Source organism: Corapipo altera, unplaced genomic scaffold, assembly GCF_003945725.1.
Source record: "Corapipo altera isolate COAL_440 unplaced genomic scaffold, ASM394572v1 114, whole genome shotgun sequence".
Lineage (NCBI taxonomy): Eukaryota > Metazoa > Chordata > Aves > Passeriformes > Pipridae > Corapipo > Corapipo altera.
The window spans coordinates 26708-169509 of NW_020885009.1; the positions used below are offsets into that span (position 1 = coordinate 26708).

At 40.0% G+C, this 142802-nt stretch overlaps 5 protein-coding genes across 21 annotated transcripts in view; 3 read left to right on the plus strand and 2 right to left on the minus strand.

Moving 5' to 3' along the window:
* Positions 1 to 7284: 7284 nt before the first annotated feature.
* On the plus strand, positions 7285 to 8580 carry FADD (Fas associated via death domain). Its single transcript, XM_027667421.1, has 2 exons — positions 7285 to 7760; positions 8170 to 8580. Exons 1-2 carry the CDS (start codon positions 7391 to 7393, stop codon positions 8454 to 8456), a joined length of 657 nt encoding a protein of 218 aa, XP_027523222.1. The 5' UTR covers positions 7285 to 7390; the 3' UTR covers positions 8457 to 8580.
* A 16327-nt stretch (positions 8581 to 24907) lies between these two features.
* Positions 24908 to 78823, plus strand: PPFIA1 (PTPRF interacting protein alpha 1). Of its 13 annotated transcripts, none has more exons than XM_027667382.1 (32): positions 24908 to 26030; positions 27137 to 27406; positions 45387 to 45488; positions 45976 to 46140; positions 46933 to 47007; positions 47481 to 47582; positions 47829 to 48050; positions 48814 to 48960; positions 49699 to 49833; positions 50421 to 50495; positions 50903 to 50986; positions 51651 to 51782; positions 53893 to 53955; positions 55187 to 55266; positions 55502 to 55634; positions 56264 to 56487; positions 56633 to 56867; positions 59359 to 59388; positions 60103 to 60254; positions 60994 to 61166; positions 61296 to 61389; positions 67315 to 67396; positions 67518 to 67718; positions 68481 to 68543; positions 69087 to 69113; positions 70497 to 70672; positions 70763 to 70860; positions 71536 to 71711; positions 72256 to 72324; positions 73787 to 73952; positions 75183 to 75253; positions 76449 to 77847. In XM_027667382.1, the coding sequence occupies exons 2-31, from the start codon at positions 27143 to 27145 to the stop codon at positions 75239 to 75241; spliced, it is 3804 nt and encodes a 1267-aa protein (XP_027523183.1). In that variant the 5' UTR covers positions 24908 to 26030; positions 27137 to 27142; the 3' UTR covers positions 75242 to 75253; positions 76449 to 77847. The 13 variants fall into 13 exon arrangements, with proteins under 13 accessions (XP_027523183.1, XP_027523184.1, XP_027523178.1 ...); XM_027667383.1 differs by having other exon boundaries at positions 27143 to 27406; XM_027667377.1 differs by lacking the exon at positions 24908 to 26030 and having other exon boundaries at positions 27143 to 27406; positions 76449 to 78823.
* A 2023-nt stretch (positions 78824 to 80846) lies between these two features.
* Positions 80847 to 104979, plus strand: CTTN (cortactin). Of its 4 annotated transcripts, XM_027667411.1 has the most exons (17): positions 80847 to 81004; positions 83692 to 83775; positions 84042 to 84115; positions 85169 to 85298; positions 87663 to 87773; positions 88484 to 88538; positions 89054 to 89164; positions 90030 to 90140; positions 90774 to 90884; positions 92170 to 92280; positions 93976 to 94031; positions 95141 to 95210; positions 95722 to 95870; positions 100811 to 100900; positions 100993 to 101182; positions 102072 to 102143; positions 103170 to 104979. In XM_027667411.1, exons 2-17 carry the CDS (start codon positions 83692 to 83694, stop codon positions 103304 to 103306), a joined length of 1662 nt encoding a protein of 553 aa, XP_027523212.1. In that variant the 5' UTR covers positions 80847 to 81004; the 3' UTR covers positions 103307 to 104979. The 4 variants fall into 4 exon arrangements, with proteins under 4 accessions (XP_027523212.1, XP_027523209.1, XP_027523208.1 ...); XM_027667408.1 differs by lacking the exon at positions 89054 to 89164 and having other exon boundaries at positions 80849 to 81004; positions 103106 to 103181; XM_027667407.1 differs by lacking the exon at positions 89054 to 89164 and having other exon boundaries at positions 80850 to 81004.
* Positions 104980 to 114945: 9966 nt separating this feature from the next.
* The window catches only part of SHANK2 (SH3 and multiple ankyrin repeat domains 2), a 324085-nt gene continuing 296228 nt past the window's right edge, over positions 114946 to 142802 (minus strand). For both annotated transcript variants that reach the window (XM_027667371.1, XM_027667372.1), the window contains 5 exons: positions 135482 to 135541; positions 135120 to 135250; positions 133747 to 133858; positions 130236 to 132651; positions 114946 to 120123 (listed from right to left, as the gene is read on the minus strand). In XM_027667371.1, coding sequence (XP_027523172.1) covers positions 119550 to 120123; positions 130236 to 132651; positions 133747 to 133858; positions 135120 to 135250; positions 135482 to 135541 — 3293 coding nt within the window. In that variant the 3' untranslated portion in view covers positions 114946 to 119549. The remainder of the gene's footprint in view (positions 120124 to 130235; positions 132652 to 133746; positions 133859 to 135119; positions 135251 to 135481; positions 135542 to 142802) is intronic.
* Positions 135482 to 142802, minus strand: part of LOC113958828 — a 12341-nt gene continuing 5020 nt past the window's right edge. Inside the window, exon 2 of the mRNA XM_027667374.1 lies at positions 135482 to 141077. Coding sequence (XP_027523175.1) covers positions 140218 to 141077 — 860 coding nt within the window. The 3' untranslated portion in view covers positions 135482 to 140217. The remainder of the gene's footprint in view (positions 141078 to 142802) is intronic.

Below are 142802 nucleotides of genomic sequence, written 5' to 3' on the forward strand. Positions count from 1 at the left end.
GATTCAGTGCAGGGCTGAAAAAAGCAAATGACAACACTTGTCCCCAGCAAAGAAAGGCTGCAAGCTTTGGCTTTCTGGTGCAGTTGGTGGGCCATGCTGGGCACTCCATGAGCAGCAAGAGCTTCCTGTCCTGGTACCTTTGTTCTGGGAGGAATCTACATCCAAATGCAATTTTGGAAGTCAGGCTGGCACTTGCAGCTCAGGGCTGAAAAAAGCAAACGACAGCATTCATCCTCTGCAAAGAAAGCCTGAAAGCTTTGGGTGTTTGGTGCAGTTAGTGGGTCAACCTGGGCACTCCATGTGCAGCAAGAGCTTTCTCTGCTGGCACCTTTGATCTGGGAGGAATCTACATCGGTACGGAATTTTGGGAGTCGTGCTAGCAGTTGTAGAGCAGGGTTGAAAAAAGCAAACGACAGCCCTTACCCCAGCAAAGGCAACCTGGAAGATTTGGCTTTCTGGTGCAGTTGGTAGGCCAGCCTGGGTATTCCATGAGTAGTAATATCATTCTATCCTGGAACCTTTGGTCTGGGAGGTATCTTCATCCATGTCGAATTCTGGAAGTCAGGTTGGCAGATTCAGGCATAGCCAGAAAAAATCAAAGAACAGGCCTCATCCCAGGCTAAGAAAGACTGCAAGCTTTGGTTTTCTGGTGCAGTTGGTGGGCCAAGCTGGGTACTCCATGGGCAGCAAGAGCTTTCTCTGCTGGCACCTTTGGTCTGGGAGGAATCTTCATCCGAATGCAATTTTGGAAGTCGGGCTTGCATTTCCAGCTGAGGGCTGGAAAAAGGAAACAAGAGCCCTTATCCCCAGCAAAGAAAGCCAGGAAGCTTAGGCTTTCTGGTGCAGTGGTGGGCCAGCCTGGGTACTGCTTGGGCAGCAAGAGCTTTCTCTGTTGGTAACTTTGGTCTGAGAGGAATCTTGGTTCAAATGCAATTTTGAGAGTAGGGGTGGTTGTTTTGTGCTTGAGAAAAAGCAAACAAGAGCCCTTACGCTCAGCAAAGAAAGCCTGCAAGCTTTGGCTTTCTGGTGCAGTTAGTGGGCCAACCTGGGCACTCCATGAGCAGCCAGAGCTTTCTCTGCTGGTACCTTTGGTCTGGGAGGAATCTACATCGGTTTGGAATTTTGGGAGTCGGGCTGGCAGTTGTAGTGCAGGGCTGAAAAAAAGCAAAAAACAGCATTCGTCTGAATGCAATTTGGGGAGTCAGCTTAGCAGATTCATTGCAGGGCTGAAAAAAGCAAACTCTCTCTGGCAAACAGTCCAGTCTCATCAGACTGAGACAGTCATCTAGGAAATACCACAACTCGATTCGTGAGGTCTGTCCCCTCTCTCTAGCTGGGGGGCATCTGTTTCTCACTGGGGCCGTATGGAAACTGTTTCCCTCAATCCTCTTTTTCAGTCTCTCCTGTTTATCTTTCACCTTTCTAGTTAGTGTCTTGAGGTCCTTAATCAATGTCTCTACAGTGGAGATGTGGGCCTGTAGTGGTCCTTAGATCATACTGTCATACAACCAAAGCTTATTTATTATAGACATCACTGGCTCTCACTTCATCCCAGCCTGCAATGATGTCAGGCAACTGGTCTGTGAGGATGGCCCCATGCGTGTGAGGATCCACCACCACACTTAACCTTGTCAGAATTGTTGGTGGGTTGCCCATCCCTTCCAAACAGTATCTCCAACAATGCCATTTCCCTCAGGCATAGGATCACCTCCTCTATGGTCTTCCAGCCCTTTGCATAATGGTCTTCCTGCAAGGACTCTCTGTAAATGAACCTCTCCCTCACACTGTCCAAAAGCCTTGCCCAGGGAGATAGGGACTTTGATTCTCTCACAAACACCTCCTTCTGGATTCCATCAGGTTTTACAGACATTTTGGGAAGGATGAAGGCTCTGGCCAGAAAAAAATTTTTGTGGAGATATTAACTATCTTGGTCCTCCACAGCCAGATAAATAGAGTGCCCTGGAGATGGGAACAGCTGCTTTTGCTGCACAGGATACTTTCCAGCACTGTGCAGGGGTTCTTCCCTTGTGGCAGCTTTCTTGGCAGCAATGGATTGGGAACCGGTGGCTCGAAGACAAAGTCAGCTTGCAACTTGCTGGTGGGAATGCCTTCTCTGGAGAGAAGAGTCGTAAGAGGCTCACGACTTCCAGGCTTTCCCTTGCCAGGTGCATCCTCAGGGATGAACTGAGTGTGCTGACACCTGCAGGTCAAAGGGAGAAGGGAGAGCAGACAGAGGAATCCCTTGGGACAGGAGTCTGGCAGCTGTGCCAGAGGCTCTGGGAGTCTTTTGCCAGAAGTAAGTGAGGCGTGGAGATATTCCTTCTCATGCTCCTGCCATACTGCATCGGGAGAGAGCCCTGGAGTTGCAAACACCTGCCTTTGCACTGGAGAATATTCTGCAGGGACATGCGGAGGGTCATCTCCTACAGCACTGCCAGCGCATCCAGGGAGATCTAGACTGGGCAAAGGTTTCTCAAGGACAGTAGCTGCTGTGGCACCTGCTCCTGGGAATGCCTTACTGCAGTGGCTTGGGCTCCACTCTAACTTGCAGCCTTTTCCTGGCCATGTGTATCTTCAGGCAATTGCCAACTCTGCTGTTCCCCTAGCATCCTGAGCACATGTTGCAAGTCAGTGACTTGTTTCTGTGCTCCCCAGAGTTTGTATTTGGCTGACCACCTAGTCCAGCTGGGCACAGCCAATGCTGTGGGGGTGTTGATGTTGGGCTTGATTTGCTACCACATCTTTCGAGTTACCAACCATCAGAAGGATCTTTTCTGTCGTACAGACGGGAACTGCAGGATCTGGGGGAAGAAACTCGAGTACATCAAGTGCTCCTACATGTCTGTGGATGGCACGAAGTACTACAGCAAGCTGATGACCTGGGGATTTTGCGGGTGGGCTCATCATTGCAACTACGCAGAAGACCTGCTGGGCTCGCTGGCCTATTGCCTGGCCTATTGGTTTGCACACATCTTGCCATACTTCTGCATCATTTCTATGACCATTCTGCTCCCCCACCATTAGGGATGAGCACTGTTGTTCCAGCAAATATGGGAAGGACTGGACGCACTACACTACTACGGTGCCCTACCGGCTAATCCCTGGGGTATTTAAGGCTGACACAGAATCCAGGGAAAGGGAAAAAGAAACTTTTTTTTTTTTGAGGTGAATAGAATTTATTTACACAGGCGAACTAACACCAAGGTTTTGTGAAGGACACTCTGTAGTGTTCTGAAGGAGAAAAGGTGGCTGGACCTTGCTGTAGTAAAGGAATACGCAAGCAATGCTGTGCTTAAAGTAAATGAAATGAGGCACTGAAATGCTCTGTTTTTTTTAGTAAATGGAAATTTAGAAATTTAGAAATTGCACTGAGTGTTTGCTGTTCATGCCAAGGTTTTACCTGGAATTCCCCCCTGTACTCCCCCAGTTCCCAAATTACCTTTGTGTTGAAAAGTTGCACGTATCTAGAGTCCTGAAATCCCCCAGAGCTGGGAGGTGGTCTTACCTTTCCCAGTAGCAGAGTTCTGGAACCAGTTTCCAGAGACTCAGGAGAGGAGGAAAATAGTTCTGTGATGTCTTTATGAAAGAAGTTGTCTGCTGCAGTTGCTTGTGACAGTCAGAACCTACAGTCAGTAACAAGCCCAAAGGAGAACTTATTTATTGTTTGTTGCTTTTCAAGAGATTAGCTGGGAAAATACCAAACTGCAGAAGCTGATGTTAAATCATCATTAGAATCTAAAGGAAATGTTTGTGAAAGCTGGTATAAATTAGTCTAGCTCAAAAGTGACATTCTCAGCCCCTGAGATTATGGTACGTGACTAATGGAGTATTCTTTTCATGCTGAAACCAAACTTGTTAAGCCTGTGTTTTGGTTTTGCTGCAGCACTCCTGGAAAGGATGGTTTAGGCAGGAGAAAAAGGGGCTCTCCAAGCCTTCATCCTTGCCAGAGCCTCCCTGAGAATTGCCAGAATCCAGAGGAACCCTGTAACCAGGTCTCGATGCTCCCTCATAGGTGCAAGTATCAGCAGCCCCTGCTAGTACCTGATGATGCAAATTGACAGGAAAAGCCTGGAAGTAAATGAGGGAGCCCATGCAACTCCAGTGAGGTATTCCCAGGAGCAACTGGCACAGATGAAAGTGTTCTGGAGCTGCTGATGTCCAATCCATTGATCTCAGGAGGCTGGCAGACAAGAAGATCCTCAGCATGGTGCTGGATAAGATCTTTCAGAAGTAAAGACTGCTGTTCCCATCTCCAGGTTGCTCTCCTGATTCAGCTGGAGAGGACCAAGATAAATATCTTTGTACCTCTGGGACTTCTGGCAAGAGCTTCCACCCCTCTCAGAGCCTCTGTGAGAGCTGCCGGACTCCAGGAAGGGGAATCCCTGTGCACAGGTCTCCCTTCTCCCTTGGAGCCACAGGTGTCAGAAGCCCTGTGTCATGCCAGAGGGTGCAGCTGGCAAGGGAAAGCCTGGAAGTCACGAGCCTGTTGCAGGCTCCAAGGAAGGCATTCCCACCAGCAAGTTGCACAACTGAAAGAGTGCTGGAGCCACTGATGCCCAATCCATGACTCTCAGGATGCTTCCACACAGGAAGTGCCTCTGCATTGTGCTGGAGAAGGTCCTCCAGCAGCAAAGGAAGCTCTTTCCATCTCCAGGGTGCTCTTTTATCTGGCTGTGGAGGACCAAGAAAGGGAATATCTCCTGCATACATGGATTACTTCTGGCCAGAGCCTTCATCCTGCGCAGAGTGTCTGTCAGACCTGCTGGACTCCAGATGGAAAAGCCTCCATGGATACGAGTCCCTGCTCCTCTGGAGCTGTGGCTATAAGCAGAGCCCACTCCTGGCTGGGGATGCACATGGCCAGGAAAAGGCTGCAAGTAAGAGTGGGAGCCCAGGCCGTTGCAGTAAGGCATTCCCAGGAGCAGGTGGCCCAGCAGCTACTGTCCCTGAGACAATAGTGCTCAATCCATGGCTCCCAGGAAGCTGCAGCTGTGCCATAGGAGAAGACCCTCCCTGTGGTGCTGGACAAGATCCTCCAGCAATGAAGGCAGGTGTTTCCAACTCCAAGAGTGTCTCTTGAGCCAGCTTTAGAGCAGAATATAACGGAATATCTCTGCACCTCTGTTACTTCCTGCTGGTTCCTCTTGCCCTTTGCTTTACTACAAGACCCTGCAACAAGTTAATTCCCTCCAATTTGCAGCATTTAGGGACTAAAGAAAAATACGTCTTTTGAACAGGTTTAATATTTTACCTGAGAGACTGGGAGTAATATGTACATGTTTTTAATAAAGTATTATGTACTGTTTTTAAGGTTGGTGTGATTAGATGCTCTATCACCTTTCCTGGATGAGGGACATAAAGTGGAGGAAGGAGGCTGATGGAACTCCCAAATTTATTATGAATTTGGGGGTTGTATTTATCAGATGGAAATCTTTTTACGACGAGGGACATAGGTCTATCACTGTGTTGCAATGATAATAAATTAAAGGTTGTACTGAAAAAACTTGGGAAAGGGAGAGCTTGTGGAATCAACATGAGGAACAAGGAAAAAACCCTGAACTATCTACATGTGCTGAGAAGAAAAACCATTTGGTTTTTCTGAGCTGTGGCTATCTACAAAACAATGGGATGAACTTGAACTTTCCCTTTTAATAAAAGTTCACAAGCTTTCACCTCATGTAAGAATTGCCTCTAGAATATAGGGACTTAACATTTGCCCTATTTCTTCCTTTTTAAAGGTCAGGAGGTACTTTGTGTCACAATTAACCTTGGTGAGGAACAAAGCCTAGGCTGGATGCCCTGTGTTTACAGGGAAAACTGGGGGTTCTCCAGGGGCAGGCAAGGCCATGTAGGGAGGGCAGAGGCTGTTTTCCTGAACAGTTGTCAGGGAGGGACACCATGGGAATGGCATCCCTTTGTGAGCGGAGCTCTGTTGTGCCCTTTCTTGCTCTTTGTGGAGTGAGTCCTTTCATAGAATTATAGAAGCATTGAACCATTAAGATTGAAAAAGAACACTAAGATCGAGTCCAACCATTAACCAGGCACTGACAAGTCCACCACCAGGTCTCTAAGGACCACATTTACACATCTTTTAAATATTTCCAGGGATGGTAACTCCACCGCTTCCCCTGGGCACCCTGTTCCAATGCCTGACCATCCTTTCAGTGAAGAAATTTCTTCTTGTATCCAACCTAAACCTCCCCTGATGGTTTTCCTCTTGTCCTGCCCCTTTTCCTTGGGAGAAGAGGTCAACCCCCTCCTGGATCCAACCTCCTGTCAGGCATTTGTAGAGAGTGAGAAGGTCCACCCTGAGCCTTCTTTTCTCCAGCCTGAGCCTTTCATCCATGTACTGCTTTCCTTTTCCCTTTTTGCAAAAAAAAAAAAAAAAAGCCAAAAAACCTAAAAAACCACACAAACCAAAACGCCAAACCAGAAAGTAACTCTTATAGGTGTAGGTGTTCACAAGAAGTCCAATAATTTGGTATTAAGCAGGGAAGCTGCAGTTCCCCCAACTTCAGGCTCAGCCAACATGAGCACTGGGGAGACACTGCTGAGGCCATGCCTTGAGTCCTGTGTCCAGTTCTGGGCCCCTCAGTTCAAGAAGGACATTGAGGAGCTGGAGCAAGTCCAGAGAAGGGAACAGAGCTGGGGAAGGGTCTGGAGCACCAGGAGCAGCTGAAGGAGCTGGGGGGCTCAGCCTCGAGAAAAGGAGACTCAGGGGGAACTTTCTCACTATCCGCAACTCCCTGACAGGAGGGTGGAGCCAGGTGGGGGTTGGCTCTGCTCCCAGGCAACAAGGGACAGGTCAAGAAGACAGTCTTAAGCTGCACCAGGGAAGCTTTAGGTTGGACATTAGGAACAATTTCTTCACAGAAAGGGTGATCAGAGACTGGAATGGGCTGTCCAGGGAGGTGGTGGAGTCACCGCCCCTGGTAAGAAGAGTGGACGCGGCACTCGGTGCCATCGTCTGATTGACAAGGTGGTGTTGTGTCACAGGTTGGATTCGACGACCGCAGACGTCTTTTCCAACCGAATCGATCCTGTGATTCTGTGACCCGGACAGGGCTGAGGTGCCGCGCTGCTGAGGCACCGGGGCCCGTCCCTGCAGCAGGACATGGGCCTCCAACACAAATCTTCCATCACAAAACAAGCCCGTTGGGCTCGGGGTGTGTGAGGGGAGGTGGTTTGAAGCGCTAGGTTCCCAACCCCAGGCTGCGCGGCGCCGAGAGCAGAAAACTACAACCCTCCCGGGCGGTGCCACCGTCGCCATGTTAGGGCGAGGAAACCCGCGGTCACGTGAGTTCCGGGAAGGGCGCGGGCCCGGTCGGGTCGGTCTCTTTGTTTCCCTTCCTTCTCCGGCTTCCCAGGAAGTCACTCTGCCAAAGCAGGAATGGCGTTCGCCTGCGGAGCGTGGGACCAGGACGCCTCCAGCCACCCCGCACTCAGCGCGGGGCCCACTGTGAGCCCGTTCCTGAGCCTCCTGCTCTCCATCTCCGCGGGGCTGTCCGAGGCCGAGCTCGACTCCATGAAGTTCCTCTGCCGCGACAAGATCACAAAGAGGAGGCGCGAGTCTGTGCGGTGCGGTAGGGAGCTCTTCGAGATCCTGATAGAGCAGCAGCACATCGGCAGCGACAACCTGCACTTCCTCAGGAAACTGCTCGAGCGCATCCGCAGGGGCGATTTGTTGTCACAGCTGGAGCAGTTCGAGGAGGAAGGAGGGCTTGGTACTCCTGATGACCAGCCAGATGAGCAGGAAAAACGTAGGTGGATTATAATATATATTATAATATGTATATATTACATATATATATTTTATCTAAGTTATATTTTTATATATGTATAATTATACATATATATGTGAACGCAAACGGCTTTCCGAGGTGGAAAATCTCTCTTTTTATTTTTTTTTAATCTTCTTTTATTTATGGTCACTAGAAAAACGAGTTATGTATGTGGAATTCCAAGTATATCCAGTATTTCATGTATAGCCAAGTAAATCCAAGTATTTCAGAATGTGCTGTGACTGTCAATACGTGCACTGCACCAAGAGCAGTAGCATTTTGCTAAAAAAAAAAAAAAACAAAACCAAACCCAACCCCCAACTTTTAAACATTCTCTTGTATTTCTTAGTAAAGCCATGGATAACTTGATGTATTTCTGCTTTTTCAGGTCTTCTCAAGTTAGCTAATGATGTCATATGTGAGAACATTGGGAGAGACTGGAAAAAGCTGCTGCGACAACTTGGCATGCCAGAAGTGAAACTGGACAGAATAGAGGCAGACTATCAATTTAAATCGTATGAGCAGCTTGTCCAGGGACTACGAGAGTGGCAGAGATGGAAGGGAAAAGATGCAAAGGTGGCTGACTTAATAAAAGCTCTTCGGGGCTGTCACCTGAATTTGGTGGCAGACTTAGTTGAAGAGAAGATCTCACAGCTGAACACTGGAGCCAGATGAAATCAATATCAAAACACTTCCATGCCCCTCAGATATGGATGAAAAAAGCAAAAATGTCGCCTTCTCTTCTGGACCGAAATACTTATTACTGGTTGCTTATTATGCCATTAGTTTAGGTGCCTTAGTAAATTAATTTCTGGACACAGGAAAATTAACATGAAAACAGATTCTTTTCAGGTGACACTTTGTAGCATGATGCTTCCTTTAAGACATTTTAGCTTTTAGAAGACCTGAGCACCATTTTGTAGAAATTCTCACACTATTGTTCTGCCACCCACCTGAAAAGATTTGCTTTACTACAGATGCTTTTTGATACATCTTCTCTGGAAATACATCCATGGGACACTTCTGAGGCAATTGTGGTTTAAAATTTCATGGGGAGGTTGGATTTTTTTTTTCCTATTATAAATGTAATGTGAAAGGGAGAAGGAGTGTCTTAGCTGTGTACTGGATTTTTCTTCTGAGAAGCATAATATAATTTGCCAAATACGTTTGCTCTCTATGAAAGGATACTAAGATGACTGTAACCTCAGACACCAAGACTACAGTGCAAGAGGGGTATTAAATGTTGTGGTGGCTTTTTCTTAGTAAAAATATGCCCAGGTTTGAAAATGAACTGGTTTAAATCAGTACCAAGTGCCTTTACCATCCTGAAGAAAGTGTTCTGCTGAAACTACCGAAGAAGTTCTGTGTCTCTCAGATGTTTACAGCAGCCTCTTTTGAAAGCTGTGCCTGCTTTAGGATCCTTTGCTAGGAATTCTTTCCTAACTTCTGTCACAGAGGGTGCTCATGGTTGCTGGCAGGTGCAGCTCAGCTCCTGGTGACAAAAATGTGTCCTGTGCCAAAAACCTAGAAAACAAACTGGTTCCTTTTGGAGGGGTGTGAGTAATTCTATATCATGGATGTTTTTCTGGCAATGTCCTGTGAAGATCAGCTATCTCTGGCCAGGTTGTTCTCTTCAAAGATTCCTCCAGATCCCATAGCTCTTCCAAGTCCTGTGCCATTTTTTTAGTTCATTCCCATTGCTTGACATTTTCTTAAAGCCGTTATAAGCAACTCACAGGGGAAAGAGGATTTATAAACAAGACCATATTCAGTTCTCAGGTTTAATCTGGGACAGACTTCACTAAATGGCCTTCAGACCTGACCTAAGGCTGGAAAATTTGTGCAGGCTTCAAGATGTGCAGAGCTGTAGAGGCCTCCGGGGACCATCTCTTGTGCCAGGGGGGAGAGTCCTCTGAAATTGTTATTGCTTGAATGATTGTGGAATTGTTTGCTACTGCAAACATCCTCCAAACTGCCTGAATAGATACTTGAAGAGGCTTCTTTTTTGCTACTGTATCTGTCTGCCTTTTAGCTCCTTTCGAGTTCTTTTCACCTGGTGCTATGACTGTGAAGGCCAGGTGTAAGCATGTGATGTGTCACTGCTCTGCAGAAATGTTGTGACAATGATAATTTTCAAGTTTTTGTTACAGTTGGTGCCTCTTGTTTAAGCAGTGACTCTTGAATACTTAATGGATGTTAATGGAAACTGCTGTACGTTCACATGACAGAAAAACATTTCATTGTGTTGACATTTTTCATTGTGTTTTCATCAAATATTTTCATAGTGTTTTTTCCTTAAATGATTTTTTCCCCCATTCCTGGAAGTGTTCAGAGCCGGGTGGGACAGAATTTGGAGCAACCTGGTCTAGTGGAAGGTGTCCCTGCCCATAGCAGGGAGTGGATCTTTAAGTTCCCTTCCAACACAAACCATTCCGTGATTCTGTAATGATTCTCAGTATCTTCCTAGCTGTAGTATATTAAGTATCAGTGATTGTATGCAAGCATAGGGTAATCTAGGAGTTTCCACCTGCCTGCATTTTGGGCAGGCAGAGTTCTCCAAGTACTGATTCTAATACTTGTATCAGTTGCCAATTCCAGACTCCCAGGAGGAGATACAGTGCTGTGCTTCATCTGAATGACCAGCTCAGATGTTTTGGGGTTTTTTGCTTAATAGACACAGCATTCATTCTGCAGTATCTAAAGAAAATGATTGCTTCAGACTTTTTTCCTTCTCTGAGTACTCCTTGTGAGCAGAGCAGAGAAATGAACAAGATGTGTGTGTGGTGAAACAGCTCTGCAGCAGTTCCAAGTTCAGTCTCTCTGGTAACATGTTTTTCTTACCCATTTTTTAATAAGTCTTCTGGTTTACAGAAGAGAGATTGATCTGGAATATAAAAAGTATACTGACTACTGTATAGAACCAAGATAATTTAGGAATCAATCAAAATAATTTGTTAGTTGTAGCCAAACACTCATCAGCTACAAGAAATATTCTGCCTCAGAAGATAAAAACTTCTTGTTTTTGTAAGGATTTGTACTTCATTAATGTTTTACTGCATATGAAAGCAATGACCTAGATTGCATCAGTCTGTGCAGTACCTCAGGGCCAATTAAAACTGATTTTATTAGAGATTAAAATGTTTATCTGAGAACAAAATCAAATGAAACAAAGGGAATGAAACCTTTTTTATTGGGAGGAGGGATAAGGAAAACGGGTGCAATTTGTAAGGAAACGTTTTCTGATCCAGTTACCAGTTATTTTCAAATTAAGCACCTTGAACTCATACATAGTTTTTATAACTTGAATTGAAGATTTATATTATATAATTTTGTGTACATTTCATTAAAAATACTTCCTTAAAAAAAACAAATGGAACTGTTTTGTTATCTTATGGGATTGATGTCTGTGATGAGACCTCTAATTGGGAGGAGATAAATGTTAAGGACACTTTTAAAGCAAGGAGCAGTGCTAAACAGGCATTATGTTACCAGTGTCCTTCTGGAGACATTAAAGAAGAAAAAGCAAAAAGCTTTGTTACTGCATTTCTCAGAACTGCTGAACAGGCTACAGTTTTCCTCCGAGCAGTAGCATTTAAATGCTGTCACTCAGAGTAGTGTAAGAAGAAAAAGATTCTCTGCCAGCCCTCAGGAGCCTAAAATTGAGTGGCAGTGCAGTGTGTGCATGGGAGATGCTGGTAAGGATGGCATATTTGTTTTATAATTAATTAAAAGCATATCTTATGGTTTATTCTGTTGGTCTAGGGTTTTAGGGGATGTGTTCAGATGTTAAATTGATAGAGGCTTTGGTGTTCTGTGGAGTTTATCCTGGCACTGAAGTGTCAGCCTGCACTTAGAGCTGTGAATGACTAAGACAAATAACTTAATTACCCAGTTTATCAAATCCTTTAGGATGCTCTGCAACAGTATCTGCCTGTGAGGGATTACTAAAACCTTTCCCTTTTGGTCTCTTGAGGGTCTTGTTTCCTTACAGCCTTGAGAAAACAACATATCAAAACATGTGGAGAGTTTTAAGTGCCATCTCAGGAGAATTCTCATTGTGGCAGATTGTTTTTCCCTGTCACTTCTCAGTCCCTTACAGTGCTTGCTATTTCCTATAAGTTTTGAAGATATCAATTATATTCACACATTAAAGTGTTTTTCTTTTTTAAATTGCATTCTTTTCATTATCGAGTTAAAAGAACTTTTCTAGACTATTAATTAAAAATCCTCTTATACAAATTGGTTGTCGTGAATATTTCAAATGCAATGCTTTGCTTTCCTTTTTCTCCATTTCCACACACAGGCAACTGTATTTCCTCCAGCCTTTGTTTCATTCCTAAAATAATTGGCTACTTTCTGAACTCTAATTGCTTCATTTAATTGTCTGTGCAAAAAGCTTAGTGAAACTGTGTCTCCAAGCTCTCTCAGTATGTTTAATTCAGGCTTTCTGGTTGCGTGTTTTTCAATTCAAATTTATTTCTAATCACTGTCTTGTGCCTTTCTCATTCCCTGCATGAATCACCCATGCCCTTAAAATGTGTTCCAGCACAAATATTTTTCTAAGTTGTTTTCCCTCTTTGATTTATTGCTTCTTTTCTCTGCCAGTGTTTTGATTGCAGGGGTGTACTGGTAGATTTATAGAAAGTAGTTCACTATATGCTATAAAAGCAGGAGTTGTGGGGGTGAGCTGAGGGGTAGGGGGAGGAGTTGTGAGTAAAAAAGGTTCAAGAACTTTTGAAGAATCTTTGTTTTCATAAAAATTGTAGCTGAGGGTTGCTTCATATGAAGAGAGTATGTTGCAACGGGTACTGGGAATTGTAGGTTTGGAGACAAGGAAGCCCAGCCTGACTCAGCTGCTGGGAAAGCCAGAGGAATTCAGGCTTCTGCATGGGAATTTGCATGGAATAAACTTGGAGGAACTCTTAATCATTAAATAGTCTCATCCACAGAACTATTTCTGCTACTGGTTCATTCCTTTCTTAAAGCAGGCTAAAGTTAAACCAGCAGGTTTGCTCTTGTAAAATATGATGTAACATAAATGATTGAAACACCTGAAGTTGGTCATCCTCACGGAGTTTAAATTCAGTAATTCCTGTGATCTGATCAGTTTTGGAAATTTAAAACTTTTTCATTGTTTTCCAAATGTTCTTGTGTGGATGGCAACTTAGCTTCCCTTTCTTTTAGTTTTTGGAAGAAAAGGGTTGGGCTATGTTTTGGGCTTGTCGCAGTATTTACAGCAGCTTTCAAAGCAACCCCCTCTTGTGGCAAAGTGAAGGTTTCTCTGCACTCTCGAAGACTCTGAAGAGATTGGTATATAAAAAATAAAAATAAAGGATGTCTTGAATCTTACATCTCTGGAACAATGTGGTAAATGTAATTGCTAAGGAAAGCAGCTTAATATCAACTTTATCTCTGTCTAATGCTTCCAAAAGTTGTCAAACTGGGATTTTTATTTATTTCAGAGCAAGTTCTTTTGCTGTAGGAAGTTACACAGGCATAAAATTGGACTGTTGTCATTAAAGATATAAAAAACATCCACCTGGGATTTTCTGTGGTAGGTGCTTTATTTACAGGTGAGCCTGGCTTTATAGAACTTCTACATAAAGCAATGATCTTTCAATTAAAAATGCTCATGATTTTTATAATGTTTTCTTTTTCATTTCTTAATTATTTTATTCCTATTGATCCCAGCAGGAGCATTAACTTCAGAAAATGAGTTGCAGAATTTAATCAGTGAGCACTTCTTACTGTGGTCTAACTGTTAACAGGGTTGCAACAGCTGTTCTGCAAGTGTACACACTGTCTGTGGCAAAGATTTGTCCAAAGAATATATAAAGATTGAATTTATGTAAAAAAGCTAGTGATTTTTGTATGCAAACCTGGTACCAGATTTTATAAACTGCAAGAAAGGTTTAGCATAAAAATTAAAATATAAAACTTTTCAGTAATGCCAATATGTGAACAATTGAGCTAAATCTTGTCTTTGTTTCCCCACAAGTGGTCTCCCTGAGAGGTGCTTCCTGTCACTTCCAGGCATATTGTCAAATTTTGAAAGGAAAAAATTGCAGAGAAAATGTGAATTAAAAGGGTGCAGCACCTGGCAGGTCTGGGATCCACATCCTATATTGTTTAATTTATGTTCTGCTCAGTTTAAGCAGAATTTAGTCACAGCTTCTTGGCTGTAAAGTCCCTAACGTGGGAAAGCCTGGATAGCCTGAATTCCCCCCAAAGCCATTATTGCCATGGCAACCAGAGTGCACGGCAGTCCATGGGCATGTTGCTGCAGCCCTGCTGCCTCCTGGCTATCCCAACCAGCTGAATAATGTTTGGAAGCTGCCGCTAATTGTGAGATTTGCCTCACTCTCCGGTCAGTTACCATGTCAGGAATCCAAGATCCGAGTGCAGGGATGTAAAATGAAATTTCTTGAGGAATTCTGTCCTTTCAGTTCTACTGCCCACTAGAATAAGGTGCATGAGAGAGCAGGGCTGGACATTAAGAAATTTACTGTTTGTTTCTTCTAACCACCAGTTTAGCACATGGTGCTTCTATTTCTGTATCCAGCTTGAATGGTAAAATTCAAATGTGTTACTGCATGTTTGTGCATGAAGGAGCTAATCCATATGCAGATGAATTAAAATTAATTAGAGCTAAAACCAAGAAAGTGTACGTTTCTAGCTAAGGGCTACTTGCAACTAAATAAGTGGACCTGCTCATATAATTTTCTGTAAACCATATTCTACTTTTTACAAAAAAAAAATGAAATACCAGTTTAATGCTGAAGAACTAATGTCTCCATACAGTATGTGTGAATCTTTAAATCAAAATATCAAATTCTACATCTGGCCTGTGAATTTTAAGGGATATTAAATGTTGGGCTATATCTTAGAGGACTGTATTTATAAGGCACATCACTCCATGCAGAATTTTTTCCTCTTAATTCCTGGGACTTCATAGTTACCAACACTCCAGCCCTAACTCACTCTGAGTTTTTATTCGTGCAACTAAATGAGTAAGAACTTAAACCCCTTACTTTCATGGTAGACCTGAGTGAGAGGCACCCACGTATCATGGCTTTGATTGTAAGAATAATTCTATGGTTGGGATCCTCATTTTCCACTCTACATTCAGTACACAAATCAAATGCTGGGGTACAAAGTTGTCCAAGGTGCTTGCCCAAGGTCCCAAATAATCCTTGAGCTCCTTGGCTTGTGCTCCCTACTGTGGATTACTAAAAGCATCTGGAGTATGGCATTGGGTCGATTTTCTCCCTAGGAATGTCTCTTCCTTTAGCTTCATTTAGCTTAAAGTGGGAAAGGATGTGGGAATTCTCATCAGAGAGGTAAATCCTCAGCTCTAGAATTTCCTGATTCTTCAGTATTCATTTCCACTGGATAAGATACTGAGCAGTGTGAAAGGACCAGATCATTTTGCAGCTTAAAAGCCAAAGGCAGATTCCACTTCTGCGAATTAAGGTTGCAGAAGTGTCTAGACCAACAGTCTCAGGGAAGATGCCCTTACACAGAGAGCTGATGTACTTAACCAAATTTGATGTCATTTAACACCTGTGAAAATCCAGAGCCTGCTTTCACATGTAATGTCCTTGTTTATGCATTTGCTAGGTTAGTATTTTTACTGTTTTATAGGGTATTATTATTAAGAATACTTGAATTTAGGTTGAACTGATTTTTTTTAGAGGTAATTCCTTTAATAATGAATGATTCCAACAGGTTTGAGCCATGTCTTCTGCCAGGAGAGGCCTCAGCAGCAAGTCTGATGTCTGTTGCTCAGGTCTGAGCTGTGGGGAGCTCAATTTCTTTTGTGAGGGCTTAGAAGTTCCCACAGGCTAATTCAGAGGAATTAGAGAGGGAATTATGGAGAAATTAGATTCCACTTTCTTGTATTTGAATGGTACCTGAAGTGCCCCATAGGCTTGTCCCATTTTCTCCTTTAAAAGGTTACTTTTATCCCTTATCTTCTTCCCACAAACTAATCGCCCAACTCACCATTAAATGCTGAATAATTATAACACACAACCCTGAGGGAGGACAAACACTCGTTTTCTTGGTGGTTTGAAGAGGACTTTGACAGCTCTTGAATCACCCCTAGTTATCCAGACAGCCTGTTCCAGTGGGTTTTAATGCATTCAAATAGGATATGACAACCTCAGCCAGGGAAAACCGGGCATGGATGGAATTGCCATGGTGCCTGTAAGCAGGTCGGGGAGTATCCCGTTTTTGAAACATTATCATGTCATATGTTACAGCAGCAGTAGCAGCTTCCTCGTTTGTTTTTTTTTTTTTTTCCATGCAAAGAGAAGTCATGGGGAGCTGCTGGCCAAAGAGCACTACCAGCTTCTCTCAGTATTTTGGTACTACAAAGGTGGCATTATTAAAGATGGACAAAGAAAGCCTCTAATCATGCAAACCAAACTGAACCCTAGGAGCTGAAAACTCCTTCCTTTGTGCACTTGGAAACCTTGTTGAGAGCTAACTGGTGTCTATGTATGAAGGCTTTTTTGCAGCACTTTGGCTGCAAACTGAGACAGGTGTGAGATGCTGTTTCCGTGAGCATTGAAAATTGGGAATCCTCATTGCTGCTAATGGACATCCTGACCTTTCTGCAGAGCGTTGCTGAATTTCGTATCTAAAACTTTAAATGGGCACTCTAGGCTTTGGTTGACAAAAAATTTGATGATTCTGTTTGCAGCAAAAATTCTGGCACTGCAGAACTTTTCATTGTATGACTTATATTGAATATTCCCCTTATTAACTGAATATCCACAGCCATGTAGCAGGTAATGCTGAATATTTATGCAAGGAAACATTACTGTTTGTATATAGCTTAAAGATATATTAAAATCGAACTAGTGCTATGTTATTTTGGTGAAAGGAAACTGTACATTTAATTACAGGAGAGAAATTAAGTGTTGGACATGAACATTATGTGCCTCTCAAATCCTGATATGCTTCTGTATGTGTATATATACATATCTCTGTGTGTGTACAGTGAGTGTATCCATATGCTTACATACACACAGATCTTGATATAATCTGGAAAACAAGACTTTCCTGACAGGGCTATTTCTCAATACTTCTTCTCAAACTTATGTTTATCCCGTATAAGCTGAATACTACCCATGTAAAGAAATATATCTCTATGGCAATCTCCTAGTTTTGATAGAAACAAAGGTGGTATTTCTGGCTCAAAACTAATTCAGAGCCAGCTGCTGCATCTCCAAGATCAGCCAAAGCAGAAGTAGTTTTAAGACATTGTTTTATTCTCACAGATTTAAATGCAAGAATTGGCTTAATTCCTAGTTTACATTAACGCAGTTCCTGTGATTTTCACCATTTTCCTTCAGTCTAGTATTTTGGGTCAATATGAAACCTGTGATGCTGAAATTAACCTTCTGTTCTCTTCCATGTTACTTCTGCTTTTGCAGGCAGCAACTGTAGACATCAAGGAAACTATTTAACAGTGCAGTTTAGAAATTATATACCTGAAAAAGTGAATGGAAGAATCCTTGTCTTGTCCTGCACATTCTTTAGAGTGTCTTTAAATGGTTACAGCAGAAGGCAGGTGAGTCCCTGCCACTTCAGTCTTTGGCTTCACAGGTAAAAAGTACAAAGAAGGAATTAGTGCCAAGTTCCTTGATGGCTTTTGTGGCAAGGGCATCAGTTCACTAGACTGAAACTGCCAAATTAATCTCACCTTGGCCAGACTGAATATTTCATCTTTGGGCATGAAGAAATGTTAGTGATTCCTGGAAGTTTTAGGCATTGTTATTTGAAGTTGGTCAAGAGACAAAGGGAAGGTGTAAGTTTATTTGGATTTGTGAGGGGATCTGACCTGTGTTTGGATTGACTGTGTGTGGCAAGAAAGGAAACAGTGACAGGTGTTCCCGTGGCTCTTTGCTCAAAAGCTTAAGTGTGTTGTGGGAGCTCAGCTCCCAGGTCTGAGCTAGAAGGTGTTCCTGAGTCAATATTTATGTTTACTCTTTTCGGTGTGAATTACAATGCAAACAGATGGCCTAGTCAAAGGCACTTCAATATGAACTGTGCTCAGGAGAACAGGGAATTTAGCTTTGAAATAAATCATTTGCCCTGTTTGTTATGGCACAGATGAACAATATCAGGTCTGCTGGTTTTTTTATGTTATGAGTTATTCCCTTTCATATCTTACATGTGTTATTTTCACTTAATTTAAGGATTAATTTAAGACAATGACAAGGTTTTTTTTCAGCTGTTTTTCACCTTTCTAGAAATAAGGATTTCTTAACCAAGAACAGGGGGAGGACCATCTGTCATACCTTTTTCTCCTAGTTTTTTGGGGTTTTTGTTTGTTTGGGTTGGGGTTTTGTCTTTTTTTCAGAACTACATGGCATGTAATCTTACTTTCAGCAGCTAGATTGTAAATTACTTTTTATTTAGTAACTGTCAGCCTTAATGAATTGTAATTTGACAAAAGCTGTGTAAATATCTCCAAACAAAGGAATAAGGCATTCAGGCAAACAGAAAAAAGGGAAAAGAACACTTGAGTGACTAAGAGTATTATCTGGCACAGCACAGGGGCAAATCTTTTTGTTGGTAGCTGAGTCAAAAGACTACATGTGGAGACCTTAATGGCAGCTGAGGACAAGCTGCTCCAAACTTCAGGTGGAGATAAAAACATTCCTGTAGGATGCCTGAACTCAGAGTGACCCAGAGGGATGGGGTCAAGCAGCACAACCTGCATGTGAACGGACATATAAAGTCTGACTCCAGTTAAAGTTGGCAATTTTAGCTGTGGTGTTTGTGCTTAGCTTCAGTTTCTAATGTAAGTCCTACTCAGTAGTAGATGCCTGAATCTGGACAGCTCTTGCTATTTGTTTTCTAAAAGGGGATGCAGAGCTTGGCCACTTTGGTTGTATAACTGAGCAATTGCTGTTGAAGTTCAGGAGCATTAGGTATTCTCTCTGGAAGATGAAAGCATTGTACATGTTGATTAGTAACATTGACAGAGCAGACTTTACTGAAGTATACTATCTTTTCAGTAAAGGTATGCTGTGCATGCTGATTGCACTGGATCCCTTAAACTTTTAATTCCATGGGCGTTTATCCATTTTAAATATTTCACATGCTCTCTGACTGTAAGTTTTACAGAGGAGATTTCTGTGTAGAGGGAAGGTAAATTTGGCCAAATTAGTAACAGACACCCTGCCCATGGCAAGCCAAGAAGGGACAGGAGGCCTCATTGCGTTTTTATTCATTGTTAAAAAAAATGCTTCAATAAGGACTTAGGCACCCGTAACACATTAATCTCAAAACCAGGATATCTTAGCAGCACTAAAATTATAATTTCAGACAGGAACCCTGAAACTGCCTCACTTTAAGGGCAATTTGAGTCCAGCAGTAGGGATAACCCATACACAGTGCAAAGGCAGCTCTCATTCCTGTTGACCTTGGAGAAGGTGCTGCTGGCATCCTGCCCTCTCTGTGAGGCACTCCAGGACCTCCTCCCGACTCCACATCTCCTAGGTCATGTGCTGCATGCCCTGGGTTTATAGATTTGCGGGGACTTTTGCTCTAAGTCTTGGTGTTTCTTCAAAAGCTAAGGTTGAGATCACTTGCAGCTCTTACATGTTGACAGGCATGAGGGACCTTTCAGTTGTATAATTATAATATATTTGTTAGTGGCAATCAGAGCAGTGCAAACTTTGTGGTGCAGCTACAACACTGAAGGGTAAGGACATGTCAATACAGAAGCAAGCGTGGGGAAGGAATTTACTTTAAAATACTTACTGTATTTCCATTATTTTTCTTAATATTTATTTCAAGTTGACTTGAGCACTATTCCCAAAGGTCTTGGTTTTTCCCTCTGGCAAACACAGAGCTGCTTTTTATAAAGCATTGTCTGTTTTCCCTGAAGGTTTTCTTCTGACTCTGATTGCTTTTAAATGTCACTCTGCTGCTTAAGGCTCCTGGTAGGTGGTCTGAGCTGAATGTTTACTATCATATGGCTTATACCTCTACTTATTTTCCATGTCACATCATGACCTAGTAACCTTCTTCTCCAAATGCCAAAGGTGAAATTTAGTTTTAAATGACTTGGTTGCCTAGGCAGAATTGCTGTTAATCAGAACAGGAAATATTACTGGGAAATGAACTTTGATAGCACTTTAACACACTATCTATTGGCAGACAATTTCACCTGAGCCTTAGGTTTACCTTGAAATTGGAGATTTTTTTTGTGAAACACATTGTTGCCATTGCAAGTGTATATAGTTTTAAAAATTTTTATCTGCTGCAGTTTGCTTTATGACTTCATTTTGAGGCCATGTTGGTTTTTAGTCACCGTCTCAGCCAATTCATTTCATCAAATTAATATTTTCAGTGAATACTGTGAAGACAGTGGAGAGTTCTAAAATGGTGAAAATAAACATTTAACTCATACATAAACTGGTGATTCACTGAAAGTGTTATTTACATTTTCATTTGCCTATAAGCTGAAGCTGGCTGCACAGAAAAATCCTTTTGCCTTGTCTGCATACATATGATTTGGGACTAATACCTTCCCAACATTATTATCTTCACAATACAACATGCAACTCAATAACGAAGGCAGTGATTGCTGCATACAATTTTGTGCAAGTAATGAAAGGTATGTTATCACTTGAAATCAAGTCAGTTAAGGATTAAAAATAGGCTTAAGTGCTATTTGAGATCTCTTTATTTTTTAAATGCTTTTATCTACTTTATTACAGTATGAAGGACTAATAATAGAGGATCCTGAGTATATAGAAATCATGGTCCACTTTGCCTAGTGCCTACTCCAAAGCCACTTGAAACAGCAGGAGCCTTTGCATAGCAGATAAAGTGAAAAAAAACTCCTATTTTTTTCCTTCAGACTCCGATTTACAGAAACAGAAGTATTACTTCACATGCAAATCCTTTTTACTGTAGTCAGACTATTTATAAAGTTTATTACATATATTATTAAAATAATAAAATCTCTCAATTTTATTTTTCTCTTACCAGGTCTTAAAACACTCTGAAAGCTGAAGCCTCAATTTTGAAATGATCCGCCTAGAAACCAATTCCTGTTCTCTCTTGGAACCTCATGAAGTAAACAGGTAAAAGGCTCTGTAGAGCTTACTCTGGGATCAACGTGTGTGAGGACAGGAAGAATATATTTTTTGAATAAAATATAACATCATTCTTTTTTCTTGGTATGAAGACAGGCTGAGAGAGTTGGGGGTGTTCATCCTGGAGAAGAGAAGGCTCCACAGAGACCTTAGAGCCCCTTCCAATGCCTAAAGGGCTTTAAGAGAGCTGGAAAGGGACTTTTCAAAAGGGCATGGAATGATAGGACAAGGGGAATGGCCTTAAGATGAAGGAGTGTGGGTTTAGATTAGACATAAGAAATAATTCTTTAAGGGTGGAACAGGTTGCTCAGAGAGGTTGTGGACTCCCCCATCCCTGGAGGCATTTGAGGCCAGGCTGGAATGGGGCTCTGAGCAACCTAGTCGAGTGGAAAGTGTCCCTGCCCATGGGATCTTTAAGGTCCCTTTCAACTCCAACCCTTCTATACTTCTGTGATTGTCTATCCTGAGATATTGCCATGGCTCTGGAGCTCTGAGGCTCAAGCCTTGCAAATGCAGTAATTTAACTGCAGACCAGTGAAAATTAACACAGCAGACAAACCATGAGCTGCTAAATCTCCAGCAATAACAGCCCTGCTTAATCTTATGGACGCTCACATCCATTTTTCCTGCAAACAAGCTGTGCTGATCTCACATGTACCCAGCATCCAGATTCATCTCACGCTGGGTTAGGCATCCAACCTTGGCTCCCAAGGCAAGAGTCCAGCTGCCCTGGGCTCCCTCTGGAGTAAAGGAGAAGAGACAAGCATCTTGAGCAGGTGATTCATGGACCACACCAAAGATCTGAATCACTCCCATGGAGTGGCTCCCTCACTCCACTGATTACAGAGGAAACTGAGGGTAAATGGGTTCATGATGTAGGTGGTCAGCCAGATGGAATGTATCCAAACCGGTTCTAGTTGGGCAGGAGTTGCATTATCATAGCTGGTTCTGAATCCTTGACTCCAGTTTCTTCTTCCAATATTATTCACAACTACGCCACATGAATGTGGCCTTTCCTAAAAATATTTTTTTTTCAAAATGGATAGCTAAATAATATGCAAATCTATTGCCCTGAACTTACAACTGAATGCAATATCTTTCATGATAGTTATAAACTATTTGAAGATGTGCTGAAATCAGTCTACAGTAAGTGAATGTACTACGTTTGTATTAGGTATCATGGGTATATTTCACTTCATATTGAAATAAATGATACTTGGCTTTAGAAATCCTTTATAGCTCAAGGGGATTTCTGCTGCTGTAAATCCATACAAAAAAGAGAAGAGCCGCAATAATTCTAAACTGCAAATTGCACAACTGAAGCTGCAACTAAGCTGAAAACCTTTTCTAGTTCAGCAGGTTTGGACTTGAGTGGGCATACATGGTTTTGGTTGCAGGAATAGCAGCTGAATTAAAAAAAATATTTATGGTATTGACATAGGTAGGATTCCCATTAAACTAAATTGTGTAAGTTCATCTGGTCAACTCCAGGTTTCTGTGTGCTTTGTGGAGATTTTTCTTCCAATCAGAGGGAGTAAATCCAACTCAAAAACCCTCTTAAATTTCAGAGCAGCCAATTCTGATTTGATTTACACCTGCCTAAATCCAACACACATCCATGTAGACCCATATTATACAAATAAAATGTCAATCTTAAGACCTGTGTCAAGGCCCTGTTTCTAGAAGTCACAGCTTCTATTGCCAAAGGGCTGACACTTTTACCAGTGCACTTATGGGCATAACCATTAATTACCTGTGTCCTCTTCTCTATAGGCCACCTTCCAGCCTCTTCCCCTCTCATTCCTTCTCCCTCAGGCAAAGTGTTTCCTCTGTCTAGCAACCTCTGGAGACATTTGTTACAGTAACAGAATGGTCCAGGTCACATATGTCTACTGACAAAAGGATAATCAGTGCTGTTGGCAAAAGCCCTTTTCTTTCATCTATTCATTTTGGTATGAAATGTGTTCAGAATGCATTTTGCTGCTAAGTCATTAAGTCATCTGTAAGGATAAGAAGTAAATAAGGTACCGTCAACTTGACTCACAGGGGAAAAAAAATGCGTAGGCACTCTTGGACTATTTTCAATGGAGGTTTTGTGCTCAAACAGGGTGGCTTTGAGGCTCACAAAGGAAACCTCAGCACAAATGAAGCATAAAGCACTCAGTGGGCAGAGAAAGCAGTGGGGGAAGCAAACAGAGAAGTGCTTTGCTCCTTCACCTTCTGGTGGGCAGCTCTTCCTTGCTGGTGGCAGCAGGTGTTTGTCCTCAGAGCTGCCAGACCTCAACATCTCACCCTGCAACACTCTGGCAGGAAGAGGTTGCTGTTTTGCTGAGCTTGGACAAACATTAGGATCTAATTTATCATGTGACAGGAAAGGAAAACCTTTCCCTCTTCCCCCATCCCATTTTTAACAGCCTTTGTTTGAATTTCATCAGGTGGTTTTGAGGTGCAAGGAGTGGGGAGATATTTAACCTGGGTCTCTGAACTTATTCTGCTGTCAGCTGATGTACGTATGGCTCTTTCTAGACACAACTCCAAGTGTTACATCTCACTGAATGACATGGACAGGGAGCCAGACCTCTCACTGAACTTACAAAAGAGACATCACACTAAAAAGAACTGAGCTGCTGGTGCTGTTCATGTCATACGGTATATCCTGTATTACGTGCCCAGGAGGAAGAAAAAAAGGAAACTCTTTTCCTTGTCCTACAAAGTAAATAGGAATGCTGAGAAATATTTTGGTACTTGCAGAACCTGGGAGTTCTCTTGACTTTATTATTTCATGTGTGTTAAGTGCAGTACAGAGCATTATGCAAAGATCTGATTATTCAGTTTTATTTGTGGCATTCCAAGTCCTGGCCCTATATTGATCCACTCTCAGTTACTGTGGACTGCACACAGGGATAGGAGTGTGCCCAGGTGGCCAAAAAGGCCAACGGCACCTGGCCTGTATCAGGAATGGTATGGCCAGCAGGACCAGGGAAGTGATTCTTCCCCTGTACTCACCACTGGTGAGGCCGCACCTCGAGTGCTGTGTCCAGTTCCGGGCCTCTCTATTTAGGAAGGATGTTGAGGTGCTGGGGCAGGTCCAGAGAAGGGCAACGAGGCTGGTGAAGGGTCCGGAGCACAAGTCCTACGAGGAGTGGCTGAGGAAGCTGGGGTTGTTTAGCCTGGAGAGGAGGAAGCTCATCACTCTCTACAACTCCCTGAAAGGAGGTTGGAGCCCAGTGAGGGTTGGTCTCTTTTCCTAGTCAACCAGCAGTAGGACAAGAGGCCACAAGCTTCACTGGGGGAGGTTTAGGTTGGACATTAGGAAGAAGTTCTTCACAGAAGGAGTGAGTGGGCATTGGAACAGGCTGCCCAGGGAGGTGGTAGAGTCACCACCCCTGGAGGTGTTTAAGGAAAGACTGGATGTGGCACTCAGTGCCACGATCCGGTTGACAAGGTGGTGTTGAGTCGTAGGTTGGACTTGATGACCCCAGAGCTCTTTTCCAACCCAGTTGATTCTGAGATTCTGAGCGGAGCTGAGGTGATGGGCGCGGGCCAAGGCCGAGAGGGCACACTGAGGCGACGGGAGCGGGTTGGGACAATGAGAGCCATCCCCGGCTTCCCCTCTGATCGCGCTGCCCGCGGCGGGAGCCGCAGCCCCGCCTGGCCGGGCCCTGCCGCGACACGCAGGCCCGGCCATGGGCTGCGACTGCGACGAAACTTGCACACGCCGCGCTGACTCCTCCAGCCTTGCCCTTTTTTCATCCCTCAGCGAGCCCGCCTCCCTCCCCGGGCGGGCACCGTGGACGGCCGGACTATCGCTTGTGTGGCAGGAGCGGGGGGCCGCGGGTCTCGAACCACCACGCTGGCCGAGTGGGCAGGGAGGGAGTGAACGAGACAGGAGCGAGCGCGCCGCGCCGCGCCGCGCGATGCATTGTGGGCGCCGCCGTGATTGCTGCGGAGCCGCGGAGTGCGCTGGGAGCGGCGGGAGGAGGCCGACGCGGCGATCGGTGTGGCACTGGTAGCGCTACCGCGGCCATCGGGGCTCCGCGGGCTTGTGCCGCCCCCTCACCCGGTGCGGGGGAGCCCCTCGCCGGCCGCCACGGGCGCAGCGGGCGGAGCCGGGCCCGGGCCGAGGGGACGCTCCCCTGCCGCTCGGTAGGGGCGGGAGGGAGGGAGCGCTCGCCGGGGCCTCCGCGCCGGGCTCGCTGCGGGTTGTGCTGGGGCCTCCGGCGGGGAGCGAGGGAGGAGGGAAAGAGGGAGAAGGGAGGAGGGAGGCCCGGCCGGCGCTGCCCGTGGCGGGCAGGGGAGCAGCAGAGCCCTGCCGCCCGCAGCTTTGTTCGCCGGGCCCTCCGACGCTCGTCCCACTCCTCTGCCCCAGGCCGAGCGCCCTCCCGGTTCCTTTCTTTCCCCTCTGCTGGATATCTCACTGTGGGAGCATCGCCTGCGGAACCGACCCGCGGTGCGGGACTAGGAAACAACAGGTCTTCCCCCCACCTCTCCTCGCCTTTTCTCCGAAGTGGCACCGGCGCCTCGCTGTTGGGATTATAAATGTTTGAACTAAGACCCAGGGAACTGGAAGGAGAGCCTCCCGTTGGAATCAACAGGAGAGAAAACAAGGGAGGCTTTTCCAAATCCTCCGCAAGAAAGCCCGTGCTGTTTTTTTCCCGTGCTGTCCGCACGGTGTTTAATAATGCGATTGTGACCTGAGTGGAATTTATGAGCGAAGAACTAATTGAAGCTTCTTGCACCGCTGCATCGGACTACTTTTTTTTTTTTTTAATTTTATTTTCTCAGCACGTGATTCCCCCATCCCAGCTATTGCAGGACCTGTGGGCCAGTAATAGAGGGATGGGAAGCTGAGGCAGTTTATTTTAACAATCTTCTGTTCCGGGGACTTGGCGATTTGGCTGAAGCTGCTGCTGCTTTTTACTGGATCTGCTCTTTCCTCGGCAGGTTTATTTGTTTTCATGTGCATGGGGTGTTTCGATTAAACAGACATTGGACTGGAGCTGAATGGATGCTTTGCAAGCCGAAAGGTTTTGGGAGGTAACAGAAAACTGCTAAAACAGAGAAGAACTGGTACTGCAGGATACCTGGGGCCTGTCTTCCAAGCCTTTTTGTTTTATTGAACAAGGTAAATAGTGTAGTGGGGAAAATACAGGGCTTATCGTAGTCATGCATGAAAGCATTACAAAGCATCTCAGACCATTCCAAGTCTTTCAGGGGATAGAGAGGACTCACAATAAGACTCACAATGAGTTTAGTTGTTCTTTAAAATGTTCAGATATGGGTATGAAATTTAAGGCTGAGAACAAAGTTCGTGCCACCTGAGAGGTTGAGAGAACTGCTTTTTCTGATGTACCTTAGGTTCTTGTAGGTTTGTGATGGTGAGAGAGGCTGTCTGAAGAACTAGAGAAGTCTTAGTGGTTCAGTGAGAGTGTGCAGTAATTGTATTAGTGGGTTTTTTTCCATACTTTTTAAAAACTTGATGCCTTAGCTCTGGTAAGGATCTGTTAGAGTCTCTAAAAAGTCCTCCCAGTTTTAACAGTAGTACGGTGCTTACATTTGCATTGTTTTAACTGTGTTCATTCTCTGCCTTTAATTATTTTTGCGTACCTTTCCTTTTGTTATCCACATTGACAGCTGCTACTACTTTGTAATGATTTTTTTTGCTTTATGTCTTTCTTCACATGTTTTATCTCCTGAATTGGACTATTTGGATTTGCCTCTCATTTACATGTATCACTTTCACCCCTAAACTTTCTGCAGCCAACAAAAGCTCAAAGTACTGTTTTAGATGTGATCTTTATGCGTTTGAAGCATTGGAAGGAACAGATAATGATTCTCAAAATGTGCTATGTAAGCAGTTACTGGGTTAAGTGTGTAATTTTGGGGGGCAAGCTGCATGCCTTATCTTTGTGTTTTTTTTTCTTAAAGATCTCGGCAGCAGTTCACGCCTGACAGAAATATAAATCCGTTAAAATGAGATCACACTTTGAAACGTGGCTGTAAAAATCTGGTTTTGCAAGAAGTCACAAGACTCTCATTACGAAGTGATGCCTTGATTAAATTGACTGTGTTACCTTTTCTCAGCCTTAATGAAACAGTGGCAAACACTGAGGTGTTGGCAGCCCTTGCTGATTCTATCATGGGGAAAATCTAAGTGGATATTATGGGCAGCACTCAAAATGCCTGTTTAGATCTGTTTAACTCGACTTTACGGTTTTTGTCTCGTTTCATTTCAAGATGATGTGTGAGGTGATGCCAACCATCAGTGAGGCCGAGATTCCCGCTGGGGGAAATGGAGGCCACGGTTCAGGTTCCCCATTACAGTCAGATGCTGATTCCCATTTTGAGCAGTTAATGGTGTCCATGTTGGAAGAAAGGGATCGCCTCCTGGAAACACTGAGGGAAACTCAGGAGACCCTGGCACTGACCCAGGGCAAGCTGCATGAAGTCGGTCATGAGAGAGATTCCTTGCAAAGACAGCTCAATACTGCACTCCCACAGGTATGGGCATCTTGAAAGGAAGGTACCTTTCAATAATTTCTGTATTCTTTGTGGTGTTTTGTTGGCTTTTTATGTGTTTAATTTGCTGAAGAGTCAGGTTGTGTTAGGGGAGGATGAATCTGACTTAAGACTATCCTGAAGTGTCTGTTGGTGCTTATTCACTCTGAGAAAGGTACAAAAGCAAAGCATGGCATCCCTTTCCCTCCCGTGTGCTTTCCCAGTTGCTGAAATTTCTTTGGCTTAGGATGAGTATGAAGTTGTATCTACATTGTATCGACATCCTTTTGTTTCACAGAACTTGACGGACTTCCGTCACTATTATTTCTTTAATGCTCTTTCTAACTGTCTTATTAAATCATGTGCTGAAGAATTGATACCTGGTCAAATGAAAGGTGTTCAAGGGGGGTTTGCAACGAGATGGTCTTTAAGGTCCCTTCCAACCCAAACCATTCTGGTATTCTATGAATATTCCATACAGGCCATTCTGACGCTATTATGGACTTTTGATTTAAAACTTGAAAGGGTGAAGACTGATATCTTGTGAATACATACTGAGTTGTCATGGCAATGTAGGCGTCTGAGTGTGTTGTTCAACCCATTTAGTTACTTTTGAAAAGTTTGGATTTTTTTTTTATTTTTTTTTTATTTTTTTTTGGTCCTGTTAGGAGTTTCTAATTCCTGACTTGGAGGATGCAGTGCACCAGCACGTGGGCTGTGGTGCTAAGTTTGTTATGTAAGGAACATAGTTAGGAAAGGTGATTGGTGCCTACAGAACTTCTTGGGTTTTATCCATTCTGGTTAAAAATAGTACAAACTGAACTTTGAACATGTTGAGAAGCATTTAGTTGTAGGCAAAGCAGAGGAGAGGCTGCTTTAGGTGTTGGTTAACTGTTGATAGCCTTGTGCTTTCTAGCATGTCGCCAGTGTCACAATGATGTTAATACTTTTACAAATGTTTACATATCCTTAAATATATTGTAGTTACTGTTTATACCCTTTAAAACAGTAGTTTTAAACCCTTGTGTTTCACTTTCTTATTATAATGTAATCACTGTGTGACTCTTGGTGTCGTAATTGGTCCCAGCAATTACCGAGGAATAGAAACATTAAAAAGTTATACATGTTAATCTAGTTGTGTTTCAGTGGTGTGATGGAAATCCAAAAGGAGAAGTTTCCAACTTTTGCTGTTGCCTGTGTTAAATCATGTGCTGCAGGCAAAAGTCGTTTCTTTGTTTTTTTGTTGTAATAACTGTGGCTTCTCTTCAGCCTCTGTGTCACGTCTGCTGCATTAATGGATGTCATTAACTAGTTGTGTGACCTGGAAACTGTTACACTTGCGTTTGTGGCTGAGTAGAATCACCCAAATTCCAAACTGTGCTGTTCCCCTTTTCAGTTCTCAGCTTTCTTTCCTAAATCTAGTAAGTTACTTACATGTAAACATCTCTTTCTAAACATTTCTAAAAGATTAATAAACAGTTCCTGCTTTCAAGAATGTCATAATTGCATGGCTTCCTGTGAAATCTGTAGGAAAAGCAAGTCAGTTCAGAGAGAGAAATTTTACTGCAATTTTATCTAAATACACAGCAGTGTATGGATTTTTGTAGATTGCTGTTAAAAGTACTGTTTTCATACTGTGAAACTGCCACTTTTGTCCTCAGTGGGGCTTGGCTTATTGTGGAAGGTGACAACTGATGGTACTTTGAAGAGTAAGAAGTATTTTATTATTATTGCTACAATCAGCAGTAACTGCTGTATTTGACAAATTTTTGTTGTTGTTATGGTAGAGTCATGTCAGTTACTTCATGGGTGTAAATTTCTGATGAGGTGAAACTATACTTTTTTGAAATGCTAATATGTGTTCACTGTCAAAACTGTGGTGACTAGTATTTGAAACTATTCACAGTTTTTTGTTAATTATTTTGAGCTGAGAGGTTTTTTTGAACTACTGCCTCAAATGGCCCATTATTTAACTGTGAATTTCAAGAAGGGTGGAAGCAGGATAACTTTAAATTTATTGACAGATGTGTTATATTTTTTGAGGAAAGAAGGGATAGTTGTGTACATATTTAATTTTTTTTAATCATGGTAGTTGTTCTCAATTTAGTAGATCTGTGAAGTTCAATTTAAGGAGTTGTACAAAGACTGGTATAATTGCTAAATCACTGTGTAATCAAAGTGTTATTTCTCCCTCAGACTTGACTTGTAAGAAGTCTTTGTAGTTGATTTTAGAGCGCTTTATCTTAATGAATATTGCACTGAATTGTTTATATGTTCACTTTTCCTGATTTATGTTTTTAGCTGAATCAGCCAGTTTTAGACTGCTCTGATACTGATAAAAAATCCTTGTATAAAATATAAAAAAGAAATGCTGGATTTCTTCTATAGCAAAACTGTTTCTCTGCTTTTAGTATGAACATACTGAATTTCTGATGGAATCCCTGTATCAACTCCTCACATTCACTGAGCTTCTGTGTGTAAGAAAGAGGCTCAGACTGGTGTGTATATAGTTAATTACAAAATGGCAAATTAGTACTTGGGTATTTGCACATCTGGTAGATTATAAAAGCAAATGCAGGGGTTTTTTTCTGCAGCAGTGATACACATTTTCTGAAGCTTCAGAGGAGCAGACTTTTCTAGCACACTTAGTGTGGTGGGCAGGTAGGAATTTTAGACATCAGTTCTAGTTCACGTAAACCTGGGACAGCTATTTAGAGTAAAATGCCTTTTGTTGGGGATGTTTAATTCACTGAGAGAAGAGCGTTTTAATATGATATAGATGAATTTAATCTGTTACATTTACGCAAAGTAAAAGTGCCCTTTTTTTTCCTTTTTATAGACAGCTGAAAATGAAATAATCACCACTGCCTTGATAAAATAATTGGATTCTTGGCAATGCTTTTTGTTTTCTGGGAGTTACCTGCTGTTACACATTACCCCAGTCCAACTGTACTCTGACCTTGGAAGATGAACTTGAAGAATCAGATTGCTGTGCAAGAACTTAATTTTATTCTTTCCAGAATTTTTCACAGAAAAAACTGAAAATGAGCTTTTTAGTTGGAGAGCTTATGGAACTTTAATGTAAACACATTCAGTTATGATTCTAATTATGGTCTTAGTGAATTTAATTATACCTTTTATGTACCTTGTAGAGTGTATTCTACAAAATTCAAGATTTAAAATTTGTGAATCAATCTGTGAGACATCCAGGATGCTACTGTATTTAAAAGTTAAATTTTGAACCCAAGGTAGAGAGGTCTAAGTGAGTACCAGTTCTTACTATCAGGGTGTTGCAGACCAGGGTTCATTTTGCTGGTGGAATTTCATGTAGATATTTCTGTAAATGAAAACAAGATGCTTGTTTTGGATGAAGGAGACTAGAGTTTAATTTACAGTGACTTTGATGCCTGTCACAAGTAAAAACACAATCGAATTCACAACAGCTTCATCAGGATGAAAATTTCAATGTGTATGTTAAGAATTTTATAAGCTGATGTACAAATAATATGCTTCTGTAATGCAGCAACACTTAAGATTCATCTTTATCTTGCACCTCTAATATTTTGATCTTAAATTTATCATTTTTATTTCTATGCAAGGCAAGCAAAATAGTTTTTTCTGCATTTGTGATGGTCATGTTCAGTAATGTCTATGTAGAAGCAGATGAGAACTTTCAGTCAGGTGCTATGTGTAAGTAAGAGCACTTTAATATGGAGTTAAATGTGGAAAAAAAAACTGCCTGAAATTTTGATTTGGCTTTACCAGGTTGCTCATCAGATCTTAATTTTAAAATGAGTCCACAGCAGGTCATTTTTAGTTGCTTTCTACCCATAGTGAATAGTTTATCACTACTTCACACTTCAGTTAAAAATAGTGTCAGTTTATATTAATTATATTAATTAAATTCAGGTATGTCTCTATAGAATGATCTTCCTCAGACCACCTCAGAAATTCTGTTCAATGCCTCACATGTCAGAAATACCAAAATACTTGGTCCGGAGACTGCCCTCGTGTAGTTTTGTAATGATGGACTGAAGGATTTAGTTGCCATTTTATTAACAGTGGTATTTGGATTTCCTCCAGGCAAGTTTTAAGTAATGGATGTCACAGATGTATAAGTGAGGTTTTGAATTGTACATAATTTGAAGAACACAGTTGCAGAAAGTGCATTAAGCAAAGGCCTTGCCAAACTCTGCAGAGGCTGAAATTTTCTCAGCATTGGAAGTGCAGCTCCATTTCCAGTATTCACAGATGTTCAGCCTTGAGCTGACATGGCTTTTACTTCTTACTCTGGCAAGAACTGTTGCTGACCTCTAAATACCAGCCATTAATATCAGCAGAGCACTGTGAGTTCAGAAATGGTGGAAATCCAAAGGGATCTCAGATGTGTAACTGTATGTCAGGGCAAATGTATCCTTCACTTCTGTCATCCCCTTCTGACAGCAAAGACATGACTCTGTTGCATTTTCAGACAACTGACATTTTAATCTTGTCTGTGTTGAGTTTCAGTTGCTAAACATGCTAAATTACTGGATAGATCTGGCTTTGCAGTTTAAGTCAAGATGGAGATAGGAGTTAATATTCAGAATTCTCCACTGTATCAATAAACCTCAGCTTCCCTGACATTTCTTTCTTTGCAGAGTGTGGAAACAGCCAACTTTTGCCTAAAATCTTCAGAATATGAAGGTATCTGAAAGTATACACTTAAATAATGTATTAATTATTTAAACTACACTTAAATAATCTAGTGGAGTACACTGAGGACCAAGTCTCCAGCATTGGTTCTGACTTTTTAGTTTCTAATTTAAATATATTTGAGTTCGTTTTTTGAAACATCTCACCCCTACCCAGCACACATCTGTTTGCCTATTGTTAGCAACTTTCTGTTTATACTGTGCTTTTAATTTAAGTTTTCTTTGTTATAAATAGAACTTTTAGCTAGATTAAACTTGGAATTAATTTTAGGTTGTCTTGTACCTGAGGATGAATTTTAGTGCTGTTATGATGTCCCATTTATCTCTGTAATAAGCAGATTTTATGAAGTCTGAAACTATTGGTTTCATTTTCCTTCATTTATTTGTAGGGAGAATGTTTTGGTGACTACACAAGAAATGCTTTTTATTTGTTTTTAATAGTGAATGAGGCCCTGAAAGATGAGCTAGTGGTTATTTTTGCCTATTCCTCAGCTACTGTGTACAAATATCTGACAATGGGTTTATTAATGCTTGGTTTGCTGTAGTCTAACAAACAGGCTGGATATAAGTTTGGGTGAAAAGAGCTATAATCAAAACAAAGTGTTTTAAAAATATGTTCTATATTTAGAACCAGATGAACTTCACATATATGCTCCTCAGTGGTAACTTGTCTGTAGCCTCTGGTACAACAGGGAGCGTGTATTTTGGTATTCTGAGAATTCTTCCTCTGCAACCTTGTATTTTTCTCAGCTCTTTTTAGGAGTGTAACTAAAAACTGCTTTGAAGAGGTTTAGTAGCAAGACTTAAAGATTCTATGTGGCTATATAAAAAAAAGAACACCTTTTGGCATTTTTTCTTACATATGAGTTAAGAATACAATTCCCCACCCCCTTACAAATTCTTAGTGTTTTAATGTCCAGTGGCCCGAGACCTTGGTTTGTCCTTTCTGATGTTTATTTAGCAGGGGTGAATGTTGGTTTTACTCACTACAGATTTTGAACTTGGAATCAAGAGGACACGTTTGTGTTTTGATATATAATTAACAAATTATAATTAACAGTGTTGTTAGAGAACTTGATTCTTGGGAGAGAACGTTTTAACTGTCTGATTAGTAACTTTTTTCTCCGCATCTCAAAACTGCATTTAATGTACTTCACACTTCAATTTTGGGATTTTTTTTTTTTTTTTTTTTTTTTTTTTTTTAGTTTCCAGCTTTAAAGGAATATGACAGAGGTCTTCCTGTAAGATGCTTTTGGCAATTTGGGCAGCTTAAGTCACTTGAAGTCTGTAAGGGTGACTGGAATCTGTTGACATATATTAGAAAATGCTTATCATAATCTCTTGTGTATATGGATCTCAAGCCACAAACACTGAGAAGGGATAAATGTGTGTTGTGTGAGTCAGGTAATCTAGGTGTTCAGAATTTTCCGAGTGGATTTTTTTGGGAGCCTGCCTATGGATTCTCCAAGTGTAAATGTGTGGCAGTTCTTGCCAGGAAAAATATTTTCCCATTCTCCAGAGCTCAGAGAGGAATTATTATTTTGCTGCCGAATGGAGCTCAGTTTTTTGTTCAACTTGACTTTTTCACAGAGGCTCAGGGAAATGCTGTTTCCACATTTCGTGAACTTCAGATGATGGTGAAGTGAGCTGAATACATATCTGTGGGTCACTTGAAGAGATTGCTCTCCTAGTTGAATATTCAGGGTTGGAATACTGTGATGCCAAGTTAAGGTTCATGCTCACTTTCATTCTGATGTGTTGTTTTCCTTTAGGTTCTCTGTAAGTTGTTGGGAATAGTTGGCTAACTTGTTTTTTTTGCCTATGACCTTTATCTGTTTCAGACTTTACCTTTTGTTTCATGTAAGCTCTGCCGAAAATCAGCTCCTTTTCTTCTGTTTGGCCTGACAAGGCTCTGTGGCCTGTTCCTACTTTTTTAAAAAGAGAAGCTTTGTTGCTTAATCTGTTCATTTGCTGTTCCACAGTGGCCTTGAGCTTTGCTCATGTGTTTATGTTCATGTTTTCTACTCAGGGTATGTTTTGTGAGGATAGGAAATAAACAGAAATATAATTTTTGTTAGATCTGAAATATAGGATGACTTTTAATGGATATATATGAATAAGAGCAGGCAGCATCTTTTCCTATAGGTCATCTGTCTTCTGGTTATGCTATCAGAGATATAAATACTCAGAATGAGTATTTTGTTTTAGAAATTCCATGAAGTGCACCAAGATAAGGCAAGTGCACAAGATTCAATGCCAGGTTGGATGGGGCTCTGAACAGCCTGGACTAGTGGAAGTGCCATGGGCAGGGGGTGAAATGAGATGATCTTTAAGGTCCCTTCCAACCCAAACCATTCTAGGATTCTGTGATTCCTAAATAAAAAGGTCCTTACACTGCCAGTGTATAATTAGTTATCTTCAGGACAGATTTTAAACAAGGACCATCACTTGTTTCAAGGGCCATGTGGAAAAAAGCTTGGAAAGTTTGATATATGTATCCTTTGAGTTGTATTAAAGGGTAAAAAGAACTTCCACTTAGGAAACAGGCATTTTTTATTTATTGTGATAGGAAAATGGGCAGCTCTTAATTTATTTTTCTAATTTAATTTTATTTATTAATTTTTTAAATTTAATTTTTAATTTGTTTTTCTCTCTGGGTATGCTCTGAGCTGTGTTGTGCCTTACTCCTATTGCTAGAACATCATAGAATTTTGTATCTAATTGTATAGAAATATTCTCAAGCACAATGGTTGCTTTTTTTAATCCTACTTCCCATATAAATGCATATAAAATTTGGGGTTTGGCCACCAAAATCCTTGGTGTAAAGGCTAAAACTTCTTTTACGTGGAGAGGGCTCACTCAAGGAGGAACATAAATTCCTGTTGTTTTAATGGTTCTGGATCTATGGTTAGCTCAATAGGTAGTCACCAGTTTTATTAAGCTGTTTTAGTATGATTTCTGAATTTTCAAGTACAGTCATGAAAAGGGGGAGAGAGATCTGAAAGCAGAATTTCTTGTTTTATTGTGTGCTTCACAGAATGGTTGATATGGAAGTTTTCTCTCCGTGAAAAACAAAATAAATTTAAAAAAGGAGAATTGGGGGAAAAGGGAAAGGAATTCTTAACAATGGCAGGGTTTAAATTGTGGATTTGTGGGTTTGAGTTGTGGGGTCTCAATTGTTTTATGTGAGCCTGTCACAAACAATTTAGCAATATATACTTTTGCCAATAGAATGTTACAGTCAAAACTCTCGGGTTTTTGTTTTTTTTTTGCACTCCTGTCCAGAATTGGGAAATCTGCAAGCTGACATGCTGGGATTCCTGGGGCTCTTTCACCTGTTAATGAACAGCACTGGACCTAAACTCTGTTACTGGCTGTGCTTTTCACTGTAATTTGTGCTTGTGGATTGGCTGTTCCCAATGGGAAGCTGAACTCTGGAATTTCATATTTAACATTCTACTGTTCTTCCTTCTACTGGGGATTTAGGACATGGACTACTTTGGAAACCCAGAAGTAAAAAACTTCTGATATAAATCAAAGGTGATTTAAAAATCTAAATGAGATTCTTTTTGTTAAGATTTGCCCATAGTACTGAAATTTCTTCAGATAATCTTATTATGGATATAAAAGATGACCCTGCACCTGAGAGAGCGACAGGAACAGCAGAGCATGTGTGGAGTGTGATACTGGATGTGTGGGTGAACCTGGTTGGGGTTTCTATATGTTTATGCATGTGGAAGGTAAACTCCTAATTTCAGATTATCCCTTCTGTTTGCTCTATACATTTGGGTGAATGACTAAAAGTTTGGTTTAGATAATTTCAGGGATGCCTTGGGATACGATTGTGAATATTTTTTTTTTTATTCCTGAGTAATATATTTTTCATACAGTATTATCACCTTTTTATACTTTGTAGGGAAGGGCTTGGAAGGTCATAACATTCTTTTAGCTTTATGTTGCAGGTGCCTCTAGTAATTTATTTCTTTTAGAACACACAGTTCTTGAGTTTTCAGAGTGGTCTTTGGAGACCATAATCTTCCAAAAGCTGAGTCTTTGTTTCAAGAAATCTGGAATTGCTTTATTTAATGTAAAGTGGAAATGGAGCAACTTTTTAGGATTTTAGCTCTCACTGCTTGTCCATGCAGGAAAGAAACTGTCCTTTTCCCCTCCTGGGATCTCATTTACGCGCCTCCTTTATGTTGCTCACCAATCCATCTTTCACTTCAGCATTTCTTACTGGTAACACCATATTAACAGATTGTCCTTGTTTTTTATTAATTAATTAACTAATTTATTATGTCTTCTCTGCATTTTAGTGTTACTCATCTCCTTGGTTTTCTTCTAGGATGCCGCATGTTTTCTGGGACCAAGTATTTATCAAGTCTGACACTGTCCATTACGGAGATCTTCTGTGGCAGACAAAAAATTACTTTGAACTTTAAAAAAGCTTCAAATTCCCCTATAAACCAGCTCTTTTATGCTTAATCTATGTTGCCGAATTAAGTTTTTATGGTTTTTTTCTGTGTTTAAATACCAGACTTGTCTGTTGTAAGACTTGAGAGTGTGCTCTCTTTGCGTAGACTTTGGAGTTGCCTTTATTTGTGAAAATTGAGCAACTTTTCCATGGAATGGTCCAGTAGCATTTTTCAGAATATCACAGATTTGGATATCTTTAGGTTCAGTACATCCACTTAGCATGTAAACTGGGGTGATAGGGTGCAGAGAAACAGATAAATCAAATATAAAGAGCTGTAAGTTGAATTTCCTGCTGAAGGCACATATCTGTCCTCATTGAATATGACTTGCTTAAACAAGTTTGAAAATAGGAGACTGATGTTCATCACTTGGCAAAAAAATAAATATATATATATATATAATAGGAGAGCACTGAGGGGGAAGTACATGTTGGTGCTTGTTTAATGAGGGTGGCTTGGCCAGCCTTATTCAGATATTCCCAAGCATTCCCTTTTAACAGAGTGTGAAAAATGTACTTTTCAGCTACTGGCCACAGAACTAAATCTGAAACTGGAGGCTGAGATGAATGATTAGAATAGGGCAGAGAAGGGCCTCACAGCTGCTGCTCACAGCTTTTGCAAGCAGGAGTATCTTGTCACTGAAATAATCTGCATGATGGGTCTTGTCCTGGGTCTATTTGTAAAAAATAGTAGAGTATTAGTCATGTGAGGGTTAGTTTTTAAACGCACTGGAATGCAATGTGTAGGATTAAATAATTTTTAATTAATAAAAGTCATAGGAGTTTAATATTTAATGCCAGCTGAGCCAGACTTGTGCTGTTTCTTGTGAGTGCAGTATGTTTAGTGTTGAAGTACAGAAAACTACATATATTTTTTCTTGCCCTAGTAAACTCACAGTTCAGTGTTGTTTACAATCTTGCTATAGCTTTTGCAGTAGCTCCTCAGTTCCCAAAATGGAGAGTCCCAGAAAAGTTGCTGGCCTTGTTAAAATTTCCCAGCATATCTTGTAGTTGTTTTCCAGTTTGGCATCTCTGAGGAGCATTGCAGGCTGTGAAATTCTGTGAAATCCCAGGAAATCTTGACCAACTTTGTGTGGAGAGGAAAAACTTAGTGAAGTCTCTCTGATATCATATTAAAGATGGAGACTGGTTTTGTCCCACACCTTGTCAAACTGGTAGTGCAAGATTCTTCCTCTTTAATGAAGTACAAGTGTATTCTCTTTTTGCCATGGTGGGTATGGGTGTGGGGAGGTTTCTTCACTGCCGTAGACTCCAGAAATGGAGATGCCTAAAGCTACAACTAAGAAGTTGTGCTGCTACTTACTTGTATTAGTTATTAATCCAAATAGACCAGGCTAGAACTGCAGGAATGTGGTAATTCCTTTTGGGAAACCCTTAGAATTCATAGATTCAGAGTGTCACTGAGAGACATTTGTTTTTCTAACACCCCCCGAGTATTGGAAACTTATTTCTTGGTAAATTAAGGTATTGTTCTGGAATATTGGTAGTTGGACTCCTACAGTATTGGGAAGGACCCAATTGCTGAGACTGTTATTGACCAGTCTCAACAGCTCCAGTTCCACACAAAGTATCCATACACATCCCAAGTTGAACAGCCTGTTTTTCCATGATGACTAAAGTTTTCCTGATGCATATTTTAGCTGATCTTGGGACATTTATCCAAGTCAAACAAGCTTGGTATGGTTCTGAATACTTTTGTGCCTTATCTGCTGTTCCAGGGGGTGTATTCCTGTACATCCCAGAGCAGCTAAGGTGGAACTCTGTGTAGCCACCGCAGTGAAGTGATTCTGGTCATGTGATGGAAGGTTTTCTTCTGCCATTGCATGTGAATAAATGCCAAGTTTCATGCAAGTCTGAAGTGCTTCTGTATTTCCCTGCTTGCTGGAAGACAGCTGTTACTTTACAACTGTTGTAATGGTTCAACTTTTGGACTTCCCTACTTTAGAGGATCCACGGTGTTGCCTGAGTAGGGGCAACATTTTATAAGTATTTTACAAACACAAGTGAAGAAAATAACTTGAAACCAGTATTTCCAGTTAGTGTTCAGTATGTTCATTTCTTGTTAATCTTCTGTGCATTCTGTTAACTTGGGGGGTTGAGTTCGCAACTCATTTGAGTATTTGGAGAAAGCCTTGGGGGAAAAAACCCCAGGTACTTTGGTAGAGTTTTTCACTGTTTGATTTGTTGCACATCTGTAGCTTTAAAAATGGTTTAAAAGGCTGTGGTAAAAATGGGTTGTATCTGCTCTGGGTTAACTGAAAATTACCCTGTGTGATCTACCATACTTTGAGCAAGCTGTGTTGATTTGCTAAGGCTGGCGAAAAGATTAACAAACTATCTGTAGAAATTATGGATTCTGGAATGTTTTGATGATCCCAAGGCTGACTGCTCTACAGAAGAGGCAACTTTTAAGAGGAGTAAATGGATGAAGTTTTCTGACTCGTTTAAACTGCATGTTCTCTTTCCTTAATTTCACAGACCTAGGAAGAAGTTGTACAATGCAGCTGTGGCTTAGTTTTGACTTCCAGCACATTACCAGCAAACATTCTTGTTTGCTAGCAAGTCCAGAGATCTAGACTTAGATTTAGAGTCTACAGTTTATGTATAACTTGTATTCACTGTGGAGGACAGAGATCTGGCTGATGGTGGAGCTTGGAAGACACTCGGAGAACGTCTTGTGTCCCTTGCAGTGCGAGTACAGTGTGGGATTGGGACTCCAGCAATGCACAAAAATCTGTTTTTGCATGAGGCTTTTCCCCTACTCTTGTGTACGTAACAGCACTGTTCTGCTGGGCTTAGAGCAAATGAAATGCTAGAGTTCAGGCAGCAATGGTTCTGCCAGCCTGGGTGGCATTAACTACAGGCTATAGTTAATGATTTGAGTGGAGGTGGCCCCTGTTTGCCTGTCTTTGACCTGTGCTTCGCTCTGTGTTACAGGGGTTTGCAGGCTCACTTTCCAGAATGTTCTGTTGAGTGCATAAAGTGTGAGCATTGATTAATGTGGTGGAAGGAGAACCTCTGATCCTTTGAGGAGTGAGAGGCTGGATCCAGCCATGTTTGGGTTCTGGTACTTTTACCCATCCACGTTCCAAATAGGACACGTCTCTCCAAAATGTGTTAGATCTGGGGAGCTACAGGAGGGAGAACATGGAATTGATGTGTTTCTACCTCCCTTTTCCTGTTGCTCTGGCATTCCTTTTGCAAAGCTGCCAAATACCACCTTTCTTCATGTAGTGCTTTGTAGTCCAGGCTCAGTGAACGCTCTGCATAAATTTAAGCAGGATGGTAACTGGAAACCCAGTCATTACCATGGAGACTTGGTCTTGCTGTAAGCTTTCCCATTTTGCTCCTGGGCATATGTTTGGTACCTGCTGGCTGTGAGTTTGGAGTTCTTTTTGGCTCTTTGCTTGTGAAAGACCAGGCTGTGGATTCTCCTTTCAGCTCCAAAGAGAACTGGGAACAAGGAGAGTTTCGTTCCAGAGCAATAACATTATGCAACTGTAAACACATTAAAACTTAATTGCCTGTTTAGGATTGAGCAATGTTAATGACCAAGCCTGGATGGGTCAATCCAGGAAGGAAACTTGAATATTGCACTAAAAGAGGGCTGGGATGGTCAGATGGGGCAGTCCAGGAGGAAAACTTGAATATTGTACTAAAAAAGAAGGCTAGGATGATCGGAAGTTCCTCAGGTTTAGTATTTAGTCAGCTGGCAGCAATATTCACTTGAGTGTTCTCATGCAGTTTTTGATAGAGGAAAAAAAAAGGTATGTTTTTGAAGTCAAGGAAAACACAGACTTCTGAGAGTTAACCAAAGGTGGTATTAAACATTTTAAATATCTCAATGCCACTAGTTGGGATGGGAGAGTTTTTTTAAGAGTAAACAAATCTGCACCTGGGTTTTGGTAGTTGTCTTTTGAGTTATAAAACATCTTATGCATACACAGAAATAGGAAAGGAGGTCAATACACTAATTATATGATGAACTCCAGTATATTCTCACTCAGCTCTAGTTGAAAAAACAACTACTTTAAGCATGAAAAGCCTTTCAGTGTTCTGAAATGCAAGAATTTGACATATCCATATTTTAATTATTCTCTTACACTTCCTTTTAAGTTGTTGGGGTTTTTGAGAACAAAATATAGACTTATTTCATAGAACTGTTTCTCTTACTGCTTGAAATAAGTTTTATGATTCCAGGTTAGTAAATCCAGGCTGCTTGATACTTACTGGAAATTAATTTCATGAGGTGAAAAGCAAAATATTTTTCTTTACACACTCCAGGCTGATTTTTCTCTTTCCCATTAGAACATGCCAGAGATATGGAAAGGTTGAAAGCAATCTGTTTTATTACGTGGAACAGACCGAGCATAATGTGTGTTGGTGGTTTGTTTTTTCTGGATTTGTTGCTGTTAAAGTGTGTGTGTGAGGGCTGGATTTAATGATGAAAACATATCAGTTCTTTTCAGTTTTAACTCTCAATACCCTTGAAGTATTTCATTGTTTTGATTCTTAGCCTAAAAAACCCAAAACAAAACTGGTTGAACCTAAATTTGCTTGTTAGGAACTTCCAGATATATTGGGGATCTTGGTCCCTATGTGCACCCTAAAACCCTTGAAGTGAAGTGACTGTGAAATACCCTGTTAAGCTTAAGTATTTAAATTTTCTTTGATTGTTTTCCCTAAGAGTGTATATTTGTCATTTCCATGCATGCATCATTTGGAATAATTGTGGCTTATATGTGGTGTAAACATCATGCTGGAAACTTATCACAGATCCCACTGGTTTCCATCCCTGATGTCCTGCACTTTCCCCACTTGCTCTTCTTGTGCTCCTTTCAACTGCTCAGCTTTGTGAGTGGGTTGTTTGATATTCAGGCTACAAAACAGAATGACAGTAAAACAAAATATTACTTGAAGATTAAAGAGATAAATTCCACTCATATATTTCTCTCAGAGATATTAGTGAAGATGCAACAGTTGCAACTTTGTTTCTGTTACCTGAAGTTACTACTTTAAAAGTAGTATTTTAACAGTGGTGTTTTACAGTACTTTAATAGTAGTATGTTCTTTGATGAACTGAAAATGTTTGGGGTTTTCTTTACATATCTTTCCATCCTTTATATGTTTTTTGGCCGTGTTGTTGCCTGTAATCTGTGATTCCTTATACACTCACAGGTGTTGCATTTCTTGTGGAATAAGGTTTTTTTCCTTGATCAAATTCCAAGAAAATTTACAGTTCATTGTCTGTAGAGGATCCCTAATACACAGCTTATGTTAACAGACTTCCAGGGGTTACCTGTGTTCCTTTCAGATTTTTCCCCCTAGGTTAAATATAGTCTTCCTGTCATCTAGCATTTATTGGTTTGCCATGTACTATCTGTGGAGCCTATAAATTATGTTCGTAATAACCATGAAGAAAACCTGTTCCCTGAAAGCTGTTAATGTTCCTGGACTGGGATCTTGGAAGTACCCAAGTGTCTGTCAGCTCAGACATCAGAAATGTGCAGGCTTTACAGCCAGGTACCCGTTGATCCAATTTTTGAAAGGATGTTTATATTGTAACCTCAAAAATATTAAAGGTTGGAGGTCAATTCTGAAGGTTGGTGGAGAAGTGTTCTTGCTTTAAAAAATCATGGAGTTTGTGAACAAAAAAAACCCCTGAAGATGTATTGCTGAACAGGAACAAATTTACTTGCTCAATGTAGCTTTTTGTTGAGAGTATTTATTTCTGGCAGCAAGAGATGTGTTTGGAATGATGCAGTTGGGTCAGAAATTGACTTTCTCCAGTAAACATTTCAGTTTAGTGTAGCATATGGGTGTTTGCCAGAATGTTCTGATCAACAGGGAATATTTCCCTGGAAAATTCAGTGCTCTCTCTTCTGTATGTGCTCTGAAAGTGCTTGTTGTGAGTGCCATTCTAGTCAACTTGTTATTTTGAGCAGAACTGATGATCTCAATCTTCTTAATTACTGAAAAATAATCAGCTTTTTGGATAAGTAGAAAGTTTCTCAGGATTTTTCCTTTTTCCTTTAATTCTTTCTGTACATTCATCTAATGCCGAAGAAGAAATTATGAAACAACTCAGAATTTTTGGAGATTATAAAGTTGCAGATAGTTTCTCTCCTGAGCTACTTGGGGAAATCACAAATTGTCTACCAGTGGAGGTAGGTATTAAAACTAGAAAAACATATCTTTTGGCTGTGTCAGCTGAAACTAAGGACATTCAAATGTTCTTTATTAGGCAGCTCACGGGACTCAAAGCAACTGTATTTTGTCAAAACACCCAGCAGTGGAAGTTATTGTGCAATGCCAGAAGTTCATGCCAATGTGTTTTTGCAGCAGCAATATAAATTCCTGGGTGCTCTGTTGTTTTGGGTCATCTGACAAGGGTGATGGTTCGTGTCAGAATTGATGTATCTGTGCTAGAGTTTATATTTGCACACAAGTATGCAGTAGGATAGAACTCTCTGTGCTACAGCCATTTGAGGAGTGAATAGACTTCCTTTCAAATACACAGCTGGTGAAGCTCACACAGAGTCCTGGAAAGTCTCACAGGTGAAGGTATAGGAAAAGTTTGGATGTCAAGGAACAGCTTGTAGTAGAGGCAATTTTTCTGTCAGCTCCAGTGAAGCCTGAAGTGGATTTTTCTTGATTTACTTGCACCCAGGACCCTTTTGTAACTGTGTGTATAAAAGTCCCAGTAGCTGGATTTACTTTTTATTTTTTCTCTTAAGTGTATTTCCAGGCCATTTTGAAATTAATAGGCCTTTCTTTCTTTTGTTTTTTAAAGAATGCAAATAAAATACTGCAGTGAAATATTTATGTGTGTAATTATGAAGTGTGGTAGAGAAGTCATTGTTTTAGCAGTTGAAAAAAGAAAATCAATTTAGACTTTTTGCAGTTATTTGCAGTTATTTTCTGATTAACCAGGAGACTATATTGAAACTTTCCTTCAATAAGCAGGTTTTTATTTAGGAAGAGGGATTATAGGGGTGGATTCTGCATCTGTGACGGTGGGATTACTGTCTTTACCACTTTTAAAAGCCTCATACATGACTAATTCCATAGGAGTTCACTGTAAGTATATAATGCGCAACAGACTTTTTGTCTCTTCAGTCACATGTGTATTTTAGAATAAAGTTTTCCCAATGAATCTTGGAAATGGCAGTGTCCTTGGCCTGTGTCTGGCTGTTTTAGCTGCAAGTTAGAATTTGCAGAGTGCAGTGTAATTGATGGATGTGGCCTTTTGTTTTTAAGCATGTGCCTCCTGCCACTTTGAATTTTGCTGCAAAACAGCTCCATCTGAAGCTTTCACTTGACATGCAGCTACTATCTGTTAAACAGTATATTTTGCAGAGTTTGAAAAAATTAGAGAAACAGTGTTTGTGCACATAGTGTGTCTCCGCTTAGGTGGCCATTTGTGGTGTTCACCTTGTCTTGATCATCACCAGTTCAGCTGTACCAATCCATTGTTTATTAAATAAGTCTCTTGTTTGTTAGATACATCACTTGTTTATTAGTGTTTTCCTTATTTTACAACAAAAAAGACTATTATTTACTAATATTTCAATGTTTTCTTATCTAAGTGCTTCTTAAGTGTTCACTGGCCATTGGAGTGACAGATGGATATCTATTTTCACATCCTAAGTTGTGTTGGTAACACATGAAGTTTTTTTCCCATTTCGTACAAGCTTTTTTCTACAACATGGACTTGTTCACATTCACACCTTTACTTTTCGCATTAATTCTAATTGCCAACATGGTTCAGATTACAACTTAAATTATGCCAGAGTAGGTAGGTAGATAAGGTTATGCTCTGTATTTGCTTCTAAATGTAGTGTATAGTTGTACCTTTTATTCTATTCAGGGTGTGCTCTGTGAGATGATAAAACATCTAAATGCCTTTTATATTGAATATTTTTAGTGAGTTTCTTGATAGAGAGCAGAAGTGATGTAGGAAGGAGTGGCTCTTTCAGATACTGCTATAATCATTTCCTGACAGAAACCCAAAACTGTAGAAAGGTACTCTTTAATGTTGACTGCTCTGTATTCACTGTAGTAGTAAACATGCAGTAACTGTTTGAGTTACCTCAGTTCCTGTTCCCTGATGACACTTCACTCTGCTATTTCACTTTGGTTGAGCTTTGTTTGGTGAGATCTTTATTGAATTTGAAGGGTGAACCTTGTGAGGGCTTTGAGCCCAAGGGCTTGGCTTTGAGAAAATTCTGATTCTAATCCTCTGAGATTTCCAGCAGGACCGTAGGGAAAGCACTGCTTCAGTTCTGTTTTGTGAGACTTGAAAGAAGGCATAAATAAAATTCCAGTATGTAGCTTTATTCTGGTAGATGGCAGCGTTATGCATTGTCTCTCACAATTACAGCCTGACTTGAAGTTTATCATGTTTTCTGATTTATTTATTTTACTGGGCTCTGTTTTATTGTGTCTCCCTCAGCAGTTGTTAAAAAACAAACAAACAAACAACAAATACACAAAAGAAACAGCTCTTTGAAACCTTAAAAAAATGCATTACAAACATGTTTTTCCCTTTGCTTCCCAGGGAAACCCCAACTCAGACAATTGCCTTGAGTGACAAATGAGTTTTCAAAAGTACTGGTCAAACATTTTTTGTCTTCACAGGTGTTTTTTTTGTCTTTACAGTTTTAAATGTTTGAACCTAAGCACGACTGTAAATTGTATTGACTTTAGTCATCTGAATGCTTCAAGAAATTGTCAGGTGTTCGCATGAATCCACTCTCACTGTATCCTGATATTTCTGTCTGGCTTATTCCAGGAATTTGCAGCACTTACAAAAGAGCTCAATGTATGCAGGGAGCAGCTGCTGGAAAGGGAAGAAGAAATCGCTGAACTGAAAGCAGAAAGAAATAATACCAGGGTTAGTTCCTTGTCTTCTCCAAGTTCACCATTGTTAAAGAATGGAGGAAAACACTAAATGTTGAATTTAAAAAGCTAGAAGTGTTTCTTTCCCCAGTATTTGCACATGAATCCCCGTGGAAGTGCAAATGTATGTTGATTAAGAAAGTTTGGAAGCTTATATGCACAGCTCCAAATGCTGCTATGCTGAATCAGGAAAAGCTTGTAAGACTGCACTGTGTCTGCCATTCAGCTTTCTGGTTGTGAAAGTTTTGCAATCACACAGCTCCTAGGATCAGAGGAGCAGAGTGAGTGGGTTGTAGGGATCGGTTTGAGCAGCTTACGCTGCTAATACAGGTCAAATGTTAAAAACAGGTCCTTACTCTTGATAACACGTTCTTTGTCTCTGAGATTTGAAGTTTAGAGCTCAAAACTTAATGTTCTAGGAGGCAAAGTTTTCTGCAGCTTTTCGGAACAGGAATAAACATTGTTCCTTTTTCTTGCTTTAGCTGTTACTGGAACATCTGGAGTGTCTTGTCTCCAGGCATGAGCGATCTCTGAGAATGACTGTGGTGAAGAGGCAAGCTCAGTCTCCAGCAGGAGTTTCTAGTGAAGTAGAAGTTCTCAAAGCACTAAAATCTTTATTTGAGCACCATAAAGCCCTTGATGAAAAGGTAATGAAATATTGTGCTTCATCCTGTCCCCTCTTTTGTGTGGGCCATTTTGTGCTAAAGCTGTAGAAATCTCTGAACTGTAACTACATCCAGTACCTGCTCTCCTAAATTAATGTGGAAATAAATCGAAGTGCTGTGGTTGATTCTAGTGTTTCATTAGCTCTGTTAATGTAAACTCAGCATGGTTCAGGGGCAATATATTTGCTGTAGGATTGCATACAGTTGCTTAGCTCTACAATATCAGAATTTAGTCTTTTGATTATGTAATATAAGGAAGAGAGAACAGGAAGAGAGGAATCTGCTTACACTGTGATATGAAGCTGAATTAAAGGAACCCCTCCCTTCAGCTGTGCCTGATATTGGCAGCAGGATATGCAAGTCCTAAAGTTCACTGTGAGTTTTGTTGCCAACTCACAGTTTACCTGACTTTTGTGACCCTTGGATATAAAATCTGGCAAATTACTTTAGGCAGAATTCTTCTTTTTAAGCAGAAATAAGCAAAAGCCTACACACTCTGTGCCTTGCAAAAGAACAAGGAAATTCTGGGCATGTTTAATTCTTACCTAAATATACAGGTCATCTTGAAATACTGTTTGCTTATGACAAAAAAGGAAAAACTAGATTTTTAAGATGCACATTATTTGGTTATTTTTTTGTGTTGTAATTAGTACTGACTGCAGATTAGGCAGGTGTAATGGAAATAGTGTCATTATCTGAAAGGGCATGGCAGTAAATGAAATTGATTTCTTTCTGGTTGGAATGATATCAAATAATTTGAAATTACCTTTTCAGGTAAGGGAGAGGTTACGAGTAGCACTTGAGAGATGTAGTTTATTGGAAGAAGAACTAGGTACTACACATAAAGAGGTAGGTTTCTGTCTTAAAAGTTAAGTCTTCATATGTGCATTGTGGGCAGTTTAGTCAATATTAATAAAATACATAGTAGTTTATTAAGTTTCACTTTCGCTTCTTGCTACTGGTTTTTTGCCAAATGGAACAACAATTAATTTTTAACTCGGTTGCTTTGAAAGAGCAGGAGGGGAAAAAAACAAACCTCAACCCTCTGATACCTCCTGCCCAAAAAAAAAAACCAACCCAACAAACCCCAAAAAACCCTCAAAGAAAACAAAATAAAAGAAAGGAAAGAGTTCACATGGCTTTAAAATAAGAATTTTTGGGTTGCAGTGGCCTAAGTTGGGTCCCTTTGCTGTTTTATTAATAAATACTTTGCAGTAGAATAAGTAATTGTTATTTTACTCCTTTGCTTTTTCAACTGTTCCTTATATTATTAGTGAGAAAAAAATTGACTTGAAACATGTGTGTGTAAACTTTTCTTTTAGTTAATGATTCTGAAAGAGCAAAATAATCAGAAGAAAACACTTCCAGACGGGATGCTGGATATAAATCATGAACAAGAAAATACACCAACTACAAATGGGAAGGTACAGCTATTTACTTGACATCTGACTTTTAATCATTACCTGTAACATTTTAATTTTAAACTATGATAAGATATTTTTGCATGATCATCTAATTAAAAAGTCTTAGCTACCACAATTTCAATTTTTGCAGTCTATCCAATAATAAAATTATCCTTGTGGAGAGGTGTTTACAGGTGAGTAACAGTTTGTTTTTCAGTCTTATTTGCAACATGCCAAATACAGTTGCTTTTTTTTCCTGTTTAATAGAGATCCTCTGATGGTTCTTTATGCCATGATGAAAACCTTGCTAAAGTGATTGAACTCCAAGACATTATAGATAAGCAAAACAAAGAGCAGACACAAATGAAAGAACGTCTCACTGCTCTGTCCAGCAAAGTGGCAGAGTTGGAAGAAGATCTTGACACAGCCAGAAAAGACTTGATAAAGTCTGAAGAAATGAATACAAAGTTACAGAGAGATGTACGAGAGGTGAGGAGGGGGCTGACAGAATTTGGGGAGTCCCAAATGCAACTGCTTTATCAAATTTTAGTCTTATTGGTGCTCAGTTGAACCTTTATGCTTTTGAATGTCTTTGTATTGATAGATGAGAAGAAAATAGTTCAGGGTATGATCTCTTTCTTTAATATAAAAGACCAGTTGCTTAAGACAATTTATCTTCATGCTAAATCTACGACTTAGATATTTCATTAATATATTGGAGATTTAACATTGCAGGCTTTACCATGTTCTTGAAAAGATACTTGATCTTGTCATAAAAGCTAAGCTTATTCATAAAGTTTAAATTTTTTAAAGATGTACATAGAGGAAGAATCACTTTAATTTCAGTGCTGTCATTGATAGTTCCTGATCAGTCACTAATCTCCGAGGTCCCATTTATTGCAGTGTACTGTAATTAAGTAGAAGTTAAATAGGGTGCTTAGTTAAGTCCAAGAACATTCTCTGACCATCCCCAGCACATCAAGATTTGCTGTGTTTGTACCATTGAAAAGGTAAGTAGCAGATCTGTGGCATAAGATAATAAAGATGAGTCTTTTTTAATCATTCACTGTTTTAAAAAAGTATTTGAACTTGTAAGCCTAAGTGAGACTCTTCTTTCTACTTCATTTTATACAGAGAAAAATAACAGAAATGTCAGATTTTTAAATTTTTATTTTTTCTAGGGTTTGCCCCCCAGTTTGATCACAAAATAATTCTCTCTCATATTCTGAATTCTGCTTTGTGTCTTGCACAGACTATGGCCCAAAAGGAAGACATGGAAGAGAGAATTACAACTCTTGAGAAACGCTACCTCGCTGCGCAACGTGAAGCTACATCTGTGCACGACCTCAATGATAAACTTGAAAATGAAATTGCCACTAAAGACTCCATGCACAGACAGGTTGGGATTGGAATTAAGATAAAGTGCATTTTGCTCGGCATAAAACTGATGGAAATAATTCATGTTCATGCTCTACTGAAGCACTTTGCTTTTAGGAAGATAAATGTCATTTGTAATGGGCTGTTGGTAGTGACTGTTTTTCAGTAATTGGAGTTGTACATTGCAGAGTTTTACCCTGGGAATGAAGATGACACAGTTTTACTGGGAAGGGGAAATGATTTAGAGAATTTCAGTGCACTTCATCATGGCTTTTGTCCCTATTAGTTGTGGATTTTTAAGTTGTTATATGTGTATCCAAACATCTTTAGCTTTGTGTGTAAGAATTACTCATTCTAAGCTGAAACCTTTTAAAACTTGTATAGTGTGTAGTGATTTTTACAGGCTATAATAGAAGTGAGTGTTGCTTTACTGGGAGTGGAAATTTGACATATGCTTGACAGGAAAGTCCAGCTTTATAAACCAGGAATGGTTGTTTAGCCAATCGCTTTCTAATTAGAGGCAGGCAACCTTTTGTCAACAAGAGAAGTTCCTTTTGGTATAATTCATAAAAGTAGTTGTACACACTTGAAAAAAAATTAAATTTTGCAGTAATATGCACAGTGTTTTTTAAAATATGGAGGAATTTGTCCCTTGTCTTAGCACAACCTTGATGTAGAAGATTCACAGCTTGTTCTTTGCTGCTTTGAAAATTAATTACCATTTTTAACCCTAAGCATTTTTGATTGTGATCCTGTGCAGAGTGAAGATAAGAACAGGCAATTGCAGGAACGGCTGGAACTGGCTGAGCAAAAGTTGCAACAGACCCTGAGAAAGGCTGAGACTTTGCCAGAGGTGGAAGCTGAGCTGGCCCAGAGAGTTGCAGCACTTACAAAGGTGAGGCCCCCTGGACAGTGTCCTCCAGACTCTGTTCTCCATTGGTCCCACTGCATGAAATCTGGTGTTAGTGTTGGCTTTGTTACATTCCGGTTTTCCCACAAATAATTCAGAAAATATTTATCCCTGTTCTCTCTACTTTTCCCGTTCACCTCTCTGAATACACTCTTCTTGATTTTTATTTTTATTTTAATTTTTTTTTTTTAAATCTCTGCTCTTTGGAACTTGAGCAGGTTTTCTGTTAATGATGTTACATTATGAAAATGTCTCTGAATTATTACTTTGGTACTCTTTATTAAAATTAATTCAATGTTAGGCATAAAATCCTTCTAAACATGAACTATTTCTGAAGGGGAAACCCAAAATCCTTTCACTGATAACCAAGTGAAGAGTATGGGGAGCAAGAGAAGTAATGATACTAATAAATATCAAGGTTTTTAGAGGGCTGCAAATGAGCTAATGAAGTGTGAAGAATTCTATTTGGTAACTGCAAGTGAGCCTTTTCAAGTGTGTGTGTGCATTTTCTTTGAAAGTCTTAGTTTCATTTCTTTCCCTGTTATCTTTCCTGTCCCTAACTGGCTCTGTAGTCTGACATTTTGTCTCCTGGGAGATCTGCTGCTAAAGATGCAAAAGTGTTGGAACTTACCACCAAGCTTAGGAAGGTAGAATTTGTATCTTAGTCCTTGTTTCTGCTTGCTGCTTTCTGCTTTGTCATGGGTACTAACACAGGGTCACATCCTCCAGACTAGTGAGGAAAAGCTGAAAATGCACTTAGTTTTTATTTTCTTTTTCTTTTTTAATTCTTGGGGATGTGAATGAACTTCTGCTCTTGCAAGCTCATTTGCAAAGAGCAGTGGATTCGTGGTGAGAGGTTTCCTCATTTTGCTACTCGCATATGAACCCTTGCAAGGCTTTTGGTGACAGAAAAGCATCTGTTTTGTATTTTGTGTTACCATAAATGGCGGTTGTGCAAAGCATGTTAGAAATATTACTGTGCTTCAATGTTTCTGTGCTTTTGAAACCTTAAAAAAACCTCACCCAAATTCCAATTTTGCTTTCAAATTGACAGGCTGAGGAGAGACATGGCAACATCGAGGAACGACTGAGGCAGATGGAAGCACAGCTAGAGGAGAAGAATCAAGAGCTGCTAAGGGTATTGTACATAATTTTGACAAAGATATAAAGCTGAAAGAAAGAATTCAATCCCCTTTATGGCTGGTACTGTTCAGCAAAGCTGGTTTTATTTCTCTCTTTAAAAGAAAACCGGAGTTTGGGCTGGCTGATATTTGGGAGATTTGAGTCACTGTACTATGTCTCACCTTAAATCTCAAGGGCAAGCTGAAAGTCTGCCATGAAAGTTTGAAAATAGAAAATATCCAATTACTATTCTTAAACTCAATATATATTCACATACTCAATAAAATATATTCAATATTACTGGTAATATTGCTATTACTATTCATATCTGATTACTGTTCATACTTTCTGATGAACAGACAGATCAAAAACTTGCTGAATTAAATGACTATGGAAAAATTGGTTTCTGGGTTATAAATAATGGAATTCATTCTGAATTCTGTTTGTTTTTTGTTTGTTTGTTTTTTTAATATAGGCTCAGATTTTCAAACTTCTGATTTTGGATCAGTTATTAAACTGTGAAGTGTCCCTTATACTCCCTCACAGAGTCCTGGAGGTCCATCCAGTATTCCCCTCTGGAAAAATATTGCTGTTAAAGAAAGCTTACTGCCTTTATAACCTGGAAATTGTTATAGACATTGAAAATTTGAAGTTATTTCAGTAGCTTTTCTGTATCTTAGGCTAGACAGAGAGAGAAGATGAATGAAGAGCATAATAAACGTTTGTCAGAAACTGTTGATAAGCTTCTGTCTGAATCCAATGAAAGGCTCCAGCTGCATCTCAAGGAAAGGATGGCTGCCCTAGAAGATAAGGTAACAAGTCACATTCCAGCACATACATTAATTAGTATGCTCAGAATTCTGTGATTTGTGCAGTTTGCACACATCTGTAACTTCAGTAAATAAATATGAAATCCTTATTACTAAATAGTTTTTCTTAAGGCTGTTTTTTAGTGTGGATTTTGAAAATATGTACATAAAATTCAAGTTTTTTGAGACTGTCCCTGGGCGTTGCACTGCAGTGTTGAGAAGGCATCTTTTAATTTTAAGCAACTTTATCTTTTCCTGGTTGATTGGTGTGGATTGCATAAATAGGCTCATCCAGTATAATACAGGAAGCCTAAAGAATTAGGACTAGAACTCTGGCCTTTTTATTTCAGTTTCTTTTGTTTCCCAGTGCTCTTGGCTATACCAGTTCCCCTGAGTCCTTGTAGGATTCTTGCAAGTTGAAAGAACCTTGTGTTTTCTTCCCAGGTAGATCATTTTGGGAACTCATTATGTGAAGATAATTGGGCTGTTCCCTGCACTGTCAATGCACCCCTTGGAGCTTTCCCCAGCATTCAACTTGTGACACACTTTTACTGTTTTTCTTTATCTTCTGCTTTTGGATGTAGTTCCTTATGGATTTTTCTTTCACACATGCCTTTAAGTTAGATTATCTTACTCTGCATCCAACAAAGCAAGGTCTTCTAAAGTGACATTTTACTTGATGCTGATTTAGAATTGCCTTGTCTTGGATTAAAAAAATATTTGGTTTCCTTTCTTGGAGAGTGAAATGATCATATGGGGAAAATGTTTCAGTAAAAGCTATGTGAATTTTGTTTTAAAGTCATGACAATAAAACACTTCAATAAGTAGAATGATGTTTTCAGATTTTTACTAAATGTTTGCTTCCTCTTGCATTCATTTCAATTCAGTTCTCATCCCTAAACCGTCAGTGAGGTGTCTGACACATCCTTCCATAATTCCGGGGCTCTCAGATCATTACAGGGATTTAGTTCATTCCTTGCCCTGCTTTTATGCTCTCAGAACTGGGAGGAATCGAGTGGTGCAGAAGAAACGTAGGTCCTACTGTTATCCTTCGAGTTGATCATAAAGGTGCTTATCTGGCATCTAAGGCTGCAAACTTTGCCTTGTGTTTCTAAGTTAACAACACTATTTTCAACATCACTAACTGCTTCAGAAATTCTGGTTATGGCCCATGTTGTGATATCAACAGTCATAACAGTCTTTTAAAATTAAATTTCTAAGAAACAGATGACAGCATTGGTTTTTTTAAATGTTTGCATATTGGGGGGTGTCTTAGGGCTGACCCAAACTCCCTCCTATCTTCCATAACTTCTTTCATGAGTAATGAGGAAAATCTACTTGTCCTTTACTCTAAGTAACAACTTTTAGAGAAGTGTTCTTGTGGAGGCTTCCAGCTCATTCTTTTATGATAAGTTAGAAAGAAATGTGCAGGTAAAATTTTAAGACTTTGTTCTGATCACTTGGTATTTTTCCCAGAGTGATTTATTTTTTCACATATGAAATTGTAGTTCATCTAAAACATGTAATAAAGGTATTAACAACCTCAAGAAATTGTTAATCAGAACCTTTTGGCTGTGGTAGAAAAGGAAAAGAAAGTGAGCCAGTTATAAGTGTCCTATCAGAAGGGGGAATCTCTAGTTTGAAACAGGTCTAATGTTAAGAAAAACCCTTAATTCAGTGAGTGTTGCAGTTCTGAAAGTACAGTATATCCAAGAAATTTTTTTAGGTCAAACAAGTGCAAATAGAATGAAAACTTAAGGATAATGGCTGCTAATTCATCTCAATAACCACTCAGTGAATTACTTTAAATTATTTTAGCTGCCTAATTATTCCTTTTTTTTTTACTGGTCAGACTTTTTCAAATGCAGTTTTAGAAGTTTGCTATTGCTATTAAAAATTTATGGAACCAGTACTATTACTAAATCCATTATTTAGAGGGCTGTACACCTGGAAGGATAAACCTTCAGCTATAATCAAAGTGAAATGATGGTAAAGTATCTTTAATTTAAGATGTATAATGTTGACTGAATTATTTTTAATACTCCTCATGGTTGTGGTTTAAAAGTGTAAAGCTTTTTATAAGTGACTTACTCTGTGATACCTTTTATTTTAGAATTCACTTCTTCGAGAAATTGAAAATGCAAAAAAGCAAATAGAGGAGCTTCAGCATGAAAAGGTACATTGCCTTTCTGAAATATTCTGTTGGAGCATCATTGCTGCCTTGCTACATAGCAGGATCAGGTTTTAATTCCCCACAGAATTTAACGTTACCTGCTCTGTTTAAAAGAAGGGAGTTGTTGTTCATTTTATGGTATTGTGTGCCTAGTTTTATGAGGCTTTTATAGGTAATACATAACCTTTTACTCAAAAACTTCTGAATATGTAAAGTGCCTGGATATGTTGGCAATTTGCCCAAGTTTGGGGATTGTGTAGAATTTTTATATTTTTGTACATATGACCTTGAACAGCAAAAAGAAAAGAGATACATTTTTAATGTTGAGCATTTTCCTATAAGGTTTTCTTAAAGCTTTCAATATGAAATACGTGTGCAACTGCTAAAAATTTTCTTTAATTTATTAGACTTGGCTGCTGCTTTTTAATAGCATCTGTCTGGTGTTGTGCTTGCCCTGGAAATGACAAGTTTTCCTTCCTTAAATAAGTGGCGAGGCCTTTCGTATCTTGCATCCTTAAACAGTGGCAGTTGATTTTGTGGTCACAGCATCTGTTCTGAAATAATACTTGTTATAGCTTGTTAAATCACAGGTGTACTGCACCTCCCTACATCACTCTGGTAAGTTTCTAGGACAGGATTTGGAGGCTGTGCTTCTGTAATAAAAAGAAGAATGTTAAAGAATGTTCTGCAAAATGTGGAAGTCTTGTATGTGTTGGCCAGCAGTTTTCACACAAGGCACAGATATTCAACATCAGCCACTTTTTATTGGTCTTCTCTTGTTTTCTCATTCATTGGATTTCTCTGCTGTTAAATTCAGAGTTTCTAGGGTCTGTCAAAATGTCCAAGTTCAAAGTGAATACTTTTAGAACTTTCTGTGCAGACAGCTGGAAAAATCTTCTTGTTTCTTCTGATTATCGCTTTATAATAATTAAGTTAGTAGCATGTGAATTTTATTTCATTGCTGTTTTTAAAGTGTATGTTGTCATTACTAGAGTCAGCGTAGAGAGGCAGCAGAATTACTCTGGGTTGGCCTTTTGTGGCAGTGCTGTATTGTGTGCAGCAAACCCAATTTTTACATTTTATATTGTTGATGGGTGTGTTTTAAAATCTGTTATTTCTGAGTTTCATAGAAATGAGGCCAAAATCTTAAATGTTAGTTTATAAATCCCTATTTGATACTGATTGTTTTTTCTTAAGGCATATTGTTTTGTATTTCATGTATCTATTTTTGCAGGATCAACTTGCAATAAATGTTGATGCATTAAGGGCTGAAAATGACCAAGTGAGACTCAGAGCCACATCACTCCATCATAGGTACCAGCAGTATTTCAATTTCTTCTACTTTCTTTAAAGTCACTATGCGAAATGTAATTTTGTCTGTTATATAGCTATAAAATCTATTTTCATAGAGCATATAAGACAGTTTTTATGCAGTGCCTAAAAGCAATTGGCACTAGTAGGAAAAGAGAAATAATTTGGGTGAATTTTTTTGGTTTCTTTCCCTCTTCCCCTCCCTTTTTAAAGCTAAATGATTGTTTGTGTGTACCAGCAGACCAGATTTCAGATTCCCTATGACATCTTCCTCTGTGGTTGACACTCACACAGACTCCTTTGGCACCTCCTCCGTGCTGAGGCGTCCCCAGAAGGGACGTTTGGCAGCTCTCAGAGATGAACCTTCAAAGGTAACAGAACTCTGAAATGAAAATACAAATAAATCTGTGATGAAAAAATAGATTACGTAGGGCTAATCATTGTAAGGAGTTTTTAGAACTGGAGTAGCTAGCAATAAAGTAGATTTTGTAGATCCTCTTTCACTAACTAATGCACCGCTACTGGTCTTTGTAATTGTTAGCAAAAATAGCAAGATTATGGTTTTGAACTCAAATTTTGTTTTTTAATTTTGCTAAGCCTATAAAATATACTTTAAAACAGTCCTACTTCTGTGTCTATACACTATTCTAATGTGTCACTGTTCTGCAAACTATTTCAAGTCCCTTTCAGGACTGATTCCAAAATTTGCAAGGAACTGATAGCAAAATTCTACCATAATTCAAAGTGTGTATAGCCAAGATATGTGATGTTTGAATTTATTCAATAAACCCGTCCATTTTACATCTTCTAGTGAAGTGAAATTTAAAAGTTTCCTACATTATAGCTTTTTTTCTTTACATTTCTCTAAAAACTGCTATCTTAATGGATGCATTCAGCATGTAAGTAGACTTAAAAAAATTATTTTAAACATCTTGAAAATCAGTAGAAACATCATGTTTTTGTCCATTGAGTTTGGATTTTTTTTCATGGATTCTTTTAGGTTCAGACTCTGAATGAGCAGGATTGGGAGCGAGCCCAGCAAGCAAGTGTGTTGGCAAATGTGGCACAAGCATTTGAGAGTGATGTTGATGTGTCTGATGTGGAGGATGACAGAGAGACCATATTCAACTCAGTTGATCTGCTGTCACCAAGTGGTCAGGCTGATGCTCAGACTTTGGCCATAATGCTTCAGGAACAGTTGGATGCCATCAACAAAGAGATTAGGTATGGCCTGTCTGCTGTCAGGGCTTTGATAAAAATCACTTGGAAAATGGTCATTTTGTACTGATCCTTCCTAATCCTCCACTCCTTCTGGTCATATGGCCCTTGTTTGAATGTCACATTCCTTTAAAACTCTTTTATCCCTTAGACTTATCCAAGAAGAGAAGGAGAACACGGAGCAGCGAGCAGAGGAGATTGAAAGCAGGGTGGGCAGTGGCAACCTGGATGCCCATGGCCGATTCCGCTCCATGAGCTCCATCCCTCCTTCCTATGCCAGTGGTTCCCTGGCTGGTTCCTCCCCCCCTGGCAGTGGCCGCTCCACCCCGAGGCGGATCCCACACAGCCCAGCTCGGGAAGTGGACAGGTTGGGGATCATGACACTGGTAAGTGCCCATTAACTCCAGGTTTTTTCCGGAAGAGCGCTTCTTTTCTCTAGGAAATGGGTTGTTTGATTTCCCCCTCCTCTCCTTCTTACTCAACTGCATTTTTCCTTCCTCTAGATTTTTCTACTGCTTCCTTTCAACTTGTATAAAAAGTGTAAGATACAGTTCATAATAATTAGGAAAAACTTTCCTATTATTTTGTTATCTTGGCCTAAGTATTCCTTCTGTTGTTATGGTCTTTTTTCAGACTCCCCTTCCTACAAGAAATAATGTTTTCTTTTCAACCACTTTCTCCCTCTGCTTTAAACTTCATTTTTAGCAGTCCACTGTTCTACTAAACATTCAGCTAAAAGGTGATTTGCATATTAGTCTTGAAGACTGTGGTGGTAATAAAACTGCTGTTTTATTAATAATGAGTACTACTGTCCTGTTTTAGGCTATTAAAACTGGTAGGGAAAAGACGTGTCTGTTAGACCTTGTGGCTGATGAAGTAGTTCAGGCTTAGCAGTTCAGTGAGTAGAGAAAGATAGATCCATTCTTTTGACATTCTGATGACTGCTTAGAAAAATTAATCCTTCTAGGAGCTGCTTTGTACATGGAAACGTATCTCTAAAAACAAGATACAAGTTTTCCCCTTTCATATTTTTACATAAATGTTAAGTAAACCAAACAGTTTCTCATCTTTAGGATACCTTTCAGGAAGGAGCATCTTGGGTACTGGTATTTATTTGCAAGCACTCTCCAGGAAAAGCTCCTTTTCTGATTTAGTCCTAGATACTTTACCTTGTCTCCAGATTTCCACATGGTTTTGGAAACTGTACTTACTAATTGTGCTATCAAAATTCAGGATATGGGGTGCTTTATCTTTTAACATTTCACAGTAATAAGTAGATAAGCAAAGTACTTCTCATGCATAAAACCATATACAAATTTAAGTGGCTCTTTTCCAAAAAACTGGATTAGGAGAATGTGTCTTATAATCTAATGTAATTAAAGAAAAGCGAACTGTAATTAAAGCTGACTTTACATCATAATTGTGAATCAAAGTCACTTTATCTGCTGTTTGCAGTTGCATTTGGTGGTTTTTGTACCTGGAAACTGATTTGTGAAAGCTTGAAAACAAGAAGCTATGCTTCTAGAATTACAGAACAAGAGCTTTCTAGAAACTTCTGGAACAGCTGTTATGAATTTTTGGACTAAATAATAGTTCTACTGTGTTTTTCAATGTTTTAATAGGGAGTTGCATCGGTTTATGATCATGTAGGCAAATTAGCTTAAGGCTGCCTGCAGTAGTGGTTCTGCAGTTCAGTCAGTTGAAAGCTCCTCATGATTAAAAAGCATCAACATGATAAATTGTGAAGCCTGCAGCTCTCTTGGCCAGTTTTTGTGGACAGTTTTCATTCCATATAGTAAACATTTGCATTTTTATGGAGCATCAGATTTAATAGATAAAAGATCCAGCAAGAGTAAAATGAGTCAGGTGTTTTGTCAAGAACTTGAGGAGGGACTAGATCATCTTTAAAGGTCTCTTCTATGATTCACTGGATGATTTATTAATGTAGTACTCTACAGTCAGATTGAACAAAACTTTCCATATTAATGCTGCATAGTTTACATGTATTCGAAATAAAAAATGATTAAAAGGCATCCTTTGGGATTGAAGGGAGGGAAGCAACACCCTCCTTGTCCCACTTCTCCCCTGCCTTGTCCCACTTCAAAGGGGACTGACTTTATTTTTGGTTATTGTCTTTTTAAATAATGAGAACTGTTAAACAAATTACCTACATTTAACTTTTATCAGCATCAGTGGGAAAAACTTGTTTGTGTAACTCAAGGTTTCTGCCTTGCTCTGTACCTGGGAAATGAGGAATTCTGGAGTGGATGGAGGATAAAATAAAACTGGTGGTGGACTCTTGCTCAAACATTTCAGTACTTCAAACTTAGAACAGAATCCTGTTACTGTATAGAAACCAACTATTTTTGGCACTCCTGTCTTTCACAGTTATTAAATACTGGCTGCTTTTTGTGCTATGTAGGAAAGAGCTGCAGGAACCACTAAGTTGTGAGGAGGGACTAGTGCAGGCAGTGTATTTAAGGCTCCTGTGGGTGATATGTAGGTTCAAGGCAAGCCCTTGACACATAATGGGAAATCTCTCACCTTTTAAAAGCAACACTTCACTGTTTTTCTTGCTGAAGATGCTGCACTTTTTGTGTGCTAATTGCCTGAAGTACCAATACACTCAAACATCTACAGTACTTCAGTAGATAACCGTTTCTAAGTGTTTATTTTTTTCTCTTCTGGGATACATTTTAAGTAATCTGTTGTTTGAAGAGTACTTGATACTCAGTATCTTTCTCTGTGCCATTGTTGTAATTGTTATTTATATTCTCCCTGAGATGTTTTGTCTCTGTACTAGTTGTTTCAGTCTGTGCTGCAGTTTACAATAAATACAGCTTTTCCAAATTTCTTTTCTTTGCATGCATCTGTCAGCCTAGTGATTTAAGGAAACACCGTAGAAAGGTAAAAATCTTTAGTTTGTTTAATGGTGTGCTCCTTCATCTCCTTCCCTGACCCCAAACTAATTACTGGATAACAGGAACATAAGAGAAAGCATTTGCAGGGTAACTCTGTAATAAAGCAAGATTATGGTTTATCATTTTAGCATAAGTGTGGGTTTGTTTTGTAGGGGGTTTTTTTGTTTGTTTGCCTTTTTTTGCTGTGTGGAGACTGTTGTGCTGCTTTCTGTTTGTAACCACTGTTTTGCAGTCTTGATGCATCATTGTTTAATATTAAAGATCTGTGAAGTTATAATTTCTGTTACTAAAACTTTAAAATCAACCATAGCTACAAATATGAAGACTTCATCAAGTCAGTAATCTTGCCAATGATCCTTTTCACAGGACTCTTGATTTTTACACTTGCTCAAACTGAAGTGAGGTACGTTAGTTTTGTGGTGCTACGACATTACTTTAGTTCTTAGCTCTCTGAATGAACTAAATAAGTGCTACTGGCTTATTTCAGTAGCTAAGACTGAAATTTAGTAGTTTATCACTGAAGGTAACAGGAAATTCAGAAAGAAGTCAAGCCAAAAATAAGCAACTGGAGAATGGTAATGGCAAGAGTAATCCTTTAATACTGAAATAATTGATTTCTCCTTTCAGTATTTTGTGTAGTGTTGATGCTACATTTGTGTTTTGGCATTTCCCCCTCAAGTTTTCCTTGTTTTTCCATTAGTCTCCAGCTTCCAGAGAAGAGGTACGAGATGATAAAACCACAATAAAATGTGAGACATCACCACCTTCTTCCCCTCGGTCTCTGCGTTTGGACAGAGTCCAGAAAGGAGCTTTGCACACAGTGAGCCATGAAGATATCAGGGACATCAGGAAGTAAGTGCCTGGGACACCACTCAGACCTACCAGAAACTCAGTTTTCACATCATCAGAATAAAATCCTAAATCAGCAGAACTGTTCAGCCCGTAGGATTTTAGTCTGGATGTTGAAGTGTTTCTCGAAAGTCAAGAGTATGAACACATACTGTTGCATAAACAATAAGAATACGGGTTTTGTTAATGATCAGAAATGGCTTTATATGAAGAATTCTTCTGGTACTCAAATCTGCATTAAGTTTGCTTCATGTTGAGGAAATGAGAAATACGCAATTCCACTCTTCAAGTTGGAATTTAGGTATAAATTTAGAAATAACTTGCAAAATAACCATCACTTGGATGGACAGATGGACTTTTCAAACTGCCTGGGATGGATTCCATTCAAGTATTTCAAACTTTCATTGTCTGCCTCAGTTGGTCAGGAACTTGTGTTGGCAATTTTGGCCTCTCTGAATTGCACTTTAAACACTTCTATTGACTTGTAGTTCCATGTTATAGTATATAGATTTTATTTCCCTTTCTTCTTTTCTTGCATTGTTTTCACTGGGTTTTTTTTATTTAATTATTTGTATTTTAATGGATAAATTTCTTTTCTTGACTCATAAAAGCTGAAATTAGATGTCATTAGTGAGTTACTGAATGTTAATTAACTTGCACAGAACCCTGAACTTGTCTATCACTGTTACACTGGTGAATTTGTTTTACATGGGCTCCTTTATGACTCTTTTTGTGGGTAAAGTTCAACAGGTTCTCAAGATGGGCAAACAAGTAATCCCAGTAGCAGTAACAGTAGCCAAGATTCCCTTCACAAAGCTCCCAAAAAGAAGGGGATCAAATCCTCCATCGGCCGCTTGTTTGGCAAGAAGGAGAAGGGACGACCTGGACAAATAAGCAAGGAAGGATTAGGACAAGGTGGATTTGCTTTTTGTTTTGTAAGAGGTGTGAGCTTGGGGGGTTGGCTTTGTACATGATCAGTAATATTACAAAGGATTAAATACTTGATTGAGAACATAAGGCTGGTTTTTGGGTTGTTTTTTTTAGGCGGCATGGGAGAAGCTGATGGTTCCTCTCAGGATGCCTTAGGTCTCAGCAAGCTTGGAGGTCAGGCAGAAAAAAACAGGAAAATGCAGAAAAAGTAAGTTATCAAATATTTTTAGTCCTCTGTTGGTAAAGTATTGCTTTCTTTAAAAATGTTGTGGTTTATTTTTTAGTTTCATTTTTGGATATTTTTGACTAGTATGGTGCTGTGGCTAATAAGCCTCCGAAGGTTTGGTTTGTTTACTATTTTTTCCAAATATCAGTAGTAGCAGAGGTCATGGTAAGTTTGAAATGAATTTCAGTGCTGAAAACTTATAATTGGAATGCTGTAATAAACTCATAGATAAAAGTGGACTCTTATCAACCCCACCCCCACCCCGAAATTTGTTATATTTAATACCTGCTTTGGGCTGGATTCAGTTGGAAAATTTCCTAAAGTTGTCTGATGCTGTTACTTGCTCTAGAGTGTGAAGGAGTTGACAGAGTGAAAGCACAAGATGCTCGGTGGTGACATCCCTCTGTATGAATTTCCTATTTCTTCTCTGCCCTTTTGTGTTATAGCTGCCAACTGCTTTTCTCTTCACTTATTTTTTTTTACTTCTGTTTAAGGTTTTCTTGACATTCTGTCATATATTTTAACAGCTGAAATCTTTTTTCTTTCACCATATAATGCCAATTTCACCTTTTTTTAATCTGTTGTGACTACTTTTTTATGGCACCTTTTAGGCATTTACCTTTTCCTAGTCATGAGAATTTTTTCGCTCTTTGTCCAAGAAGTCTTTAGTTTATTGTTCAGCTTTTGAGTATCTATTTGCATCCTTGTTATTCCCAGAGTTAGAAGAGATGTAGCAAAGATTGTAATTATAGGTGTAAAATAGACATTGCTAGCAGTAGAAATCTTGATTTAAGGCTTAAATTGGTAATACGGGAAACACTGAAATTTCTCTAAGTAGGATCAGGCATTCTTTGCATTTTTTCACCCAAAGCTGAGCCATATACCTTGAACTTCTGTTACTTCTGTTCAGCTGCCTTTATTGTGTCAAAAAACTGACAAAGATCAGACAGGTCTTGCTTTTTTACTTGCCTTCTGAAGTCAGTGAATATTGAAAAAAAAAGTGTGTTAATTTTCTCTTTGTGAGGGATTTTTTTGCAGTACGTAAGTTCTATTAACAAATAAGAATAATGCCTGGTGGCTGCTAATGAAAACCAGCAGTGTGTTGGTTTGGAAAGTTGGAATGGAATGTGGGTTTGTTTGTATAACAGAAGGCTCAGCTGTTTTTCCTCAGACTGCTGCACTGAAGGCAATCATACGTTATTATGACCCGGTATTTTCCCCTTTTCTACAGAGCTTTAAAGTGATACCCCACATCTTGGTTGAATAAATAGTTAGAGTCTGGTCATGTCTAAATAGTGGGTAGGGTTGTTCTTTGATCAATATAGGTATTTCTCAATGCCAGCCACAAATTTCAGTCTCTAGGAGAACAATCTACAGTACCTTGCTTTAAGAAATGCAGAAAGTGCATTTCTGCCCTTCAAAATTATACTGGTACTACTTAAAGTGTAATTTATGGCTGCATGTTGTTGACTGCTTAAGAGGCAAGTGTCTGTCTTAAACAAATGAAAACTTTCCCTAGCTATTCTTAAGTCCCTCTCCATCTTTCTTGGAGCCCCTTTAGATACTGAAAGGGGCTCTAAGGTCCCCCTGGAACCTTCTCTTGGCTTTTTTTCAAATAAATGAATATAATCTAACTCTAATTTTAAAAATCCCAATAAGATATTTTAATGCAGCTGCTTCAGAAGCCTTGCAGGTTTCTGAACAATGTTCTGAACAATGTTATCACAAGGGACCAAAGATCCCTTGCGATGCTGGATATCTAAAGGAAAAAGTGGGAAAGCTGCTCTGAATTGCTTTTCATTTTGATACTGGAGGATGGTGGGTTAAAACAAATTCTTGGGGCTGACTGTTTGCTTTTATAAAATCTTGTATTCCGCAGAAAGAATTCCAATTACCTGAATACTTGGAACAATGACAGCTACTTCTATTTATAGTTGTCTCTAATCCCTATTTGCTTACTTATCTTTCTGCTTTCTGCATGCATGTGCACAAACAAGCTGAGGGCAGTATTCAATGGCTGCTAACAAAAACCTATTTATAGCTACAGAATTAAATTACAGTCCACATTATTTGTTTTGTATGCCTTTGAGTTCAGTTCAATCCTAGTTTTAAATTTTTCCTTCATTATTTTATTTTTCTTTTCTATACCATTTCATGTGGTAGTGCAAAATCAGGGTAAGTTTATATTTATTTTATTAGGATTTTTGTGGAAGTGTGATAGATCTCATTTGGATTTTTTAGCAATATATTAAAAGCTCTAACTTTTTTCAAGAGTCTGATTATGAGAGGAAGTTCTAGATTCAAAAGAATATATTATGAAAATGTGTTGCTGAAATAAATCCAGTGTCACTTAGTGCAATGTGAAATGTAGTTCATTGTCTTGTCTTAATTTGCATGGTGTGAATTTTTATGATGGAAATATTTACCCCTACTGAGATTAAATTAGTTTTGTAGTTTGAGGTTTGAAAGTTGTTTAGCAATAGTAACTATTTGTGGCAGTTTGTTTCCAAGGTAGATGTAATTCTGTAGAACTGTTGCTTCTGTTTACTAAACCTATGTTGGTTTTAGTGTTGTGTTCATCATCTTTCTGTATTGACAATGTTTGCCACAACTGTTTGTGCTTTTCTGCGTACAAACACAACAAACGTAATACTGTATTAATCAAAAAGGAAGGCAAACCTAAATTTAAGATTCCTCTCTTAAAGTTATACACAGTAAGCTTATTTACATAACTGAAATTAACCTATAATAAGGATATTAAATTTCCCCTGACGTTCTACCTGAAATTGGTCAGTTATTTTCATGTTGTCTACTGTTGCTTTTCAGGTTTTACACCTTTAAACTCTCACTTCCATCAGTATCATTCTTTTCTCCTGCCCACTACTGTGTTTTCTCTGTTCTGAGCTTCTTCCAAATCAGTTCTCTTCAGTTCCTTCCAAGAAAACCTGGAATACAGCGTTCCCCTCTGGCTACAAGGCCTGAGTTTATCCATTCCCATGCTGTCTTAGTCCAGTGACAAAGTGAGCTTGCTCGGGGCTGCTTTATTTTTCTTGTTGGGGTTATTGTATCCTTGTCTGTCAAGAGCCATTCCAAACAGAGATCCTTCAGGTGGTCCTTGAAGGGTCTTGTGCATTCTCTGCTCCACCATACATCTGCAGTTTGGACATCATTTCTGATCCCCTATGTCCACAGTTCTTTGTTCTCCACAGGTGGTGTGAGATGCCTCTGGAATGTGTCTAATGACAAGCAGCAGCATGTTTGGGCTCCCGTTCCAAGTGAATTTCTGCTAATTTTTTTATTAAGTCTGTAGACCTATATCCCTTGGTTTTGTCACCTAGGAGTTATTCTAGTAGCCAGCTACTTCTTTGGCGTTTTTTTATCCCTCGCAGTGCCAGGTTTATCTCATCTGTTAACACTACTGACACTGCTGCAGTATTTTTTTCCCTCACAAAGATGTGAGGCTGGATTTTGCACCCACTTCCTAACTGGGGGAATTGGATGGCCTGTGAAACTCAGTTGGCCTGAGAGTTGTGATCTTTCAGGGATTTCATCACATATTACTGGAATGCAGTGAATGTCTTGGGAAAGCTGGAAGGGGATAGTTGGAAAAGGGAAGTTCTGTGCTATAGGAAAAGAAACATTTATGCATCATTTGCAGATGAAACAGCAGCTGTCTCTGAATTCTTTCTCTGAAATGCTTTGGGCCTGTGCTACATCTTGAGCTTTGGGTTTAATGATTTCCCATGAAAGCAAATTTTTTATCTCTTACTGCATATGAAAAAATTCTGCAATTAATTTTCCACTTCATGGTTGACTCCTCTTTGGATCCATTGAATAATTTCTGTATAAAGATACCGCATAAACATTTTTTATTTTGTTTGATTCTATTTCTACATGTTTGCTTCCATCCCGTAACACTCTCTTCCAGCCACACAGTCTTTTTCTGCATTATTATACCACCGTGGGTTTCAAGTTTGCATCATAACCTCTCCTGAAATTTTTGATATATTCCCTGTACTATTCCAAAGGATTTACTGTGTCATGGTTCACATGAAGTACACAGTGAGATTTATAAAGCTCCCAGAAATTACACTGAAATTCTCTGAACTCTGTACAATACAACCACCAAAAAGGAACACAAAGACATCAATTTGGAAGTTAAAGTTCTTGGAAAAAACATTGTATTCCTTTCTGGCAAATACAGTATTAAGCATTTTAATCTGTTCTTGCATTTTAATTTTTTCACTAATTTTTAAAACTTTAAGCAACACAGCGAAGCAGAACTGAATGTGTTAAGGGCTAGTGATTTGTGGGATTAATGTGAAGTGTTCCACAGCAGCAGGAAAATAACTGATCTTTTATTCCTAGATGTATCTTTTTGAAGTGTACAAATATGGTTTAGCTTTTATAGTCTTCTCTTCTTTGTTAGTGAAATTTAGCTATTAAGCTGCTGATCGCTGAACACTATTCCACCTTAATTGTTGAGTCTTTAAATGGTACCTCAGAATCATTATTTATAACCCGTTGTCTGGTAGTCCCTTCCTTCCTCCCTTTTTTCCATTTCTGGGCAGCACATGTAATTAGGAAAAATTATTGGGAGGTTCTTCTGGTGCAGTAGGAATTTATTGTCATGCAAGTGAAGTACCATCTATTGATAAAACAGTTGCTAGTATATTTATTGCTTCATCTATTGCTTTTTAGCATTATCTACCAATATAACAGGAGGATCCCATATATGTCTAAAAGACCTGAATGCTGCATATCCATTTTGTACTAGTAGCAAAAAAAGCTCCTACTCTGTCAGTAATCACTGTTCAAGATGCCTCGTGTTTTTCAATATATATATATATATAAACTTCTAAATATTTTATCATCTTAGATCTGTCCCGTGACACAGTTCAGAAGGCAAGGAGGTTTTATTTGGTTTAAGTAGTGGGAAAATACATAGTGTAGGACCTTGGTTCTGTAGTATTGCTGCTTATCTTCTTAATTCTACATTTGCAGGCATGAATAAATAACATAAAACAGTAAAAACTGTTTAATTAGGTCAAGTTGTTTTTTCAGAATTTCTAAGGAGAGTGAGTGGAGGCTTAACCATATACAACTAGCTTTCAAAGGCAGTGTCAATATGCTTTTATTAGACTTTATCAATTTTTACAGGCAGGCATAGCCAAGCAGGATTGCATTCCTATACCCACAACACTAGTTTTTGACTTTTGATTTATCAAACATTTTTGGCAGCTATTTATAGGGACCTTGTGAGCTTCCATGGTTTCCGTAAGCTGAATTGTCAATATTAAACTTCAGGCTCTTCTCTTTCAGAATAACAGAGGAAATGGTGTCACCATAGGAGTTGAAAGCTGAGTTTCAGTACACAGCCTTTTTGGCTGTAATTGCCAAAGCATGGGTCTCTGAATATAATGGTTGTCTGAAGCTCTGCCTGGAATTCTGACAGGCTGAGATTCACCAGTTAAATGGTCACTGTCCCAGTTTCCAGCCTTGACAGCCTGATGGATGTGGGCATCTGATGTGGTCTTGCATTGCTGCAAGTTTCAGATCTGCACCTTGAGAAGAAATGACTACTTTGGTCCAGTCTAATTTGCTGTGCAGAAAACTGCAGCAGTTGAGAATTTGATTGCCAGATGAGTCTGACATCTCCTCTTTGGGTTGGGAGTGTTGGTTAGTGTGTCACTAGGGCTTTTAGACAGAAATTTCTGAAAGGGAAGATTCAGCATCTCTACTGCTCTCAAATTTCCAGTCCAGTTCAGCTTTCATCCCTACATATTCCTTGTACATGTGCTGTACCTGTCTTAGGGAGTGTATCATATAAGGCTTAAGTTAACTCTTGGAATGCAGTGTTTAAATTGTAACATCAATTATAAGTCATAACTGTGTCTGTAATTTTAGGCATGAGCTGCTGGAGGAAGCCAGAAGACAAGGTTTGCCTTTTGCACAGTGGGACGGGCCTACTGTGGTTGTGTGGCTGGAGGTAAGTGGTCCTTCCAAAATAAACAAAAAGCCCCCTCAGTGTACAGCCTTCTAAAGAATTGAAGGTTTTGAATCTAGGACTGCTTCCCAGATCCTGTGTACTCCCTGTTTTTGTGTTCCAGCTGTGGGTTGGGATGCCAGCCTGGTATGTGGCTGCTTGCCGAGCAAATGTGAAAAGTGGTGCTATCATGTCAGCCTTGTCTGACACGGAAATACAGCGGGAAATTGGGATCAGCAACCCCCTGCACAGGCTCAAGCTGAGGCTGGCCATCCAAGAAATCATGTCACTGACAAGCCCATCTGCCCCTCCCACCTCAAGGACGGTAAGGAAAATGATCCAGCATGGAACATCTTTAGAATTTCCCAAAATTTCACTCTAAATATGTAGCAGGAAGGATTTGAGCTTCTACTAAGAATTTATGGAAACATTAAGTTGTAGAACGAACACATTATTTAAATACAGGATGTTTCTTCCTTTCATGGGAATTAAATGAAGGAATAACTCTATTTTCTTTCTCAAGGGAAAGGGAAGTTTATTTCATTGTGTGTAATGCAAAATATTTAGGGGGTGTGTTATTTGCCTCATCTTTTGGCCTTGGCAAAATTTACAATACAGACGAAGTAGATATGTGTGTGCAGAAATTTGTAAAATAGTTGGAGGTTTTTTTAATCCATATATAAGGCCATCAACTCCAAATAATTCAGACTGTATAAACTAGGAGTTCACCTGTCTCTCAGGAGTCTGTGTGCCCTGCAATCTAAAGTTATTCCTGGGATTACATACTAGATTACAAATGTGTTTTTTGGATTAGAACAGAGCCAAGTGTTTACCCATTGATTAAATCAGTGTAAGCTATTGATGATGTTCAGCTTTGTTAATCTCTGAAGGAATTTGGTCCCTGTCAGTAGCTTTTATTGCATGCCATGACTTTCAGTAGATGTACCTGTACTTGACTTTAGCCACCATTGCTTTGTCCATGCCTGCTCCTTACATGTACCGATTGCTTATTTGTTCTGCAACCTCTCCTCTTTGTTACTGCTTTCCTTTCACTGGATGGGATTGATTCCCTGTGGGCTCATATTAGACCACGGGAAATGTCTGGGTAACACATGAAGAAATGGAAAATCTTACAGCCACACAACAAACGGTTAGTTTACAGTGTTGCCACTTCTGTTCTTTAGAGTGCTTTTCCCACTTTTTGAACTTTCAAATCAAGTACCTTTTGATCTTTTTTTTTCTTCCTTTTTTTTTCTTTTTTTTTTTTTTCAAATTAACACACTAAAATTCTGGATTGTTGCTTCTTCTAATTATTAACCTTGTAACCTGCATCTTGAGGGTTTTTTTTCCCAGAAGGGAATAAAAAAAAGTAAATCAGCATTGATAAGATTGTAAACAAAACTCTAATCTGTAAAATGGAGCTCTGATTTGATTAACTAATGGCCAAATTGAAGTATTGGTGCAGAAATTTCTTCTCTTCAGAAAACTTAATCAGTAGATGGGTTTTGCAACTTCCCATATGAAATAAGTGCCTTCTCTATGATTTTTTACATTGCATGATGCTTGCTTTTTCTGGATTTTTTCTGGTATGCAGTAGAAGTAGAGTCTTGCAGTGCACCATTAACTTTGATCTCCTTACTAAACTTAAATACTAATATGTGTGTGTTCTTTTGCTTTTCTAACCACATAACAGGAAGATGAGGAGGGAAGCTGGGCTCAGGTTGGAAACTTTATCTAATATTACAGACTGTATGTAAACTGTCACAATCATTAGAGCATAAAAGAATCTGTTTTTCCTTTATAGCAGCCTCTTTTAGTGATTTTTTTGTATGTGGCTTGGGGATTGGGAGAGGGGGGAACTACAGTCTTATCTCTGTACAATGCATACTTGGAAGGCACCTATTTATATTTAGGTGATTTCAATATTTTAGTGTTTTGGCTCTGGGAAGCCAGAATTCCAGGAAAAATAACTGCTCTGTGCAGGAAGTCCCTGTTAAACCCAGCCACCATCACAGGTGTGCTGCAAAACACTCTGAGCCTAGATAGTTAAGTAGATTTCTATGCACTAATTCTGTAATCCTCCTTGATTAATTGTTTCGTCTTAAAGTGGTGACAAATCCTAATTGTATTTTCAGGCATTGATATAGTTGGGTATTTATACAGGGATATAAACAAAACTCAGGATTTACCCATGCCCCATATCTTTGGACAGCGTAGTCTCTTCTTGCTTGGCTGCCCTCCAGCTTAAACCTGGTTAAGTCCCATTAACTAAGTCTCTGATACTCATTTGCTCATTGTCAGTGATAACAATCACAGCTTGGCTCCCTGTGCCCACAGTAACTTCACTCTGCTACCTACTGTGGCCCTGTTCCTTTCTGGAAGGTGTTTCCTCCAGAGGGGAAATGAAGCTTTTGACTTTAAAATGCACAGGGGGAGAACAAAAGGAATTATTACCCTTTTGAAAAAAGGAACTGCTGGGTTTTGCTGCTCAAGGAATTATTAGATATATAGTTACAAACTCTTACAAACTCTCATCTTTTTAGATGTTTTCTCTAAAAAATGCCTGGTTGATATGCAGATCAAAACTGCAATCAGAAAAGTCTCTTGGGATAAGAACTGGGATTTACAATGGCTTGGTTTTGAGTAGTAGGTTTTTATCAGTTTGTGAAAATAGCTAAGTGTATTAAAAACTCTCTGCAGTTATATTTTTGATATCTTGTCTTTAAAAAGTCACATGACAAATAAGATTCCCCTCCAGTTATCAAGACAGTCAGCATTTGTAACATCTCAACACAATGAAATTCTATGGCTTTTGCTATCAAACCACATAGGTTAGCCTTTTTTTACTTTTATTAGCTCTTGCATGTTTTTTTCATACTATTCCTTGAAATATATTAGGGCAGTTTTACTTGCTGATCTGCATATCTGAAGTTGCTTTTCTCCATGAGGATTCCTTCTTCAGAAAACACATATGTAGTATTTAGTATTTTGATGTGCTTATCTTCATAGGCTAAGAATTAAGTAAGCAATTTCTTTAAAATATGCTGTCTAAAATAGCTTTTTCTTTTATTTCTCATTTTTTTAAATTTTTTTAAAAAAACAGACACTTGCCTATGGTGATATGAACCATGAGTGGATTGGCAATGAGTGGCTCCCAAGCCTGGGACTCCCTCAGTACCGCAGCTATTTCATGGAATGTCTTGTGGATGCTCGAATGCTGGACCATTTAACTAAAAAAGACCTGCGTGGGCAGCTCAAAATGGTGGACAGCTTTCACAGGTAAAGAGATTTAAGCTGGAGGTCTAACTTTCAGTAAATGTTTTCGTTGTCTCTAAGGTTTTTTCCATTATTTTTCTCTCTTCTGAACAGAAACAGTTTTCAGTGTGGAATCATGTGCCTACGAAGACTGAATTATGATCGAAAAGAACTTGAAAGAAAAAGGGAAGAAAGCCAGAATGAAATCAAGGGTTAGTGTGGTGCCTTGACCTCAGTCTGATTCTAACATGTTTTCACTGATCAGCCTCAAAAATTTATTGACAAAGAAAAGTCATCAGAGCAAGGAATCATTTATAAAATACTAAGTGTTAAATGAAGGAGATGTCTGGATGTAGGCCCTGACCAGTGAATGATGAAACACATAATTAAATCATTTACTTGTGCAGAGATGTGCTACAAATGTGAGCAGTCTTACTGCTCTGAAGTTTGAAACTAAATGTTTTAGGAGGATGGGGGGGGTTTCCTTATTTTTTCTTTTTTTTTTTTTTTTCCCCGAACAGTTTATAAGAAAATATCCAAGTAACTTAGGTATTTAGATCTTCCAAATTCGTGGTAATTATAGAACAAGGAGGAACAAGAGAAAACAAGGTGGAAATTCAGTTTTCCAAGACTTCCCATAGAAATTCTGTTCCCTGCCTAATATCAGAAGTCTTTTCTGATATCTGAGACTAAAAATTTGGGGTTACCTTGTATACAGCTTGCTTAGCAGCCTCAGTGCCTGCTCTTCTTCTCCTTTCTTGTTACAGTATGAAACGCCTTCCAACAAACTTATGTTTACTTTCCACTTGAAATTTATGATTGGGGTGATTTTGCTCAGAAAAGTTGTATTGTTATAAATCTGCCAACATTTTTTTTTTCCTCCACAGATGTGCTTGTGTGGAGCAATGAAAGGATGATCCATTGGGTTGTGTCCATCGGTCTTAAAGAATATGCGAATAACCTTGTCGAGAGCGGAGTTCATGGTGCTCTTGTGGCCTTAGATGAATCCTTTGATTACATTGCATTAGCTCTCCTATTGCAAATCCCCACCCAGAACACACAGGTAAGCAAGCAGAAGCTGCTTTATGGCTGGTAAGAAGGTTAAAAATGGAACTGACTGGGTTTTTTTCATAGGTATGTGCATGGCTTTCTATTCTCAGCTCTAGAAAGTTCAGAAATGGAAAATTGTCCATTATCATATAAGAGAAAAAACTTAAAATTATGCTTTTCTTATAGCTTTATGCTTGTTAATAACAATTTTCATTGGTAGATTTGAGGGGAAAGAAATGGTTTAAGTATTTTCCTCATTGCCCATATTCACAACACAAGTGTACTACTCATCATTTTTGTTGTTTGCTAATTTTTACTCTGAAATAATTGTCAGAATCATGAACTTTAATGTCATAGCTAAGGGAAAGTTAAGTCTTCCTTAAATTTTTAAAAAGTTACAAATTAAATTGTAACTTTTCAAGTATCAGGTATGTTTATTAATCTGATAAGAAAGTATTAAACAGCTTGGACTCTATTACGTTTTTTAAATCATTATAAGTTACTAATTACTAATTTTTTGGAATTAATTACCATTTCTTTCATACCACAAACTTTAGGCTCGTGCTGTTCTGGAGAGGGAATTTAATAACCTTCTTGCTATGGGCACTGACAGAAGACTTGATGAAGTAAGTTACTTGAGCTGTTGACCCATTTTACAGTCCTGGAAACTTTATCAGAACTGTTAAATGAAAGAATTGAGCTTGAACCTTTTGAAGCTTTTGACAGGATAGTGACAGAAACCTTAACTTGAAACTCCTTGCCTTTGAGAGTTTCTAAATATGGCAGAGTTTGTATATTTAGGTAAGATGACTTTGAATATGAAAATATGGAGAAGATTTGCAAGTTTGTTTTTGTAGCTTGTGTGGTTAATATCTAATAGCAGCACTTTGGGCTGAATCTTCGTTATCTAAAATATGAGAAAATTAGTGACCATTGTGGCAAATTAACAAAGTTAATAATAGAGAAAGACACTTTGTTCTAACAAGCAGTATTTCAAATAGCTTAGAGTGTTTTTTGAGAAATCTTGTGGTGTTAATTTTGATTAATACTAGAGTAGAGGATCACCAGGTGTGTTCACACATCAAAGTGATTTCTGACGGACAGTCTGTGATCTTAAATGTATAAACTTCACTGAAATGGAATGAGTATAAAACTTTGGGTGTGAGACTATTTTGTAGACCCTGTGAACTCTTAGCATAAGGGAGATAGTGCTGCATCTTTAACCTTTTCAGTTGCTCTGTGCTGTAATTCTGTGAACAGTTTCAAGCAGTTGTTACTTTCCCAAGGCTCTGGGCTGCCTCCTCTTTGGTGCTGATGGGAGTTTATGTAGTGAAAGTGGTTCAGATTAAGGCTGAAGTGGCAAACCCACAAACCTTGGTTATTTTTGTGTTCATCTCTTGCCTAATGCACTTGTTGCAGCCCTTCTGTGGCACAGCCTGATAGCTCTGTTCTTTGTGTGCATCTCTACTAAGTTTTAATAACATATCAGAAAACAGCCTGATTGTTTTCTGAGCTACTTTTCCTTAGTGACTTCAAACTGCAAAAGGAGTTTGGAGGGAACAGATGTTTTCTCTGTTCTAGTGACACAGGGCAGTTTGATCACGGAGATCTCTTCAAATAACGTAGATGCTTGTCTCCTAGTTCTAAAAGGGAATGCATTTGAGGTAAAATGGCATTCAAAGGATTGAACTGTTTCTAAATGGGAAGCTGGCAAATGGAGTGCCTAGTGGGTATATTTGCATGGACACAATACCTTCACTGCAAAAGATGGGTTTGAAAGTGGGACTCAAACTGTATTTAGTAAATGCAACATTATATTCCTGAAGTCAGAATATGACTTGAAAGATGCAGGTGTATTAATGGGTGAAGGAAAATGCACTTGGGTAATTTCAAGTTAAATTTACCCAAGTGCTTAAGCAAAATACTGTGTGACAATACAGTATGTATTACACTTGCTATTTCCTCACAGTTAACTCTGTGTTGATACATTTACTTAAGATTGTCATTAATCATTTTAATGTCAGTAACAATCCTTCAATAACAATCCTCCATTTTTGGCATTGGTAATGTTGTTTATCAATATGACAGGATGATGATAAGAGCTTTAGGAGAGCACCTTCATGGAGAAAGAAGTTTAGACCAAAGGACATCAGAGGTTTAGCTGCTGGATCAGCAGAGACTCTTCCTGCAAATTTCAGAGTTACAACCTCAATGTCTTCACCCTCTATGCAGCCAAAGAAGATGCAGATTGATGGTATTGGTTTTGTATTGTTTTAAGCAGGATGTGCTTTCTTTGCCTAAGATTTACAGGGGAATCAAGTTCAAATGACCTTTTTGCTGCTTAAAAGCATCTGCCTTGTGCATGGTTTTATGTTTAACACTGTGTTTAACCATAGAGTGCTTTGCCATTTCAGGAAGGTCTACTAGATGTGGAGTTTCTTTTTTACATCATTGGAGAGTAACAAAATCAGAATTATAGTTAGAAATAAGTGTAATTTAAACTAGGAAAATAAAATGACATTTTAGTAGAAGTCATTTAGTAATCTAATGCATAATTAGTAATTAGCAGCAATTAAGACCAATGGAAGTCCCACTTCTGAAATGCAGTAACATGCATTCAAGAATGATGTGAGAAAACTCACTCAGATAATTTTGAGATTATTAAAACTTGAGTAACCTGTGCATTACCCCCAAAGTGGTCACTTAAATATTGATCATATTTGAAATCACTGCTTCATTGGTGTACACTTAATGGTCTATATGTGTGCACAGACACTGATATGAATTGAAAAAACAACAAAAGCAAACCCCAAAAATCTCCTCTGGAAGTGGAAGTTGATTACATCTCACATGAGGGATCTTGTCTGTTTAAAAACAGCCTCTGTAGTATCATGAGAATGAACTTTGACTTGAATTTGTTTTACAGAAGACAGCTGTTGTTGGAACAGACAAAATGTATTTCGTTGGATGAGAACTGTAGCATAATCTATCAGAGTTGTCTCAGGTTCTGAAAATTGTATTTATGAGTAAAACTCAAAGAAGGAATCTTTGCATTTGATGAGCTCTTTTAAATCTTAGATACTGTCACTAGCACAAAATATTTTCAAGAATTCATGTGGAAAACTCCATAAGTTAAAATAAGTGAAGTCTTTGCTAGGTGAAGTCCCTTTCTGAGATGTTAAATAAATACTTATGAACTACATAAAGTAGTAAATAACTTATAAAATTACCTTTGCCTATGTCTGCGTGCTTGTTGGCCTGCAGGATTTTTAGAATTCTTTGTTAGCCACTGAAACTGGGAGTGGTTAATATATAGAGACTGTAAAACAAATTCTGCTTTTCTAACTTGTAACCTTAGAGCTAGGTGAGTACCAGAGCTGTAATCACATTGCTGTGATGGTTTGGGGTTTGTTTGTTTCTTTCTTTTTTTGAAAACTAACATGCATGCTGTGTTCTGCATGTCTTCCCATGCTTCTTGAAATAGGCAGTGTATCAGGAACACAAAGATTGGATTCTGCTACAGTAAGGACCTACTCCTGTTAAAGCCTTCTCCTGGTGAGTAAAGTTGATAGGTCTGCTGGTAAAGCAGCTATTTATGGAATAAAACAGGTATTTTATTACAGTGGTTTTACACTAAGGAAACTGTTCAAGTTTTCAGAGTAGATTTATGCTGAAAATCTAGAGCTTGTTTCCTACAACGAAGAGTGAGTGTTTAAATACTTAGTTTTGTCAATATTGTAGCTTTTTGAAGGTTTTCGACAGCCTATGCTATGTAGAAAGTGTTGAAATCAAAAATTGGGTGAAACACAGCTACTGAAAGTGGGAGGGAGGGAAGAGAACTAAGTTGGGCATGTAAAGGAAAGAAAATAGTTTAATCTGTGACACTTCACTTCTGATTGTTGATCTTTCAGGGTCTTTGCTTGGTTAAAGTTATCCCACTAAAACACACTTCAATATTGAATGGTTATAGGGATAATTCCATAGTTCTCCAGTTCTTGGATACTCCAAGCCAGTATGGTTGCTTAGGTTGGATTTAGGTGATTGCAGCCTAAATTTGGAGGAGTGCTGACAATAAAAGGCAGCTTGATAGCACAAGTATAACACAAAATACATGTATTGTGGCTTGTGAAAGATCTGTAGTCCTGCCTTCCTAGAGGATTTTAAATGTTTCTTCAGCAGCCTTTGCTGTATTTTCTCATGAACAGAATTTCTCTCATTTTGCAAGTAAGTCAGGAAACTAAATTTTTTAATATTTTCTATAATGGATTTAAAAAAAAAAATCAGTGAATCTTTCTCCTTTGTTGGTATTTTTTATGGACTGCAAATTGTCTCTTCTTGCACCTTCTTTCTTCTTACTGGTGGCATCCCTTCCAACTCATGTACTGGCTGCCTTTTCTTCAAATTCTGCCTTTTTGCCTGTAGGAATTTAGTCCTAAAAAGTTCTTATGTATGAAATTCTGAGAAGGGAAACTCACGGATTTTCTGTAGTTGGGTGACCTGGGAAGAAAATCTTCCAAGCAGAAATATTTGACCTTATGTGCTTTACTTTGCATTGCAATAGGAGATTGCAGAAGGCAATAAAGTTCCATACAGCATGGCATAGCAATATTTTGATACATGACTGCTGCACTACTGAGCTGCTTGTGAAAGTGCTAGAATGAAATGTTAAAAACCTGCTAATGGAATTTTTTGTGTGTTTCTTTTCTTGTTTGTTTTTTTTTTCTTGTTTGTTTTGTTGTTGTTTTTGCAGTTTACCCACACTATTTCTACCGGTGATATGCAGCATTTTGAACATTTGGAACCCTTAACCTGTTAATACTTGTTAAATGGACACTTTGAGATATTTTATTACAGAGTTTTTAATTAGCAAATAAATTCATGAGTACTATAGAGAAAATATTTTAGAATCTAAATGTTTCCTATATTTATGTGACTTCTCATTTATATAGTTACTTACTTTTTCAGTTTCTATTCAGTCTACAAATCAAATCATTGCTGATTTTTTATTCTAATTTTAGTCTTTCCAACTGAATGTACTGTAATGCTTGTATGTATATGTCCCTATGAGCAATATAGGGTTTTTGTAAATTATGCAGTTACTGTAATTATCATTGTTTTTTAATAATGAAACTGAAGGTGAAAAGGATTTTAATACCTTTGTAAAAGTATCATGACACCAAGCAGTATATATTTTGTCTTTTTGGAGCTGTTAGACCTGAAAACAAGCCCAGCTTTTTTTCAGATATTGATGTAGAAGCTGCGGTACACAAGTGTTGTTCTCCTCAGAGCTGTATCTTTCCACTCAGAGGACTTGTCAAGTAGTGGCAGTTTGACTTTATTTAAAATAGAATTTGTTTTAAGAGCTGGGAGGAACTGAGGAGAACACGTTTTAGAAGTGATTTTGACTCGCTCATAACACACTCTGCTGTATTTGTAAAGCGACTCTTCACAGTGACTGAAAACAAGCCATAAACCAAGAACTGTTTGTATTTTTTCTTTTCCTTAAGTGAGGAAGACAGACTTCATAATGATTCCTGGTCATAAGCCACAGGCCACAGAGAGGTTTTTAGGGGTTTTTTGATGGAAAACACTTGTGGAAAGATGCTGGTGGAACTAGTTTTAATGGACCAATCTTAAAGCACTGCAGCCTCATGTCAAGTGAGTAGGGAAAGATGAAAGTACAATGGGCTGAAACCTCAAGCAGTGCATCTTCTAATAAAGGCCTTACTTTTCTTATGTAAGTCATCTTATATGTTTTGTAAACTTGTTCTAAAGAGTTGTCTGGACTTTAATTTTGATGGGTGTTGCCATTTTGGACTGTATGAATAGAAAATGTATCTGATACTTGTAAATGGCATATTAAAAAGCCAGCAAGAATCTGTTCAGATGGTGCATTATTTATTATGCAACAATATATATAGCATGTCTTTTTTCTCTTATTTTGTTTTCCACTTTTAACTTTGCTTGTAAAACTGAAATTCATTGTTATTGTTCTGGGTTTTTTTCTATTAATCTTTTGTGTATCTTCAGATTATGTAACAATATGTACAGTCTACTTTTGAACTATTTTTATCACAGTATTATTTATTGCTTTCTTTCAATAAAGTACTGATGCATTTTCCACTGCCAATAAAACACTATGGAAAAGCTGAGATCTAATTGTGTGCAGGCAGAAACTTTTGCGGTGAGCGGACATGATTGTTTGCTGCCCTGTAGATCTTGTTTCAGATGATGACCTTTCTCCAGTAGGAAAAAAGTACTCCATTAGAGGTGACATTTACTTTGGAATTGTTCAAGTTCACATGCATTAATCAGTTTTGGAAAAAACCAGTTTTCTGAAGAAAACGGCTTTATTGCCTCCTTCTACTCATAGTTACAGCTGTGATTTGCTTTTAAAAATGGTAACAAAAACTACCACACAACTTCAGTGTGTTCTGGTCCACGTGACGGAGATTGAAGTGCTGTTCTAGGTAGCACCAAGAGCTGCTTTGTTAATAAAATGAGATTATGACCATAGTGATATTTGGGGAGAAACACAGGAGTCGAGGGAACCAATATAATATTGGGTCACAATAGGGCTGTTTATGTCATTTAATACATTTGTAAACCATTTCTTGTGTAGAAGAGAAGACAGAAGGATAAAGCTACAGAATAATGGAAGCAGTGGTGAAGCATATTCCATCATGTCCTCTGGATAAACAGAAGGAATGCCTGGAATGGAGAAATATTGTCATTGATGCTCTAAACGTTGTTCAGTAATGCATCTGTTTGTCTGGCTTGTCTGTATGAGTTGCTCTCTGTTAATTTGCAGACTCTTTTATATTTTCAGAGAATCTATCTTCTTAGAAAAAGCTGAAATGGAACTGCAGAAGGAGCTCCTGACTCACTGTTCAGCTGATCTTCACTGTTTAGAGAAAAAATTGCATAGACGTTGCTGGTCACTGATGTAATAGTGGGTGTTCAAAGTCGTGTATTGTTGCTTCTCAAAAGTGAAACCAATGCGGGGTAGACTTGTAAAATGTGAAAAGAAAATGCATTTATTATTTTAAGTGTTATGGAACAATGGAACTGATATGAGAGCTAGAATAAATGAGTGAAATGGCAAAAAGCTTTCACGAACTGGCATAACTGTGTGGTGGCTTCCTTCTGACTTATGCAGCTAAACTGTCTTGGGGAAAACAAGAAAAACATTTATTTTAATTTTCATAACACACACAGACCCCCTCCCTGCCCAAATTAAAAACAGTGTGGAAAAGGCACATGGGTATGTTATAGTAATCTGTAAATAACACTTGATTAAATAGAGCTTTTTGTAAATGGCCCAATGTCTTTAAAGGCTTTAGTTGGGAAAAGTGCTGTAAAAATTATAGTTGGCATTCTGTCTGCAGTCAGGAGATGGTAGAATTATCTGAGTGAACTTCAAACTTGCAATTTTTACATGTTTAGAGGACAGGGAATCTCAAAATAGATGTTTTAACTTTGTCTTGCTCCTTTCAAATGGCTATACAATTAAAGCACAGGAAGTTGCTTTAGCAATGTTTTAGGGACAGGAGTGACTTAGGCCAAAATTTGGAGAAAGGTGAAGTAATGAAGTAGGATAAATTCAAACAATTTATTCTTGGAACTTGGTAAAGATTGGGAGGGAGGACCAACAAAGTAAATTTTCAGATAAATAAAAATTGATACCATGTTATGTTTGTGGGTGATAATTTTTGAAGAAAGTAAAGAGTTACTTGGCCTTTAAAGGAAAATTTTTCACTTTCCATTGTCAGCATTGTAGATTTGGTGCACTGCTTAAACTCAAGTTATTCTAAATTTAATTAATTTCATTTTTTGTTAATAGTAGGGTTTTTTGGGGGCAAAAATGCAATTGTTGTTAACTTAGGTAGCAGTGCCTTGTGGTTTTGTATGGGATGTTGGAACAGATGGGTGAAAAGTGGTATGCATAAATGTGGTTGGTATTCCTACCTGTACATAGAGGGACATGTGAAGACTCCAAAAGGGCCCAGAACAGAGCCAGAAGTAATTCCCAAAGGATTCAGACTCTCTGAGGCTGTGTTCTCTCCAGCAGGCAGCCTTATGAGAGGAAATTTAGCCCAATTTTTAAAGTATACTGTATTTAGTTTATAGGGGAAATTGCACTATATTTAATCCAGAAAAAAAGTCATTGAGCTTGTTTATACTGTGAAATGGCTACACTTGGAATTAATAAATATTCCTGTTCACCTGGATTTTTTATCTTACCCTTTATTACAATTTGTGTATTTATTTGTCATGTTTATTTGCTGGAAATGTCACTCCTTGGAGTGTGTTACTCCTCCTCCAAAAGACAGAGTGGGCAAACAAACAACTCCAATTACAGTGTTAAGGCTGCATTTTTAAACCCATCTTGTTTTCCTTTTGGCATCTGTTCAGTTCAGATCCCTTGGGAGCAGCCAAACTTTTTTGCCTAGTGATGAAAGTGATGGAAACTGGAAAACCCTTGGGACAGGGTAGTTGTGGTTTCCAAAATGTGATGGGACAAAAGTATTAAAATTGAAAAAGAGAAAAAAAAAGGAAGAGGGGAAGGGGGGAAGAGGAAAGAGAGGAAGGAAAAAGTGAGGAAAAAGAAAAGAAGGAAAAAAAGGAGGGGAAAAAAAGAAAAGGGAAAACTAAGAAGGAGGAAAGAAAAAGTGAGAAAAAAGGAAAGAAAAAATGAGGGGGAAAAAAGAAAAAGGAGGGGAAAAATAAAACGGAAGAAAAAAAGATGAAGGAAAAAGTGAGAAAAAAGGAAGGAAAAAAATGAAGGGAAAAAAAGAGGAAGGAAAAAAGAGAAAAGAGTAAGGAAAAAAAAGAAGAAAAAAGAAAAAAAGTAAAAAAGAGGAAGAAAAAAGGGGGGAAGGAGGAAGGGAAAAGAAAAAAAAAGCGGAGGGGAGAGAAAAACGAGGAGAAAAACAGAAAAAGTCTGTTCCAAGCTGCCCCAAATTCCCCTGGCCGTTTTAAAACTCCTGATGGTGCATTTTTGGAATAGCGCTTGTACAGCGCATTCTTCACAGCGATTTAAAGAAATAGGGGAAGGAGCAGCTGCCCTACCGCCTCCATGGCAGTGCCTCCCATCCCGAGTGCCGCTCCCGGGGGGCGGTGTTCTCGGTACAGCCCCGCCCGGGGGCGGAGCGCGGCCCGTCCCGTTCCCACCTGGAGCCGGGAAGAGGAAGTGGGAGCTGGGGAGAAGCGGAAATTGCAGCAGCCGGAGCCGCCGCCAGCCCGAGAAGCACCGGGGTGATCCAGGGCCGAGGAAGAAGAGGAGGACGAGGAGGCGGCGGCACCGTGAGCGCGGTGGGGCCGGGCGGGAGGGGACGGCGAGGGGCGGCCGCGGAGCATCCTGCAGGACCCCGAGATTCCTTCTGCCGGCAGGGGCACAGTCTGGGCTGCGTGGCTCCGTCTCCTTTTTTTAATGTTATTTAATGTTATTTAAACTCGGCGAAGCAGCGCAGCGCTGGTCACTAGAGGGGAGAGGAAGCGTCTTCTCCGGGACGCGCCACGGTGATGCCGCACCGGGGCTCTGACTGCCGCACTCCTGAGCCCCCTTTTCCTCGGTGCCCTCCATCCAGCTTTACTTCTCTTCACCTTAAAGCCTCGGCGTGTTCCTCGAGGAGCTCGTCCCAAGGCCCTGGGAAGGGAAGAGTTCCCCAGGGCGCCGCTAAAGGCGCTGGGTAGCATGATGTGTCCGCCCATGAGTCAGGAGCGGGATTGGCCGTATAAATCTGCGGTGTAGATTTAGGGTTGGTTTGTGTTCGAGCCGCAGCGTTTTGCTTTTTCCTTCAGAAATTTGGCCACGTGAACCACTGTGTCACAGACAGATCATGTTTCTCCTCGGTCTGCCCTGGAACTGATGCTGAAAGAGAGGCCGAAACCAGCAAAAATTCCTGCTGGCTCTGCACTGAGATCCCTTGTCACTGCGCTGCTTCGCTCTCCCGTTTGTAATTCACTTCGTATAGTGCAGGGTTGAGGTGTGGAAAAATGTTGGCGTTTATCCACATAATTTAGGAAGAAACATGTTGGATTCTGGATTTTGCATAGAGGAGCGTATGAAATTCTTCTTTGCTGCGCTATTGTTTGTGAGAGTTCCAGGAGGAAGCAATGAAATCTAGGCTTAAGGATCCAGCTTTTGTTCTTTTTAATATCTGAGCACAGCTGAATTTAGGAAACACATCAGTCAAGTGAACGTATGAATCAAATACATGGGGAAAAAAGAGTTTTGCACTAAATATGTAGAGATTCACCACATGCATATGTACCTGTGCTTCAGCTCTTGTCACTTGAATTCCATTTCTAAACATCTTGCACAGAGGGTCGAATACAAAGCCATCCCTCTTAAGAGAAGTTACAAAGTTAAAACCTGGATTCCATGTTGAATTTTGTTATTGAGCTGTTTTGAATCTGCTTTCCAAGGCTTTGCAGTTTTTTTGATAAGAGATTAGATTTTAATAGGAAAATGTAGGAAAATCTGAAACACAATCACATCATAGAAGGCTTTAGACAGGATATTCTAAAGACAGTGATAAAATACCAATGTTCTAAAGGTTTATGTTATAAACTTGTAGTTTCACAAGTTTTCTGCATATGAAGTACTGTTATAAATGCTAGTTCCTTAATAGCCAGAGGAATTTGGAGATGGGAGACCTGAAGGAGCATAAGGGGAAATATACTTATCAGGATGTCATCTGCTCTGCTTTTACACCCTCCTCCCAGGCTGCTTCATCATTTGTTTCCTTGGTGTTTGACTATCAGTTTTTCAGTTGTTCTCATTCATGTTGCCAGTCCTGAAATTTCTGCAATGCTCCATAAAACTGGCTCATCAGCTCATTCTGTCAGGCTGTAGAACAAGCCTAACAGAGCGAGTGGTGGACTTTACCCATGGATTATTATTTATGTATTTAAAAGGGAGTTTTCATTCCACCTACTGAATTATGCTTGTGTGAGTGAAATAGCCTGTGACAATCATCCTTATAATCTATTCTTAATTAGAAAGATAAAGGTAAGTGGACAGAATGATGGTATGTGAAAAAACTGAGCTCTAGTAGAATAGCAAAGAAAAACCCTTTCTGTGACGTGTATCTGAAAAGCTGGGAGAACAGGAGGCTTGTTTTTTGATGTTTTAGTTTTGCTTTTTAGAATTTATTTGTCTTGACTTACTTGGAACAAAGGGTGTAACACACAGCCACATTCCAGGCAGTTCAGGAATTCTGCTAACTAGTCACGTTCAAAAGTGTTAATTAAAAGCATCCAACTTGATACTCCACAGGGGATAAAGTTTCCCGAAAGTGAGATGCTCCAAGTCATTAACCTCTTGGAAGTGCTGAATGTTGTTTCTGGATGCCATTGCTTGCCTTTTTATGAGTCTTGCTTCCTGCTCTCGGTACTCCAGCTCTTTGCCTCTGTTTCTCCTGAAATTAGGCAAGATGCTGAGTTTGTTCATGTGTCTCAAAACACAGAAACTTATGTTCTCTGTTACTGGATTGTGTACAGAGTTGTTTGGATTTCTGTCATCATGCTGAAATTCATTACACAACACATGAGGTTGTGCAGGTATAATGTAGGTTATACAGCCTAAAGAACAGTATTGTTCTCATCATTATTAATGACTGGGGGAAAACCACCTATTCCCACACCTTAACTATATGCACAGGATCTAGAATTAGAATTTGGAAGTGGATGTTGGCTTGGAAACCTGTTTGAGGAGAAGTCTTTTGAGTGCAGTGAAGGTAGATGAAAAGACATTAATTTGAGCAAGGGAAGGCCTCTTTGTTCTCTTTGAAATCATGTCAGTGATGGCTCCTAACTTTTTATAGTGCAGATAGGTCAAATCTACGTTCTCTGCAAGTACAGCTTCTGGTGGTGTGGTTAAATAACATATTTTACTGGGAATTTTGGGTTGCATCTCCAGCAGCTTGCACATAAATGAGTTGATATGTGACTAGAGTGTGACCCTGCTCATTCTTTTGGTCTTGCAGATGTGGAAAGCGACTGCAGGCCACACTGTTTCTGTCAACCAGGATGATGGAGCTGATGACTGGGAGACAGATCCAGACTTTGTGGTATGAATTTTGGATTTTACTGACTCAGTGGGAGTGTGTTATGTGGCATGTTAAGAGTAACTCTTCGGGGTGGGAGCTGTGTCTCGGCAAAAGAAACTGATAGGTGCATGTTCCTAGAAGTGAAGTACAAGTGAAGCTGGTAGTAGCTGCCTTTCTAACTCTTCTGATCTCAGTGACTGCTGGAGGCTTTTCTGTGACCTCTAAACTGCAGATAACTGGTGATTTCTTTGGGTTTCTAACTCTTTTTTTATGTGTGTCCTTCACAGAATGATGTGAGTGAGAAAGAGCAGCGCTGGGGAGCTAAAACTGTCAATGGATCCGGCCACCAGGAGCACATCAAGTAAAGCAGCTCTCCTGTAGAATTTATTAATAGTCACAATCCCAGGCAGCTTTTAATCAACTCATGTTCTTGATTACTTGTGCCTTCATAATTAAAACAAGAGTCCCTGTAGAAGACTGATTATTTTCCAGGTTGCTGGTCTTTCAAATCCAGACAGTATCTTCAGATCTCAAGATGAGAAATACGGTGTAGAGATGCTTAAGTCTTTCATTATCACTGGAAATGTAATTTTTCCAGCCTCCTTGGCTGGAAAGTTTCTTTGTTCTGCTCTGGTAAAAGAGCCAGTAGCTCTAGGGGAGAGGTTGAGTGATCTGAGCAGTTCCAGTTTGGTACTTTAAAGAAACATTTGGACTCTTAATTCTTAGGCTTTATTTAGAAAACTGTTACCAAACTCATAAAAGCTCTGGTGAAGTAACAAATAGAGCTCTCTGATAGAAAAGCAAATGAGTATCACGGAGGGCTATGTGAACAGAAATTACCCATCTCCTGAATCTTGTGTTTCTTGCAAATTTATTTCTTATTACTGTGAGTTCAATTCCTACATATTGTAAAGGGTCACTTTGGGAAGAGGAGGTGTGTGTCCCCTCACATCCTTATTTAGCATTACAGTTGTGCCCAGTTAGAATTAGTCCTGTTACGGTAGGGACTGTATCATAAGAGATGACCCCTGTTCTGAAAAGTTGCCATCTAAATAAAAAGCGTTGGAAAGAATTTAAATTAGGACAAGAGGGAAAAAAATATGTTTCAGGCACATATCAGTTCTAGGTAATGGATTGTTCAAACAGCAAAATTCCCTTCGATATTAATCTTAAAACCAACAGTTTCTTTTCTTCTTTTTTAAACAGTGTTTTGCAGTGGAATAAATCCAGTTTCTCAGAATATGAGCAAGTTTTTTGTGCACTGAAAAAAATGGGAAGGGCTTGAAAAATACAAGTTGTCCAACTTCTTTTTAAGATAATATTTTTGTCATCTCTTTATTTTGCATCTTTTTGAATTTGTCAGCTGAAACTTTCTTAGTAAAACTTGCTGCTTCATTATCATTGTCTTTTAAAGTATTCATCAGCTGAGAGAGAATGTCTTCCAAGAACACCAGAACCTCAAAGAGAAGGAGCTTCAAACAGGACCAAAAGCTTCTCATGGCTATGGAGGGAAATTTGGAGTTGAACAGGATCGGATGGATAAAGTAAGTGTAAATGAGGCTTCCCTGGGATGATGGGATAAAGGAAGTATGAGTGAGGCTTCCCTGGGGTGATGGGATAAGCCTTGCCTTGCCTGTGGCCAGCACCACTCTGTGTGTGAGTTAAGCTTGGTCCAGGTTTGCTCTGGGGTGTACAGTGGCCCCAGGTGCTCTGTCTTTAAAGCAAGTCCCCCTGGAGTCAGGATTCAAGTTTCTAAATGTGTATTTCTAAATTAACAAAGCACATGCATTAATAAATCCAGTACTATCTTTTTATTTTGATGCTTTGCCAGCTCTTCTGTGCTTATAGACAGAGATTTGACAAAGAATGAAGGAAAGGGTGTGCTGCTGCCTTTAAATTAGAGGGCAGTTCTTTTAAACAGTGGTAAACTGTCAATAGTGACAAGTAAACCGAGTATTTAATATATCATTGTAAAATGTCATTGTACTTCAGGTCAGATGATAACGTTTTATATAAGGAACTGATAGCTGTTTACTATACACTGTTTAATAATTCTTAATATAATTCTTTACCCATCAAATAATCAGGCATATCAGCTTCTTGCTACTTTCTTACATGTACTCCGTTAGAATAAGAATAAAAATATTCCTGAATAAGAAAGTTTTCTTACTTCATTTACTTTTTGGGGTTCTGGTAATTTGCCAGCCTTAAATTTTTGCTGGATTCCTGTATTCCAGAGTTAATTGCTGTGTAGTTCTCAATGGGCCTCTGAGAATCTGGGCTAACGTTTGAGTCTGGGAAAGTAGAGTACATCCAGCCATCAGGCCTGTTCTGCTGCTGCTCTCTAATGTCAGCAGTTTATCCCTCACCTGTGTCCATGGGGAAGAATGAAAGGAACAAAAGTAAGCACTGCTTCCTGTAGGCCAGAATTAATCATGGGGAAAACATGATGGTCATGCCCGTCTGAATGATGCTGGTGGCAGGAGATGTTTACGATTTATTTTTATGAGTTTTATTTTTTGTAGTGCTTGATATTTGATGAAATGCAGAAAGTTCTGGTAAGAACACAAAGCAAACAACATGCTTAAACCTTCCCTACCTCAACTGGTGTAACAACAGAGAGATCATGTAAAACCACACAGAAGCTAAAATTTCCAGATCTTCGTGTTTTCCATAAATGTAATGAGAAGAATAAAGGGAGGTGGGAGCCTTTTCAGTCACATTTAACAGTTATTCTACTACAGATAATCTGCAAAATGAACAAGAGTATGACTGTTTCAGTCAGGAAGAGAAAGGAGCTTTTGTGATGCTTATAAATTGAAGTAATGTCCTATTATTGACACCCTTGTTCTGTTACCTGGCAATTAGTTCAGCCCTAATATTACTTCAGCAGTAATATTTTGCTATCCTATCTGCTGGTAATGTTCCCTCCAGCACCTGTGTGGAGGAAAAAGGGCAGACACTGTAAAAACCACATTATTTAGGTGTCTTGACACCTTGTGTCCTCACATTGATTCGCCTTGGTCCAGCTGCCTGAAACAAGATAAGCAAGTGTTGGATTAAACTGACAGATTCCAAGTTGTTCTGGCCAGTGCCCAGTGTTAGCACAAGGCAAGAAAAAAGCATTTTTGCTGGGTTAAGTAGCACCTTGAAGATGTGAGGCTTCCAGCTGGGAGGGTTTCCCAGCACTAGGTTAGTGTAACATTAGCAAACACTGCTTGGATAGACTTTCATGTGTGTAATTACATATCCCTGTGTCTTACCTGAAGCCAGTCATGGTGTAGTGTAGCTGAGCCTCTGCCTGCTCTGTTCAGCTCAAGTTCCAGGGCCAGGCTCCAGTTGGAGGCTACAGGGCTAGGATACCTTCGGGAGTTCCGTCTTGATGTGAATGCAGTGCTTTGTGTTGCGATGCCATTTTGCAAGTGAGGAGAAAGTATGGAGAGAAGATGCCTAATTCTGATTTATGCAGGAGATATGGGTGCCTCGCTAAAAGAATAACACCTAGTTGTAGTTGTATTTGGTTGCAGTCTCATATCAGCTACAACAGATCTGTAGCTGCAAGGCTGTGTATTTTATCTGGAACTTTAAATTCTCCATGGGCACCATCACAGCTCTCACCATGTCTTTCTTATTTTCATTCCTGTGCTTCTGAAGTACAATTACTGAGCATAAAATAGTCTCCATAAAACACAGTCATTGCTGTCAGTCTCTTGGCACTTCCCTTGCCTGGGCTGTGTTGGTAAAGACTTTCCAAGGGAGTAGGAATTCCCAGGGAAGTAGTTTCAACAGGAGGAGTGCCAGTGACATGTGTTGGTAACAGCTTAAACCCTGGTTACTCGGTGCAGTGTTTTCTCTTACATACAGAACTGTGTGGAACTGCTCCTTCTGAACTTAACAATTTCTTTTAGTCAGCTGTTGGACATGAATATCAATCCAAACTTTCCAAGCATTGCTCCCAAGTGGATTCAGTGAAAGGGTTTGGAGGGAAGTTTGGAGTACAAACCGACAGAGTTGACCAGGTAAGCGATTTCATCTCCTGCTGCAGATCCTCACAGTTTCTCCTTTTGTATGTGTAATTCCAATACCTTAAAATGCTGGTGTGGTCTGCTCTGCTCTTCCTGCTCTTTTAGAAGTTTAGTAGCAAACTAACACTGACTGTAACAGAGATAAATTACTGTTTAGAGCAAAGCAGGAAAAAAAACCCTTATGAAAAAATGAGATTAATTGAAAAGAGATGTGTGGTTTTTTAATTAAAAAATTAATTTCATTGTGAATTTAAAAATTAATTTTTTGTGTGTGTGTGTTTTTTGACAAGGTCAGTGTGACTGCTGTAGAAGGAGGGATTTGGGGATAGTTTATCCTGTATCTCAACATGAGCTACTGGGCAGGATAACTTACAGCCTGTTCCAAGAATCTGTAACAATGCCTGCATGGAAATGCTGAATTTCTGTTGTACTGAATTGCTGAACCTGTCAAGACTAGAGTTTGTTGCTGGCACAATTTGCCTTAGCAAGGGAGGACAAAAATCCTTGCCATGGACACATGTACTAAATTACCATGTAAATGAATATGGCCTGTAAGTTAAGTAGGTGTTTATGCTCCCAGTCAAGAGGGTCAGAGCAGTATGGAAAGACACAGGAGCTTTCCATGCTGTTTGTCCACTGGAGTTCATGCAGTTTTTCTCCTAATACCTAACTCTGTCTCACACGCAATTTTATTTCTCTACCAGTCAGCTGTTGGGTTTGAATATCAGGGGAAGACTGAGAAACATCCCTCCCAAAAAGGTAAAGTGGCCAGGTGGTCGCCTCTCTAGACACATTTTCTATAAACGATAGAGTAGATCTTTATTCTTTCACTGTATGTAAAATACCTTCTTTAGTGAGACCTCTGCATGACATTCTCAGTGAATCAGATGTTGGGTTTGGTGGAAGAGAAGATAAAAAATGTATTTCAAAGCAGTTTCATGAGCTGATGAGGTTTTAAGGCGAGAAAATAGTGTGTCATTGAGAGTCTTACTTTTCTTTTACAAGGGAGGTTCAAGGATACCTTAGAAATACTGGGAGTTGTTCTTTGGAATATTGCACCCTGTTGGAAATAGGGAGCCAATTTAATAGGAACCACCATAAACTATAGGACTGCTGCCTGTCTTATTTCTGTGTTCAAGATTAAGCTTAACTTTGTGTGCTAAAGGCTAAAGACTTAATAGTCAGTTCTGAAATAACATTTTTTTTCCCCCCTTTCAGTTGCTAGGATATGATGTATCCATGAAAAGTATCTTCATTTTGTTTTTGTTGTGCAGACTACTCAAGTGGTTTTGGTGGAAAATACGGAGTACAGGCTGACAGAGTGGACAAGAGTGCAGTGGGGTTTGATTACCAGGGGAAAACTGAGAAACACGACTCCCAGAAGGGTGAATAGACACATTAGTGGCCTCATACTCTGATGTTGTAGGCAATGACCACAGGCCATGTTGTAAAATATTAATGTTTTGTCATCTCTTGTACTCCCAACCTGCTGAAAGGTAACACTAAATAAAATTTATGTTGCTGAAATCTCTGACTTCTGAAAAAGACACCTAAAATGTAAGTTCTGCCTGGTTTTAAGTGGTGATCCAACTGCCATTACTTTGGAAGCAGGGCACATAGTTTTACAACTTCTTTTGAAAAACTGTGAATTAAAGTACTGGGAACTGTAAGCAGTTTAATCGCCGCAGAGAAATGCTTCCAAAAGCGTCATCTCTCTGTAGATTAAAGCATTTATCAGTTAGCAGTGTTTAAAGTTAACATTGTGTTGCTTATCAGGTTTCTAGGCATCTCTGATCAAAAAACCAACGATTTTATTGAAAAATTGTGACATTTTTGCCATCTATTTTCTGTTTATCTCAAAGAAATGTTTGCATTTTAGAAATGCTGAACAAGAAGAAGAGGGTGTTTATTTAAAAGCATCCAGGCTGTTGCTGACATGGGTTTTGAAGTTCACTGTGGTATAAGTGTCTTAAGAATTTTATTAAGAAGTCAAGTAGCTGAATTGCTGATATTACCAAGTGGTTGAACTACTGACAGGATTCTATTTTATTTTCCATCCTGGAGAATGTAGTCTGAAGGATTTATGTATTCTGAAGGATTTATGGCTTTGGTGCCTCAAATCAAGTTTAACTAAGGATGTCAGTGCTTCTTTTAATACATGATGTAATATTAGCAGCTCTGATTATCACAATTTTTAAGGTAATATTTTGGTTATTGAACACTTACAAAATTCTTCACTCTTATCTCTAGATTATTCCAAGGGCTTTGGTGGTAAATATGGTGTCGACAAGGACAAAGTGGATAAAAGTGCTGTTGGCTTTGAATATCAAGGCAAAACGGAAAAACATGAATCACAGAAAGGTTTTTATCATCTTATTTTAAAAACAGAAGTTCAAATCCTTTTAAACTTGGGAAAAATATTTTGTTTGTGGGGTATTTTTTGGGGTGTGGGTTTGTTTGGTTTTTTTTTTGTGGTAAATGTGTGTTTGCCCCTTGTGTATGCAGATTTTGGATTGCCTTAAATGAAAAGAAAGGCATTGTAAATAAACTCTACCTGATTTTCACAACCTGATTTCCAGGGGACCTTGGTTATTGAAATAAATGCATAATTGCACAGATCTGTTTTATTCAGGGGCAGCATCAAGTCCTTCATTCTTTATATATCTATTGTGCATATATTTATGTGTGTGTGTGTGTGTGTGTGTGTTTTAGCTTTAGGTGGAAAATGCCTCAGATTCTTCAAATCTTTAAATATTATTGAGTCTGTGTGAGATTTTTGGTGATTACTTGCATTGTAATCCCAGAGTTATTGCCTGTGTATCTTTCCTTTCTGTTGAGGAAGTGTAGCAGGGTGAGTGACAGATGTTATCATCAAAAGCGTTATTATTAATGACAGGGCAGCTTATCCCATAATGTTTTCTTTTGGTTTTTTTTAATAAATACTGTTTACAGTCATAAATTGCAACTATGTTTTCTGCAATTTCATGCACACAGATTATGTGAAGGGGTTTGGAGGCAAGTTTGGTGTGCAGACAGACAGACAGGACAAATGTGCCCTTGGCTGGGACCACCAGGAAAAGGTGCAGCTTCACGAGTCCCAGAAAGGTACATCAGCTCACAGCTCTTTGTTGTTTCGGAGTCCCCTCATTTTGAGTTTCCTTTTCCCTTTGTGAACCGTCCTCCCCTCGTGTCTTTGGCCACAGTTACAGGAGCTGATATGAGTCTCCTTTTTCTGTGTTGGACTGGTTGCTGTGTACTGGTTATACTGGTGTTTGCAAAGCAGGTTTAACACAGCTGATACCGAGTCCCTAAAAGCTCAGGCTTAGTGCTGAGAGTTCTCTCTGGAGAAGTTTTAAGAGTCTACAATTAACCTGGATTATTTTTTCCTTTTTCAGTTCGCTCATGCAAAGCAGAGATTTGCAATTTCTTTGTACTTACCACAAATAATGTGTTATGGATATCCCTATTTTCATGCAGGGGAAATCTGATATCTAATGTTGTCCTTTATAATGGCCTGTGAGGTGCTTATTCCTGTGAAATACTTGGTAGCCAGAAGAAAAGCTGTAAAATACAACAATTGCTCTCCATCACTGTGTCTGTCACCACCCTGAACTTGGAGAAATTAATATTTTTAAATTAAAGAAATTAAAACTGACCCTCAGAATATTGTTCTGTTGGGTGCTCCAGCAGATTGGTTGTGAGAGGATTACCTGAAACCCTTTTTTCTGTGCCCTCCCTCATTTCATAGCACATATATACAAATATATATATATATATATTTATGTGTAAATGTTGTTCCTTAGGTAGCAAAAAGGAATGATCTCTGAGCTGGAAGGTTTTATTCCCCTCAAGCTGTGTGACAGCAGAAATATTGCTCCTTCCTTTAAGCAATGCTTTGTATATATATAATATCTGGAGAGTAGTCTCTGTAGACCCCATCTTCACACCTCTTTAAAAGTCAGATCTCTGTGCAAATGTTAACCACACTGATGAAGAAAGCTCATTTTATTCTCTTGTATCTTTTGTTATTTGTTCTATTTATTCTCTTGTATCTTTTGTTGTTTTGGTTTGGTGAACATAATATCTATGTGTATGTGTTCATAACCATGATCAAATGCAAGTGTGTTGTGCAGTATGGATGAAAAATGTTGAGAAATGCTTTTTTTCTGTTACTTCAGAATGGTGTTTTTACATCTGATAGATCATGTTGACGTCTTCCTAATCTCAAATTGAAACTTCTTTTGGATTTACTTTTACAAAAGTGTCTTGAGATTTTTTCCCCCACCATCCAAAATGACTGAAAATACTGCAAAAATAATTTTGAGTGTCTCTGACTAAACTTCTTTATTTTCCTCCCTCCGTTTTAATTTATCACATGTGGCTTTTTCAGACTATAAGAGTGGTTTCGGAGGGAAGTTTGGTGTACAGACAGAAAGGCAGGACCCATCTGCTGTGGGGTTTGATTACAAGGAGAAACTAGCCAAGCATGAATCTCAACAAGGCACCGTTTTCACTTGTTACTTTCTTAACAGTGCAGGCACTTCTCACACAGTCTGGAATAGTTGTCTGAGTAGATCCATGCTAGGAATGTGCAGACACTTTCTCGCGCTTCTGTTCCTCCATGATCCAGCAAATATTCTTCCATTCTATTCTTAAAATGTTATATCAAGTAATCCTGCGTTCAAGAAATATGTGCAGTGTTTAGTTAACAGTTCTAAAAAATCATACATTTAGTGTGATAATAACAACTTTATTGTCAGGATGATGTTAATGAAGTCATGCTTAGCAGTTTAGAGTCTAAATATTAAGTTTTGCCTGGATAAATTGGTGGGAAAATAGGTAAGGACCATGCATGTAACCATTAACAAGCAGTAGGTTATGGCAAGATCTTTTAGAAATTATTATGATCTTTAAAACAAGAAGTAGGGAATGTTTGTGGTTCTTGGGTGAGCAAATGCTGTTATAATGCTCTCTTTATCCGTTGTGAAATAGTTGGGGTACAAACCATGAATTTCTGGTTTTCCGTTATCTTAAAGTGAGGAGTCTGGATCAGGAAAATGTAAGTGTAGTATATTTATTCTGGCTGAAAATACATACAAAGCTGGAGAAAATGATGTTTTTCATTCTGATGTGCTACAGTGACGCAAATCAGACTTTTAGAGTGTCAGATGAGCCTTATCAGAGCCTGAATACATACCCTAAAATAGCTGGCAGGGAGACCCAGGTGTTTTGAGGGCTGAGAGGAGAATGTAATTGTATTCCAGGGATGTATAGGAAAGCCTGTCCATCCACAGAGTCTAAGGGCACATTCCTGAAGCTCACAGCCACCAGAAAGGGGTATTTTTCCAGCCACACACTCTTGCTGCTGCTGTTGTGCTGCTCTGGTGCTCATCAGTCATTCCTCAGACTGCAACTCCCTGGAAAGAGGAGAAAACTACTCTTGTTATTGTTTTTATTGTTAATGCCACTAGTGAATTAATGTGACTTGGGAGTGTATAACAGGTGCAAGAGTCAGTCTGAGGTGAGAGGAAGAGTGAGCAGGTCAGGGGTGGCGTGAGACAGCATGGCCACCCCATTTTTGTGGTGGTGAAGTGTTGCAGGCTTGTGCTCTCTGGTGGAATTGCCCTTTTTCCGTGTGTAGAGCAGGAGTTATTACCAATTACTTTAATGCTCATCAGTTGAGTATCATAACCAAATCCACTGGAACAAGAAATTTGTTCTATTTTCCTGCTATTCATAGAATTTACCAAGTTTAAGAGTGAAAAATAAACACCTCTGTGGTCACTGAAGACAGAACATTCCTCCTTTGAGCAAAGTAAACTGGCTTAGGCTCTGTGATCCCTTCAGAGGGCTAAGAATTGGTGCTGTGAAAGCCTGTGTTACGGAAGTGATGCATTAGAAGGGCTCATTCCCTTACTCCTTGCTTGATGCCTTATCAATCCTCAGCTTCATGTTTACTCAGAGAATGCATGTGGGCCCACGATCTGTCATCTGCTGGTGTTACCTGGAGGCTCTTGCAGTTCTTGTGTCCTTCCTGCACCAAAACCAAGCTGCATTTTCTTTGGCTGCTGTCACTGTACCTTTTGCATGCAGCTGAAATGGCTATATGCATCTGAGATGGCTGTTTGCATTTGGCAGGAAGGTGGGAGGGACAACAAACTCCCTACTCTCTGACCCTTTTTTATCCTGCTTTTAGATTATTCCAAGGGATTTGGAGGGAAGTATGGTGTGCAGAAAGATCGGATGGATAAGGTGAGTTGCTCAAGACAGCCATGACTTAAATAGGCTGTAGGGGTACAAAATAGTCTGGTTAGATCTGTAGTGCTCAGCTCTGTCTTTCTGGGTACTTCTCCAGTCTTACAGTAGGTTTCTATGCTTTTCTAAGTCTTCAAAAAGCAAGTTTATACACACAGAACCACTTTATACACACCTATGTGTGTGTACATATGTGTAGTGTATTTGTTAAAGTAGGGGACACTGAAGGAGGGAAATAAAAGAATAGAAAAATTAATACGAAAGAATAAGAAAATCCATAAATTTCACAATTTTAGTCATGTCAGCTAGCTAGTGTCTTATATCTTGAGGAAATGCTTTTAGTGGGATGCTTAAAATAGGTGTCTGATACCTACCCAACTTTGCCCACTTTGATTATCAAGGACCTTCTGCTTAGGAGAATTTGTTTTGGTGTTTAGAACAGTGAAAGATAGGGCAGTTGATACCCCCCTTTCTACCTGTCTACTTTCTAATTTAAGAAAATAGAAGATGAAAAAGTCCTCACTGAGATTTATCTACTAAATAAATTTACTCACAGCTTTGTGTAGGACATTTGAAAGTGAGAAAATAGCAAAGTTTGAAAGTCTGTAGCATTTCTTTAACTTGTGGCTTCAGGACTTGAGACCATTCATTTAAAAAAACCTCGTATTTTGAATATTTTTTTCTAAAATACTTGCTCAGTTTTAACAATATCTGCTTCTTTAAGGGAACTGGAGGCTTTTACAATGGTAGAAATCCTGCACAGTGTGGATTAGAACAGCAACAGCTACACAATATATGTTTAGGACATTACCTCATTCATAGTTCTGATGAGTCATCTATTCATAAACTACTTTTTTTTTTTTTTTAAATTAATAGAATTTTTATGTGTTTGCACCTGCCCCTGAAGATTAATTCTTTGGCAGTTTGACTTTCACAAAGGGAGCAATCCTTTCTGTAGCTTTGATTCTTCTTGATTTCGTTTGATGTTCTGAAAAAAAACCTTAGGGATAGTATCACAATAAAATGTCACAGATTGAAGCTGCCTGAATGTCTCCATGAGTGTTGTGGGTGTTTTAAAATGTATTCTTTTTTCTCCTCACTGTTAGAATGCAGCAACTTTTGAAGATATTGAGAAACCAACATCAACTTACCAGAAGACCAAGCCAATAGAAGCTGGTAAGGCATTGGCCCCAAATCCTTTCTCTGGAGCTGATAATGTCTAAAAGCTAGGATATTCTGTTGATGGAGCAGTGCTGAGTAAAACTGCTGTATGTGCAGGTCTCTAGAAACCTCAGCCACTCTCCCTCCTCCCTTTAGAGGTTGTTTTGGTTTGTTGAGGTTTGTTTTCTCTTTTTTTTTTTAATTCCCTTGGGGGTCATCAGAGTTGAGGAAGGGAGAATAAAAAGCATCAGAGTGGAGAACAGACTGAGTACAGCAGTGGTGGAGGCTGTACCATGAAGGAGAGGACGGATAAATCTTACAGAGGTTTTTCTGTAAGAGAAATGTGCACAAGAGGTTTGGGCTTGGAAGGGAGGAGGGAGAAAGAGGGATAGAAGGACTTTTTTTGAATGGACTATGAGCTCAGGGGGCAGAAAAGCAGAAATTTGTACTGAAAACTCATTTCAGGCCACCTTTATACAGCTCCTGAAACAGCATTATTTGACTTGAATTCTTTTCCATGTTGCAGTTGCTAATAAAACAAGCACCATCCGAGCTAACTTTGAAAACCTGGCCAAGGAAAAAGAGCAGGAAGACCGAAGGAAGGCAGAAGCTGAGAAAGCACAAAGAATGGCCAGGGAGAAACAGGAACAGGAGGAGGTTCGAAGGAAACTGGAGGTCAGTAAGGTTCAAATCCCACTTGAGCAGCATGTCTGGTGTGTTTCAGTGCAGTGCTAGGAGAAAAGGGAATCTTTAGGAAAGATTTTTTTTTTTTCAGCTGGGCTTTAAAGCTGCTTGTGTGTTTGTCTGTTTGTTCCTGTGCTTCACCTGTGTGTGACTGCAGCCATCCCTTAGTGTGCACCATATGTGTACCAGCCAGCACACAGGGGGATAGGGTAACACTTAATAGTATAGAATTTCTTTAATTAGCTTGTCCCAAAATATATTAATTTTGACCACTAATCCTTGCAGTGTGACCTTTCCTTCCTGTACTTCTGCCTTTTGGTAATACCAGGTTCCCTTGGCCATATTGGAGCTCATAAAGGGAGAGTTCTGTGGTCCTCAAAAGGCTCTGCTTGTTCACAAAATTTAATACCATGGTGGTATTTGGTGAAGCTGGTTTTTTGGAATCAGTGTTGTGGAAGATGGAGGTGGTACCACTCATTGGTATAAGCACACAGCCAGGAGATTAGGGGAAGATAATCTTGCAAATGTTAATTGATTCTTAGTTTGGGAATTAAAAAATGAATTTAGCTTTGGTGTGGTTTAAAGCTTCGTGATTTTTTGTGTTATTCATAAGCAAGATAATTCCAGAAAGTGTTTAGTCAGAAATTACATTTTATCAGCTTTATAGGATTTGCATATCTGGTGAAACTCTGCTGCTTAGGTGGAAGGACTAGTGAGTGCATTAGTAGTGATTTGTCCTTTGTGTCTTGTTCATTTACCTTATTACACAGTGAACTGGGGTGACTTGTCACCAGTAACCCAGGCCAGTAAGACCAATCTGCTGCTGGGTGACCTACGCAGGCTGCTGCAGGTTCAGAGCCTCTGTGGCAGTTTCCCTTGTGGTCTCATGCTGGTATTTTGACTTGATGACCTCATACTTGTAATCTGTAATAACCCTGATATTATGGCAGGAATAGGGAAGCAGTTGGTGCTGGAGTAAGAATAGTCCCTCTTTTCCCTTTCTCCTTCACTTCTTCTTTTACAGTTATCAGTTTATACTAGAGGAGACTAAGCAGAAGACACACAGAGATAATTTTTAAATTCTGAATAAATGCTCTTTGGCCATACATGTGCACTGAAACACTGTGTAACACTGATGCCCACACATGCTCCAGCCAGTGCTAATAGAGTCCCAAACAGGTACAACCAGTAGGGAGATTGAGCAGGTCCTGATGAAAAGTACAGGAGATGCCCAGGAAAAATGGCCTTCCTCACCATCTTCATCATTGCCTCTTTATGTGCTGAAGAGACCTAGAGGAGGAGAATGCTTTCTGGGAACCTCCTCACTGCTCTTCTTGTCTGGCTGTGGAAGGAGTTTTCCTACTTCCTTTTTTTTTCCCCCTTCTTCTTTCCTCTCTTTTGTTTTTATTTTCTGCCAAAAGTATCTTTCATCGTTAGAGCCAACATGTGCCAGCAGCCGCAGCCCCACTAATAAATCTTCTTGTCTCAACATCCTTTGTGAGACATCTGGAATCCAGGAAAGACAGATGGTTTCTCAGATCTCTTTGGTCCTCTGACTAAGAACAAATAGGGCAGAGCCAGGGGTTGGTTTCTCAGATGTGGTGGATACTTCCCCTTATCTGGAGGCTGCCACAGAATGTCAGGGTGTGGTGTTCATCCCATTCCATCAGTATGGTCTGATTCTTCACAGATTTAGACTTGTAACTTAATTTGTTTTGAGTTTGAAAAGCGCGTGGTAGGCTTGTAACTTAATTTGATGTAACTTAATTTGTTTTGAGTTTGAAAAGTGTGTGGTAGGCTTATGGTAACCCAGCTCTGATCTTCCTAAACTAAGAGAAATACACTGCACTGAAACTCCACGTTACTCAGATTAACTAAGCCTGCCCAAGCCAGTGTGGCAGCTCAGGTGGCACTCTCAAGGCACCCTTTTCCTTATAGTCACACCAAAGTGGGAAACTAATCCTAACGAATAAACCATAATTTGTGTTAACTAGACGCAAACCAATTCCCCTGCCTGGTTCAGTGGTTTGGCTCCTCAGCTCTGCTTTTCAGGCCAGTGCTGTGTCAAATAGATCTGTAGTTTTGCTGTGTTTGTGTCTAGTTTGACTTCTGAAAACCTCTGGATTCCTTTTGAGCTGTGTTTGAAGCTTGGGAAATTCTGCTTTTATAGGATAAATCAGCTCTGTACATTGAAAGGCATCTGCTTTTTTTTCCAAGATGTGCACTGTGAGCATATATTCACTGTATACAAGTCTCACAAGTTGAATGGGAGTTCAGCTGTGTGTATCAGTGATCTCTTCTAATGCTGCCTTTCATCCATGTGCACTTTTAGTACCTTCCTCCAAGCACTATTTGGGTTTCTTTACTGTGCTAGAGAAAACTGGGAGAGGAGGAGATCGCAGAATTGTGGAATGGTTTGGATTGGAAAGATCATCCAGTTCCAACCCCCTCCCTGGGCAGGGACACATTCCACAGGTTGCTCAGGGCCCCATCCAACCTGGCCTTGAACATTTCCAGGAGTGTGGAGTCCACAGCCTGCTATAGATGCTGAATGTAGCCTGCTATAGATGCTCAATGTCTCTCCATTAGACTATTCCTGTCACAATGCTGTTGGAGCCATATTTTTAACAAGTGAGGAGATCATACAAAGTACTCAGTCTTTCTGCTTAGCTTTCCCTTCCATTGCATGGGCTTGTAGTCTAGGCTGAGTGGGGGAAGTAGTTCACCTGCTCCATTGGCTTTCTTGCCATTCATTTTAGGTGATCAGATGTTCACAAGTAAGATCTATGGATGGACAGTGGTGAATTTAGGCTTTTGTTACCGATTTCTCATTGCAGTCTCCTCCTGCTGAGGAAACAGTTCTCCAAAAGGATTTAAATGTAGTTCCACAGATTCTCATGAGTCATTGATATGCTATGTCTTTTTTTTTTTTTTTCCTCCTTGCTATCTCATAAATTACATATTTCTTTACTGGTATTTTTGCTGTAAGTGTGGGTTAAACTCAAGCCATTATGCTTAATTTTTCTTATGCTTCATCAAAGATTCTGTTGCCTGGACACATTTGAAGTTTCTTCCCCCTAAAGCTGGTATTTTAATTTCACCATAACCAGATGATTAATGTTCTTACAGACTGAACGTCTCCATGGTTAATTGTGGGATTCTGCAGACACTGAGAGAGGGGGGATGAGGTTGAGGGGAGCTGAAATGGCACTGCTGGCACTGCCCCTTGCTCCCAAGCTGAGCATGGAGAGGGCAGGAATGTGACCCACACCATCCACAGATACTGTAAAGAGTGGGAATGGACTTCGACTTAGGTGAACTTGGTTTCTTTAAGTGAACTTCACACAAAAGGAAGAAAGTCTTACTTTTTAGAAAGTATGTGGGCACATGTACTCCCACAATGGGAACATACATATGGGCTGTGTTCCTTCAGGAGCCCTCTTTACTAGTATTCCTGGTTTGCTTTTCACATATGTCACGTAGTCAAACAGTGCTCAGGGAGCTCTTTGATGGCTACTTTGAGTCGATGGTGCCTCATGATTTCATTATCTCCTGCTGCCTTGGAGAACATGAGACATTTCACTGTGTGGCAAAACCCAGCCTGAGGGGGGGTTGTGCAATCTAAATATTTTATGGCAGTTATGGTGTGTCTGTCCTAAACTCCAGTCTGGATTGCAGAGTCCCATTTCCTAGGACAAATTAGTCAAACTGTTGCCATGTGTGACGTCATTAATGGATTGATGGTATATAATTTGTCCCCAAACTTAGTTTTGACTTCTGATAATCACTTTGGTGGTGCTTTTTCATCTGTAGCCCAGGAGTTGGAAGTGGAGGGGAGGATTTGCATGAGGACAGACTTTTTCCAGAAGGGACAGCACTAAGCTTTGAATTGTCTTCAAAGCTGGCTCTGCTCTCAAGTCACACTTTGCTTTCTTTGTTAGATGTATTTTTTTCTGAGCTGTGACAAACAAAGGAAAGAAAGAATTTTTTGTAACAGAATCCTGTCTCTGGACTGTGATTTCTCCTGAGAATCCTTTGGAGATTTACAGCTTGATGGACCTGAACTACTGGAGTGCACAGATTCCCATAACACATATTCTCTCTTCTTTTTTTACAATAAAGACAGCTTGGCCCTTGATTCACAATTTTCCCCTATGGTAAAGAGAGGCAAAATGAAATAGCTACCTGACAGCCTTCTTTTAAGTCATGTCAGCAACATAGCATTTCTTGTGCTACAGTGTCCTGGCTCCCTAATGAGTGGCTTTCTAGGGATTATGGATTTGCCCTCTGGATTCACAGGTGGGATGGAACAGCATGAAGTGCTTGAGTGCCAGATTTCTTTGTGTCACAGAATACAATAGCAGTGCTGCTTTTATTTCTACCACTTCTACCACAACTCTTCTGAATGTTTGAATCTCTCGCTGTCAGTATGTAGGACCTACTTTTGTGTGTGCTATTCAGGCAGGGTGTTTTGTAGACCTGCAAGAGCTTGCAGGACCATTTCTCACCAAAGATAATGGATCAGTTGCAATTAGGATGTGTGGGCTTGAGGTTCTTTAAATTTAGGCTAAAACGGGACGTGAGGCCCAGCCAGCTCGTGAACAGAGTGAATATAATGAACACCAAAACCCTGCAGCTCCTATGGAAATGTGCCAGAGAACAGTGGTTTTTAAACACATGCATGCATATGTACTGTGGGGTGTTTGTTTTTTCACTTTTTTCTCTTCTGCTTTGTTGCATTTCTGAGCCTCTGCTGTACAGCCAGTCTCAGCCTTCAGCAGGTCTAATGATCCAGCCAGTCCAGTTCTCTGCTCCCAGAAGTTTATTGCAGGATGTGCTGCCTCTCTTTCTTAGTGGAGGGTTGTTTCTTGTTTGATGTCATCACATCAGTGATTAAACTGCACTGAAGTTTTACTTTCTCCTCAATTCAGGAACAAGTTAAAGCCAAGACACAGACTCCACCACCCTCTCCTGTCACACAGCCAGCTGAGCAGAAGGCACCCTCCAGCCCAGTCTATCAGGTGTGTTGGAATCACTTCCGGGATATGGTTTTCGATCCTGAGTGTAGGAATCTTTAACAAAACCCTGATGAACCTCACCTGTCTCTCTGCAGGATGCAGTTTCCTACGAGGCAGGGTCTGCCTACAAGAATTCTTGCTCCTCCTATCCAGCTGCACATGAGCCAGAGTCTGGCTACAAAGCTGCAGAGTCAAACTACCAGGAAGCAGTGAGCCAGAGAGAGGCAGAATATGAACCAGAGACTGTCTATGAAGTGGCAGGAGCAGGAGACTGTTACCAAGCAGGTAGAATGTTTGTTTCTGATATGAAAGCCTTTAAGATGAATTTTATTGTGCAATAACTTAATGAGTAGTTGTGCTGATAGCACACTGTCCTAAGTTTTAAAAAGGCTCGTTCTGATGAGACTTTTTAGATTCTCCACCAACAAACTTTAATTAGAAAATTAAGATATAGGCAGAGCAAGGTTGAATTTACTTAATTGTAGTGAGATGATGTTGGAGTAGTTACAGTTCTCTCTAGGGTCTCAGTTCAAAAAGAAATTTAGGGGTAACCGTTTCCACCCTATGGAATGTAGCTTAACATGAGAAGAAAGCACAGAGATGGAGATGAAATGTGCTGAGCCAGCAGAAAATTCTGTCAATACTTCTTGGAGTTAGAAATCGATGTCGTGTGTTCTGTGCCTGTGAGAGGGTGGAGTAGGGATGAATGAAACTACTGAAACTGCAAGAATAAGGTTCTTTTGAATTCTTATTTTTTTCTCACCTTTTCTGGTTATTAAAAGCCAAAGGTGTGAAGAATGAACCTGCTCTAGTACAAAACCCGGGGAATTTTAGAGAGGCCCCTTTGTCCTCCCTCCAACTTCTATTAAACTTGTATTAAATATTCTCTTACACAGTAATCTTGGGCTCAGTTTTATTCTGTCACATTTTACAGAAGCATTATAAGGATCAGCATCTTTATTTTCTACTGTTTTTGAATGCTTCCTTCCAGGCTTTAATTGTGTGTGATTTAGGGGAAAAGTCCAGTTCAGAAGGAATGTCAGCACTGCTAAAACCTGGCATTCCCTGCTTCCTATGTGGGTTTGCAATGGAATTAAAGGAGGAGCACGACAGAAAAGAATTGAGGATGATGGGTAGTGTGCTTCGTGTTTTCATTTTTGTCCTCTCTCTTTAGAAGAAAATGCTTATGATGAATATGAAAATGAACTTGGAATTACAGCCATAGCCCTTTATGATTATCAAGCTGGTAAGCAAAGCTCTTCTTTTTAACCTTTGTCTTTGAAATCTCTATTCTGCACAGGTAAGTCTGGATTTTTCCTTTGCCTTTTTATCTTTTGGTCTCCTGGAGTGGTATATGAGATGAATATCTGAAGAATTAGGAAACCAGTGATTTAATAGTTGAGACACTTTTGAAAACTCATGTTTCTGGAAATGGTGGGACTTTTCAAAATCTTTTTTAACCAAGTGTTAACACTCTTCATAGAATCCTAGAATGGGTTGGGTTGGAAGGTGACCTTAAAGATTATCTTGTTCCACCACCCTGCCATGGGCAGGGGCACCTTCCACTAGACCAGGTTGCTCCAAGCCCCATCCAGCCTGGCCTTAGGCACTGCCAGGGATAGGGCAGCCACTGCTTCTCTGGGCAACCTGTGCCAGGCCCTCACCAGCCTCACAGGGAAGCTTTTTTCCTAATGTCCAATCTAAACCTACTCTCTTTCAATTTGAACCCATTCCCTCTTGTCCTGTCACTACTGTAAATAGTCTTGCCCCATCTTTCCTCTAAGGTACTGGGAAAGGCCAAAATTAAGTCACCCCAAAGCCTTCTGTCTTCCAGGCTGAACAATCCCAATTATCCCAGCCTTTCATCACAACACAGGTGCTCCATCCCTCTGATCATCTTGGTGCCTCCTCTGGACTTGCTCCAACAGGTCCACTGTCCTTCCTATGCCCCAGTAGCACTGCAGGTGGGGTCTCACCAGAGCAGAGGGGCAGAATCCCCTCCCTCTGCTGCCCATCCTGTGGGATGAGCCCAGGAGACATTTGGCTTTCAAGGCTGTGAGTGCACATGGCTGGGTCGTATCTTGCCCACCATCACCCCCAAGTCCTTCTCGGCAGGGCTCTCCCTAAGCCCTCAGCGCAGGGAGCTGCTTGAAATCTCAGCTGGTTGATCCTATTGTGGTTTTTTGGAATCTCTGGTTGATCCTGCGGTAGTTTTATTGGAATCTCTGGCTGCTCCTGTGTGAACGCTGAGCCTCCTGAACTCTCTCTGCAGCGGGGGATGATGAGATCTCCTTTGACCCGGATGACATCATCACCAACATCGAGATGATCGATGACGGCTGGTGGAGGGGGGTCTGCAAAGGCCGATACGGGCTCTTCCCTGCCAATTATGTGGAGCTCAGACAGTGAGGAATATTGTCCACTGGTTATGCCTTAATTCCCCAGTCACATGACTTAATACACTACAGATCATGATGCTTTTTCTGAGGACAGAGGGGGGGTATATACACATATTGCTTTTATATTTAATACTTTGCTGATGCTTTTTAAGATGTTTATGCCACAGAAAATCGCTAATATATTGTAACAACTATGTTTCGTCACTAAGGCTCTTCAGATTATTTTCGTGCATTTGGGAATGTTCCTTCTCTGCCAAATTAGCAATTGTCATAAAAAAGCCTTTTGGAGGACAGTTAGTTTAGCTGTCTGTTGTGATATTGCATGTTTTACTCATAAGTGAGCAGTTTTACTTCAGCGTTTAAGTCTAGTTAGTCTTCCACTAAGTGTTTTCAGCTAAGAAAATCATTGCTATGCAGGTTATTTGCATTTCCACTAAGAGGGAGTGGGGAGGACTGGGGAGGTGCATAATTTTTTTTCTTTTCTTTTCCAGATAGTGCTTGAAAAAAACAAAGAGAATATTTGAAAGCTACAGCTAATAGTAGTTAATCCAATACTGTCCAGTATTTATGGAATATTAGTGTTATGAAGGAAACAGTCTGGTACTTTTTCCTTCTCTGTTAAAGTGAAGTTCCTTGGCTCTTGCATTGATATTTTTTTTCTCTCTTTTGTAATTATTTTTTCTTAATCCTGCTCCTCCTGCTCATGTTATCCCAGAGGAGGGCTGCAAACTCTCTAGCACTGATTGTCCCAAATTTCTTTACATTTTGTTTTTGCTTCACCCTTCTCTTTCCCAGGAAAACTTGGAAAAGTTACTACACGAGTGTTAAATCACTTAGCGAGATTCTTGCTTGTTCAAAAGGAAACTGGTATCCATGTCTGTGACTACCTGCAGGAATATTCTCATTGCTTTAAGTGGGAGAAAAAGAGGCAGGATGGGATTGCAGTTGTGTTCTGTGTGCAGTGCATCCATGTTCATACCAGGAATGGCCTGCTCTGCAGTAGTGACATTGTATGGTACCATATTGAAGTCAAGGAATGTTAAAATGTATAATTAGATTCAAAACCTATATAAACAGTCTGTCTTTTGAAACCATACAAGAGACAACTATACTTTTTGTATGTTCAACAGAAACTGCCAGTAACGTTCTACTTAACAACAAAATTAAAACTGGTTGTTTGGGTTTTTTTGCCAAACATGAAAATCTTGTCATTCTAGAAAGCTTACCACTGCAGATTTAGGGTCCCTACCAAAGATAGCAAGTTGCGTCTAATAGTGCACATGTTCAATATATGTACTTTCTGTTTCCACCTTCTGATCAAAAGGAAAATGGCAGAACTGGTGTAGCAGTTAAGAAAGAATGCAAAGAATTTTTATAAACTCTGAATTTGGACCAATGAAATATAGAAGACCTGTATAAAAATGGTAAAATGTGTAATGTGTCAAGGAAGAAGGCATCATGTTAACCAATTCTTGGGATGGTTGGGACAATCCTTAATGAATGTCATATGTGTCTCATGTTAATTATTTTTTTTTCTCCTTTCCATGGTTTCATTTTCTGTGTCGTATTTGCATTATTAGGGTTGGGTTTTATATGCAGTTTATTTTATCCAATTTTGCATAGAACACCTCATAGGGATATGATTTTTGTAAATTAAATATTCAATAAACTTTTTGAACCATTTGCATGGAATATTTTGTGTGTTTTTAAATTGCTTTGATAGTTCACCTTGTCTCAAGCTTATCTGGGACTGGTTTTGCTACAAGGAATTGTATTTCCTATGGAGAGCTGTGGTGAAGGCACCTATCCTTCTAGGTTGCTGCTGCCTTCCACATACTTCCCTTCCTCAAAACCCCATTTGCTTTGTCTTTTAATCCTTTTCCCATGTGGAAATATTTAGATCAAAATTAGACTTCAAGTGAACTTAAAGAAGAGATGCTTTATAAAATCTTTTTCTTAAGTATCTTAGCATCAGGCTCAGTTTTGTCTTTTGTGTGCCTGTTACTTCTGCTAGAAGTCCCAGTGAGTCATGGTTGTGGTGAGAAGAGTTGCTTAGGGAATACTGGTGGCAACAGGATGCTGAGTGCTACTGAAAACACAGCCTTACTTACAGTCAAATAAATTTTTACATCACTTTAAAGCTGTTTTGTTCTTGTTCATGACAGAGTAGGTGCTTCCCAAGGCTTTGCTCCTGTAAGCCTTGGCATCAGAAAGGTGTCCTGCCGTGCTGTCCATATTTTACAGTTTCTAATCCTCAGCTTCTCTGAGAATCTGGTACGCCTAAGAAAGAAAATCCCAACAGCCTTTTCCTAATCATTCATTAGTGCTACTAATTAACGGGAAACCCAGAGATTCAGTTCTCACTGCCACAAGTCCCAAAATACTGAGTGAGAGCAGATAACTTGAAAACACATAATTTGAGAAGACAATGTGCATGCATAGGTGGGCTTTGCACCAAAGGGGTGGTGGTGGGGTGTTGTTTAAGCTTTGTGTTGCTGAAGGCAGATTTGAGCGGTGAGGAGCCTGTTGGGGGGAGGCAGAGCCCCTGAGCCCTCCCTGGGCACAACTTGGTGGCAGGACAGGGCTGGAGCAGGGCTGCCAGAGCCATTGAAAGGCAAACAGGCCCTGCCTGGCAAGAAATGAGCTTCCAGCAAGGAGAGAAAAGCTCAAAGTGACCTCACTGTGGGCAAACTTCATAAGCAGCATCACAAGGAAAATACTGTGATCCTTTGTCAGAGAGTGAAATGAGGAAGAACCGAGTTATTGGAAGAACAAATTAGGTGACACTATCAGCAATATTAAGGGTATTAAGTTTTGGGAGCTTATTTGTGGATTACCTCACCTAATGGAGAAAACTTCATCTCTAAACCACTATCGTAACATGGCAAGATGTTGTATCCAGATTGAGATAATATCTTGTCAAGCATATTTAGGTATCAGCATTATGATTGTGCTGTTGCCACTAGGAGATTAGGAGTCAAGTCTTAAACATTTAAGATCACTCAGATTTATCAGTAGTTATCCAAAATGCTGCTGGAAAAAACCCCACTCCAAACTATCAGCATTTCCCATCAGCAGGGCTGGCTCAGCCCTCCTTTTGGGTAACTAATGCAAGCAGCAAGCAAGCCCATTAATTTCTGTTAATGGATTCTGTTACTGATTCATTGTCTGACTTTGGGTGAGCCATTTACTTTCCTGGCACCTTGAATTTATCATGTTACTGCTTAATGCAATCCTGTTGTCGCTGGGGTTCAGCTGACAGGAGGCAGCAGCAGCACTGATTTTATTCACTGTCTAATCAATTGATTTTACACTTCTGAGTATCATTCTTCCAAATTATAATTAAGCACATAGTAGGAACAATCAATGAAGTATTTGTATATAAATATTTTAAAATATTTCATTTGCCTATTTCTATAATTGTTAGCAACAATAAACAGAGAAAGACAGAGTTTGAAAAGCTATTACATGGGAGGTGGAGAAATTCTCAGTCATGAGATACCCTTGACTGTTCCATGTTGCTGGTAGCTGTTGATTTTTAATGTAACTAGATTTTCAACAGCAGGAACAACCAGATTTTTGACTCTTAACCAATGAAGAGGAGCAGAGGCAGGAGAAATTACCCGGAAATCCTCTGAAGAAGTGGTTTGGCTTAGATAAAATGCACACCAGCAAATTTTCACCTTGCATGTGGTCTGTACATCCTCTGCATTTTTTTCCCTGTGCCAGTTGACCTTCCAGCTTCAGTCATCTCAGGATATTCTAGTTTTTAGGTGCCTTTTCTATCAAGTAGAGTAAATGCTAGTTACCAAGGATATTTATCTGAAGCCCCTACTTTTAGATGAGAGCTTTGCAAATGCAGACTTAAAGCCCTCTATGATTTTCTGAGACCCTTCAGTCTATAACAGAGACTTTCAAAGTGCAACTCACGGATGTTTAATACTCCACCAGCAAGTCAATTCCTGGTGGTATGAAGTTGAAGAACTGCTGTTTCATGTAGTCAATATTCACCTTGCTGCAGGCTTTCTATGTTATAGATTCTGGCTGCAATAATACAGGCATGTCCATATCCAAGTATCAACAGAATGCCAAGATTGTGGTGCCTAATTTGTACTAAATTTGAAAGAAGCTTCTTCAAATTCCCCTCACATTGAGCCCATTGCTTCTCTCTTGATTTACAGAAGCTGCTCTAAAGTTACTTGGCAAAGGAGAAATTGATATATTTAGTCCATGGAAAGAGGAAAGAAGCAAAAATTGATCTCAACCATGCAATGCTAAGTGTCCAGAGCACTGCCTTGGATGGCTTCCGGAATTTGAATTGATCAAAATAGCTTTACTTGATACATTTGTCCTAGGAGCTGAGACAGAAAAAGGAGCAATACATCTTCAGCTGTCTGGGGAGTGCCTTGCATGCAGCAAGGGAGCCCTAAAAAGAGGTGCCTAGTGGTCTAATACAGCTTGCCACAAAACCAGGGTTTGATGGCTTTGTGGAGTCAGGCAAAATTGATTAAACAATTACTTTTAAGTAGCCAAAAAAAAAAAATTAATCAGCTATTTCAGCTATTTCCATTACCCAAGGCCACTGAAAATGGGGCACTGCTTGCAGGGAATGGAATTTCAAATACCCTCTTGTATTTGAAATGGCTGCACACCTAAATGGTCACCTAAAGAGATGGTGGCACTTCAGAGTTAAAAATACCTTCTTGTTAGCATTAAGAGCAGGCATGAGGCCAATCTGCTCCACAAAGGCTCCAAAAATCACACAGCTCTGTGGTTAGATGCCTTCACCTCTCCTCTTTCTGCAGAGAAAGGAGGCTGGCCAAGTCATAACCACAGAGCTGAAGGGTGGGTTTTGGTGTCCTTGTCCTCCCAGCTGCTCAACTCAAAGCCCAGGGGATGCCTACAGCTGTTCTGGCTAACATAAACTTCTAGCAGAATTCTCACCATAAAACAAGATGATGGTCCTCAGAGAGTTGGGCTCACATGACTTCCCAGGTCAGCCTTTTCAGTTTCAAATTCCAGATTTTGGCTTCTAGAAGTTTCAAGCAGCGCAGCAAAAGTGCAAAAAAGTCAGAGATGCTGAAATGAAAAGCTAAAGAAGATTCTTTAATTCTCTAGACAGCAAACTCCACTGCAAGAGCAGGAGTCCTAAATGAAGAGTAAACATCAGGCTAATGGCAAGTCAGGAGCTGGAGCATTGCTGAGAATTGGATAGTCTTTTAAAAGGTTTGTAAGGCCTACAAAAGCTTTAGAGAAATTATGCAATTTGCTGTCTTGCCTACACAGTGCAGTAATTATTACTACGAGTAATTATTGGCCTTTTCTTTGAAAGCAAAGCATGTGACAAACTAAACTTCAGGTGGGTCAGCAAAAGTACAAAGACACTCTTAAAATAGCCCTGGGCTTTTTGTTGAATCTTGGACAGGAATCAGCATTTGCTCAGAATTTGGAAGAGAAGGAGCTGTTCTCTGCCAGATCCAGAGCGGGGCCAGAGCCCAGGAGGAGCTCTTTTTTTCATGGAAAATTTCATCCTTTCAACCACCACTAACAGAGCTCTTGTATTTCATGACTGAACCACAAAGAGCCAAGTCACCCTAAATAAAACAAAGTTAAGCACCTTTATAATGCAAGGTCAGCCAACATTTCCTTGTCTGCTATGCTGAGGGATGGCAGGAGAGATTAGTTCTGCAGTCAGGTGCTGTTTCCCAGGTGCTTGTCATCTTCTCCTTGCCCCACCTCATCCCCTTACTGATTTTCTTCAGCAATGTGTGTTCATTTAACCTCCACAGTGCCAGGTGATGACATACTCATTTACATTTTTGCTGTTTCTAACACTATTAATAATATTGCTGTTAGTCAGACAGCCCTGGCCTCTGACCTGTGCACATCACAGCCTGTAAGTGTTTGTAGCTTTATGCTCAAATTGAAGATTGATCATGATTTAATTTAATTTAGAATTATTTAATTATTTAAAAGTCATGTAGATGTGGTGCTTGGGGACATGGTTTAGTGGTGGGCTTGGCAGTGCTGGGACAATGGTTGGACTTGGTCTTAGAAGGCTTTTCCAGCCTAACCCATTCTGGGACTATTCCCAGGCACATAGGGTGCTATTACCACTTCTGGTAAAATATAAACTACTGCATGTATCATCTTACCCTGAATTCATCTATATGCTAGCTACAGAAAAAAATCTTAATTAACTAAGCCTGTCACTGCTCTGGCACAACAGTGTTAATGTGGTCAAAAAAGCATTGATAAAAACAAAAGCAATCAAAACCTTTCTTACTGTAGCAATATACCCAAACTCAAATACAGCCTGGGAGTATCTCAAGTTGATAATAACATTTCTTTACTAAATATTGGGTGCTATTTCTATTGCAGCCTGGAAACAGATTCTCCATGGGCTTGTTCTACCTGAGTCTACTAATTTTAAAATTGCATTGCTGTTAATTTGGGTTTGAATAACCTTTTTCTTCTGTAAAGCCTTGATGTTAGTTTTGGCCTTTGGTTTTTCTAGCTGATAACTACAAACAAATCCTTACACTGAAGTTGTAAGTATCTGTCATAGGTTTACTTGTTCTAAAAAAGCAAGCAGGGAATTTTTCTTTCCCCTCCATTGCTGTAAAAGAAAGATTTTAAATGAGGGAGGGGGAAGGTGTTTGCCTAGGGTGATTGGCACACACAAAGGATCCGCATTCCAAGCTGATGGCCCTCCGAAGACTGTGGGGAAGGGTGATGAGTACTTTTTTCTCTCCTCAGAAATGGGAGGCACTTCACTTTTGCCCTAACTCAGGCAAGGCGTGTCTTGGAGCGGTCTGAGGTTCACTTTGTTCACAGCCTGGTCATCTGGCTGTTTTCTGGCCCCGGTTTTCCTCTGTTTTTTCCTGCGCCCTGTTCTGCCGTCACCCAGATCTTCTCAGACTTCATCGGAGAGGCTTGACCCATGTGCAGAGGAACTTTCTGGGGAGCAGATCGCCCTTTCCCTCCTCTGTTCTGCTGTTTGGCAGCAGCTTGTGCCCATCAACGAAGGGGGGGAAATCCCAGCCACAGTCAGCCACAGACAGCGTGAGTTTTGTGGGAAGAACCCTTTTTTTTCCCCTTTTCCCCTTCCCCTTCTTAGTTTTGGGGGGAAAAATCTCATTTCCCTTCTTTCCTTTTCCTTTCTTTCCCTTTCCCCTCTTTCCCTTTCCTTTTCCTACTTGCTCAGCTCATCCTGGTAATGTGGGGACACCCTGTTACAGAGGGAAGTGTAAGAATGGAGTCATGTCCACAGGGCCATCCAGCAAAATCAGTCAAGAACAACTCGAATTTGTTCCTCTTTAACTTCAAGTGTTACAAAATCTGATGTTTGCTTTCCTGGCTCTATTTTTTTTTAGAGATTTATGAGATGATGTCAGCTGTGATGTAATACACATAAAACCCTTCAATTAGAGTGGAACGGGAGTGATTGATTCCAACATGAATGCAACGATCTTTAGCTGGTTTATTTATTTATTTATTGGAAAAAAATAACAAAACAAGCCATGAAAACAAGCAGAACTTGAAGGTGAGGAATAAATGGCATTTGTTAACAGTAGATCAGGGCTAGTTGCTTAGTCTTGTGTAATCTTGAGCTTAATCCCTAATGAGTTGCAGCTCATTATTTCACTTTAGCTATTTTATTTCACTTGTTTCATGCTGACAAGAGGATGCACTGCTTGTGCAGAGGTGGCAGGATTTTATCTTGCCTGAACAAATTGTTGCCCCTCTCCCCTGAAATTTATTGACACTGCAGCCAGGTTTGGCATCACTTAGATGCATATCCTAGGTTTTTGTTTCCCTGCTCCAGTGCTTCATCTAGTGCTTCAATATTAATCTAATTATTCTTTTTCTGTGTAAAATACATCATAGAATCATAAAAGCCTGGAATGTTTTGGGTGGGAAGAGACCTTAAGCTCGTCTCATTCCACCCTGCTGCCATGGGCAGGGTCACCTTCCACTATCCCAGGTTGCTCCAAGTCCTGTCCAACCTGGCCTTGAACACTTCCAGGGACAGGGCAGCCACATCTGCTCTGAACAACCTGTGCCAGGGCCTCACCACCCTCACAGGGAGGAATTTATATCACAGTAAATAATTTAATATGTAAGAATGTAATCACCTACTCTAGCAGGTGGAAGGAATTATGACAGCTGGGCTTCCCAGCTGCCAGTCCCTTCTGTCCTGCCCTGTTCTCTGAGGAATGGACTCATCCTGGGAGCCTCCACAGCCTCTCCCATGCCATGGTGGGTTAAACAATTTGAACTCCTTCAGAATAAGGGCTTCACCTGGAAGATGCCACACCTCACACCTCTGTCCAGCAGGGAAACACTGTTTTAGAGCCTCCATCCATCTTTCCAACAATGGGGGTTGCTCCCAGGGTAGGCTGGGATCCCTCCACCCGTTTTTCCAAGCCTATGGCTTTGGTAGATGAGTTTGCAAGGAGGTGCTCAGGATAAAGCATGTGCCATGAGAGATAAACACAGGCCTTCTCCTGTGTTTATGAACTTCCAGCCCCTGGGGTGGTGAACTTCCATGCTATTCCTTGTAGGACACTACACCACAGCCGCATTCTTCTCACTGTCAGGATTTTCTCCCAGCTTCCATCCTGAATTCATCCCCAATCAGTAACATGTTCCAGCGCCAACGTTCTTTTCAGTTACAATCCCTATGCTGGCAGCTCACCCACTCATGTGAGTGGGAAAAGCAGACATCTCATTTCAGCCTCCTATTTGCCTGGTTAAATAGACACAGTCATTCCAAACCCTGCTGCAGCCCCCACTCCCAGATCCTAAAGCACAGCAGCTGTTTCCCACACCTCTCCCGCTGGAACCTGCCTCTATGAGCTGCTGTGAACACCCTCCAGCCCACTCACACTAATAGGACCTTACTTCTTGTGCAAAATGCCTTTTTCATGGCTCTGTGTTGTTCATGTCTTTATCAAGACAAAGTTTTCTCTTCTTTCCTGTCCCCTCCAACAGTCCTGTGGATTCATGGAGAGATTCTCTGCTTGTTGTACAAGAGAATATTCCCTCTTTCCACTGCACTGGTCTTTCAAGTGTATCCCTGTGAATAAACCAGCCTCTTCACTAGCACAAACAGTACTAGCTCTACTATTAGTGACTTATCTTTAAAGGTTGTAGTTTGCACCAAGGTGGTACCAGAGCACAGGTTTGAATGAAACCATTTGCAGAAATGCCAGACTAAAAGGCCAGGTGTGCAAATGATCTGCTTTGAATGCACAGAGAGGTGAGGAAGAAAAATTCTTCCCTAAAAATTGCTAAATAGCTTCTGGAAGTCAACTACTCCTGTTTGGGTTTTCTCCGTAATGCAGAAAATTAGCATTACGAGAGATTTCAAATGGCCTCAAGGGAAATGTACAGCTGTTCCTGGGACACTTAAAGTCTTACATGTGAGGTAACCAGATCTACAGATTGTTGCACACATTAAAACTAACATCCAATGCTTTGTAAAGAAGGGAAATTGCTGAGACAGAGTAAATGTCTCATATATATATGAATATATATATTTATATATCATATATAAATAGAGGATACAGCAGGACTTGAAGTAAAAAAAATTCTAACACAATTGTATTTTTTAGCTCAATTAGACACAAAGCTCCAATTTGACTACATCCAGATAAAAAAGAAGTAATTTTTGTTCATTTTTCAACACTGTGTGTGACAAGGAAATGATAAGTAATAACTATATCAATAAAAAATAAGTGAATTATAAGTAAATTCTGTCTCAGCCCCCTTTCTGTCTGATCTCCTCTAATGAGAAACTTGCAGCTCTCACCTTGCCCTTCCCACTGCAGGTCTGAATTTGGCTTCAAAGGAGCCATCAAGCTGCACCAACAAGATCAAAAAAAAAAGGACAAATGTATTAGTACACGTATTAGTAGTTCCTCACTAAGTATTTTCTAGAGGCAGCTTGGAGGGGAGGAAGAGCCATGTTTGGCCATTCCCAAAACTGTTGGGAATCCTTTACATTGTGATAACAAGGCAATGCTTCCCTCAGGATTTGTTTTTTTAAGAAGAACATCCTTAAGGCAAAGGAATCTGAGGTTTCAGAAGGCTGTGCATGGAGAGGTGAGCTCCTCTTCCCAAACCTCAGCTTAAGCTATTCCAAGGCGCTTTTTTCCCTAAAATTTACAAGTAATCACTCTAAATTGCTTTTAAGAAAGTTGGGGGATTAGAGACAGTTAGATAATGGGAAAATATGAGTAGAAAATAACCCATTAAAACATGAATTAGATTTTGACATTTCTGTATATTGTATTCTCTTCAGATTTCCAGAGCAAACAGGTACACGGTGACATTGATTCCAATACATTTTTAAGCACATGCAACACTGGTGTCCTATTTGTACAGTAATTTCTAATGCTGCCCAAGAACCTTTACATTGAAAGCATACAAGAACTCACACACACGTGCACGTATTCCTCCCAGCATCACTCCTGAGGAAAAAAAAATTTACCGGAGAAACCAAACTCTGCAAGTACATTTGGGAAAATAAGCCCCCCTGGTGTTCTGAACTGCTTCCTGACCTAAAGACCTCACTCTCTTTTGGAGAGTTTGGAGCTAAACAAGCTGCTGTTCATCAGATTGCAATGTCAGGAATTGGTCAAAACAGTCTGAGATTTACAGTACTGGAGACAAAAAACCATATTCCCATTAAAAACGTGCTGGATGCAGATGAAGGAGATGCTCACATTCAAAACATAAAACTGAGAAAAAAGAAGCACACATAGACTAGAAAACACATTTACAGCTCTTTAAAGACTCCTCATTCATGTATAATTTGTGTAATTATTTTTATGACTTACATATGGAGGCCAACTTAAATAATAATACAAAATCTTCTAAAACTATTTCTCATAGAAAGAATGACAGTTGTTGAAAAGAAAGAAATATTGCAAAAGATCTTCTATTGCTCTGAAACAATGTCCATCAGACTCCACTAGATGTCAGCGGTATAGAACCAGTTTGGTGCAGACTTAACAGCATTAAGTCCGCTTGGTTTATTTAGTATTGTTATCTCATCTGTGAAACACAGCACATGTCAACTACACCAATAACCAAGTATTTATGGCAATAAACAACCTAAAAATAACAGTCTCATTTCACTTTCTCCCCCCTCATTTACTTGATTTGAATAGAAGGTTTAAAATCAGGCTCGTCATGCCAAAAAATGTAGCAAAATAAGATATAAATGAATTCAGTTTATCTGTTTTTCCTAATGCAGCGACACTAACTGCTCCCTCCGAAGCCCAGCACTGCACACTCTGTTTGTCAGGTACTAAACCACCTTTAAGATAAAGCTTTTTTATGTTAAATACAGTGTAGCTGATCTAGGCTGGAAATTATAAGGCACATACATTTTTTTTTTAGAAAAACACACATTCCGATGTATTGTTACAATCGTGATATTCTGGATGGCCCATCAAAAGACAAAAAGAATGAAAGTCCTCAAAATGCAGAAAAATACAGGAAAAAAAATTCAGAAAAATGCCCAAACCAAAGAATAAAACAGAACGTAACACATTGATACAATGTACACAATGACAGCAATGATCAACTCTTCTCATTTCTTTGGCCAACAAGCAGAGACAATTGCAAAGCATTCTTCGTTTTGCACTGTAAATACCTGACTTTATTTAGATACAAAGATGTTTAGCACTGGATTGCCACAATACCTGAAATAAATAAATAAAAAGAACCCAAACAGGCCGATTTTCTGTGTTTTTAACAAAACAAAGCTGCCAAGTATTTGTTGTTGGAGAATTATGAGAGAAGTAGCTACACAAATGATGAACTAGAACAACATCTGAGAAGAGAATAGTAGTTAAGGAACATATGAAACCAAATGGCAACAGTTCTAGGCATTTATTCCAATATCTTAGAAAAGAAAAATAAAAATATTCTTCATTGCATCACCATTTAAAGACAGAAAAACAAATTTTTAACTTAAGCCAAAAGAAGATGTGAATTGTTTCCTTATTTTTTTTTCCATTTGAAGCCTTGTTTATTCACAGTAAAAACAGATCCCACTGGTACAGTTTTTAAGTCACAAGGAGCACTGTTCCCTTCTCTCCTCTGGAAAGCTACTCTACCCTACAATATCTCCAGCTCCTCCCCCCCAAAACAAAAGTTTTTCAAAAAAAGAAAAAAAAATCCCACTTTTCAGTGCCTTTTTAAATTGCAGAACAGAATAGGACCAGTAGCACTGAGTTCACGACATGCATCCCTCTCCCCATGCACAGCCAGGACAAAGAACATTCTATGGTTATTCCAAATCCACCTTAAGGCAATTAGATATGAAGTTTTCTATCTCTTCCTAAAATTTTTTTTACTTTCCAAACTTCAATTATGAACCTGAAATTCAGTAAACGAACATTCAGCATAAAAAATGCTTTAACCAAAAAGAAAAAATAAACAGGAAATGCTTTTTTCCAACAACAAATCGATTATTTTCCATTAATTCTACCTACATTTCATTAAAACATTTCATGTGTTTTCAAAACAAACTGCAAGTTTTTTGGCAACTTTTTTTTTTTTTAATAAAAATCCAGACAGTGTTCTCTGTTTGCAATCAGAACCACAACCTTAGTGCAATATTATATTTATTTCTTACAGTAATTTTGGTTGCCATACAAGAGTATTAAGGATTGGGGAAAAGTGCAAGTTACAGGAGCTTGATTTTTTTAATCAGTTGAAATAAGAGGAATTAAAGCACAAAAATTACAGCAACATAGATAACATGAACACAAGTTGTTACACAAACTATAGCGAGAAACATATTAATATCTAGAAAAGAAAAGAAAAAATGTAATGGAAAAATTATCAATATTTGTGGCTCATACACATAATCATTGCCAGATCAACTGGGTAATGCTTTTTAAGAACTGAGAAAAAAGAAAAAGAATTCACTATTTTTTTATTAACTTAAGTACCACAAATAATTAACTTTTTGTGATATGTAAATTCTGTAAATCAACAGTCACATCTAGTAATTTTATAATATATGAATTAAACTTAAAATGTTCTCAGACACCTAGGGCAAGGAGTCTGTGCAGTTATACACAATTTACATCTTGTAAGATTTTGGTATTGTATACACAAATATTACAGAAATTAGGCATGTAAATGCAATTTATTTAAATTACAGTATATAAACAAAAGTTGATCCTAAAACCCAGAATATCATAGATCTCTAATGACTTGTTTTTCAGTTTCAGAGTAGTATGAAAGAAATGGGTCTTCTCTCCTCCCCCCTAACATTTCCAGACTGGTGAGAACACTCAGAGGTGATGTCGTTATCTGTTACTATTGCTTTCTGTAGCCAAACCATCCCCCAATTAGAGACCAGTTCATCTTGGCAGAGGTGTATTTTCATGGTGAAAGAGGTCCTCTCAGGTCTCCTTACCTTCATTTCGTAAGACACAGCGTAAAAAATCAACTATTTTGTTGGCTCTTTAACATGTTCAACCTCTTTTCTACTCCTTGCATTGCACCTACTCTTTCATTGCCTGAAAAGATGCACAAGAGCAAGAAACACACTTGTGTAAGAAAGGGGTGATGTCAACTGGAATTTAAAAGGTGTGTCAGCACTTGTTCAACAGAAATTCAACAAGGTTGTGATTCAAAAGCAGCTTAAAAGTCAACTTCTACATTTTCTTTTACTACTGTTATTCTCTAATGTATTTCTGGCACATGTTATAGAGGTAATAGCAACTATACCCAAAGAAACAAAACAAACCAAAACCAATCAACCAAACAAACAAAAAAGGAAAAAAGAAAAGAGCATGGCATTAGTGGTTTATTTACTGAATTCTGTCGTATCACCAAATGGAAGACAAAGATGGCTAAATTACCATTTTTTTCACTTCTTAAAGTATGTGATGGCCTCAAGTTGCCAGCATCAACTATCTGAGTGGAACTGCCATTTTCTACACCACCTATGGAAAAATTCAGTACTCTTGGAAGGAAAATGACTTAGTACTTCATTTTTTTTATTACAAGGTTCCTTGGAACTTTCAAATACAAATATAGTGTAGTAACAGATGTTAGGTCAAAATATTTGTTGTTCCATAAAGGGGGCAGGAGGCTAAATAAGTTGCTTTTTGTGAGTATCCAATGTGTTGGTAACTACAACCACTTTTGAAGAAATATTCATCCTCCTCTGTAGAAGTTCTAGCAAAGATAGAAAATATAACACAGCTCTGCTGGTTCAGATGCATCCAAATGAGGTTGATTTTAAAAAGGTCAAGACTTTATAATTATTCCACAGAAATAGTAGTAAACCACAAAAAGTTTTTTTTTTGTTGTTTTTTTTTCCTTGTTTTTAACTTCCTAGCACTGAAGTGGCACAAAGGCTGCCCAGTAGACCAGCCACTTATTTTCTTAAAATATTGTGCTTATAAACTATCTGTACAACTATTTAAACTTGCAGTAAAGAAAGATATTTAAAATGCTAAACTTTATGTACTCATACTAGGGCTGTTGCAGACCTAATTAGACATTTGTTTGTGAGCAAAAAATAATCACAATAAAAAAATTAGAGATAGGCTGGACCATATCAAGGACCATATCAAGGAAAGAAAGTCAGGTACCTTGTAAAATGTAAGAGAACCTGAAAGTATGGTAGGTAGGCAGTTTAGCCATCCACACTCAATTTACCCACCTTGAACATCTTGAATATTCTGTCCATAAAGACCTACAAAACTCACAGATATTCAGAGGTGTTAATTACAAGGAGAGTCCAAACATGTAGAGAGAGACTTGTTAACTTTAAAATTTATGTCAAAAAAATAAAAAAGAAATTTTTTTAAAAAGTCATGTGAACCAAATGTGGGTGTTTCTCCCCTGCTGACTGAAGTCTCCTGGAAAGCTCTCCCTGCTCCCAGCACCCAGCCCTGGTTTCTGGCAGGGTAAACACATCTATCCTGCCAAAGAAAGGATGAGCAGCGTCCACCTCCCCCCAGCACCCAGCCAGTGCCTGTCAAGAAGCCAATACGTGTTAACAGTGATAAAATGAGACACTGGAGCCCTCCCCAAACATCTTGTGCTCTTGGAATACATGCATCCTGAGACACTCTACAGCTCTTTCCATCTTGGTGTCACCTTTTTGTCTTTTTTTTTTTAAACAAGCTGAAACATTTCCATTTCTAACAGGCTGAAATCTTAAAATCCTGGCACCCTTCCCACTGACTTCAATGGGAACATTCATCTGCCTTTTTCCTTCTTTTTTGGCCTGATGTTGAAAATAACTAAGTACTTACCACTCACTGAATTAAACAGCACCTCTCAGGGCCCAGCATATTTGAGTGTCTCACTGTTGAGTCCAAAAGATGCATCTGCACATGACCCCAAATTTTTCCTGGCTTGTGGAGTTCACATTGTGAATTAGCAGTGGTTTAGCTGGTTGAAAACTGGGGATCTCAGGTTCAAACTAGCTTCATTTTGTTGTACCTCTAAGTGTGCATCCCTCCTTGGGTTTTATGCAACATCTGCATTATCTTACAGGTCAAGTCAATGGAGCGTATATTGAACTTGTTCTGCCACCTTGGAAGAGTGCTAAATATAACTGCAGAAATAAAGAAATACCAGGTAAAACAGAGCAAGGTTACCTTTGAACTACTTCCAGCAGAACAACCAGCTTCACTGCCAACAAATCAGAGAGATAAACCAGTAAAAAAGAGTAACATGAACTCCTGTACCCATCTCAATATCATGCCTCTGCTCCTAAAAAAAATGGGTTTGAATGGTAATCAAGCAACCTGTCCTCTTAAAATGAGCCAAGGGTTGGGGAAGGAAGCCTTCTCGGAGACTGAAGGTCAAGAAGAGAAAAAAATAAAATTCAATTATTTTTTCTTTTTCTCAATAAAAAAAGTCCTGAAATGTTTGCAATTTGAAATGGAAGGAAAAGTAGTACATCACGATCCCAGTAAAGGGCATCAAGAGATAGTATTTTTGAAGTTAACAATTGTCTCTCTCTCATATCTCCCCACAATTTTGAAATAAAATGGCCCCACTTACTTTAACATCTTTAGATTTGTGTTTGGGCATGTAGCATACAGTCTGCATCACCTGAGTACCAGGAATTCAACTGTTTTTCCCTTCCCCATCCCCCAATTTTGCTGGCACTCGCAGACACACAAGGCATTTGGGGTATGTCAGTACCAGCCCATCTCTAGTTATCAACAGAAGTTTGTGAGGCAAAATAGCTACTCTTATCTGTCCAGCAGCTGCTTCAAAGCTCTTTCTATATTCATTCTGTGCCCAACTCTAGTCACTCCAAGGTCTATCAGATCTTCCTTCTGTAGATTTGGTAAATGTGTGCCATCTATTTCATTGTCCATAAATGTTTCTTTATGTTCACCTAAGTTTAGACTTTCCAACCAATCTGCCACATCTGGTTTAGTCCACAGGTGGACAGGCTTAGTTGTAAAAGGCTTATTTGAGATTGGCTGTTGTAATATTGAGGGAGAAGGAGACCTGCTGCGCCCTGTGGTCAAGCCAAATAAGTCCCCAGAAGGGGGCTGGCTAGGTAGGCTAAATACATCAGACAGAGTTGGAGAAGGAGATGAAGCTGAAGCAGAAGCAGTCAGAGAGGCAGGTATGATGTCTTTATTAATCTCTGTTGGTGAAACCACGGGGCTTGGAGCATGTCTTGCTCCTGAGGTCCTACTGTCATAGTCTGGGGACCTGCTCTGCAGTGTGATCGGCTGGCTGGCTCCGGGTCGGACAGTGAAAGTGATTGTTGTACTTCGTGTACCTGAGACAGTACTCATGACTTCCGTGCTCCTGCAATTGCAAACAGACAGGGAGAGTTAGATCTGGCAGCCAGCAGCTGCAAGGCTCAACATGTAGTACTTACTGCATGGGAATGCTTGAATATTTCCATTTTTTAGTGAGTCACATCAAGTTAAAAGTAGAAAAAATTATATTATGAAATCTTTCCTGGAAAAGGACCACCAATGGTAAGCCATAGTTCAAAACAAAACCTTTACTTATGAGCAGTGCAGAAAAACACCTCCCAGAGCAAATTCTTCCTTTCTGAGGCCACACCAAATTAACTCCTAGTTAAATGAGAAACACCAAGTGGATCAAGCACATGAGCACTTTGTGTTCCCTGTGAAGTGTGATCAGGAGTTGACCTTCCGTTCGTCATGTGGAGGGTTGGGATCCTTCAGCTTTAACCCACTGGTTTTACATATAACATGGTTAATAATAGTTGTAGAAAGTTTCAGAAGCAATGGATTTTGGATCTTCAGGCATCTACCCAGTGAATTTTATGGTATGTTTATATTATAGGGTATGTTTATAGTCCCGTTTGTTCACTGAACATGCCCCACAAGCTCCTCTTACTTCCCTTTCTATTCAGCTGGATTTTTTGTGCTTCAAACATGAAACACTCCCTCTAAGGTTCCTAAAAAGACTTTGTGACCATTTCCTTCTACACAGAAATTATACTTTGGCAGTTTCACTACAAAATTAAGGAGACAAAATCCCTGCTCCTGTGCATGCCCAGAGGTGATGTAGCTGTGATCAAGTTTTGCCTAAAGAAAATTAATTTCAGATTACAAACTAAGCAGGCATGAGATGCTTGCTCTGATGCCCCGGCTGACAGGGTGGGTGAAGGAGCAGGCAGGTCTGCTTTTGCCTGGTGGCTACAGAAGCAAATTTAGAAGGTTTGGGTCTGTTCATATCACAAAATGCTTAACCCCACAGCCCTCATTCCCATGAGAAGAGTCTGCCAGTCAGTGTGCGTGCTCTTCAGGACCTTCCACAGAACTCTTGAACGCCTTGAGCTCCAGAGTTTTTCACTTCAAAAATATCCTGCCAACTTGGAAAACCTTCAGACAATTAATTTAAAGCACTTGCAGACCAAAGGAGGGATTTATTTATCCTTGAAGCAACGCCATGGACTCCAGGGGATGATCTGGCTGATGATCCAGGATTCCACCCTGGATCCTGACTGAAGCCCTCTGTTTCTGAGTGCCATATTGCTCCCAGGCCTGACATGTCCTACCTGGGCAGAATTGAAGATAACCTGGGTGCACGATGTCACATACAATGCTTCCATTAAACCTGCAGATTCACTGCTGTGCAGAAAGACCTTATGGAGCCAAAGGAAGACCACGGTTCTGGAGCCCCTACAGTTAAAGTGCTGGTATGGAAGAAACTGTGGCCTCACTTCTAAGTCACTGCTTAAACCTTTTGTGTTAATTGCCACCAAATGAAGTACCGAAAATGATCCACAGAGCAGGGGGCAAACTCTACCTCTGTTGTCTCTGAGGTGTGTCCCCCCACCACTAAATGTGCTGGATAATGAGAGACCCTCTTGTGTTCCTCTGCCCTGAGTAATCATGGTGGCTTTTCTCCTTTCAGCAGAGCACTGGGACTGCTGGGAAGGGAGATGTGGCACATAGAGTTATCCTGCCTCACTGGGTCTATTCCCCAGCACCATATAATTGGGAAGGCCCATGGAAGGGGGGCATTTTGGCTTTGGTCACTCACATTCTGCCTAGAAGAGTGGTTAAAATTTTAAATAAAAAGATGGTGGTGCTGGCACTTCTTCACCTCCTACCCTAACCTGCTCCCCTTGAGACATACTAATCCATCACCAAAATGAAGAAAGATAGGCAGCTCACCAGAGGCATTGATAAAAGTCAGGTTATTAATCCCTTTCTCTCACACTGCAGCCCCAGTAGCCCTGACCTGGAGACCTCCTTCAGTGATTTCTTGCTTGGCTGCTGGCTGTGGTGAGCTCTGACAGCCACACACTCCCTGCATCCCCTCTGGGGCTCTGGCACAAAATAAACCATCCCAGACACCAGGTAACTGCAGCACTGCCACTCCAACATTCCCAGCACATGCTCCTGACATGGGAAGTCTCATTCAAACAAAGCTCCAACATCATGTTATTAGAAAAGCACTAAGAATAATTTCTTGGAGCACATATATCTTATTCACATGAACAATGCAACTGATTTCCCACAGGTTGTTCCATACACTTCAATGGGACCAGGGGGATCTTTCTGAAAGATTGGTACTTCGCTTAAACCCCAGTAGGAACAACACTTCTGGCACTTATGGCTTTGTAATTTGACAAAGAAAGGAAACAATTGTCAAGGTTTTGACTGTTTCCTGTGATTTTTCAGAGATTAATGGCTCTTGTTGTCTTCTAGGGCTGGAGCTAAGCATTCCTACAAATAAAAAATCTATGGCAAGAAACTATTAAATCCTACTAACCAAGGGAAGCAAGTTATTTCTACCTACTTTACCTTAGCATGAGGAGTCTCACACTCATTCCTAAGGTATGATATAATTTTAAATCAACAAAAAACCTGCTTTGAAAAAGGCTGGGGTAGTGAGGGCAAGAAAAGCAGAATGAGCTTTGTAAAAACATGGAAAATTAATCCCTGATCTTTACCTGCAATCGCTCTTCTACTTAGCTTTCCTGTCTTGCAAATACTAGAAATTATGGTTTTGCATTCACACCCCTCATGACAACATCAAATGGATGATGAAAATCCATGTTCATTTATGCTAGATGATGAAAGATAACTTTTATTAACTGACTGACAGCTCCAGGCTCAGTGTACACCTTCTGCTTTGTAACTCAATTTTGCTGCCTCTCTTCTATTTTGTTCCTATTATAGACTCCCTGTCCATCCCCACTCAGGAAATCACTGTCACTGTTTCTTTAAATAAAGCATATTAAACCACTAAAGTAAAACCTCCCAAAGTAAAGTGTGTGTTCTTATTTTAAGCATTCCTTAGCTAGTGTTCTCTACCCTTCTCAGCCCCACAGGCAGGAATACTGGGTGAGCAAAGCAACCCAGGTATTGTGGTCCATTGCCTTCTGTCAACCTGGATCAAAGTACTGGCTTCATGTGGCTAGAAGCAGCAGCAGATCTAGGGACATCTTCCTTTTTTCAAGCCATAGGTTGAGGACTGCTGACCATTACAGTAAAACTCTGGAGCAGAGATAAGAATTTCATTTTAACTGATCCATGAGGTTTCAATACCAGCTCAGTTTACAGCCACATGAGTTGTGCAGCTCTTCTAAATATTAAACCTTTTATCCAATAGCTCAGGAGTATTTCTTTAACATGGACAGGCTCAATCCTACAGCAACACCCCTTTTTCAAGGAGGTTATTAGTTCTTCTACACAATTTGGAACACGGACAAGTCTGTGCGTCTATGTCCCCACTGCTGCAGCAGCTCTCCTGTTTTAGGGCAAAGTTTTAACCACAGGAACTTGAGGTCACCATTGCCTCCAAAATTATTCAGCAACCTGCAAGAGTGAGACTGTGCTCAGTTCCCAGCTGCTGTGCTTCAGCCAGCTCTGCTCCCAGCACAGCCCTCAAGCGGAGGTCACAAAAGTCTGCTGAAGCCCACAGTAGCACTTCTAGGCTTTCACTTCCAAGCCTTTAATTCCAAGACAACTTTTTTCATTCTTTTCCTCTTTTTTTCACCTGCCATATCAACTCCAGTACATTATAGAGACTGCTGCACTGTAATTGTAATCCAACGGAAAAAATAAGGATATTTATGTAACTCCTATGCATCCTAAATTATAATTTATGACATCTCCAATACAATCTGTGGTGCAGACACAGCCTTGAAACCATCATCTGTCTTGCATTTTCTGGTTGATTCGCATCCTGGTCAATAAGGAGCAAGCACATTCCAGCTGGAAAGCAGGTATGGTTTGTTGTGTTATGGGTTTTCCAGATTTTTAATAAGAGCAATTTCTTATGCCTTATTTGATCATCTGTTATCCTAAACACATTAAATCCATATTAAACCTGCCAAATCCCAAATTTCATTTTAAAAAAGGTGAAAAGTCTGATAATTATTTTAAATAAAATGTGTTCTATTTGAATCAGCATATGGTAGTAATTTATAAACATTTACTACTGTGAGCCTGCACTGATTGCCTCATATTAAAATCAAAATATATAACCTATGTGACACAATGCCTCCAAGTATAAAAGCCATCAACACAGCTTGTAGGTAAGAAATTATTTTTAAATTTTAGATTATATTTGCAAGATTCAAATTTACTGTTAATATCAGAAGCAAATCAGTGGAAGAGGGCATAGTGGGGAAGCTCCCATGGAAATACCCCAAAAAACATCATGCTCAGCTCATGGAGCTGTTTTATCCTGCAACCTGCCAAACGACTTGCTGGTTCTGACACAGCTGTTCCATTGTATCAGAGAAAATACATCTTAACTAAGAGAAGCAGCAAGTGGTTCCTCCACAGAGGTACCGAGAGAAATTAACTTCTTAGATTTCTGAGACCACACAAACCCCAGACTTCACCTTCATCTCTCCTAGTACTTTTACTTTCTTTTTGAACTGTCAAAGGAAAATTGTATGGTAGGAAAGTAAGACAATAATTGTCTGTTTTGGGGGAAGATGAAGAACAAGGGCTGACGTGATGACTGGCAGGATACAGAGCTTCTCATAATAGTGTTATTTTAGGGAGAAGAATTGAGGGATGCTTGGTTCTGTTGAGAGTAATGCTGTGCAGTTGGAGGGAAGAATAATCAGGAGGGTCTGTGGGAGTCTGTCTGTTCCAGAGTTTCCATGTGAATAACACAATCAGCAGAAAAGAGATGGTGCTGATGAGGGGCACGGGGCCAGGAGACAGCCCCAGCCCTCTCTCCTTCCAGAGCTGCAAGGAAAAGGGAAGCTGGAAGGGGAAAGGGGGGAATCCCACAGGTTCCAGGGAGGAAAGAGTTAACAGTGATGACTTAATGATATCAAGGGATGGTTTGCCTTTACTTTTAACCTCACATGGGTGTATAAAACTGCAGTAATCATCCCTCCCCATCTCTCCATCTCCAAAGATCCAGCAGAATTTGGGTGTCTTTGAAAATTCACACCCCTTTAGGTGTTCAGACATAAGTTCAGGAATCTTCTCTTACATTCTCACATTATTAAAAATTTTCTGAATACTTCTTTGATGAATGTGGCTTTTATTTCACATTGAAATGACATCCTACTCCTGGTTTTAGGATGGCTGCCATTTCTGGATTAGGCTGATCTAATTCACATTGCACTGTGTAACAAAGTCAACACCAAAGTCACTAAAATGCAATAACAATGAGTTTAAAAGAAGCAGAATGTACAATATAGAATATTCTATGCTTTATGGTTGGCACTTACTTCATGGCACTTCAGCATGACCCTCCTCTGACAACAGCAGTCATGACAGCAAATAAAAATGACAAAATGGAATGACTGAAACACTGCAGAAATTAGTAACAAAGCAAGCAATTCTGTGAAATTGGCTGACAAATGGTTAACAACATGAAATTAGTCTACTGAGAGAGTAAAGTGAAAAATCAAGGCTTGAGAACTATCCCACCTATTTCACCAACTACAAGACCCAGACACCCTTTACAACAAACCAGATGTAGGATCAGTCCTTGGATTTGCTACTAAGCAAGATTTGCTTCTAAGTTCAGTTCTGCCTTACCTGTTTGTGAAAAAACCAGGAACTTTTCCAGATACTTGTGAAAAAAATAATTCAGAGACGGCCAAAAGTACTGGCCACAGACAGTTCCACTTTTAAAACTTGTTATTCCAACACAGTACAGGCTATTTTTCCTAGAGGACTCAATTCTACCTGGTTAAGCATCCTCCACAACTCCCACATTTATAATGAGCATTTTCCACTACCAGAAGTGACGCTAGCTCACCCCAGAGGCCACAGGAACATTGTGCAAACACAGCCAGAAGAACAGAAGCACTGTTTGAACTAGAAATTGTTTCTCTCTGTGGCAAAGCTACCAATCATTTTGCTACCAGCGCTGGGAGGGAGCAGCGGCAGTTGCTGTTCATTATTCTTTATTAATACTCGGAGCCAGGATGCTGTTTTTGCTGGGGGCTGTGTTTTCTCTCCCCAGCAGCCACGGGGTCTATCCTGTGTTAATCACGCTGACATTATTCAGCCGGTCTCAAAGGCTTGCACTTGATCACCATGTTGCTACGCAACTGCCGGGTTCACAGACAGAGCCAGCACTCCTCCCTTCACCTGATAAAAATCCTGCCTTTCTCTTCTCCCCGATTCTTTTATCAGCTCCTTGTAAAAGCCAGTAGCCTCTCGAGTGAATTTATAGCACCACTGTATTTCTAACACCACGGTTGATACTACATCTCCTGTCCTCCTGTCCTGGTGAGAGCAAGAGCGTCACCTGCCAAGGCAGGTGCTCCCTCCCTGGGTCTTCCCAGTGCTGCACATGAGCATATCCAAATTTGAAAATAGGAATCACAACCAGAGCTCATCACTGGGGCTTTAGTTCTGGGTGTTTGGGTCAAACAGAACCCCATATTCAAGCAACCCTCAAGGTTTTCTACAAGAATGGATGAGGAAAACTAGAGGGAGCGACGGTCAGATATTGGGACCTGACTACCTAGAGAGACCAGATTAAAATCGCTATCTATGGCCATAATTTCTTAAATTTCTTAAAGTAAATGATGGCCAAAATTGGGAGTGGAGTCTCTGTTCTCAAATCTTCTGACCAAACTATGCTTTTATTAGTACAAAGTAAGCAAGTGCATCCTCTCGCTTCTTTCTCTTTTTCCTTCTCCTAACAGACTCCTTTTCCCTATCCCATGGCTAGCCACTGCCACTGAGAAGCAGACGGTTTCCAGCAAAAAGTTTTCAGGCTTTATTTAAAAATCTTGAAACTCGATGTCTCCACAAGTACCATGGAAAACTATAAATACCCTGTGTAAAATTATTGTTAAACCCGTGTGCAGAGAATAAAAGCAAGTTTAGGGTGGTTTTAATGTAATAACTGAGAAATTATGTTCAGTACTGTAGGATGATCTCTTCCTAATCCTCATTTATCAAAAATATACAAAAAAAGATATTTTTATAGGTTTCTGTGGCAAGAACTATCTACAGTTTAATTCACCCCTGTACTACCCTAACTGGGCAGTTGCTGTGAATGAACCACAACTGTACACCTACTGTGCAAAAGAAATTTTTTGGGATATTTAGGATTCCACTCTGGGCTATAACTTCATGTATGGGCCAATAAGCAACTACATATTTTTAATTTCATCAGGCTGCTTGGGCTGTGAACATCATCCAAGTAAGCCTGTGAAAGTTGTTCCTATTTAATAACACTTCCCAATCCCTCTCCTTGGCTGAGGGAAGGGAACAGGCATACTTATTTTTTATCATTTTTCCTTTAGCAGAGCCAACTAGTTGTGCTTTAATTTAGCAGAATCCATGCTTTTCATGAGCTAAAATTCCTTTTCTCCCTTTCTAATGCAACCTCACAGGGAAGGGCTGCAAGCTCTGCAATTGGCTGTCATAGGCTTTATAGTATTAGAAAAAAACCCCAAGAAACTCTAGGAATTTTACCTTTAAAATTTAAATATTAGCTTTCATACTTGAAATTTTCACAAGGTGGTATTCCTTGGTCATAATATTTGACAGCTTTGTAAAAAATTGTGGCAGTTGTGCAAGTGGCCTAGAAAGGTTGTAATTTATTTAACTTCTAAAAGATAAGACAGGAGTAAAAGCAGTAAAAAAAAAAAAGCATTTACCAAGCATCAACGGCTTATGCTGCTCCCTCTTTCAAACTTCTTATCAAGCTGAGAAATTAATCCTCTCTCATCCACCCCCGGCATGTGGGGCTGGTTTTGCACAGGCAGAGGGGAAGGTCCTGCCCGGCTCCAGGGGGTGGAATCTGAATCTACAACCGATCTTCTACATTTCCATTTCTCTACCTCACCCTTGTTGAGATGAAAAGGAATTGCCTGCAGCACCTTTCCAAACATACTTTTAATATCTGTGGGTAGCTGGTTCTCCTCTGCTGGCTCCCACATATCACTTCACTTAGAAAAGAGATCCTGAGTAAACTTTTCTGATCATCTTCAGTTAACCTCGTAATCAAAAAATAACATAATCATATCACTTCTGAAAACGGAACAAAAGAAAATACAGCTCTCTTTCCTCCTGTTCCCACCGGGAATTCTATTTTCTCCCACGGTCAAATGGTAGCCAAGAGTTTTGCTGCTCTATTCCACTGCCAATTTATCCTGTTTATTCCCTCATAGCTCTTTTGGCATTGTTACATCCCAGGATCCTCTCTCTGATTTGCAAAGATGTCTGTTTGGTTTTACTTCTCAGGAAAGAAGTAGGATTTCAGCCACGTTGAAATAATGCTTTGGGTGGTTTTGTTTCCAAATTGAGCCTCTGTATTCCATAATGAAAACTAAAGAATTTGCCAAACCTGAATTGGACAGCGTTACAAATTTATATTGCTTTTCTGTCCTTGAGCTTTTTGATTTTTTTTAAGTCAGATCTTTCTCTAAAATGTAACATATGGGGCTACTCTTACTTATGTAATAGTTTGCTTTCCTCCAATGAAGTAGTATAGTTTTTAATTTTTTTCTAGTCTTTGTAATTTTTAAACACCTTTTCTCAAAAAAATGTATATTTACTTCTACTTTTCATTTTCCTCTCAGTAATGACAATACTTTGATATTTTTACAGTACATTGTAGTTGGTAGCTTCAGTTATTTTCTAATAAAATAGGGATGGTACAGATCTCCACTGTAATCTGGAAATACCTATAATCTTAAAATTAAAAGATAATAAATAATATTATACACATGAAGCTAAAGGCAACATGGTCATGGCACTTAACAAGAAACACAGAATCATAGAATCATAGAATCAGCCAGGTTGGAAAAGACCTCTGAGATCAAGTCCAACCCTTGATGCAACACTGCCATGGTTACTAGGCCACATGATCAATGTCTAACAAAAATAGTATTTTTTTTCATGTATGAAGGTTTTTCCTGTACAGCCAACTCAGTTTCTGCTCCAATTAGTCAAGTGCCACCGAAAAGAATTCCAGAATTTCAGTGTTTTATTTCCATTCCTTCATTCTAAAAATTGTATTACCCCCCTGTCACCAGTTTGATGACTTCCATCTTGCAGGAACCAATATGAATACCTGAGGCTGAGGCTGTTGATCACACTGTTTTCTGAATGAGCAATCATTTGCAATCAACAGAGCCACCCTTCCCTTAAAAATCAAATTATCTTCATATATGCAAAGTATAGCAGCTTTTCAAAGGCTGACTTATTTATTAACCAGCAGAATAATTCTAATAAAATTTACTTTTTTTTTTTTGTGACTGGATTTCATGAGACTATGTCCCCCAGTGGTGTCTGGCTTCTGTAACTTATCACTTAAGTACCTTTTGGAAACCACTTATACATGAATGTTTTGCAGTGCCCTGTCAGGGACACCTCCTTCAACCTGTGAACATCAGGGACTATTCACTAACCAGAAAAAGGCAGAACTTAAAACCCCTAATACTAAGTGGCAGAGATGCTAAATTAACTTTTTAGTAATAACATGAACACCTTACAGTGATTTCAATGAGTAATTTTCTATAATAGCTTTATGCTTTATGGTAAAGTGGATTATGAGCATGAATCAAATGGCACCACACAGTGAATGTGAAGGAACCCTAAGCAAAACCATGTTTTACCTGTTTGAAGCCAAAATATCTTATGAGACTAAAGGAAAAATAAATTATCACCACATTTTAAAAGAAAAAAAATTAAAGAGAAAAATACTGCTTAAAAAGAAATCCAAGTGACTCACATCAAAATGACTGAAAGGTTTGTGCAAACTGACTTTAAAGTTGGAGAAGACAGAGAAAGCTCCTGTCCTATGGCATAGGCTACACAAATATTGACAGTGTAAGAAATTCCTGTCTGACATAGACTATTCATTAAGCAAATACATAGAACAGAGTACACTCTTCTTTAATCTACATGATTTACAGGGGAAGTTAGTGAGGGTTTGGCAAAAATATCAAGCCTTTATCAGGAAATTATTTGGTTAATTACTTTTACCTTGTACTGAGACTTGCAGTTTTTGTTCCAGTCGGTGACTCTAATCCCTCCCCTGGCTTTGAGGATTTCTCTCTGTTCATTTGCTGGAGTATTGAGTTCAATTCACTAATAACATTAGCCTTGGGGCCTGAGAGAATCGGGCTTTTCACCTCCGGCACATCCCCCCATAGCTTGGATGTCCTTTGGGGGACAACTTTAGCCATGCTGGGCTGGGCACTGATGGGAGGCGGGGGCGGAGCGGGAGGAGGGATCACAAAGCTGTCCACAGTCTCCTCGATCAGCGCGTCCTTGTAAAGTGCATTGCTTTTGTTGATTATGGGCTTCATTTTTGGCTTAGGAGGTACTGGGGGTTTGTCCACCAGAAATGTTTGCCCATCTGCATAGACTGTACAAGTATCCACATTCTCCCCCCCTTCTGAGGATAAGGTAGAGATGCTGGACACCGTTGAGATAGTGCTGGTTGTCTCTAAGTGATGGTCACTACTACTTCGGCTGTCTACCTCCTCAATCCCAGAGTCAGTGACGTTATCAAAGCTGTCAGGGGGTGGTAGAAAGGAGGCAGGCAAACAGTTTGAAAGACCCACTTGCTTTTTGCTGTCTAGGGAATTTGTTGGCTGGCTGGGGGGAAATGGTGCAGGCAAGGGTGTGCCATTCTTCCTCTGCGTGATCAGGTCTGTCAGAGCTGAGCCAGGAGCCGCGCGGTCGTCGGGGATATCAAAGCTGTTGGCAAACTCCAAGGGAGGGGGCAATGGCTCAGTGAACATAAACTCTTCATCAATATCCACCGATGCCAAGGGTGGTGGGGGGATGCGGAAGGGCAGGATGATGGGGTCGTCGACAGAGCTTGCTGCCACGATGGTTTTGCAGGGAGATGCCAGTGGCTCAGGTGCAGCAGGTGCGTTCAGCTCACTTTCTTCCACTTCCTTGCTCCCCTCTACCCTCTCTGGCGGGGAGTTTTCAGGACTTGGCTCCATCTCAGCTTCCTTTTCCTCCTCATCTTCAGGCATATCGTCTGACTTCACTACGTCCACGGTATGAACCATCAACAAGCCAGCTGACTTCTGCTGTGAGGTATCCACAATGTTTATCAACATGTTCTTCTTCTCCTCAGCTTTCTTTTCTTTCCCTGCATCTGTTTCATACTTGTTCTCAGTCTCCTGCCTTCTCAACAAGCCACGGGTGTTTTGCCTCGTGACAGTGCCAGTAACAGGAAAAGTTGTTTCCATGTTGGGTCTCAGCTTTGTATCGATGTAAAGCGGTTTGTTAAGGTCTGTTTTGACAGCATCTCCTTTGCCTGGAATCTGCTGTGTTTGTTCTTTCATGGCTCTGTCCCTGGCAGAGAGCGCGAGGGCTAGTGGTGAGTTTGGATCCAACAGCTTCCCTGTGACTGGGTGCACGTAACTCTCCAGGCTGGATGCGTTCGTGGACTTGGCTGCCACTGCACTATTGTCAGTACCTTTTATTTTGGATGAAGCATTTAATGTCCTTGAGTCACTCTGATTGCTGGGCTCACTGCTATTAAAGAGACTTTCAGGCTCTCTGGGTGCAGGAATAGGCGATGGCGACATGAGCTGTCTGAAACCATCCTCGCTACTGAACATTGCTTCATCGGTGAACTTAGATTGCCTCATGCGTGGTGTTGGCGGGGTTAGCCCAACATCCTCATCTCCCAGGTCTGTGGAAAGGAAGGCTGGAGAATTCCTCCTTGCTTCCAGCCTCTTTTCCCTGTCCCTCACTGCCCCTGCAATGGCTGCTGCGAACGGACTGCTGACACCCAAGCTGTCATCGGGTCGGAGCTGCCCTGGTTGCTCTGAAGACTGAGGATCGATCTCCATGCTGCTCCCTTGGCTGCTTTTCCCACTGCTACTGGTGGATGGCTCTTTCACAATGATTGTTGGAATTGGAATAGAGCAGGTCTTTTCTGGACTGTCCTCAACGTTGGATTGTTTCACCAGCATCCCCTTCCGCCTCGCTGGTTTGGCCGGCACGTAAACTGCTTTGCTTGCAATCTTCCCAACCTCAGAATATGGATTTTCTGGCATCTGACCCCTCTTGTTCCTGAAATTTGCCTGAGATGCAGCACTTCGACTGTACAGGTCTTCTGAGTCCAGAGAGTATCGGTCCAGTTCTCGTCTGTAATAGATCCCTTTGTCCCTTATCATTGTTCCCACGCTCTCAGGCCTAACTAAGGAAATTTTTGCACCTGAATTCTGGTTAAATGGAGGTTTAATAGTTCCATAGCTCCTTGTTGTCAGGGATTTGGGGGAGTTGTACAGAGAGGGAGAAGGTGGTGGTGGTGAAGGAGGTAAGGACTGTGGTGGTGGTGGGATATCTTCAGAGGTGTCAGGCATTGAGAGACTTCTGGTAAACTTCAGCATAGGAGGAGCCAGAAACTGTCGTTCTTCCTCTGTTATTCCTAAAAAAATCAGGAAGTATATTTAAAACACTGTCTTCTGCTGGGATCCCTCTGCATTATTACTGTATTATTTCTGTATCCAAACCAAAATGCTGGGGTGCATTTCCCATGACACAAGGCATTTGCAAAATTCAAAAGGAGATCTTTTGGTTGATTCCTACATAGGAATTCTTTCTGTTGGACTTCCATATGCCAGAATTGAAAAGTTTTAATTAAACTGATCACTGATGTGTAGGCAAATGTTTGGGGCTTATGTATCATCAAGGTAGCTGTAGAGAAGCACATTTTCTATGAAAATTACTGAAGAGGGAAGACGTTCTGTGCAGAAGAGTAGCTTCTGCCTTGCTCTAACACTCTATAAAATGCATATAATAATGCAACTTGGAAACCTAATGAATTTTTAAGATGCATTTGGAATTTAGCAAGGGGACTGTGAAGATCCTATTGGGGACAAAAATCATAATGTTTCCTTACAAAGGATGAGATTATATTATTACAAATGCAGCTTTTAACACAAATAAACCAGGTAATACTGGGGTAATTTGGATGCTAACTTTACATCAACATAATCTGTTTCTAAATTGACAAAAATCACTACTAAGACTACTACCAAGAAAAAAGCAACCCCAAATTTGGTCTGTTTGGGTCTGTTCTTCCTTTCTTTATTGTAAAACCATCTATTGCCGTAATTTGATATGAAAAAAAGGAGAATTTTAGTCTGTTTGATCAAAAGGATTGCTTTGTAAACTACACAGCATTACAGTACTTTTACCTCAATAACAAAGAAAAAAGGGATAACGTTTTGCCCCAATGCTTTGCAAAGGGCTTGTACTGATCTTTTTTTTAACTTGTTAGAGGCAACATTCTAAAGAAAACAATTAAATTATAATTCCGTAGTTGCCTACTGCCATCAAAGCAGAATGTGGAAATTACATTACTTTACATGCAAACTTCTTTTCTCATGAACTTTGTGCAAAAATTAAATAGTCACTCACTGAGGCAAAGGTGTTGGAGGACTATGCTTTAAGAAAGAAGTAAAGTTACTACAAGTATATGATTATTGCACAGGCAAACTATACATGAGAAGCATTTTACCTATAGATTTTTGTCTCCTCATTGTACCCCGAGGTATACCCAGAAACGGACCTTGAGGACTCCCTGGTACAGTGGGTGTCATCACGGCAATACCCTGTCTCTCATACATGGACTACAAAAAAGCAAACAGAAACCCCACAAGCATTAAAGCATGAATGTCTCTCTCACATGTAAATAACTCTTCTGTCATAGCTGCTAATCCACTATCCCTTTTACTTAGAATTTCTACGGAAAATAACAAAATTGGTGTTATTCTAGGGAGGAGGGGAACAGAAAGGGAAGGGCTTTATTTATATAAAGTGACAGCAACTGTAAGTGTATTTCCTTGAAATTATTTACAAGGCAATATATTAAAGTTTCCAGCACATTTTGAGTGCCGTAAGAAATTGTAAGCATGAGCAACTGCATTTTAATTCATTCAGTTCCAAAAACCCAACCACACACCCTGTAGCTATTAATGCTCCCTCTGTGTGATCTCCCTTCACTTCTGAAGACCAGAGCTATTCTTGGAGTCTTTCACAGACTCAAGGTGTCTTGTGCAAGGTTACACTGGAGTCAGCATCTCAGCTGGGAACTGAGGAATGCCATCTGAATCCCAGTGCTCTCAATTGTTCCTCCTTCTCATCACAAAACTATTTGTACTCTACCTCTTAGAATAGCTTTAATTTCCTTCCACCCTGAGCTGCTGCGAACAGAAAGTGCTTGTTACATCAGGACTGATGTTCTTTCAGAGAGATGGGTAATGGAAAAATATATCTAATATGCAATAAAACCAATTATTTTTTCACATGCAAAGTTTTGTGAGAGCAAATCCTGCAACTGAACAATTCAGTTTCAGAGTTCTGGAGTTTAATTTTTAATACGTGCTATAATATTAATGTCAATTTTTCACTTACAAATCATTGTGCATTATTTAATTGAGGTATTATATATGCCATTAGGACAATAAAAACCTGCAGTAGGAGAAACTTTCACATTAGTGGGGATGATGTGGCTGCACTAACTCTGGTGCTGAAACTGAAATAGCATACCTTGATTTTCAGCATGTTTTTTTAACTTAGGCTTCGTGTTGTAATGACACTTTCAAGTTCAGAACTTGCTGGGCTCTCACCAGCTCAAGTTCACATCTGCTTGAGTAACACTGAGGGAACAATGCTGTTGGTGTGATAGTCTCAGAATAAATATGAGAACATAATGAGAAAGGTTTTATAGGGGTATGTAGACTGTTCTGTCCCAAAACTATTACTAGAAATGCAGAGTAGACCATGCCTTAAAAGTTACAAGATAATAAAAGTAAAATAAATATCTAAAGCCAAAAGACCCCCTCCAACCAGTCCCAGAAATGAAAGCAGCACTTCATAGCTCCCACTCACATTCATATCTGTAGCTGAGGGAAAACATCTACTAGAAGGCCTCTGTTTTATCGTTGCCACTCTCGAGTCCACAGTTGCATTGTCTGCAATTCTTGATGGCTTGGAAACTGGTACTATTTCATCCACCTTATCTGTAATATAAAAGTGTTCAGTAAAATAAATATAATTCGTCCAAAGAAACTGAAAAGTATTGCAGGGTCAAAGGAAGAGATTTACATTTCAAAAAAATGCAAAGAAAAATTTTTTTGGCATTTTAACAAGGCAATGCTTGAGCATCATAAGTCGTGCAAGCCGAGCACTTTTTATTGCTGCTACATAACATGCATGCTTTAGTTTTAAGCCTGCATGCATTTAATGTTTACTTAGTGTGACTCGAAAAACAATCCTCTTCTTCAAACCTTCAAAATGTGAAGGGAGAATATCTATATAGAAATGGAAAGAAGACCTTTAGAAATAATGAATCTGTACAGCACTGTTTCAAATAGAGATAAGCAGACTGTACTTAGTCATCAGAATTTCAGTGATATTTTGGACAATAACAAGTACTCCAGAAGTGCTCTTTTATGCCTATTCTCCTCAAGTAATAACGTTCTAATTTATTCAGACTCTTAGACTTGTAGACCGGCATTACTAACTGCATTATTTGTTTAAATTAAACTTTTATATGTGGGTTTTTTTTTTATTTTAATAACTGGATGGCTTGAGAATGTATTTAACTGTAGTCAGAAACAGATCAAATAGGCAAAGTCCAAGTCTGAATGAGAGCTTCAACATTTGGATTTGGGATTCTGATCTACTATATGACATGATGGTAAAATATGGGGAGAACTTTATTCAGAATGTTCCAAAGCTGAGTGCTGGTGTTAGCCCCGTCTCCAACTTTGGTCACAAACAAGCTCCATCAGCACTTAATACACTAGGTTACTCCCTCAGACTGAAGACCTCGAAGTGCCATATAATCAACTAATTATTGCCTGACAGTTCATTTTTTTGCCCCTTCTACTGCTGTGAAACCAAGGCATGGAGAAATTAAACAAGTAGTCTAAGCCACCAGAATAGTTTGAGTTTTGAATCTGTGCTAGAATCCAAAATTGAATCATACCAACAGGTTTCCTTGCTACACCTTCCATGGCATTTGCTTCCCTGTAGCATGTTAATTTAGTGTCTTTTCCTTTGAAGTTTCACCAAAGTAAGGATTAGTTACATAGCCTGTGGTGTTTATGTGAGTGGAATACCTTAGCTTGGCTCCTGGGCTTCCACAACGCGAGTTAGAGCAATGTTACTTTTCAGCAATTAAATTCATCTCCCTAATAATTGATTATTTGCTTCAGCAAACAAGGGTAGCTACTTCATTAGGGTACTACAGATTTAAAAAAAAAAAAAAAAAACCACCATTTTTTTTGGCAGTGTTACTATGCCAAGTATTGGATTTAGGGATTTAAGTTTTACCTCTCACAGGAGAGCAGCGCACTCAGGGCCCTGGATATTGATATGGATGGGAATAAGGCAGGAGGAAAAGAGCTTTTGATCCCTCTAAACAGTAGATCTGGCTGATGCAAGGATGGTATTTTAAATGGGAGAAAAAGAGAGGGAAAAACTTTTAGCCTTTGGGTTAGGAAGAAGGTTGTCCTAGAAGTGGATATTTCAGTGTCACAGAGGGTCAGGGAGCAGGCAGGAAAGGAAAGGTTGAGCAGGACCAGCAAACTGAACACTGCTGAAAACTGTCTCACAAGAGTAGTGTTGCTGTTTCTTTTCAATTGTAGTTAGCATCCAGTTCTTTTCATTGGTCTGCTTTATTTTTTTTGTGGGATTTAAATCATCCAGTGGAAGGAGAAAAGGAAAAAAATTCTTAAAATTATCACACGTATTCAAAAATAAAACAAATTTCATGTCGCATTTCATAATGACTTCGTTATACAAACTGTGAACTTGTGAAAGAAAAATATCTGCACTTCTGCTCAGCAAAAGGCATCAGAAAGCAACGGTGTAACCATGAATATTTGACCTATACATCAAAAATATGACCAGACTGCAGAATCATACTCAGGGGATCTATCACCAAGAGCTTCAACTGGGCAGAGATTTCCTGTTAAGGCTCTCCCACCCTTGTTATCATTCCAGAAGCCAAACAACTGGTCTTTTGGACACAGAAAGAAGGAAGTTTTGGAAACTGAAGCACTACGTACTCAAAATTTGTACATAAGAAATATAAATATACCATGTAAGAACTGATCCCCTTTATTTTTAACAGACACATGTAACCATATACCCATTCAGACAACAAAAAGCTACAGGGAAAGAGTGATGAGGCCATGACAGACACTTGAAAAGCATGAAAATATTTGTTGGGGATGGAACATACATACCCTCCAACTGCACTGATTTTGCTAGACAATACAAGTCAGATCCTAATGTTGGATCTGAGCAAAATATCAGTTGGCACCAATTCTTAATACCATCTACTACTTCCAGGTGGAAAAAACCTTTGGCTTTGTGTAAGTTTATTGCAGGTTTCTTGTCTGTAGACAGGTTCCCAGTCCTTCTCACCCTATGGCTGCTCCTGTTGGAGTGGTGCTTTGTGCCTTGCCATGTCTAGCTAAAGCACTTGGAAATGGAAGAGGAGAGCAGGTTAAAGCTTAAGTTGCTTTGCAAGGAACTCTTTAGTGCTTCCTTGCATGGCACTTTCAACTGCAGCACTGCTACATCTTCTTTTTGCTCTGCTGCCTTTAGTCAGAAAGCAAAGGTGGAGCGGAGGTTGTTGTTTTGAGACTACAACAAAAAAATTTGAAGCCATGGAAGTAGCCAGCACATGAGAACGAGATTGGTTCTAAATGGTAGCAGTTACATGGCGGGTCCTGAAGAGTAAGTCAAATTCTTAACATCTGGCCACAACTGCACCACCCTTCTGAAGTGAAAGCACTGTGCAAAATAAAAAACATTCTCACTGCATTATCAAAAGTCCTAATTAGGCCAAATTGACTGGTTGAGTTGTACTTAGCTTCACTCAAACTCATCCCAAAGAAAGAAGATGTAAACATTTTGGGACAAACCCTGTGCTTTGAACTGGGCTGTTCACATCCACAGCACCAGTGTGCAAACCACTTATGCACCAGAACCAGCTTGTTCAGAAGGTCACACATACTGGAATAATTTGTCAGGCTTACTAATTAGCTTCTCTCCCAACCTCCTTGTGACCTCAAATACTCTGCAGCATGCATTTCTTGCACCAGTGAGAGGGAAAATCTTACAAGCTTGTGTTGGAAAGTCTCTGAGGATAACTTTACAAATAGTTCTGACAAAAGAGATATTTAAAAAAAAAAAGCCACAAAATAGATGCAAAAATTGGCACCTGGTGTGAAGTGTGGCCAAAGAAGCCCACCTCCAATGACATTTTTACAAGGAACTCATCTGGATGGAGGTGAAAGGGAAGAAATATTTGGTAGTGGAAAAAGCCTACACTGGAGGTTGGCCATGCCAGATGCAATTTCATTCTTAAATCGGTCATTTAGCAAAGTACAGCCACAAGCACACACGCACACACACTTATACGGGAGCAATTTGTGGCTGACTGGCAGAATAACAAAATATGATCTGCTTTATCTTGAATAACCTCATAGAAAGACAGGGGAGAAGAGTCTATGTCTCACTGGACAGAGAGCGCAGTTTGGTTGTAATCATAGAAGAGGATTTTTAAGCCTATGGTTGTTCTCTAGTATTTTCCATTCATCACTGCTTTGCCATATAAACTCTTCTGAACGTTCCCGAGAAGTTACAACGGCGTGTCGAGAGTCAAACATAGGAGCCATACTACACCTGTGAGAACAGGTCACCACCGCTCAGGGGGCTCCTGGTAACAGCATCCTTTCAGAGAACTGTCAGGGATACCACATGGAAAAGCCAAGTCTGATGCCTCTGCATGCATATAGCAGTTTGAGTGCCACTAATTTAAATTCCCCCGAGAGAGGCAGCACCAACAGATGTAAAATAATTTATTGCAAAGTGCGTTTCCATTTACCCTGTGGGTTACCAATGGGCCCCGTGCTCTGCTCAGGGTGCCAGCCCTCAGAAAATTAGATGGCCTAAAGGCACAGGAAGTAGTTGTGTTTTATCAAGATGTAGGTCGTCTCTGATGAGAAGCTCTTAATCACAGACAGAGGAGCACAGTACCCAACAGCATGTCATGACTTTTACATTCTCAAGAGGTCTGACTGCCAGGCAAGTTGCTTTTTTTCTTTTTTTTTTTTTCTATTTTTCTTAAATAATTAATATCTCTGATAATTACAGGGGACAGTCTCCTCCTAATAGATTTGTTGCAGGAGATGGCTCTTATCCCCGTAGAACACATTGCTTAGTGACTCCTGTTTCCAATCCCCAGACTCTCTCAGAGGAAAAATTATAATGCTGCCCATCAAGCCACCAGATCCATCATGAAAGGAACTTTGAAAACGAGAGTCAGGTGCCTAGATAGATCTGGTGGCACATCACTATACAGCCCCTAAAGGAGAAATATGAGGTATGATCCTGGCAACATTACTTATTGTACGACATAGCCAAGACATGTGGATTAGCTCCACCGAGGGTCTTAGAAACTGAGCTGGTCAGACCCACAGAGGATAAGAATGATCATGATCCGGTACAGGCTGATCCCAACACCTCAGGCTGGCATGCCAGAAACACCAGGCAAAGACTGATCGAACACAGTTTTGGAGGCGAGTATTGCGAAGACCTCTATACTTACCACCAAGTCCCGAGTGCTTGCTCAGAGGGGATGGGATAATGGAGAAAGAAAACTCAAAAAACAGCTGCCTCAAGAAATGACTTGTATTTGTAAGAAAAGCAATGAATGCCTGGCACAGAGTAAAAAAATGCTCGTATGAAGTTAAAGTGAAAGAACAGAGGCAAATGTTCTTCAAATACCAGCAGCACACATAGTTAACAGTGCAAATATAAACTACAAAATGTTAGACTAATCTAGTCAGCCAGAATACAATGTTAGCCAATGTAGGAAATGGTTGAAACTCTGCCACAAATGGCCTTATGGCTAAGAATTAAAAGGACAGGCACATTAAAAAAAACCTCTAAAAACCCTATGGAATGGTTATTTTTTCTTCCCTCCCCCTTTTGCCTGGCGTGGAGGCATGGGCAGCGAGGCCCTCTCGGTTATGGCTCTCTGCAGCCGGCCACTGCGACAAGGCAGGGTGGCCTGTGGCGGGTCTCGAGAGTCGCCTGTCCCCTCGGCCCCAGGTAAGCACACAGTGGAGGATGCCACTGCGTCCTCCCCAGTCCATGTCGAGGCACAGGTCAACTCGACATGGGGGGTGGCTCTTTGGGAAATGCGCGTTTCAAGGACCTGCGTCCTCGGCTGCTTGAGGAAAGCTAAAATCTCTGACAGGTAGTTATGGATGGCTCTTGTGGAGGTAGCCACAATGCCCAGCTGCAGCTCCATGCGGCCCATGGACTGGGACATGAGGCCCATGGACTGTGCATGCTCCCTCTTGATATTTTCCAGCAGCTGCACAATCCTACTGTTGGTTTCCATCAACAGCTTCTCTCCCTCTGTTAGCTGGGGCTGCCCTCTCCAACCCCGATCCCTAGGGACAGGCTCAACACCGCAGCGCTCTTCATTCATTTCATCATTTCCCTCCTCCTCAGGAGAGTCACTTTCAAACTGAGGAGTTCTACTGAGTGACTGATCCCCGGGAGATTGTATGTCCATGGTACACTCCGGAGTCCGCGCTGGCGTCTGAAATCCCTCAAAATCCTCCCCAACGTTGCTGTGCGTTTCAGACGAGGACAGTGGCCACTGCCAGCTCTCTGTGGTCCTGGCTGGTGAGTCTTCATCAGAGGCAGGCACCGAGGATTCCTGTTCTTCGGCCGGCGTGGACAGCAAGCTCCCTCTGTGATGGCTGGCTTGCCCCGAGGATCCAGGAACCTCCCCATCTTGCTCCCCAGTGACATCTGGCAATCAAATAGAGGAGCAACAACCACTGTATCTGAGGCCAGGCAGATGGAGGTATCTACATGCATTGGACAACACATAGAAAGAAGCCAGTTGGGAAGCCAAGAGTGTATGTGTTTGGGCAAGCAGAAGGGCGGACTAAATTTTAGTGACTGCACTGGGCATGTGGAAGTTGAAGTTATTAACCACTTTTGGTACCAATGCACACTGTCCTGTACCCAGAACACACACAGCCGTGCTGCATCCCAAGGCAGGAACTACCAATTCCCCTCAGCATGACTGTGACAGGAAATGTCAGTGAACCTAGCGAAAAGCTCACCTATGCACTGCAGTGGTGCCAGTCAGAAATCCCTGGGACGAGCTCAGGCCCAAGGGTCCAATTGAGCTTCCTGGGGTGCCAGATGTGCTCCACCACTGGCTGAGGGCAGCCCTTTGTTGCTCTGAGGCACTGCTGGCTATCTTCACTTTTGTCCGCCGTCTCACGTCACCCCCACCCCCAGTGGGCTCTCTCCCAAGTCACTGCTGCAGCGCGACGATGCCTGTCCATGGGGTTTATCCCGCGAGCAATGCCCTCCCCAACATCTGCAGGATTCTCCTTGCTCTTTTCCTCCAAACAGTCGGAAACGCTACCTGAGGGCATTGCTCACCGGGATCTCATCATCTCCTGGAAATGAACTGCGTTTTGCCCTCCCCTGGCTACCTCTTCCCTTGCCTGAGGGCATGTGGTGGAAACCTGGGTGCAAGTGCTTCCCTGTGGCAACTCAGTGTGCAAAGAGGCATGGCTACAGACCTTAAGGTGGAGGATGTGCTTACTCTAAATCCTCCCCTGTATAAAATGTCCCCCCCCCAAATGGTGAGGAATGGCTCAGCTGTTTGCACCTGCAGCCATCACTGGCTCACAGTAGAGCACCATCTGCCCAGCTCTATTCTCGATTACGTGAGACTGTGGCCACAGCTCTCACCCTTTCCATGCTTCAGATTAAAAAAATGGGTCTGCTTTTTTTTTTTGATGAGGGACAATTTGGCCATCAGAAATTAATCTGGGTCAGTCTGGCAAAAATGTTGTGGTAGGGTAGCCCAAATCCCTGCATTCCCAAGGCTCAGGCAAGGGATAGGTGACAGAAGTGCAGTTGTGAGTAGGATTGTGTCCTGAGCAGCAGTGGCTCACCATTGCTGGCTGTGCTGCTTACACTACAGTGGTCTGGATGCCAGATCAGTGTCGTACCTACTCTCTGGCATCCTAGTCTCAAGAAAAGTTATTTTTCAAGGATTAATTTCTGCTTTTTGAAATACTCTGTATGCTGCTCTTCAGACCTCGACAGAAGCTGTAAGCTTACATCTGCAAGGTGTTGCTGAGGTCATATTAAAGGATAATTTTGGTTCTGTTTATGAGTTGGTGGGGGGTTTGATCGATTTTTTTAAAATTATTTTATATGGTTTAAAATGAAAGCTCCTTCTCACAGACCCAAGGATCCCTCCTCCCTGTCTACCATAATGTGGTACTCATTATTTCTGCACGCAAGTGCCTCCAATATTATACTGGTCTAAAAGAGATTCTGTGTGACTTAATAGAAAGATGAGTTTTAAGTGCTGAAATAATGGATATTATTTGTGCATTTAGCATATTCACTACTTCAAAGTATTCACATTCAAAGTATTCATATTCCCTCCGGCTGGACTGTCCAGTTGCATGTTTTATGGAAAGTGAAGATGAGATTGTATTT

Excerpts from the sequence above, each read along its gene's own strand:
- CTTN (XM_027667411.1), top strand. The coding sequence starts at position 83,692 with ATGTGGAAAGCGACTGCAGGCCACACTGTTTCTGTCAACCAGGATGAT. Across the intron at positions 90,141-90,773 it reads AAAACATGAATCACAGAAAG|ATTATGTGAAGGGGTTTGGA; the intron begins GTTTTTATCATC and ends TCATGCACACAG. Across the intron at positions 101,183-102,071 it reads AGGAGACTGTTACCAAGCAG|AAGAAAATGCTTATGATGAA; the intron begins GTAGAATGTTTG and ends CTCTCTCTTTAG.
- FADD (XM_027667421.1), top strand. The coding sequence starts at position 7,391 with ATGGCGTTCGCCTGCGGAGCGTGGGACCAGGACGCCTCCAGCCACCCC. Across the intron at positions 7,761-8,169 it reads GCCAGATGAGCAGGAAAAAC|GTCTTCTCAAGTTAGCTAAT; the intron begins GTAGGTGGATTA and ends CTGCTTTTTCAG.
- PPFIA1 (XM_027667382.1), top strand. The coding sequence starts at position 27,143 with ATGATGTGTGAGGTGATGCCAACCATCAGTGAGGCCGAGATTCCCGCT. Across the intron at positions 47,008-47,480 it reads TAGGTACTACACATAAAGAG|TTAATGATTCTGAAAGAGCA; the intron begins GTAGGTTTCTGT and ends CTTTTCTTTTAG. Across the intron at positions 55,267-55,501 it reads GCCACATCACTCCATCATAG|CAGACCAGATTTCAGATTCC; the intron begins GTACCAGCAGTA and ends TGTGTGTACCAG.